The following is a 114,548-nucleotide window of genomic DNA, read 5'->3' as shown; positions in this document are numbered from 1 at the left end:
GGTACCCTTCCAGTACAAAATAGTATGCTTAAACATAGTTTAAATCTTTTTTTATGTGCTCTGTTCATTACTGTACATAAGTAAAGTTAGAAGCATTTTAAAAACAAAAAAACCTTTCTCAAACATTACACCTGCCTCGAGGAGGTGTACATTTTTTAGTGGAAAGCTTTGATTACCCTTTTTAGGTCGAGTGCCCAAGCGCTTTTCGACCTGTTGCAAGCATTCTGTGGGTTTTAGCCGTGCACATCTCACATCTCACACCCATCACTTTCACTTGTTTGTGGACTTGCCTTTCAAAAATCCCTTTGTCATTGATAAACGGTTTAGTTTGTCCCACCTTGGGGCGGTTTTGTTACTGCCTTGCAGACTGACCCTGTTACAGGAATTATTGCATGATTGCTGATATACTTCAGCAGAGGTGACTATTTTTTTCTTTTGTCTCTCCTCTTCGTGCTCCATGGCAACCATGGCACTCACAGCGCAGAACAGCGCAAATTCCATTAGTGGTATTGAAGTGTTGGTCACATTGTTCAGTGTTACCTAATCAGTCATTTCTTTTGGCTCTTCACTTCATTCTCCATAGCTTTCACAAAAACACCTGTAATTGATTAATGCTTTAGGCAAAAAACACAAAAATCTTGAAAGTGGCCATCCCGAACCAGAGGGAGAGCCAATACTACAATATTCACTGCTCTCTGGAAACTCACCCCATAATGCTTTACAGGCCATTACTTTTAGAAAATATTTTCCTCCTAACTCAGCTTGTGGTGGTCCTAGGACAATGGGCCCACCACCAGAATGTTTACAACAATGTGCTCGTTCTGTCTATAGCATCTCTGGGTACCCCAAAATAATAACCCCTCCCACCATTGTGTCTTTTTAAGCTCTCTCATGGCTGGAACTTTTGTTTTGCAGCTGGAAGTAGTTTGCGTTTTAAGGGCCTTGTTTGTAATATTGCAGTAGGGCTGTTAGCTCAGAAAATGTGTAAGGCACTACGCCCTCTAGGGGCTGAATATATGGTTACACTGCATTACTTTCTGACGTTTTCTTTTCATGTGGTTAAGCTCTCTAAGGGCTGACTGTACAGTTACATAACCATGTTTCTTCCAAAAGCTATTTTTATTGTGGTATCCTCTACTGGCTGTTTTAAGCTTTACAATCAACATAGTACAATATCCGCAGAACGGAAACTCACCCCATAATGCTTTGCAGGGCATTACTTTTACAAAACATTTTTGCTCATAACAAAGCCTGTGGTGGTCTGAGTACAATGTGACCACCTTAAAACATTTCACCACGACATGCTCTTTCTGACATGCTTTACGTCATCTCTCGGTCCCCACACTAGGTTATTTCTCCCACCATTCAGTGTATTTTTAAGTTGTTTTGTGACTGGAACTTTTGTTTTGTTGCTGGCAGTAATTTTGTTTCAAGGGCCTTGTTTGTTATATCATTGTAGTAGGGCTGCTAGCCTTCAAAATGTGTAATGCACTACGCCCTCTAAGGACTAAATATATTGTTACACTGCATTACTTTCGGACATTCTCTTTTCATGTGGTTATGCCCTCTAGGGGAAAACTATGGTTACATGACCAGAATTCTTATAAGTGCTATTTTTATTGTGGTGTACTCTAGGGGCTGTTCAAAGCATTACAGTCAACATACTACAATATACGCAGCCACGAAAACTCGCCCCATAATGCTTAATCTCTCCTTATTGCAATTATGACCATGATTCAGGCCAACTTTACATCCTGATTACACTATGACTGTTTGAACACTCTTGGTATGTTTGGCTGACCTTTCTAGTTTATATCTCTTGTTACTCCTCCGTGGCTGTCTTGTGTCTTTTTTTGGGGGGGAATTGTATTAGCCAGCCAGCAACTCTGGTGGTGGGGTGATGACAGTTGTATTCTGTTGGAATTACCATGGTAGATTTAAATTAGGATGCTAAATGGCAACATTTTCATTTTTGGCTGCAGACAGAAAAACAAGGTGAATGGAAGTGCTTTAGTTATATGCAGGGCCACTGGAATTATGTGGCAAGAAAAGACCAAATTATGAGGCAGGGTTGACCAATTTAAGTGGCAAGAAAAGTTTAGTTATGAATTTGCAACACCTCTAACACAAGCAAATGTGAGACCTATTGCATTGCAAATGCCTGTTTTGTGGTAGCTAAAGCAATGATCAAAATCTGTGGGTGGTTGCATGTGAACTGCATGTAACACCGATTGGACACCCCCGTGACACAAAGTAGTGCAGAGTGTGACGTTACTGCTACCTTCCACTGCAAATCAAAATTTGCACTGGAAACTAAATCCCATTTAAAGACAGCGCCTGTTTGCATTCACTCACTGTGGCATTGCACCGGTTCAAACCCTATATAAACGTGGCACTGGGTTATCAGAGGTTACCTGTCTTGTCAGTAACACTTCCTTTTAAGTCTGTACGCCTGTGCTGAGTTGGATATTTAAATTGAGAATATGAATATTCTCACCTTTTCAGCATATTACAAATAATGTATATTTCTCTGGAGCTCACTGCCACAGTCTTGTGGTGTCACCAGATTGCAAATAACTGGTCCTATACAATTATCTGAGCTCTGAAGGATGAGAGGCTGTCTCAGTGAGATTCAACCTGTCCCTTAAAGCTTTTGCACTATTGGACACCATTGCACTTTTATATGCTAGCGTTCCCTTGGGCACTCACTGAGCCTTAGAGATGCCCTCCAAACAGCCTGTGACCTTCTTCCCTGCACTGTCTGCAACCTAATTCCAAATGGCAAAGGGGACGCTTTTTATAGATCTGAACAGAAAAGTTCTTTAAAGCAACAAGAGCCGGTGACATCTCTTCAAGCCTCGGCACGCCTGGACTCAAAGGAACAGCCTTTCCGCCCCTCTCACACAGTTATGCTCCATTTTTGGACAAAAGTGACACTTTTACCTTTTCAAACATGTCTAGTTTGAGCTGCCAAAGCTATGCTAAAAGAAGAATTAACTTTACCTCAAGCCAGTAATTTTGATTTCGCAAGAAAGCACTAAAGCAAACCAGGGGCTCCCCACTGAAACTGCTCACACCTACAGATTCTGCGTCAAATCCTGCATCAAATCCCACGGTAAAGCATTCTGCTCCGTGTCAAATTTTCGGGGCTAATGCAGGCATAGGTATTAGTAAAGCACAAACCCAGCTCTGAGGCCCGCAGAAGAAATGATTCATGGTTGCGTTGCACGTATAGAAGGAGAATTTGGGATTTCACATTAGGGTTGACAGATCACGCTGTGCTGCCTATCTGTATAGTGGTTTATGTCAAGAAAAGACACCTTAAAGCCCTGAAGAAGAGGACGTGATCGATGGAGAATGGTGTTATGTTAGTGCATGAGCTACAGCATCGAGTAAGGAGCCATCCAGAGCAGAGACCAACACCGAACCCTTTACCCAGTGCTGGCTTGCTGGGATGCCTTCCTCACAACCACCACCAATAGGCTCGCCCGGACGTCGCTTTGATGATGTCTGCTTGGGGTTTGAGAACCACTGTGACCTTGTTCCCCGGATGGCTGCTTTAAGGATGGGGTTTGCACTTCTACTTGCTTTTACACTAATCGAGATAGTGTTTTGAGTTTCCATTCTTGAGCGTATTAAGGGCAAGAAGAAGTATTTTGAAAGCAGGGAGAACAACGGAAAGGAGGTGAGGAGGGCCGAGTGGATTTATGGGGTGCTGGTGACAGGAGTTTGCGCATAACATGGAGTGAGATCGAGAGATGCTGGTGAAAGCAAGAGAGCCCCCTAGGAGGCGGGAGTCTGCCCCCCCCCCCCCCCCCCTTCCAGTCACATCTCTCAGGTGCCAGTCCTAATGGCAACTCTGACCTACCCATGACCACTCAATGGCGACCGCCACCGTGTAGTATAAAACCACACACCGAGTTTAAATTAGGGGATTAAAAATGTTTAGAAAAATGAATTTACCTAGAAAGTAAAAACCTGTTTAGTAAGGGTCTTAAAACTTACCTACAAAGTAATGACATCCGATGCAAAACCTGCAAAGTAATGGTAACATACACCACATAACATGATGGCATGGGGCTGGGTCCGGGCACCTTCGGGATTCATGAAGGGCAGTATTTTTTACTAGATCCCCTTCCTTTCTTTAACTTCTGTTTTTAATTTGTAGCTCCTTGAATAGAAGTACTGTATACAACAATGCGTGGAGCATACCATGTGATACTTACATAGAGGTAAATGATGTTACAAGACAATAGCAGTAGTGCTTCTATTAAGCCGCTTTGTTTTACCAGGAACTGCCTGCTGTCTGATACGCAGCTCGTGTCACAACAGCCACAGACAACAGTGAAATGGACTTGGTAAAAATAAAAAAAAAGTCAGGTCCTGACGTCTGGGGAAAGCACCTTCCACAGCAAGGAAAGATACATCGGTTCATCTTGAGCCCAGCTAAGTGTTGGTCAGTTGTTTTTTTACACCATAGCCGCAACATACAGCCAGCTCTTGCTACCGCAACACAAACATGGATTGTGAGCACTTGCAATCCTAGCCCTGTCTGCAGTTGCCACCACCCCAGCTCTAGTGAGGGCTGCCCAATTGCAGCACCCCAACCAAAGGTATATGACAGATCCTAATGCTACATCTCAACGTAAGGAGTGAAATCTCACGGCCAGAATCCTGAAAGCAGGGGCTGCTACCACCCATTAACATCTCAGCCCCTCCCCATTAACATCTCAGCCCCTCCCCATGCAGGGACTACCACCCACTCACATTTGGGCTCCTCCCCGTGCAGGACTACCACCCACTCACATTTGGGCTCCTCCCCGTGCAGGACTACCACCCATTAGCATCTCGGCCCATCCCCAGGCAGGGACTACCACCCATTAACATCACAGCTCCTCCCCATACAGGGACTACAACCCATTAACATCTCAGCTCCCCACGATGCAGGGACTACCGCCCATTAACATGTCAGCCCCACCCCATGCAGGGACTACCCCCGCCCCCCATTAACATTTTAGCCCGCCCCCCCATGCAGGGACTACCACCCATTAATTAACATCTTAGCTCGTCTCTCTCTCTCACCCCCCCCCCCCCCCCCCCCCCCCCCAAGTGTTTGACCACAAGTGGATAAGACGAGCTCTAGTGGTGAGAGGCCTCGCAGATCATTGACATATTGCCCTTATCAGCACTCCAGCCTGCTCTACAAGGACATGAGCTGCACACCTTGGATCTTTCGCTTGCTGCTGCAGAGGTAGACACCTCTGGGTTTGGGTATGTTTTCAGCAGTCAACCTTTTTCGTTGGGGGTAATCTGTTGGTAGGTAAGAACAATAAAAAAACGCTTTGCTATTGCCTTTCCGCTGACATCTCCTCCACCCACTGCTTGCCTTATCGTGCCCTGCTCCCTCTTGTATCAGACAGAGTTAAGATTACCAGATAATTCCAGTCATCAGGCACGCCATGCCCTAACCCTTGCCTTTTATTTAACAACCTGGTGCATTCTGCTGAGACCTGTAGTGTTTATCCCGGTCAATTGAACAAATCGGGTTCAAAGTTCAACGTTACAATGGTTTGTTGAAGGTAAAAGCTGGACAGAAAAATAGTGTCCGCAAAGACACCCAGGAGTATTTATCAGTCGTCAGGAAACAGTGCTTTAGAAATATAAAACGACACTTAAGGCCATATGCAGGATTAATTTGCTTGCCTACAGATTTATTACTCGAGTATGCAGGAGAGTCTCCATTTTAAACCTTGTGCAAACCGTTCCTCTTGTGAGCCAAAGCTGCACCCAAAGTCAAAAACAAGTGCAGTGGAGGAGAGGTATTTTCCTGATGAAAGGAGCCTCCCTTGCTACTCTGTAGTCCAGCTCAAAAACTGCTCCTACCAGGATCGTGTCTCTGGCATCCTCACGCTCCCTGGGGTTCACAAGACCAGTGCTAGAATTTGTCACCGCACCAGGGTGTCCCACTCACTACCCAGCACTGTTGGAACTCTATAACCAAGCCCTCTGGGATATGGCCGACTGTAGGGCTGCACTCTTCCCTCTTATTCAAAGCTGCCATTCGTCTCCCTGCCAGAAACGGAGGACGGTACACCAGCCCCTAAACAGGCACCCCAGCCTATGCCTAGTCTCTGAACCGCATTCTTAAAGCCTTCCTAGACAGTGCTAGAACCTGGTGACTGCACCCCTGAATGCTGTTCCATCGCCTAGTTCTGTCAGATTCTCTTCATGGTACCCGTATGCCCAAACCCACCCCACCTCCCGGGGTGCAAGGAACAGGTCACTGCACGTCTCCACACTGAAATGAAGCTCAACTACCCACTTCTACATGAAAGCACCGCCTCAACCTCTACCTACCCGAGACTCGCCTGTTGCCCTCCAGAGCCCAGAAACTAACAAGGCTCCACCTGTGCAGTGTTAGAAACTGCTGGATGTGCTTAAATGAAAGATGGAATTACAAACACCAATAAGCACTCTTACCGTCTTCTTTCCTGAGGGTAACGGGAGATAGGGAGTGTGGGAAAGGTTGCACTGAGGTAGAGGTGATTGCGAAACTGCGACACTTCTCAACCAGCCCTTTCCAAAGTCCAGACACGACAGATTATCAGCCTTGGCTGCTCCAGGGCAGCTCACGTCAGACCTTTAATGCCACAGTTTATTAGACGCAAACACTACAACATTTTGTGAAGGAGAACAAAACCAGTGTCTCGAGTTATCCTTTATGCCCAATATTACCTACACCATAAGGGCAGCAGCACTTCCAGAACCACCCTCATGTCTCAGGGCACCATTTTCACTGGCTTGTAGAAGAGAAAGAAAGCAAGTTAAGAAAAATTAAATAGTTGGGCACAGAACAGCATGATTTGGCACCGGGCAGAGGACCTCTGATCAAAACCAGACACCCAAGATGAAGTTGTGAGACCTCAGTGTTCAGATGGACACAGTCAGGCCCAAGGGAGAGATACAAAGGTATATGAGAAACCTCTGTGCCCAACTGGATTCAGTGAGACCCCAGGGAAGAAACTCGGCACAGTCAAACAGCATTGCTCCCATGAGGTGCACTTCGACGGGTGTACGAACTTGGACACAGTCAATCAGGTTGCGAGGCATGTGCTCCAGCCACTGCGGGGTTGAGATATGATTGGATCATCAGCCGTTCGGACTTTCACTCAATTACAAGCCGATAAGTAGCTGCCAAAGGGCATTTAAATGTGTGAGAGAAAGCATAGCCTCTAACAAAGTGGCATGTGGACTAGCGTTAGTAATCCTTAGAAGTGGGCTTCTCTGGAACGCAGAGACCCTAATCCTTAACAAGAGGGCCAGGCCGAAGGCTGGCATAGTGAGTTCCCCTCTCTGCAAGCCATTCTGCTTCTGTCCATGAGTGCACAGTGCAGGTTCACTCTCCATCTACAAATGCTCTGGGTGGTTCTGGAGGCACTTGATGAACTCCGTGACCGGTCGGCCCTCGTAGCAAATCTGGTACACGGCAGTGAAGAGCGGGAACCTGCAGTTGAACAAAGAGAGAAGTGGACATGAGCATTGGTAGATGTGCTGATTAGAGGTCACACCGTGCATGGCCTGGAGTCCTCTTCAGTAGACATATGGACTTTATAGGCTCCCATCAAGACCAGCTTCATTGTAATAGCATACTAAGTATGAGAGCAGGAAATAGAGCTGTAGAGTTTGCACTCAAGCGATGCCCTACAGCTTACCTACTGTGGGTGCAGATTGTTTGCGTATCTATGTACCAGCTATATGCTATGTCATGTACCAGCTATATGCTCCCACGTGTGTCTAATGAAAGTGTAAAATGCCCCCACCCAGTATATCCTGAGCATTGGTTAGGTATACGGTCCTGGATATAAAAGGCCTGATTTAGACTTTGGCAGAGGCGGTCACTCTGTCACAAACTCTGTTACAATCCCACAATGGCCTATCGAGATCGTAATACGGTGGACGGGATATCGGTCACATTTGTGGTGGAGTAACAGGTCCAGCAAACTCTGAATCAGACCCAAAGTGTGCATAGACCAACCATGTGCTCTCATATGCAGACTCTACCTGGGCAAACTATGTTCACTGAAAAGCATTGTGCGTTAACGGAGGCAGAGTCACAATCGGACTACATAGGCAAGGTTGGTGCTTTCACAGGAGTGCAACATTTGTACCTATTAACTTTCACTTGCTGCCAACATAACTACAGTGCACCCACATGCCCAGGGCACGTGTGCAAGCTGTGTGCCTTTGCATGCAGGCTGAATAGTTACTCCATGCCCCCACACAGCCTGCACACGTGCAACCCAGCTGCTCAGAAATGCAGTAAGATTATGTCTAAACTCTGTACTTTGAAACATTAACTACGGGGGTTGCCACCTGATTAGTGTCTTAATGACAAAGCGGGTATTTTTCATTCCAAGTTAGATTACAAATTGGGAAAATTAGTAAAAGTCTATCTAGGTCCCTATTTGAAAAATAAAAAATCTACTTAAAACAGAAATGAAAGAAGATATCCATGTTCACACACTGCATGTGCAAACCCTACAATCAGTGGGTGACCCCCACAGCTTGTGCACAAAGCCTGCAAACATGCATTTGACCGAACAGGGTGCACACAAAGCCTGCAGTGAGTGTGTGACAGCAAAGGATGTACACTAAGCCATTAATTAGTGTCTGACAGCAATGTGTGCACAAAGCCTGCAATGAGTATGTGACTGAACATTATGTGCAAAGCCTGCAATTGGAGTATATGCACAGTGGATGCATGAGAATGTGACCACACTGTTACGTACAAGGCCAGGAATACTGTGTGACTTCACAGTATGTTCACAAAGCTTACAAAAAGTGTTTGACCACAATGTATGCACAAAGCCTGCAATGAGTAAGTGATCACACAGGTTGTACGCTTAACTGTAAGAAGCATATGACTGCACCAGAAGTACACAAAGCCTGCAATGATCCTGTGAGTGAACACTCTGTACATAGATATGTTATGAGGGGTGTCTGACAGAATGGCATGAACATCAATACCCTGTCAGACAATTAGTGCACAAGACGCTGAGTGGGGGCTTAGAGAATGTGTTATACGGTGGCTAAGGGCAGCAGGGGCATTAAGACAACCACTCACTTGTTCACCAGGTTTTTGCTCTTCAGGATGTGGTTGAGCTCGGCCGAGGTCTGCGGTCCCTGCAGCTTCTGCCCATTCAGCATCTCTCGCTCTAGCTCCTCGATGGACTTTAGGGGCACAAAATGGTTACTCATGACCAGGCGGTCTCAGAAATAGGATCATCAAAATACATCCCAAACAACCCCAACCGCAATAAACATTACTGCTCCCTTATCACAAATGCACACCAGACCGGCCTCTTCAGCACACAGGCAGGAAGATGTAGAAGAGCAGGCAAGTACAAAGGGCCCTAGGGATGGCGGGGAAGATGTAGCCACAGGCGACCCATGGAGGTAAAGAGGGACCAGCCACACGCAGATAATAAAAACAGGCACCAATCACAAGGTATATGCTGACAGGCTAGAAAGGCAGGCAGGTGAAGTCTCTGGTAGGCAGGCAAACACCTTGAACGAGGATAGGAAGACAGTCACAGAGGAACATGCTACTTTTATATATATATATACATGCTTTGCACATCCCGCCATCTAGTGTTGGGCTCGGAGTGTTACAAGTTGTTTTTCTTCGAAGAAGTCTTTTCGAGACACGAGATCGAGGGACTCCTCCCCTTTCGGCTCCATTGCGCATGGGTGTCGACTCCATCTTAGATTGTTTTCTTTCCGCCATCGGGTTCGGACGTGTTCCTTTTCGCTCCGCGTTTCGGTTCGGAAAGTTAGTGAAAATCTCGGAAATTTAGACGGTATTGTTTACGTTCGGTATCGGGTTAGTTATAACAGATCGAGACCGAATTTTGAAGAGCTCCGGCGGCCCTTTGGGGTTTTCGATTTCCCCGGCGGGGCCTGGTCGGCCCGAGCACGTGCGTCTTCAAGGCTAATGGAACGGACCCCATTCCGCTTCTGCCCCGAATGTCACAACAAGTATCCTTATACAGATCAGCATCTGGTCTGTAATTTGTGTTTGTCTCCAGAACACAAGGAGGATACTTGTGAGGCCTGTCGAGCGTTTCGGTCCAGAAAGACCTTAAGGGACCGAAGAGCAAGGAGACTACAGATGGCGTCGGTGCTGACAGGACAAAAACACATGGAGGAAGAAGAGGAAGCCTTCTCCATCGAGGATTCGGACTCGGAAGAGGTCGATCCTGAACAGACGCTGAAAACCGTGAGTAAGACGTCGATACACAAAACTCACGCAAAGACCACAAAAGCCCAGGGGACGCCACCACCGGCAGGCCATGGCTTAACCTGAAAAATAGGTGAGCGAGCATCGGCACCGAAAAAGGGCATGCATGTGTCGAAGTCATCCGACTCCGGTCGAGATACCGGCACAGAGCAGACTCGACCCCGAGATACCGGGTCAGAGCAATCTCGGCACCGAGAGAGGGGCACCGAAGCAAGTCGGCACAGAGAGATAACTACGCCGAAGAGCAAAAAAGTGTCGTCGGAACCAAAAAAGGCAGCCGAAAAGGTTTCGGTACCGAAACATCCGGCCTCGGAACCGAAAACAAGCTCCTACACAGAGGAACAAGGCCTGTCCTCCCAAATGCAAACACATAGATTTGGACAGGAGCTAGAGACAATAGAGCCAGATTACACACAAAGAAGGCTCCACATTCAAAAGGAGACAGGGAAGATCAGTACTCTCCCTCCAATAAGAATGAAACGGAAACTTGCCTTCCAAGAAAAAGACAAACAGCCACATGCAAAGGTGGCAAGACAAGTAACCCCACCACCATCTCCACAACGCTGACCACAACCATCACCGGTAGCCACTCCACCAATGATGCAGTCCCCAACTCATACAGGGATGAGTCAGGATGATCCAGACGCGTGGGATCTTTATGATGCACCAGTGTCAGATAACAGTCCCGACTGTTATCCAGCTAGACCGTCACCACCTGAGGACTCTACCGCATACACACAGGTGGTGTCAAGAGCAGCGGCGTTTCATAATGTCAGCCTGCATGCAGAGCCAATTGAAGACGACTTTCTATTTAACACCCTGTCGTCCACACAGAACCAGTACCAGAGCCTCCCCATGCTACCTGGAATGCTAAAACACTCCAAACAAGTGTTTGAAGATCCTGTCAAAGGAAGAGCCATAACTCCAAGGGTGGAGAAAAAATATAAACCGCCACCAACAGACCCTATTTACATCACACAACAGTTAACACCAGACTCAGTGGTATGAGGTGCAGCACGCAAGAGGGCGAACTCACACACCTTTGGAGATGCACCACCTCCAGACAAAGAGAGTCGTAAGTTCGACACGGCCGGGAAAAGAGTGGCGGCACAAGCAGCCAACCAATGGCGCATTGCCAACTCACAGGCATTGTTGGCAAGATATGACACGGCTCATTGGGGCGAAATGCAACATTTTATAGAACATTTGCCCAAGGAGTTCCAAAAACGAGCGCAACAAGTGGTGGAGGAAGGACAGAGTATCTCGAACAATCAGATACGGTCAGCAATAGATGCAGCAGACACAGCTGCTCGGAATGTCAATACAGCAGTAACAATACGGAGACATGCATGGCTGCGTACATCTGGATTCAAGCCGGAAATACAACAAGCCGTGCTGAATATGCCATTTAACAGACAGCAGTTGTTTGGGCCGGAGGTGGACACTGCTATCGAAAAACTTTAAAAAGACACTGATACGGCCAAAGCCATGGGCGCACTCTACTCCCCACAGAGCAGAGGCACATTTCGAAAATCACAGTTTCGAGGGGGGTTTCGAGGACAAAGCACTGAACCCACAACCTCACAAACAAGGCCCACTTATCAGAGCCAATACCAGAGGGGACCTTTTCGGGGACAATATAGAGGGGGACAGTTCCCAAAGAGTAGAGGGAAGTTCCAAAGTCCCAAAACTCCACAAAATAAACAGTGACTTCCATGTCACAAATCCCCAACACATAACACCAGTGGGGGGGGGGGGGGGGCGACACTAACCAAGTTCTACAAAAACTGGGAGGAAATAACAACAGACACGTGGGTCCTAGCCATTATCCAGCATGGTTATTGCATAGAATTTCTAGAATTCCCTCCAAATGTCCCACCGAAAACACACAACATGTCAAAACAACACATAGATCTTCTACAACTAGAAGTTCAAGCATTGTTGCAAAAAGACGCAATAGAGTTGGTACCAATTCATCAAAGAGGAAGAGGAGTTTACTCACTGTACTTTCTCATACCCAAAAAAGACAAAACTCTAAGACCTATATTAGATCTCAGAACATTAAATATCTACATCAAATCAGATCACTTTCACATGGTGACACTGCAGGACGTAATCCCATTGCTCAAACAACAAGACTACATGACAACACTAGACCTAAAGGATGCGTACTTCCATATACCGATACATCCTTCACACAGAAAGTACTTAAGGTTTGTATTCCAAGGGGTTCATTACCAATTCAAAGTGTTGCCATTCGGGATAACAACTGCGCCAAGAGTTTTTACAAAATGCTTGGCAGTAGTGGCTGCTCATATCAGAAGACAGCAAATACATGTGTTCCCGTACCTAGACGATTGGTTAATAAAAACCAACACGCAGGAACGGTGCTCACAACACACAAAGTATGTCATAGAAACCCTTCCCAAACTAGGTTTCTCACTCAACTACAACAAGTCACACCTTCAGCCGTGTCAAATACAACTATACTTAGGAGCGACAATCAACACAACAAAAGGGATTGCCACTCCAAGTCCACAAAGGGTACAGGCATTTCACAATGCAATACAGGCCATGCACCCAAAACAAAAGATACAAGTCAAAATAGTGATGAAACTACTAGGCATGATGTCCTCATGCATAGCCATTGTCCCAAACGCAAGATTGCACATGCGGCCCTTACAACAGTGTCTAGCATCACAATGGTTACAGGCACAGGGTCAACTTCAAGATCTAGTGTTGATAGACCGCCAAACATACACCTCGCTTCAATGGTGAAACACTATAAATTTAAACAAAGGGCGGCCTTTCCAAGACCCAGTGCCTCAATACGTAATAACAACGGATGCCTCCATGATAAGGTGGGGAGCACACCTCAACCAACACAGCATCCAAGGACAATGGGACACTCAACAGAGACAGTTTCACATAAATCACTTATAATTACTGGCAGTATTTCTAGCGTTGAAAGCTTTTCAACCTATAATAATCCACAAACACATTCTTGTCAAAACAGACAACATGACAACGATGTATTATCTGAACAAACAGGGAGGAACACACTCAACACAGTTGTGTCTCAAGGCACAAAAAATTTGGCATTGGGCGATTCACAACCACATTCGCCTAATAGCACAGTTCATTCCAGGAATTCAGAACCAGTTAGCAGACAATCTCTCTCGGGATCACCAACAGATCCACAAATGGGAGATTCAACCCCAAATACTAAACACTTACTTCCAAAGATGGGGAACACCACAAATAGATCTATTTGCAACAAAAGAAAACGCAAAATGCCAAAACTTCGCATCCAGGTACCCACAGGATCAGTCTCCGGGCAATGCGTTATGGATGAGTTGGTCAGGGATATTTGCATACGCTTTCCCCCCTCTCCCACTCCTTCCATATCTAGTAAACAAATTGAGTCAAAACAAACTCAAACTCATACTAATAGCACCAACTTGCGCAAGACAACCTTGGTACACAACACTACTAGACCTTTCAGTAGTGCCTCATGTCAAACTACCGAACAGACCAGATCTGTTAACTCAACACAAACAACAGATCAGACACCCAAATCCAGCATCGCTGAATCTAGCAATTTGGCTCCTGAAGTCTTAGAATTCGGACATCTAGACCTTACACAGGAATGTATGGAGGTCATAAAACAAGCTAGAAAACCAACCACAAGACATTGCTATGCAAATAAGTGGAAAAGATTTGTTTATTACTGCCATAATACACAAATTCAACCCTTACACGCATCTGCTAAAGAAATCGTCAGCTACCTACTGCACTTACAAAAGTCAAAGCTATCTTTCTCATCCATTAAAATACATCTCACAGCAATTTCAGCTTATCTGCAAATTACGCATTCAACTTCACTATTTAGGATACCAGTCATAAAGGCTTTTATGGAGGGACTGAAAAGAATTATCCCACCAAGAACACCACCAGTTCCTTCGTGGAACCTCAACCTTGTCTTAACACGGCTCATGGGTCCACCGTTTGAACCCATGCACTCATGTGAGATACAGTATTTAACATGGAAATTAGCATTTCTAATTGCCATCACATCTCTAAGAAGAGTAAGTGAAATATAGGCATTTACCATACAAGATCCCTTTATTCAGATACACAAGAATAAAGTAGTCTTACGAACAAATCCAAAGTTCTTACCAAAAGTCATATCACCATTCCACTTAAATCAAACAGTAGAACTACCAGTGTCCTTTCCTGAACCAGATTCTGTAGCTGAAAGAGCACTACATACATTAGACATCAAAAGAGCATTAATGTACTACACTGACAGAACAAAACATATTCGAAAAACAAAACAACTATTCGTTGCTTTCCAAAAACCTCATACAGGAAATCCAATATCCAAACAAGGCATTGCCAGATGGATAGTTAAATGCATTCAAACCTGTTATCTCAAAGCAAAAAGAGAACTGCCTATCACACCAAAGGCACACTCAACTAGGAAGAAAGGTGCTACTATGGGCTTTCTAGGAAATATTCCAATGAATGAAATATGTAAGGCTGCCACATGGTCTACGCCTCATACGTTCACCAAGCATTACTGTGTGGATGTGTTAACAACACAACAAGCCACAGTAGGACAAGCAGTGCTACGAACTTTATTTCAAACAACTCCAACTCCTACAGGCTGAGCCACTGCTTTTGGGGAGATAACTGCTTACTAGTCTATGCAAAGCATGTGTATCTGCAGCTACACATGCCATCGAACGGAAAATATCACTTACCCAGTGTACATCTGTTCGTGGCATGATACGCTGCAGATTCACATTCGCCCACCCGCCTCCCCGGGAGCCTGTAGCCGTTGGAAGTTGATCTTGAACATTTGTAAATTTGTAAATATATTGCTTTAAACCACATTATGTACATACATTTTTACTCCATTGCATGGGCACTATTACTATAATACACAACTCCTACCTCACCCTCTGCGGGGAAAACAATCTAAGATGGAGTCGACGCCCATGCACAATGGAGCCGAAAGGGGAGGAGTCCCTCGATCTCGTGACTCGAAAAGACTTCTTCGAAGAAAAACAACTTATAACACTCCGAGCCCAACACTAGATGGCGGGATGTGCAAAGCATGTGAATCTGCAGCGTATCATGCCACGAACAGATATACACTGGGTAAGTGACATTTTCCATATATATATATATATATATATATATACACACACACACACACACTCTCTCTCTGTGTTAGATGCACACATATAAATACACAATCACACATATAAAGGCAGACAGAGGGACGCAAGTACAATAGTCAAACGTTTGAGTACTAGGAGACAGGGATGCAGAGGTGCACAGGTATATATTGACATAAGGCAGTGCTCACTTTTCCTGTTTTGGCAAATGCCTCAGCTACTTTCCGGTTCCTGCCACCGTAGCACGTAGTGATGAGATCTGCCACTCCGCAGCTCTCCAGAAATGTGGCCGAGGTAACGGGGCCCTTGCAGAAGAGCTTGGCAAAGGCGATCATCTCCATCAGGCCAAGCCGGATAACCGCTGCCTTGGTGTTATCGCCAAACCCCAGCCCGTCACAGAAACCGGCACCCACAGCAACAATGTTCTAACGAGGGGGAGATGGAAAAGTCAAGTGACCTAGCACGTACATGTAAAAGGAAACTAGATCTAATGCACGGAGTATTCATATGTGCAGAGTCACGACATGCATGGAAATCACAGAGAATTCGCATGACATTGATAAGTACTGGATACAACGCCTATGGTCAGTTTTACAAAGTGGGTTCAACGCAGTTCTGCCCAAATACAAAGCGTCTTATTTCAGAGGTGGCCACCGTGAGTGTTGGTGGCATAGAATGATCGGTGTGACATTCTTAGGACATCATGTGATTTATCTCTCTCCACAACCAGCCACGTTGTCCCACCACTTCAGAGTGGCAATCGCAATTCTGAGGTCACAGGACCCAATCATGGCGTTCCTTCCCTGCCACCCTAGTCAGGGTGACCATATCTTGAGAACAAAAAACCGGGACATTTTGCAAAAATAGAAGAAGGTCTACAATTTTACGTCAACGGAGCACCACTGAATGACAGCTCTCCTCAACTTAAGAACACAAAAGAGGCACTATGAAAAGAAATAATAAGTAATTTTGAAAAACAGCATCATACATGTTAATTACATTGCTTACTTCTAATATCTGCTAACTACCACATCTTTAGAACATCAAAAAAGTGCCTTTCACTGTTTCAGTCGCCCCCCTCTAAAATCCGGGACATAAGCCAAATTTGCCAAAATCTGCTGGGACAGCAAGTGAAAACCGGGACTGTCCCGGTAAATCCGGGACGCATGGTCGCCCTACTCCCTAGTCTCCATTATGCCGTTCCTCTAGTCACAGCGCAAACCTTATCCAGCTTCAGCCCCATCAACCTCGGGGTGTTCGGTTCGCTCTTTGCTGTGCAGTCCTACCCTACTCCCCAGAGTGGGCTGAGAGCTGGTGGATGATACGAATGGAAACAGCGAGGATGCCCCGAGATACTATGATGTATCAGACACACTGCTATTGCAGTAGTTACAACGCACACGGCAGTAACTACCCTACTCACTGTCCAAACGGGTCTAAAAGGTTAATTTTAGTTGTACCTGTTATTTTTTTATTTAAAAAAAAATAAGTTTTCATCTTTAAATAATTGTCAGTGGCTCATGCCTCGGTGAAACAGGGAGGGGAAGGAAATGAGCTATTTAAAAGAATAAATGCATCAACACTATACTTTTTTAATCAAAAGTTACTTTGGCGTAGAAAGGCAGTTCCACAAGACCGGCAACGTTTTTGTGCCGTTGGCTGTCTGTCCCAAAAAAACATAAGGAGCTTCACCAAAAAAAAGATTAGTTAAAGCGATACGCGTGAATTCATTGGTTAGGCCTTGCAGCGCCAATCTGATTAGGACTGTGAGTTGTAGGGGTTAGCGGGCAGTGTGTCGATATTTGATTGGTTGTTGTCTGCCCAACTAATACGCTAATAAAACGTGTTACTTAAGAAAATCAGGACGGCTAAACTTTCTGAATAAATATGCAAATAGATTGCTCTCTGGAGGGATTATCAACTTGCCTTTAACACAACTGTTCTGAAAATTGGTAATTAAATTCATCACAATTTAATTCTAATTGTATTCTTTTGTTGTTCAAGCATCGAAAATCAAGGTTAAAACATTTCATGTTATAAATTTACAAAGTCCTTGCTAATCATTCTTGAGTTGAACTGTACTCTTTTGGAGTTTTTGTCATTTGCAGTTCAAGGTGACCTTGATGAAGGAAAGTTGCTTCTTTTCCTTATCTTTGTAGCTCTCCCTATAACAGCGCATGTGAGACATTGTTAGCTTACAGTGGGCTTAGAGCCTACCCACTGCTTACCATTGGTTGGCTTCATGGTCACTATGATTTGCTTGTTTCTTCTTCGTTAGTGTGAAGGCTTTACTTCCTCTTCTTATGTTTGTCTCTATCCTGGAGCATGGACACATTACTGGGTCCTTCGACTACTCGCTTTTTCAGGCGCTACTTATTTTTCATTTAAGCAGGCTACAGGAGTGCTGGTTTTCCAACTCCCTCGTGTGCTTCTCTGACCTACTTCCTGTTCCTCTCTCAACCATGTGCTCCTCCCCCGCTCCCTGTGCACTATTTTCTCGCCCATGTGATTTCCTTTCTCTCTGCCATTTCCACGTTGATGTCTTTCGTTTTATCCCCCTTCGTGTTGCTTCCCATCCACCCCGTTTCTCTTAAACCCCTCACCCACCCAGAGTTGTTCAACCCCATAATGCTTCCCCACCCTGTCTAAAAAAAAAAAAAAATAATACTTTTTTGTTTTTCCCTTTTTATTTACCCATGCAACTCAGATTGTCAGAATAAAGACATGCTGGCCTGACCGGATCACTTAATCAACTTTTCACATACAAATAAAGGGAGGGTGCTTTAATGATCCATTGAGAAACTGAATGCTGGGCGCAGTGCAAACTCAATTGCCTTATCACCCGTTTTCAAATAGGAGTCAACACTGGCAGCTGGTCATACAAAAGGTTGCCATGGAAACAGCACCACTTTCGGGAGTGTAAAACCCTATACTTTCTGTTTGTTGGACCTTCATTTTCGCTGCACAGATTTGTCACAAGAGAGTCATCTCTTAATTTTTTTTATCCAGACAGGAATAAGAGAGGAAATACCTGGACTAGGCTGTGAAAGGGACGTTCGGCCATATCTTACCTTCCTCCATGAAAGCTGCATGAGTGGTTGAATATTAGTGGTAAAATAATAATTCATTTGATCCTGGACTGAGCTAAAAGACAGTATTCAAGTGATGAATCCATGACATTCGGGCCCATATTTATACTTTTTGACGCAAACCAGCGCTGGCGCTGGTTTGCGTAAAATTCTTTACCACCAGCTAACGCCATTCCTACGCACCATGCGGGCGCCATATTTAAGGATTGACATGAGCCGGCGCTGCGGGCTGGTCAGAGTAAAAAAAAAATTACTCAAACCAGGTAGCGCCGGCGTAGGGGAAAATGGAGGTTGTGCGTCAAAAAATGGTGCGAGTCAGGTTTGAGTCAAAAATCATGGCTCAAACCGGACTTGCGCTGTTTTTTGGTGCACAACCCCCATTTAAATGACTCCTGTCTTAGCAAAGACAGGAGTCATGCCCCCTTGCCCAATGGCCATGCCCAGGGGACTTCTGTCCCCTGGGCTTGGCCATTGGGCACAGGGGCAATGTAGGGGGGGCCCAAATTAGGCCCCCCATGCCACTTAAAAAATAAATAAAAAATACTTACCTGAACTTACCTGTACTTATCTGGGATGGGTCCCCCCCATCCAACGGTGTCCTCCAGGGGTGGGCGAGGGTGGCAAGGGTTGTCCCTGGGGGCATGGAAGGGCACCTGTCCGTTGCTTCCATGGTCCAAGACCATGGAAGTAAGCCCACAGGTCCCTTAACGCCTGCCCTTACCCAGGCGTTAAAAAATGGCACTCATCAGGCTGGGCGCCGTTTTTTAAGGCCTGCCTCCTCCTGTGCATCAAAATGACGCAGGAGTATAAATAAGGCACACAGGCCTTAAAGTCATTTTTTGGGCGGGAACGCCTACCTTGCATGTCATTAACGCAAGGCAGTTTCCCGCATCCAAAAAATGACGCACACAGAGGAATTTTGACGTCCGCGGGGTCAGGCGTCATAGTATAAATATGGTGCACTTTTTGTGCCGAATGTGCGTCACCATTTTTGATGCACATTTGGCACAAATGTAGTATAAATATGCCCCTCAGTCTTTAACTCACTCCATCTGCTTATGTTCTTGAGGTTTCGTTAGAGGCTATTGGCTTTTTTACTAAGACAGTATTTGACCGTCCTTTAGTGTATCCCTTTTGCCATCTTTTTATGAAGCATTCTTTATGTTACAGAGGGAGGTGAGAATATTTAAGTTGAGAACTTATTTGCTTTGCACAATGTATGTTGTGCATATCTTATTTGACACTACACAGTGGTTCTGAATAAGGTATACTTTGCATAAAACGGTTAGTGTTCTTCTCCTGCGCAGTACCTTTTTGCATAGAAATGTTCTTCAAACAACAAACTTGTAGAGAAAACCCCTGCAACCATTTCCAGTCTTGGCTGGGATCAATTAGCATAAAAATGATCCCACAATCTGTTGAAAATGAACTTGCTATGATTAGAAATACTTTGCAAGGGTGAAGGCAAACTGCACATTTTTGCAAAATTTGCAAAGGGCAAAAACTGTAAACGTCATCTGTGGAAAAATAACTTTGCTCAATAAATAAAATTTTCCTTTCCACTCTTGGCATAAGCACTAGAGGCCCATATTTATGCTATTTGTGGCGCAGGACAACCCTGCAAGTCACTTTGCTGTGCTGCTCCACGTCACAATGAAAGGGCAAGAATGCTCCGTATTTATCCAATACGGCGCATTCCTACCCTTTCCCCCTGCACTGGAGTCCTTTTGGCTGCCTTGCACCAATGCAGGTACTCTTGCTCCATGGTGTAAGGGTGCCTGCATGATTATTTTTGTGCAGGGTGGGGGCACCTTCATGCACAAAAACAATCCTGAGAGGCTTTTTCCTCTTTCTATAGAAGGAGAAAAAAGGGAGGAGAAATAAACATATTTCTCCTCGTTACGGCTCTCCTGGCGAGTCCTATCCTTTTGGCACATTGCCAGGTTTACAAATTCTTGTAAATCTGGGAATGTGTCAAAATCCATGGATGTTACATGGGTGTTCACAACACCCATGGAAACACCTCCCTGGCGCAAAGAACTAGAGATATATGAAGTCATGCAGGGCCATGCAAGGTGGCCTGGCCTGGCTTCATAAATCTCACTTAAAGTTTGCGTCGCTCTTGCACCACATTGAATGGTGCAACAGCGACGCAAACCTGGCCATAAATATAGACCCAAGTTTTTACCATAGACAGTTAAGTTTCAATGTATTAAATTGTAGAAGTCTATTTTTAATGCTAATGGATCATGTTTAGCTCCACGTTTTGAGAAATTCTCTTCCTACTGAAACACAACAGCTTCTCGGATACACCGAAAAGACTGCTGTAGTCAGAAGTAAGGTGCTAAGTAGTAGAGTTATCGACTCACCACACATGCCTAGAAGCTCAGCAGAAAGGCTCGGTCTCTGATATTTATTGAATCATTTGCATGGCAGCTGAACTTCAACACTTTTATTACGAAAACTGTTTGGTGAAAACACAGGAAGGCAAACCGCACTCAAATAAAAAGTAATTACCAGATAGAAGTTAGATTAATGTAAGTGAAAACAACGCCAGACTAATTGTGGAATAGGAAAAATTAAGTCTTGAAAAAGCCACAGTGGAGTGAAACATGTCCTAACGATTCTAACTAATAAACCTTATTAACAATGGCGTAACGAAAACTGAGGAGGCCCCCCTGCAAAGTACATGGAAGGTCCTCCTCCCCCACCCAGTCAGGAGCTCTCAGGCCAGGTGCATGCTGCCCATGCACATTGTACTGTGCTGAGGGGGGCCCTGGTGCTCGGGAGCCTTTGTTACGCCAGTGCTCATTAAGAACCTATTTATATTTTACTCCTCAATTTTGGATAAAACATGAGTAGGTGAGTTCCATTTGCCAAGCAGTTGTTTCTATCAGTACTCATGCAAAGAGGCTAACTTTAAAGCTAAACGCAACAATAAATACTTCTCAGTTGATAAATGGGTGAGCAGCAACAGGACAAATGTAAGGCACCCTCTCCACCTAACAAAGCCCAAGGTTTGAAAGCCACAACCAATAAACTATACCAGAGCTCCAGCTGGCCCACTCACCTTCAAGGCGCCACATATTTCTACAGTGTCTGCCTCCTCCACCACAGTTATCCGAAAGTTCAGAGTTTGCAGCAGCTCCTTCAGGATTTTCCCATGTTCTTTGTTTTTAGAGCCTGGCAAAGCAAATAAAAAAGCTGTTCATGCTGCCTAAACCCAGGCTGAAGGCACCAGCCCCACTCTGAGCTGTCATTCATGTCCACCAGCCCAAGCGGACTTCCCTAATCCAACCACTCACATGCCACTTCCATTCCTGTCAATGCAACGTGGCTTGCAGCAACTGACCAAGTTCCACCATCCTCTGTGTCCTCATGTCCCCCATGTCAGTCAATAAACACTCTTTTGGAATCATCAGGCCACCCTGCTTCTTACCAATTGTGGTTTCACAAAATTTCTCATCTGCCACCTCATTTGCGATGTTTGCACCCATCAGAACGCTCATCTCTATGCCTAGCCGCTCACGAATGATGTTGGAGATCAGCTTCAGGCCCTCTGGACCCTCGTCCACCCCCTGGAAGACAAGCCCTGCCATGGATTAATATATAGCTAAGTCAACATATATTTTATGCAGGTTCGCAAAGCAACACCAAAGAATGCCTGTCTTTCAGATCAAACAATAGGGAACAATTCTGATTCCCACACACAGGAAGACAATTGAAAGGCCAGCCCATCTGTGTGTGGAGTACCTTCTTAATGAGGAACTGTGGTCAGCAGGCTTGGAGAGAGACAGTTTTTAACACTGCTCTCAGCGATCTGCTATAGTTGGTCCATCTCAAATAATGACCAGCTAGTTAGTTCCACGTGTGCTACAGGGACAATATTAATACCCACCATTCCGAAGAAACTAACTCCAGGACTAAACAAGCACCTGTTTGGCTCACCTTCTGTTCCCAGTCAACCCCTTTTGGGGGGGGGGGGTAATATTCTCACTGTATCAACAGATCAAGATAAAACAATTTCTTGGCAGTGGAGGAGAGGAAGGAACAAGCAAGTAACCAGCATGGGACACCGTTAGCGAAAAAAATGCGGGCTAGCCCCTTTGCCAATTGTGAATGGTGAAAACCACCATGGTCTGTCTAGGGCAAAATAATTACGCCCTCCTGATGAGCACTGTGACATCAAACGGTGACCCAGTTAAAAAAAAAAAGCATATTCTAGCCTGGGTGAATACCAGTGTTAAATAGAGGTATATGTGCTTACCCATAGGTGTCTCTGTAGAAAGAGGGGAAGGCTAGAAAGACCAAAGGCTCCTTATGTCCCTGCAGTAAAATAGGCAGTTGACTACATGGTCCCACCATAATATCCCCTCTATACATCTCAAAACCCAATGACTCCTGCTTCTAACACACACTGTGACGAGGATTGATGCATTTAAAGGAGGAGCCCTTTGTTTCTTTTGTGGCCTCCTTGCACCTTCCTTCTTCAGTACACTATACAATGTGGGGACAGACTCAATGAACCAGTGATGAGTCTCTCTAAAGTCCCTCTTCCACTCTTCATTGGGGGGAAGACATGACCCACTCTGGCTCTATGGACAGGCTATGAATACCATCTACCCTGATTTCTCCTGAGTCGCATCCAGAGCTCTTATAGGACGAACGTCACCCATAAGACTGGGTGACACGTGCTGTTGCGCAATCTCATTCAAAAGTTGCTCTGCGGCTTCTACCTTAATGAGCGAAACCCCGATGCAGTCCTTTTTCACATGGGACTTCAGCTGATCACACAGTTTGCCGATGAACTGGTGCGGCACTACAAACACCAGTATGTCTGCACCAGCCGCGGCCTCCAGCAGATCAGGGACCGCCACCTGAAAAATATTAAATAAATAGAAAACCCATTTAAGGAGCTGTGGGAGCTCGCAGAGGATGATGTGACCCTCCATATGAACTGCTATCATCTCCCAGAGCCACACAGTCAAGAGGCAAACCCAGTAGCGAGGCATGCACACACTCCCATGAAACCCCACTTGCATACTATTGTGTGAGTAGGAGGACAAGAAAACACGTTCCATACAGAGAAAGCATGCAGCTCTCAGTCTGCACTGAACTGTACAGGTGCACTTAAGTGTGCCTGTGCTGTCTGTGAGCACTGAGAGAGTCTGCCATCTGAGCTCTGCATGTGCATTGAGTGTCTATGCATTGGAAAATGTGTGTTTATGCACGGACTGCACTCTGCACGTTCCGTATAAGGGCCCATATTTATACTTTTTGACGCACACCTGCGTTAGTACAGTTTGCTTCGAAAAGTATAGCGCTGGCTAGCGCCATTCCTGGATGCCAGCCGGGCATCATATTTAAGCTATGATACTAGCCTGTGCTAATTTTGATGCTAAGCAGATAGGGGAGGCGTAGGGAAAACTGGAGGTTGTGCGGAAAAGAATGGTGCTAGTCAGGTTAGAGTAAAAAAATGACTCTAACCTGACTAGCGTCATTTTTTTGACGCACAACCTACATGGACATGACTCCTGTCTTAGTAAAGATAGGAGTCATGCCCCCCCCCTGCCCAATGGCCATGCCCAGGGGACTTATGTCCCCTGGGCATGGCCATTGGGCACAGCGCCATGTAGGGGGACCCTTATGGCACTTTAGAAATTTTTTAAAAAGCTTACCTGGACTTACCTGAGATGGGTCCCCCTATCCTTAGGTGTCCTCCAGGTGTCGGTGCGGGTGGGTGGGGGGTGTCCCTGGGGGCAGGGTAGGGCACCTGTGGGCTGTTTCCATGGTCTCTGACCATGGAAATTAGCCCACAGATCCCTTAACGCCTGCCCTGACCCAGGCGTTAAATAATGGCTTAGTGCCATTATTTAAGGCCCTTCTCCTCATGTGCGTGATTTTTGAATGGGAGGATAAATAAGGCGCTAGGGTCTTTGAGTAATTTTTGGCCAGGGAACGCCTACCTTGCATCTCATTGAGATATAGGTAAAAAAAAATAAGCTATGGGTCTAGCGCCAAAGTATAAATTTGGAGTTAGGTTTGCGTCAAATTAGTGTAAAAAAAACAAATGACGCTAATTCAACGCAGAGTATAAATATGGTCCTAGGTTTGTGTCTGTGCGCTGTTTATCTGCAATGTGAGCTATGTGTGTACTCAAGGTCTTTATCTACGTGCATTGAGAGGGCCTGCAGCGTGAGTTGCAAATGTGCACCAGGTATAACTGCAGTCTGACCTTTGCATGTACAGTGGGTATGTTTACTTTGGGAGAGATGTGTGTGTGTGTATACAATCAATGTACATGCCCCATATGAGGTATATGTGGTGCTGGAACGAGGGGTGCGGGAGGTGCCCATAAAACTTGAATTAGTTAAGGTTTTTCACCTGGCATTTGTTATATGTTTCAAAGAAATACTGCCTCATAGCCTCTATGCCTTTAGTGAGGTTACGTAACTACCCGCTACTCCCATCCTGACAATTGTTCCAGCACCACTGGCAGTGTATGTCTGCAAAGTGAGCTACGCGTGCCGGGAGTGTGTCCGTGCGACGTAAATACGCGGTGAGGCGTGTACTGTACACGGGCTCCGCGATCCTGCACCGTGAGTTGTGTACGTGCGTCCCATGTGCCTGCCCTCTGTGCGTAAGCAGCGCTTCTCTCTGCACGCTGAGTTTTGTGTGAGCTCTAGTCTGGGTCACGGCTGTGCACGTGCGCTCCGCGTGACTGCCCGACGCGTTGGAACATCTTGCAAACCGTGCTGCAAAGTCCACAGGTGGCTCACCAGCCCTCAACTCCCCTCCCCACCCCCTAAGAAGTTAATGAGTGACCGACCTCCACTTCTCGGGCGGGGGGAGTAACACCGCAGTCACTCAGGGTAACATGGATTCAGGCCAGGGTAGAACTCGGGTGACAGAGAAGAGCCCGAACAGGCGAACCAATGAGAGGTCGACAGAAAATGGGACGGCCGCGTTGTAACTCTTTGGCAGGTGTTGCTAAAGGACGCCTCAAACTTTAAATGATTGTTACTCAAAGGGACTGTCGGGAGGGCTGCGTTTCACGTGACTTTGCTACTAATGTATGAAAACGTATTGTGAACAACCTTTGTTACACAAGCCGCCCGGCCCCAATTATATGAATAATTACTCAGTGCAAAGTAAACAGATTAAACGGAATAAAAATCACCACTATCAAGCTTTTATCAGGGGAAATTTCACCTTTATTTTAAGAGGGCGCTTGGACGGAGAAACTTCAATGCACTCCTCCGCTCTGCAAGATACATGCAGATACAACTGCTCCTCTCTTTCAACCAGTGCTGGAATTGAAAAAACGTTACTCTGGGAACCCATAAATTGGGGCTCAAGGTAGGACAACAAAAATGGGCGGAGTCACTTGGGGCGGAGCCACGAAAAGCAGCCTGTCAAGTCAACTTCTACCGTTATGTTTTTTAAAACTCGGCCACAAAAAAATTGGCAACAATGAGAACTGTAACAGCAAATCTGTTCTACCTTAATTGGTTGCAAAGGGAGTCGTGTAAAGTATCTTATGGTTCTAGGGCACCTGCTGCAGAGAGCTTAGTGTGCCCAGTAAATCTCAGGAAATAATAATGGTAAGATAGCTCTGGTGGTTAATGCACCTGGGGGAAAGATCTGTGTTTTGTCTGGTCACAGGGTAGGACTGGGACAGAAAATTGTCTTGGACACCAAAATAAAAGTGACCCTAATTAACGAATCAGATAGCAAAAGAATTGGCATGCTGTTTCGATGTTCTGCAAGGTATTGGGGGGTGGGCATTTTATGAATTTGTGCTTGCGGTGGACAGTGCTTGTGCTAATATCAGGAAAAGCCATAGCAAAAAATAGCCCACCAGAACATAAAGCAGCCCACACACATCCAAAAAAACAATATACACACTGGCCTGTCGGACAAATTCCTCCAGGAATTACGTGGTTGCCCAACAGGCCAGTCTGACCCTGGTCACAGTTTTGACTCACACAGTAGCATAGAAGGGTCATCGTGTAGTATGCAGATGACAGATTATTATTTTATTTATATAGCTAAGTGGGTTACATTGTTCGAAAAGAGATCCTATTACTACTTGCAGTTCATTTTTTCTAATGTAGCACAGTGAGCTATGAACTGGCATCAAGAAGCTGCATGCAAACTGCAAGGCATGGATTGAGAACCTTATTGTTTTTCTCTCAAACTGTTGTTATTATAAGGCTGCTAAAAAGGGTTTTCTTTGGGTACTAATAAAGCCACCCTAGTACAGACAACCCCAAGCCTGAGTTTGTGTTTCCTTAGCCATGCACGTTACATGTAATTCCTACCAGTAAAGAAGATGTGTGACTTTTACCCAGTCTATTGATTTACACATGTATGATTTATTGTCAATGTATATATAATGTGTGCATATGATGTAAACAGCTCTGACACACTACATTAGGATGAGTAGCACTATAAAATAAGAAATGGCAAATTATATTTATATTATTTGTGTAAATACTCATACACACTGATACAACTGACATTCTTACAGTGCAGGCATAGCTCTTATATAGAGGGATTGAACATAGTCTGAAGCTTGCCTCCAAATTGTAGTTTCTCATAGGAATTTGTGAAGTGATAACAAGCTGCATCTTTGTTTGCCTCCATTCCATTGGCATCTCGGTGCTAGGCTCTAGATGTCGCGCCGCGCCACGCAGCGCGAGCCGAGCATTTGGCTCGCGCCGCACAGCGCGTTCTCAGGACGCGGCGCGCCCCGAGCCTTCTCTGCACAGCGCGAGGCCCCAGATTTTACTTGGGGCCTCGCTCTGCCTTCTGTTACGTCCCCGTTTTCCCTTGACCCCTCCTTACCTGTTTCTTTTTCTTCTTTTTCTTCTTCTTTTTCTTCTTTCCTTTCTGAGGCATTTTTCTGTCCTTTCTTTATGTCTTTCCCCCTTCCCATGTTACCTTTTTCTTCCCAGCATTCATTGTTCCCTATTTTCTATGGTTCCTGTTCTATTCTATCCTATGTACTTCTTCCCTATCTAAGATGGTGTCTTTTTACTTCCTGTTGGTCACTTCCTGTTTCTTGGTATATAAGGGCTCTGTTTTCTCCCTTTCCTTGCGCTGCAACACTATCTGCTCTGATTGTGTCTTCACTCCTGATTCTTAGCCTTCGGTTCTGGATCTTGTCAAATTTGTTTCTACCAGCATTTTTGTATCTTTTTGATTCCTGTTTTTGTTCTTGTTTCAGGAATCCACTGTTTGGAGGTTTTTTCTCCTTTTTTGTTTTTTTTCTCCCTCTGGCACTATTTCTAAAGGGCACGGTCTGTTCTTGGCGGTTACATTGCCGACAGCACCGTGGCTACTAGAAAGAGTCGCCCCTTTCTGGGCCAAAGCCGAACCTTCAAGATCCACGCCACTAGATCTGCGGTTTCCTGGCGCAAGCAGCACGTAAGTCGTGACAGATTGCAGCGCCTAACCATTCCGACGTCTTCTGACACTATGGATGATACAGTGGCGGCGGCTGCAGATCCTGATCCATCTCTTTTGACTACCATTCAACAATAAGCTCAGGAATTGCAACAATTGCGCAATGAGAATGCGGTGTTACGACAGGCTTTGGCCCTCCGCAGTGGCGATGTTCCGACTATCTCCGCCTCTACTCCTCGCTTCTCTGGTGAACCAACTAAACTGCGTGAATTCCTGGATGCACTAACGGTGTACTTCGCCTTCAGACCTACCCAATTCTCTCATGACAGGACAAAGGTGGGATATCTTATTAGTGCATTATCCGGTCCTGCCTTGGCCTGGGCAACCCCGATGGTGTCGTCCAACGATCCGGTATTGTCGGACTATTCTGCCTTTGTGACCCGCTTCAAACAAATGTTTAGTCGTCCAGGATTGGAAGCCTCGGCAGAGGAAGCATTATGTGATATCCAGCAGGGTTCCCAAGATGTCCTTCAATATATTACACGTTTCCGTCAGTTAGCGGCAGAGACCACTTGGGTGGAGCGTACCCTGGTAACTTTGTTTCGCAGAGGACTTAAGGAAGAAATAAAGGATGAATTAGTACATTCCACTAGAGTTGAAGATCTTCGTGGCTTGATGGATCAAGCACTTTCCATCGAGTATCGTCTTCAAGAACGACGAATGGAGAAGAGAAGGAGTAGAGGATCTTCTCAGCCAAGCTCTTCACGGATGTATCTACCTCGTCCTGAGGAATCTCGTCCCCCTGTTAGAGACACAGAAGGGGAACCCATGCAAGTGGATACTACTCGAGGGCCGCTCTCCGCTAGTGAGAAGGAAGACAGACGGAAGAAAGGATTATGCCTATACTGTGGTTCTACTGGTCACATGCTTCGTTCCTGTCCTGTACGTCCACCTAGACCCTCGGGAAACGCCACTTCCCGTCCTCTGTAAGAAGGGAGGGGACGGGATCATCGGCTATACCTTCCATCAGTTCATTTAATGACAATACTACATACTTGTTCGTGTTATCTGTCATATTACAACTACCTGATGGCCGCCAAGAAAGAACTATGGCATTGTTGGATTGTGGTGCTAGTGCTATATACATGGATAAGACTTGGGCCACTAAGCAACAGATTCCCACACAACCCAAAGACATTCCTGAACAAGTGCACACCGTGGATGGATCCTTGATATCCTCAGATCCAGTCGACACTACGACCTTGATGTTAAATTTACAGTTTGGTAATCATCAAGAACACATCTCCTTTGATCTCATTTCGTTTCCCAACCATACCATTATTCTCGGAATTCCGTGGTTTGCAAGACATAATCCATATGTGAACTGGGTAACCCGGACAATTTCTTTATCCTCACAGTTTTGTCTAGAAAACTGCTTTGCTTCCGATAAATATTGGTCACCAAACAGATTAACACCTATTAAGAGTACTACGGAGTATTCCATCAATACTGTCCAAGGAGTTCCTGAACATTATTTAGAGTTCCAAGACGTGTTTCTAAAACCATCCAGACCTGTATTACCTCCACATCGAGAGTACGATTGTGCTATTCCTTTGGAACCTGGAACAGTCGTCCCCTTTGGGAGGATGTATTCTCTCACGGAACCTGAAAAGGAAGTTCTTAAGGAGTATCTGGAGGAAAATGTACAGAGTGGTCTCATTGTTCCATCGTCTTCTCCGGCAGGGGCTCCTCTCTTTTTTGTACCAAAGAAGACCAAAGATCTTCGTCCTTGCCTAGATTTTCGAGGCCTAAACAAAATAACTGTCAAGGATCGTTATCCTTTGCCCCTCATCAAGGATATTCTAGAGGCAGTCAGAGGGGCTCAACGTTTTACCAAGTTGGATCTTCGGGGAGCTTACCACCTTTTACGTATAAAAGAAGGAGACAAATGGAAAACAGCATTCAGGACACCGTTTGGTCATTTTGAGTATAAAGTCATGCCCTTTGGTCTTACGAACGCCCCTGCAATATTTCAAAGATTTATGGACTCCATATTTTACGATCTCTTGAACCAGACAGTCGTAATTTACTTAGACGACATCCTTATTTTTTCCAGACATCCCGCACTCCATTCTTCTCATGTGAAACAAGTCCTTCAATGACTCCGAGCACATCAACTATCCTGTAAACCCGAAAAGTGTGAGTTCGATAAAACGGAAGTCAAGTATCTGGGTTATCATTTAAGTCCCACCGGCATAGCTATGGACCAAGAAAAGGTACAAGCAATTCTCGATTGGCCTTCTCCCTCTTCTATTAAAGAAACACAATGTTTCCTAGGATTAGCAAATTTTTACCGGCAGTTCATTCAAGACTTTGCTAAACAGACCAGCCATATAACCCATACTTTAAAGAAGGAAAATCTTAAACAAGGGTTTGTCTGGACTAAGGCGGCTGAAACAGCTTTTCAAGATTTAAAAAAGGCATTCACTCAAGCTCCCATCTTAAGACACCCAGATACCAACAAACAGTTTATTGTAGTTACCGATGCTTCCGAAAGAGCTATTGGAGCTGTCTTACTCCAACTACAAGAGGATGATGGTCTTGAACATCCTGTTTTCTATTTGTCCCATATTCTCTCTTCAGCAGAACAACATTACTCAGTGCTAGAAAGAGAGTTGTTAGCTCTGAAGACAGCCTGCATCGAATGGAGACAGTTTCTGATGGGTTCCAAGGAGCCTTTCGAGGTGAGAACAGATCATCGTCATCTGCAATGTCTACGTAATTTTGTATGCCAAAATAGTCGCCAGGCCCGTTGGGCCTTTTTCTTCAGTCAGTATGACTTTTACATCACCTATATTCCTGGATCTCAAAACATTCTGGCTGATGCTCTGTCTCGCCGTTATCCAGATTGTACTCCTGCCCCGTCTCAGTTTCTACTGGAGCCTAGTAAGATCATTGGAGTTGCTCAATCTTTTCTGGAGGAGGTACAACTGGAGTACTCCAGCCTGTCTAATAGCGAAATAGAGAAATTAAGAACCTTTTTATGCAAGAAGGAAGGATACTATTATCATCAAAATCTGTTATTCCTCCCTACTAACAGAGTTCGAGACAAGGCATTACAGATGTGCCATGATTCACCGATTGCTGGTCATAGAGGTATCAAGGCCACACAAGAACTTCTTTCGCGATCTTTCTGGTGGCCTACCTGGAAATCAGATGTCGAAAGATACGTTCAGGCTTGTCCCATATGTGCTCAAGTCAAGATTCCCCATAGTAGATCTGCAGGATTACTACAGCCTTTGCCAGTTCCACCAACTCCATGGCATACTATTTCCACTGACTTCATGTGTTCGCTTCCACCATCAGCTGGAAACCAGGTTATCATGGTCACTGTTGATTCTTTCACTAAAATGGCTCACTTCACTGCCCTAAAGAAGTTGCCTACATCCCAAGAATTGAGCCAGATATTTATCGACCATATTTTCTGTCTCCATGGACTTCCACATACCATTGTGTCTGACAGGGGGCCTCAGTATATTTCTCGTTTTCATCGTTTGTTTCCCTTCAAACCTGGACCTTCGGGGGGGGGGGGGGGGACCTACTGTCGCGCTGCGCCATGCAGCGCGTTCTCAGCCTTCGGTTCTGGATCTTGTCAAATTTGTTTCTACCAGCATTTTTGTATCTTTTTGATTCCTGTTTTTGTTCTTGTTTCAGGAATCCACTGTTTGGAGGTTTTTTCCCCTTTTTTGTTTTTTTTTCCCTCTGGCACTATTTCTAAAGGGCACGGTCTGTTCTTGGCGGTTCCATTGCTGCCAGCACCGTGGCTACTAGAAAGAGTCGCCCCTTTCTGGGCCAAAGCCGAACCTTCAAGACCCACGCCACTAGATCTGCGGTTTCCTGGCGCAAGCAGCACGTAAGTCGTGACACTAGATAGCTACCAGCCAGGATCATACTTGAACAAAAGGAGGGCTGATGGCCCTTTGTTTTGGGCCCAGCTGGAATCTAAATAGAAAAAAGCCACTGCACATTGCTGCTCTGAACAGAAAGTAAACAATGTGCAAGCACTGCTGAATTGTGTTGGCAAGTTACACCAGGACAAATTAAGCATATTTCACTAGGGCCAGACGCATTCAGAATCCGGCTCAATACCAGCTGCTGGATCCAGTTGGATCTCATTTCATTCCAGCACTACTTCCAACAGATAAAACAATCAAAACACACTGATCTATGCATTAATAAGTCCAATATTTTGCATTTTATTGAAGTGCACCAATACCGCTTGTTTAATACTTCTAAGGAGGCAGTTCACAAATAATCCATATTCTTATCCTCGTAAAATATATTTGACTCAATTTGCATCCAAAAGGAAAGTCTTAAGGCTAAATCCAAAAGCATCATCATGTGAAGTGATAACAAGCTATCTTGTCCTGACTGTTTTGTCTTTCTTTTAGTTCCAGCACTCCCCCCCCCCCCCAAACCCCTCACCCAGACCTGCTTTTGGAGCCTCCTGTACCAGAACCACTGCAGCAGGTCTGCAAAAAATAAAATTAACTTCTTGTCCTAGCTAAAGAAGTGGTTTGGATCCTGGTTTCTCCCCGATTTCTGGTGATTGTGAGCCTAAGCAAGAGGATGTGACAACCTGATGAGTAAGCATAATGGAGCGCTGAGGAAACGTTTTGGCAATGTTTTTGGATTTAGTCTTAAGACTTTGCTTTTGAGGTGCCTTCTTCTAAGTATTAAAGTTCATTAAACCAGAGGGGCTGGTTGGAGGAGAAGGCGTCTGGTTACAGAGCCATAACCTCAACTTATTTGTTTTTACAATACTGCTTGTTTACCTAACCTCTGTTCCAGCTTGACATTTTGGGCCACCTGTTCCCTACATGTGCATATATTGCCTTTGTCGACTGTGGGCATCCCCACTGTATGGCTTGGATGGGTCCCATGACCTCACACTCTAGTGTTTTGATGAGGTGAGGGTGTGGCAGTTGAAATTCACAGTCCTTTGGCAAGTCTGGAGGTGTTGCCCTCTGACCCCTTCTGATGAGAGGGTTGATGGAGCAGCTTTCTTCATTCCCACAAAACAAGTTTCATGTTCGAGAACACTGAGCTCGTTTAGAAGGACTTGATTTCCACTGTAGTGACTCAGGACCATACCAGGGCCTAAGTGACTGGCAGTCGGACTACTGGTGGGTGTGACACAGGAGGGTCATACACCACAGAAAATTCCAAGCTAAAGCTGCTGTTATTTCATTTATTGTCTGCAGTTTGTAGCAGCTTTCTCCTTCTCATCTGTACCTTCAGTGAAAAATCTTTCTAAAACAACTTCACAGTGCTTTTTCGGACACAGCACGATCTTTAAAATGCTAGGATGAGATAAACAACAGTCTTAAAGCATAGGCAGAGGGAGATGGAGTCTCTACAGAAGCCTCATGCAGTGTGCAGCAGCTGGGCAGGGGCGGAGGAGACACAACATTTCTGTGTGTGAGTGTGGTGAAGGGGGAGACATCTTTGGGGAGAGCCAAGCCAAAGGTCTGACTTAGCCAGACCACGAGCTGAGCAATCAAAAAGAGTAAACTGGGGCAGGTGGGATAGGTGGGGCCGGGGGCTGTTCGGAGCCTGATGCAGCATAAAATGGCGACTCTTTGTTGAGCTCCGAGGACAGAGGTGAGGTTACAGGCCATTCATTCCATGCCCGCTTACCTCGACCCACTTTAATGCTGGATTCAACTACTGGACTTTTTGGAGCAACTTTTGAGATATAAAATTATCTACTGATGCTCCAGTTCACCATAATCTTTGATTGCTCAATGAAGGCAGAACACAAAGCTACAGAAGATGGCAGATTGCTGCTGGGACCTGTGGCGTAGATTGAGACTGCGGTTCGCCCTAGCTCGAAGTATAGCTTTATATCATATTATCGCAATCTCTCCTTAGCATAATAACACCACTGCTGCAACGGTCTGATCGCTCCTGTGTATCCATGCTCATAGCGATTTCGAGTTGCATTGGAGAACGGAAGATTTAGGGATAAGTTCAAAGCTGAACATTGCAGGGGAAAATGATGGTTATACATCATATCCCCGAGGATGGAAATGGAGCCACAATCCATTTACTCTACTCGCGCTTACCTTTTTTCTCACCAGAACGGAATGCAGTAATCCTGTAATGCTTCATTCTCACTCTCGGTATTTCTATCTATTGGAATCCCTGATCGTTTGATGAAAACAGTGCTCTACAAAACAGTGAACAGCGGGTCGAACTTGGTTTGCTCAAATTCTTTTTGACTAGTTCAGTGCCACATCGCTCTTCCAGAGACAGGAGAGAGGAGCAGAAGGAAGCGAAGAAAAAAGGAAGAAAAGGAGAAGAGGAGAAGAGAAAAGGAGAAGATGAAACTAAGAGAAAGGGGAAAGGAAAAAAATAGCATACTGTTCCAATTATTCGTGGCCATATTTCAAATAAGCCTCATTCATGCTTGTATGCAAAGACTGGTAAGCGTCAGTAATTGTGGATCAATAATTATTAATATAGAAGACAAGCCATATTTACTGATTTCTTTTACTACCAGAGGTGTCTTTATGTTTGAATATGATCCCTGTAGTTATTGATATAGAATGAATAATACATAGATATATCTTAAATGTGGATATACAAACAGAGTTAAGTTAGAGAGCAACGTAATTAAAGGTTTCCATATATGGTCATATCACCTGACAACCTTTCATCGTATCATTTTAGGTATTTTCCATGGGACAAATTTCCCTTCTCCTTCGTGATTATATTGGTTTTGTTCAAAATCCTATTTGTATTTAAGTCTCCTTCAACCGAGATAAGCTAAAAACAAGTCTCTTAAAATCATTTGATCGTTATCAATAATGTATTAAAATTTAGTTCCACTGATTGCTTACTCTTGAACACCCATTTAATTTTTCACAGATATTGACTGGTCCAACATTATAAGATTTGCATGCCTCTCTTGTTTACTGTAGTTTCTCATGTCAAAATTCAGACATATTAGACAATTATCATATAGTGAGGCTTTAATGTTGAATCCTGTTAAAAATAGTTAATTGAATATGATGGCAAGCTCCCCGGATATTCCTATACCAGCAATGGATAGCCTACTCAAGGAACTACTTGACATTAAAAACTCAATTTCATCTGTAAATTGTGCAGTTTCTGCTAACATTCTGGAAGTAAAAGATTTAAGGGGGGAAGTAAATCAATTTCAATCCTGTATGCAAATAACGGATGGTCACCTCAGAGAAGTTGAAACCCGTCTTGATAAAATTCCTGGTACAGGTCAAGTCATTTGGTATTTTCAACAAAACATTTCGATCTAGAAGACCGCAGCAGAAGGGATAGTATTAGAATTATAGGTCTTCCTGAACAATTAGAAAAATATTACATTTAAAACATTTTGACTAACTTAATCCCTACTTTAATGAGCATTACCTTCACACCCCAACTTGAGTTCCATTGTGCACATTGTGTTAATTCAAGAACCTGAAATCGTTCTACACAACCACCATATCTTAGCCTGTTGTTTACGAAATCAACATGCTTGCCAAATTATTACTGAAGCCAGGAAACATGGTCCTTATGTGTATGACAAATCATAAATAATTATCAGTGCATACTTCTCAGCACCCACCAATCTTAAAAGGAAACTATTTTTAGCACTAATTCCTATACTGAAAAAAAGAGACATTAAGGCCCTCATTACAAGTTTGGCGGTCTTTTCGGAAGACTGCAGTGGTGGCGGCCGCCAAAATACCGGCAGTGATGGCGGTATTCCGACCGCCGTATTACAAGTCACATTCTGAAGACCGTCTTAAAAAAAGCCACAAATCCGACAATGCCAGGCCGACGGAGGGTGGGAAGGAGGCTATCCCACCACCAGCCCCACCACGCCGACATCCTGTCCTCCATATTACGACCCACAGCACAGTGGTCATTGCGTGGCGGAAAACCGTTGGTGGTGCGAACTGCTGTGCTCAAAATATGACCTCCACCAGAACCCAATACCACATTGGACAGCATGAATACCCCACACCTGAGACACATACCCACACTACACACACCCACCACTATAAAACACCCCCCCACACAACCCACAATCCTTTGCAACTGCAACCACAGACAGTGAGGAGCCACAAACCCATCACCTACCACTGATACACCATAGGTACATATACACTTCACATGCAGAATACACCACACAACTGCACCATCAACACAATATACACATCAAAACTGCACACAAACACCACTACAGACCAGCACACCAAACTAAGCACCTCCACACCCCATCAAGCTCCAAAAACCCCACCCTTGCACACGACCCCCTCCAAACCACATCACTACCACCATGTCCCCTCAAAAGCACCTACAATTCACAGACGAAGAGTTGAGGGTTATAGTCAATGAAATCGTCAGGGTAGAGCCACAAATATTGGGAGAACACGTCTAGCAACCATCCATAGCCAGGAAAATGGAGTTATGGCGGAGGATAGTTGACAGGGTCAACTCAGTGGGAACCCATTCATGCACAAGGGAGGACATCAGGAAGAGGTGAAACGACCTATGGGGGAAGGTGCGTTCCATGGCTTCACAACACCAGATTACCATCAACAAGACTGGTGGTAGACCCCCACAGCTTCCCCCAGAGTTCATATCGTGGGAGGAGAAGGTCTTGGACATCATGCATCCAGAGGGCCTGACTGGAATAACCCGGAGAATTTGACTCTGGTATGTCAACAACACTCCCCTGGCAACAATGATTCCTGTACAGCATCCGTCCCCACCACCCTATCACTACCCAATTCACCCCATCTCACACTTCTGCCGCCCCTCTACCCTCAATCACTTGAGTCCCTCGCCTGCATGCCACACCACCCGACTCCCACTATCCCCACACAGTCCCTCCCTAGTGCACGGAGAGCACTCACAAAGGCAAGTACCACACCTCCCACAAAGCATTACTCCCTACACATGAAAAGATGCCATTCCCACCTCACAGTGGAACACCTGCACGTAAAACCATCGCACATGCTACACATACTGGATGTTTTAAATGTGTACTACTACATGGCAATGACAGTAATACTATCTACTACCCTCAATGGAACATGGAAGCAGTGTCACAATCCATCTCCCACAAATAATGTATGCAGTGCTGCATCAGTCATCGCCATCACTGGGAAGCAAGTCAAGGCATTGTATGCATCAGACTATGACACTAACAAGTATACCTCCACAACGTCACTCTCTTCCTCTCCATTCACAGGTACCCCTGCCACTGCCACCCTACAGAGGATGCCAGAGACAGCCAGTCCTCCCCAGGATGAAGGCCCTAGTGGATGTCTGGACATTGATGACTTACCTGACCCATCTGGGACAACTAGTCAGTCCACCACCAGCACCACCCTGCCCACATCTGAGTCTCCCACCCCAGTGACAACAAAACCACATCCAACCCCTCATCCCCAAACCTGTATTTCAAGGACTGTACAATCAGCAGTGTGCCCCACAGTACAAGGACCAGAGTCAACCCCTCACACCCAAGACAATGAAGGTCTTGGTGTAACTGGGAGTGGGCACACTGTGCCAGGGGCACAGGCACAGGGGGCCAGGGGCAGTGGGTTGGCACCTGTCAGCCAAGGGGTAGGGCCCCCAAGGTAAACGACTGGTCAGGAGGCCATCTCCAAAGTCCTAGGAGCATACCAGCAATCCCAGCACAAGATGGACCAGATCCTCTCAACCTTGGAGGGGAACCAGAGGCTGCAGAGGGAATACCTCCAGAAGTTCATGCAGCAGTGGCAGGATCACAACGCCAACATGGCCTCCATTGCAGGGGTGCTGAAGGAACTTACTACAATCCTGCGTGCATCCCCCACCCACCATTAGGCCCTTTCCACTAGCCACCTACCAACTGGGCCATCCACTTCTGCCACACTTAGTGGAGGCCCTGTCAGAGGACCCGCAGACCACCAACACACCTCCCTCTGTAGCTGAGGAACCCCCACGCCAACAAGGCCGTCCATTCAGACATCCTGCAGGACCTAATGCCAAGACCAAAACCACTGCCAGGAAGTGAGCCCCTTCTGAACATTCTCCCTTGTGTGCCACTGAGACACTCTGTTGACTGTCCACTGTCATGTCTCCATTTTACCATGGCCCCTTAGATACTGGACCTGGACTATCTACAGCTGGCCCCACTACTCTGATTATGTCATCCACCATGACCCTACTCATCACCCATTGCACTTGCAAATTATAATAAACACCATTGAGCACAACTACTGCTTACCTGTCTTTATTGTAACAAGGAAGATTTACTGTTGTACAAATGCCATAACAGTTAACACATTGACCATTAAAAGTCTGGAAGATGGATAGAAGGGGGAGCAATGTGCAGGGAGTATGACAGTGGAACAGACATATTCTGAAATCTTGTGTCATGGGAGTCACCAGTATAGCCAGGAACCAGAGTAGCACCACCCAACAGACCTGCAAATAGACCAAGACAGGGACAACCATCACAATGGGAGTCAGTGATGCACACTCAACACACAAATGCAGTACACTGTCAATCTCCCTAGTGGGAATAGGCAAGTGGAATGTTAGCACATATTACCATGGCAGACCCACATTTTGCAGACATGCTTTCCCAATGGTCCATCTCTCATAGCTGACATAACTCCACTAAAGGGAAGTTCCATTGTCAGTAAAAGTGATGTTCCATACTCGTCTACTGTGTACAGTGCAGATAGGTAGCAATACTGATAACACTAATATGTTTGTCAGTCCTATTGCAGTTGTCATAGCAGTACAGCAAACATACAACATGCTCAAGTCTTTGATGATGTGATGCTAGACAACAGCATAGTAAACATAGCTCTGAAATTAGAACAGTAACACCTCCCCTGATGGCCAATATGTTTTCTCCCAAACCCACAGAGTGGGTTAGCTTCACTTAACACTTAAACTGATGGCACACATTAGGAGTAGCAATGTCACAAGGCAGATAGCAGTACAGTTCACATATAACACAATTAACACATACCTATATTTCACTGGAAGTATTGTTGGAACAACTCTGTTCCAGTGTCAGCTGCATCCTCATCATCTGCCTCCTCATCACTATCAATGTCACCATCAACAGCCATTGGTCCAGCCACCACCTCCTCAACATCCAGTAATGGGATGTTACGTCTGAGGGCTAGATTGTGTAGCATGTAGCAGGCAACAGTGATCTGGCAGACTTTTAGTGTTCTGTAGAGCAGGGCACCTCCTGAGACATGTAGACACCGGAATCTGGCCTTCAGTAGCCCAAACGGCCTCTCAATGACACACCTTGTCCTGCCATGGGCCTCATTAAAACAGTGTTCCCCATCTGTTGTCAGGTATCTCACTGGTGTAAGCAGCCACGGTAGGTTAGGACAGCCAGAGTCACCTGTGTACACAAAGGTTTGACCCATCACAATACCGGTAGAGACACAGGGCAGAAAGTGAAGAGAGGTGAGATAGCAGCTGCACACATACTATTGGATACATACCAATAATTCATGCCCTTTCTCTCTCTGTAGTTGAGCCATCATGTGTGGAACCAGGAAACATGGCCGTAACCTGTGAGATATACTGGTCAGTTTTTCCTGTTCCTGTAAACTTGGTTCATTGGCCCTGGGAGGAACCAAAGCAATGGAGGTGCCATCTATGGCCCCTATCACATGAGGGGTATGTGCCATATCATAGAAGTCAGCTTTAACTGGGTAAATCCGCACATTGGGGTAACCTGATGTAGCTGTCCAAAGTACACAGTACATCCTTCAACATGTGACTGAACATGGGCTGTGACATCCCTGCTGCCAAGCCCACTATAATCTGGAACGAGCCAGAGGTAAGGAAGTGTACCACAGAAAACATCTGTACTGTTGGAGGGATGGCATAGGGATTACGTATGGCAGCCAAGAGATCCGGCTCCAACTGGCTACACAGTTCCATGTCGGTCTGACGGTTAAGACGATGGGTCCGGATGATGTGTCTCTATTCCACGGCAGCAAGGTCAACTAGGGGCCGGTACACAGATGCATGTCTCATTATCAACATTGCACAGAATCTAGGTATAGGAGAGAGGAATATCCACAAGTTGATCTCAACAGTTCACAAGCCACCAAACACTATACCTGTAGCACACAAGAGTACTGTGGGCATAATGCTGCAGTACACTGAATCCATTTGGCCGTGTAGACTCACCGCGTATGCCATTGTTGATGACAGCTGCAGCCCCAGACTGTTTGGCACACACAAAACATTTGACACTCACATGCAACAACACCCTATTCCCACAGGTAATAAGGTGGATGTGACATTTGAACATTCAGATATGGTTACCCCGTCTATGAGGCAACAAGTGACTGCACATGTCGAGTCATAGTTATCTGTACATCTAACTACACTATTCATGAATGTCACATGTGTGAACCACGCTTTGATGTGTGAACATAGTTAATCTATGCACATGTCACAAAAATAGGCCATGATGCACTTATCATTCAACTACAATAAACTACCTACATGTAAAATGGCAGCTGCCTGTACTGCCAGCACAGGACAGATGGAAGTGACCCAATTTTGCCTGCGTTAGTCGTCATGGCAGCAGGCAATCCCAACCGCCGTGCAACTCCTCATTGGCTAACATTGTTGCCTATGGGAGACTGGGGCCAATGATATCACTGCCGGTGGTAACCATCAGGTACGCGGTGGACATGACCGCCATTTTCTGTCACATAGTTCACTTGACTTCGGACATTCGTGCAAGCAAGACCTCCACTACGTGAGCTGCTGTATTCTGTCTCTGGGAGCCATTGTGCCACATCCTGCAGGTGATAGGGCCCCTGCCTTCACCCAGGGGGACCTGGAGAAACTAGTTGACGGGGTCCTACCCCTGTATGGACAGTTGCATGGGGCACCAGAGCAGCAGGTGAGTCCAGTGTTCCTGTCCTGTCTGATAGTGATGTGTGTGGGTTTGAAAGGCGTTGGTACGACACACACAGAGTGGATGCATGAAGATGGCAAAAGAGTTGGCGCGTTAGTGCCATACAGACACGTTTGTGTAGTCATGAGATATGTCTGATGTGTGAAGTTCACTGCTGTTGCTGTGAAGCCACTCTACATGGCTTTCTCCTTCTGTCTGTGTCACCCATGCTGGCCAGCGTCCATCAGAAGAAGGGATTTGACGTGCCTTCGCCAAGCAAGTGCTGACCCTGGGGGTCCATGCCCGGTGAAGCACACACTGCAGAAAGCGCTGGGAGGACCTGAGATGCTGGGCCCGTAAGACCAGTGACGCCCTGCTGGGGACATCCTCCCAACGAGGGAGGGGTGCTCGTCGGACCTTGACCACCCTAATGGCCTGCACTGTGGCCAACCCTGAGGTGGATGGGCACTTAAGAACAGCACAGCAGCCACAAGGGGATAAGTACACACTCACACCTCGCTAATGGTAGGCATGTATGGGTTTGGTTAGCCTACTAGTGGGAAGATGTAGTGTAGATCATTGTTAGCTGCACAATGGCTATGGGTATGAGCCACCATAGCAGGCTTTGTCTTGATTATGTGTGCCAATACCATGCAGACAGTAACTCATGAAGGGACTTATGTTTGAGTTTGTCTGGACACATTTTACATCTTTTGAGTGACCAGCTCCTTCCATCAGTATCAGTATACCTGAGGCGTCAGGGCATTGCCATCAGTAATAGTCTGCCACTATGGCAGAGGTAATTGGTGACTTCTCAATCATTTGCCTCATACTGTAGGTGTAGATGGCTGCGGGGTTAGAAGGGGGCAAAATATTACTGGCCACATTGTTAATGGATTTGTTGGCATGCTACCTTACCATGCAGAAATCGTCTGAGTTAGGAGTACAAGGGATGTCTATGTAAATGATCATGGGAGTGTGGCAAGTACTGTGCTACTGTGCATTGTATGACCCTTCATCAAGTCAAAGAGTGCCAATGTTTCCACATTAGTAGGTTTTCACTGTATAGCTTCTGTTTCACACATTATTCCCCACAGTTGTGTATGTCAATGTAAAGGCATGCAATGCCATGGCATACCAGCAGAATATGTGGTTGTTGCTCTGTGTGACTGATGGATAGGTATTAACTCATTGCACACTCCCTCCCTCCCTTCCTCTCCTCCTCTGTCTTTGTGTGTATCAGCATCACCAGGCGAAGGAGAAGGGGCACAGGTGAGTGGGGAAGCTGCAGCACACGGGAGCCAGGAGACTGAGACCAGCAGAGCCGAGGGGACCAGTGGGACAGAGGGCGAGGGGAGTGCCACAGGGGAGACCGGATCAACAACATCCTCTTCAGATTCCTCCTCCGTTGGACGCTCCCTGGCAGTGGCTTGCCCATCTGGGACCAAGCCAGTACCATCCTTGTCCGCCACCCCCCATACCAGCACCCCTCTTCCGGTAGCTCCCCACCCAGTTGCCTGTCCCACTCACCCAGAAGGGTGGGTATCTCCTTTGGAACCTCTGCCCCTGCCCCAGTCAGTCCTGCTGCCCTCAGTGAGGGGGCTAATATTCCCCTGAGGTCCATCTCTGTGGGACAATCAACCATCATGAATGCCATCCAGGGACTGGCATCACCGGTGCAACAGGCCTGCAGAGATCCTTTTTTACTCTGGCCTCTTCGTTGGTAGCAGCCAGTGTCCCTTCATCTGCCATCCCCACTCCAGCCACCTGTGCACATTCCCACACCCCTCTCCCCACACCCACCCAGAACACACAGTCAGACCACCATTCATCCACCTCAACAGACACTGTTTGCAAAGACAAACACAAGCACCACAAGTCCCACCACTGCCATGCACACAGACAACAGACACATGCAGACACAACAACATCCACTCCCTACACAGACTCTCCCACCACCTCCTCCCTCACAGACACTACACCACTCAAACCTGCTATTACCACATCAACACTCCCAGATCCAGCCACCAGTCCCCTCATGCCCACCATCACCACAAAAGCAGACCCCCATACATCCATCCCATATACCACATGCACATTCACCACGACTACCAACACCCCCACATGCAGCATATCCACCTTACCTGCAGATACCACCCCAACAGATACTCACACATCTACCCTGTCATCTCCCTGTCATCTCCCTGCATCTCCCTGCATCTCCTCTGCCCCTCCTCCCAGTATACCTAAACGCCTGCACTCACCCACCCAACAGACACCCAGCACACACATGGCATCCACCCACGCACCAGCACCCAAGGCACATTCACGTACACACCTCTCAAGCACTCCCTCACCCTCCACTTCCAAATGTTTTTCCCCATGACTGCCATTGTGTCCCTAAAAAAGATTCCTCCATGAGTTTGCAGTGTTCCCTCCCATTAACCCAGTCCCAGTTTCCCCTAAGCGCCCTTATACCCTCCCCAAATCCAGTCCTTCCACCTACCAGTCCTCCCATGCCCCCCCCCGGTACTGCCCATGTCATTCCCACAACAAAGACTTTGACCCCCCAAAAATGAAGGTCACCCCTCCCAAAACCAAGGGCCCGCCCCCAAAGTCATAGACTAAGGACAACCCCCCTTCCAAATTCAAACCAAAGGACCCCCCTTACAAATCCTAGCCCCCCGACCCCCTCCCCCATCACCCTTGAGGTGCCTGCCTGCCCCATTGATGCCCCTGCCATGTGGAGGCCACTTTGCAGTCAGAAGTCAAGTTGGGCCCAGAGACATTGCCCAGTGTGCCTGGGGTACTGTGAACAATTGGACTAGCCAGTATGCCCATTTTGTACATTTTGTATTTGGGCATCATTTTCAATTTAATTATTATACCTGCACCAGTGAACCATTGGTGTCGAGGGTTACAAACTTGTCCGGCCTTTCCTTCCACATGTATGTGTTATATATGTGCAGTTTTGTGTGTGTCTTCTGTGTATGTGATGTGTTTGTGTAGCAGCATGAGTTGTGTGGATGAGTTGTGCTATGGACTTGTGATGTGTTGTGTATGTAGATGTGTTTGTGTGTTGGTATGGGTGTATGTTTGCATGTGAGTGTGTGGCTAGCCATGCCGGGGTTGTGTGTTGTGTGTGGGTGTGTACTGATCGCTTTCCCTCCAGTGTGTGCTAGGTGTGTGTACTTACGGTGGATATCTTTCATCACCGTCGCTGGTTCTGGTGTTGTATGTCCAGCAGGAGCAAAGGGAAGACTTCAAGTTCGGGTTCCATGGCGGCTGTGGACGTGTCTGTGTTCCTGAAGGTCAGTGTCTCCTTGTATGTTGTTTGTTTCTGCCAGGCTTTACGTGACGGTGAGACCGCCCTGGAAATCCTGGTGGTATGTAACCTCCTAATATGGTCGGCAGAAACATGGTCTCCGCCAGCCTGAAGATGCCTGCCGCCGTCGGTGTTGGTCCATCCGCACTGGCGGTACTGGCGGTGTATTGGCTGTGTTCTGTTGGGAACACCGCCATGCTCATATTATGGAGGTCTTCTCCACCGGACTGCCGCCGGTGCGATTGCCATCACCACCGTGGCGTTCCTAGGACCGCCAAACTCGTAATGACCACCTAAGTATGTTCCTCTGGAAACAGCAACCATGTTTGTGAATTTACAAGGGAAAACCAAAGAATACTCTAATCCTCATGACCTAGAATCTTTTTTTTAACGATTTAGACAAGACAGAAACAGAAATGGAACATAAATCCTTTCCACCACCTATATGGGACACATCCACTGCTTCTACTTCAGACTCAGATGAACAACACACTTGGTCTCATGGTGGTAAATTAAAAGCCTGGAAAAACTCACAACCTAGAGATAAATGTAGCTTACCTTTGAAATCCTGATTACACTGGATTCTAATTTTTTTATTTTGTCTCTGTTTAATTCTCTTTTAGGTATACTCATTATGGTTTGGTTTGGATAATTGCATTATGCTGAATGTAATCTCATTATTCTACTTTCCTTTTTGCTTTTCTTTCCTTTTCTTTGAGAATAGAAAATGCTAAAGCTGTATATATTTACAATTGTATCTTTTTCTCTTTTAATTATTCTTAATGGCGAGATATGGGGTATTTGGATTATGAACTCCTTTCTTCTGTTGGCAAGACTATCCTCACTTCCCCCTCATTCCGTCCGTGACATCTGATACTTACTCCCTCACTTTAAAGAGTTTTTTTTTTAACATGTACATTTTTGTCTTATCACTCAGTGTTGGAGACTTCTCTTTCATCAATTGTCATAACTTATAATTATTTACTAATTATACTTTTAATTGGTTATTCAATTCTGTTTTCTACATACATTCCCTTTCCAGTTCTATTTAGATTAAATCTTAGTACTTAACTTACTCTGACCTCATACTTTATTATCAATACTTTTCTCATTATTTTGGTATCTTTTCTTCTTCTGTTTGCTCCCTTCTCTCTTTATAAATACATTATCATCTCTTTATCCCATATTTTTCCTTTTCTTTCTTTTCTTCCTTTTTCCTCCCTTTTCTTTTTTCAATATGCAATCCCCTCAGACAAAATCACTAAATATTGTTTCTTTCAAAGTTCCTAGTCTCACACATTTTATTAAGAGGAAAGAAATACTTACTTTTCTTGGGCTGACATAGCATTACTCCAAGAAATTCATCTTACTGGGGTACAAAATGATAAATTATAGAGAGACTGGGTTGGACATCTTATGCACGCAAGTATTACTTTTAATACGTCACCTGCAGATGGAACCACTATAGGAAAATGTGGTGTTGTAACCCTTTTTAACAAAAATCTACCTCACAAGATCATACAAATTTGGGAAGAGGTAGAAGGAAGATACATTTTGCCACAATTTGCATATGTAACACTTTTTTTTATTGCTGGCTTAATGTATGCACCTGCTGATTCTAAAACAATCTATATTTCTCAACTTAGTAGATAATTATTTTCTTTTGGATCTACTGGTATATTATTGGGAGGAGATTGGAATGTAACTATTGACCCATTTGTTGACAGATCAGGGAAACCTGATATCCATCATACCAGTGACACACATATTTTACTTGACCCCGTTTAAGATTATGCACTTCAAGAACCATGAAGACTACCACACCCAAATTAAAGGAATTACACTTTCACATCTTGTTCACATTCAATCTGGATAAGAACTCACTACCTTTCAATTTCTCCTTCACTTTTATCATTAGTATCAGACACCGATATAATTCCTTGTAGCCTTTCAGATCACAAACTCGTAGATATACATTTCGACATAGGATTGTCCCAGTCCCCAAAACCTACTTGGCGATTTAGATGCTCATTTCGACTTTGGCGGTCTTACGAAAGAGCCAGTGCCGGCGGTTTGCAGACCACCATATTACGATGTTGTGCTGATTTTTGCCCGATTTCGGGCCGAAATCCGACACCGCTGGCCTGTCCGACATCGTAATAGAGGCACCGCCATGCAAACAGGACTCTGCCCACCGTATTATGACCCGTAATACAGCGCTGTGGTTTCCTGCACGGCAGTGATTTGCCAGCGGTGGAAAGTCCAGGGACCCATCCCCTCCCGGCAGCCACCCCGCCGAAGCAGGTAAGTTGATTGTCCGAAAGAGGGGGGGGGGAAGAGTGTTGTGTGAATGTGAGTGGTGTCTGCCTATGCGTGTATGAATGCGGGAGGGGAGGGGATGTCGGTGTGTGAATGTAAGTGCGTGTATGCTGAAGGGAGGACGGGGGTGTTTGTGTGTGTGTGTGCATGTATGTTTTGTGAATGCGGGGGGGAAGGGGTGTATGTCTAAGTGCGTGCATGCGAGCGAATGCGTAGGTCTAAGAGTGCATGCATGTGAGTGAATGTGTATGTCTGAGTGCGTGCATGCAAGTGAATGCGTATGTCTGAGTGCGTACATGCAAGTGAATATGTATGACTGAGTGCATGCATGTGAGTGAATGTGTATGTCTGAGTGCATGCATGAGAGTGAATGCGTATGTCTGAGTGCGTGCTTGTGAGTGGATGTGTATGTTCCAGATTGTGTGAGTGAATGGGTGTGTCTGAGTGAGTGTTTGGGTGCGAGTGTGTGGCGGTGTTTGTAAGTGAATGTGTGTGTGAGTGGGGGTGCGTGAATGTAGGTGTGTGGTCGTGTGTCTGCCGGCGACAGGAATGGAGATTCCTGTCACCGGGTGCATGACCGCCAGCATTTTCAGGGCGTTGCGACCGCCATGAAAATGCTGGCGGTCTGCCGAGTCGTAATTCCGATGGCGGTATTGCTGCTACCACTGAGCCACAGGTGCTCACCTCTGGCCCGGTGGTCCCATCGCCCTGGCTGTACGGGAGGCATTTCGGCAGTTTGGCTTTGGTCAAACCGCCAAAGTCATAATATTGCGGTCTTTACCACCGGTCCGGCAGCGGTAAGACTGCCACTGCGAGTATGACGGTCCAAGGACCACCAGGCTCGTAATAAGGGCCTTAATCTTTCTTTTTATAAAACACCTCAAGATAAATCTAAACTATGCCAACATGTCGAACAATTCTTAAAAGATAATGAGAACTCAGTTACTAGTGCATGTACATTATGGGGTGCGGGTAAAGCTATTATGAGAGGATTGATTATGAAAGACTCTGCTCTTTCTAAAAAGCAGTTAAATGAGGTCAGGTCAAATCTTGAGCGAGAAATCTCTACTCTTACAGATAAATACTCTTGAACAGAATCTCCAGATATAATGAGGAAGTTCATTTCTGCAAAAATCATCCTGAATAATTTATATACCTCAAATGCCGAAAAATGTTATTTGTTATTCAACAACATCATTACAAAAGAGAGGAAAAGGCTGGGAGACTCTTAGGATATCAATTACATCAACAGGAATCCTCCAGAATAATCCCCACTATTAAAAAATACTCATGGAGATCTACTTACTTATCCTTCTGACATATTATCAGAATTTCAAAATTATTATAAGTCACTCTACTCTTCTTTAAATTGTTTAGATACTAAGGATGAAGATATCTTTTTTTCAAATATTAATCTTCAAAAATTAACTCAAGAACAAAGCTTGCAGGGAGAAATTTCAACTGAAGAAATACTTAAGGCTATTGTTCTGCCACTAGTAAAGCGCCAGGGGAGGACGGTTTTCCCATTGAATTCTATAAAATTACTAAAACATATACGGTCCCAATTTTGAGATCGTTTTTTAATTAAACACTAAGCATTGGGACATTTACCTCCTGACTTTCTACGTGCCCATAACACTGTAATTCCTAAACCCAACAAAACCCCCCTAGAATGTTCCAGTTGCAGACCTATTTAATTGATAAACTCAGATGTTATAAATACTAGCAAAAATCTTAGCTCCTCGACTCAGCTTGATTATTACATCCCTCATCCACCCTTCTCATGTTGTTTTTTTCCCAGGACGCTCTTCATCCAACCATCTTCATACTATTTTACACTTACTATGGCAATTACATAACAACGCAAAGGAGAGTTTCTGTTATCTTTAAATGCAGAGAAAGCCTTTGATAGAGTAGAATGGGTATATCTGTTTTTGAATCATGGAAAGGATGGGTTTTGGAAAAGATTTTATTACTCTTACTAAAGACATGTATTACTCTCATTTTACTGCTATTACTTGTAATGGTTCTATCCCTCCATACTAAAGGTATCACATGTCCTGCTGGAGAAAATTAATACTTTTTATTATGCCAGCAACATTCTTTTGACCCGTTCACATCAAGAATCCTCAGCCATTTCTATGATTTCTCTTTTGAATAATTTCTCAACCTTTTCAGGCTACAAAATTAACCAGTCCAAATGTGAAGGTTCACCAATGAATAGTACTACCACTGTCAATCTTTAAGTACGCTTCCCTTTAAATGGAAAAATTCTCAACTCACATATCTTGGGATTCTTCTTAATCCTGGATTAAAAAAACATGATGATGGTGAATTTAAATCATATCATTGATCAAATTAAAAGAGATTTTCATTGTTGGTCCCTTTTAAACCTTTCATTGTGGGGTAGAATTCAAATTATAAAAAATAACACAATTCCTAAATTTAAATATATATTCTGCATGATATCACTAAATGCAACTAGTATTTTTTTTAAGACCATGTCTTCCACTATATACCGTTTTATATGGGGTGATAGCAAACCTCATTTAAGTGGTTCAAAACTACATCCTTCTTCATTGAAAGGCGGTCTACATCTTCCCATCTAGAAAATTACTGCACAGCTCAACAATGCTCCCAACACACTGGAATACTTCACTTTGGGTCAAAGTTGAACAATCATTACTGATAACAAACATTCCTCTTGCTATTTATTACACTAAGAAATCCATGTTTTATGAAATCTCCTAATCCTATCATATATTCCTCTCAGTTAGCCTAGCAAAAAGCACCCAAAATTACAAAATCTCCAGCTCGATTACAATTTCAAGCCCTAATATGGAATAATGCTGAAAATAAATATATGGGGAAACAAACAAACTGGCATATTTGCCGTAAACATAAATTAAATAGAATTTCAGACTTGCTTACACACCAATATTCCTTAACATCGTTTGCATCACTACAAGTGGGATTTAACCACCCAAGGTCACAGATAAATCATTTTACTCAATTAATTTCTATTCTTAATTCTTTTTTAGACAAGTCTCAGGAATTGTCCCTTCATTCACCAATAACAAAATATATTCATACTTGCAAATAATTAAAAGGTACAGTTTCAGGTACATATTCTATACTAATTGAATACTCACTTTCTACTGGGACATTAGATAACTTGAAGTGCTGGTGGTCTTCCCACTTTAACAAAACCTTTTCAGATAAAGAATGAACTATACTATTGGAAAATTATAATAAGGGTCTTGGAGACTCTGGTATGAAATGTAACTATTTTAAAATATTACATCACTGGCACTGGTCTCCTGCTAAACTTTATGCTGCCAACCGTAGCCCTACATCTACATGTTGGAGAAGTCAAGAACAAAACTGTGATATAGTTCATATACTATGGGAATGTTCCACAATTCATTCTTTTTAGTTACAAATTGAAAGCTATTTAAATAAATACTCACCTGTCCACGTCTCTCTCTTACTCCTTGTTTTTCATTCTTACATGATACAACAGGTCTGAAAACTATGTCTACACATAACTTTAAATGGCTATTTACAGCTCCAAGTTTGATAAAAAATAATATTCTACCTTTTTGAAATCAAATATTGTACCAACATTTAACTCCCGGTTGAAAGACATGGTTGAAGTAGCACATCTTGAGAATATGGATACATAAACCGAACGATAAACTACATCATTTTGATTCTATTTGGATTTTTTTTTTAGAAATGTAAAGCAATCTATTAATATATTTCAGAATGCCATATTTTAAATACCATGTTTTCTTTGAAGGATACTTGCTTACACCAACTCTGAGAATTTTTATAATAACTTACTAAAGGTTTATATGGGATTTACAATATTTGTATGTAGAATTTATTTCCTATTTACTTATCATTTATTTGTACTCTCTTCATATTAAATTATGATTATTGCTATGTAGAATTTGTATACTTTGGATTTTTGAAATGCAGCTGTATATTGCCGCTATTTTTTTGCTTTTGAAAAAATGAATAAAGAATTGATTTACAAAAAGAGTAAACCTGGCAAAAAATGTCATGAAAAAAAGAATAAAAAAAATATTTTTTAATATTTCTCAGGTTTTTTATTAAATCCATATTATAATATCACTGACTTGAGTTACATTTGTTGAAAGTAATATTTTTTAAGCAAGAAACATTCAAGAATGCCACCATGCCCTGATGACAGTGCATCAATTACCCAGGACGTCAGTTTGTTATGTTCTCTATTTAGCATATATTGTTACTAACAGTGAAGCATTATCATTTATATTAACAATATAAGTAAGGTTTTGTACGGTGCAGGCCCTGAACTGAATTACTTCAATGTGTTTCCAAACTGGCTCGGTAAGGAAAATGATACAGAGTGAAGCAAAGCGTTGGGCCATGGAACACAAAATATGGCCAAGTGGGGCACATGTAGATGTGTGTAGTCATAACATTTAAAGGTGTGCTCTCCTGTTTGGAATGTTTCCACAGTAGAAGTTTATGGAACACAGCAACAGAACATGCATGTCTGAAATCATGCAGCACCGCGCAAATATCTCATAAAAATCTATACCCTAGGAGCTATCTTTGTGTAGTCTCCGAGATCGCCCCCTTTTTTGACACTTATTTAACTGCCATCATTTAAATGTTGCGCCTCTCCTAAAATCGTTTTTTTTATCAAGTCAGTCAAACCAGCAATAACAATACTATGAAATAGCATCTCCTGCCTTCCTTTATTATGCTGGTTCACCTGACTTGACAAACAGAACAATTTAGGAGAGGCTCAATACCTCTATGGCCGAAAATAAATGATTAACAAAACAAATAGGTCTCAGAGGCCCCACAGTTTGCTTCTCGGGTTACAGTGGTTCAAGGAGATATAGGTGATAAGCAGAGTGGCTTCAGCAAAACATGTTCTGCCATTCACTGTTCGGTTTCCACTAAACTCTGGGGTGGGGGGGGGCTACTATCCATTGAACCCCCACTCCAAAATCTGGGGATGTAAGTCTCCCTTATCCCCCACGGTTCCTACTCCCATGCGGCCATGCATTAAGATACTTGTGAAATACGACAACTAAAAGATGTGTCATGCTACCATGAGACATTCCTACCTCTCTTCTTTCTCTGATGCACAAACACAGAATGGTGACAGCCTCTGTCCTGCTTGCATTGCAGAAGGGGGTTGGGGGGCAGGGGTCCATCAGCACTAGAGAACCCCAGTGCTTGGGCATTCTCTTTCCGACAACGGGTGGAAGCATAATTGGGACTTCAGCCACAAAAGTCCACGTTATCTTAGTGTATTTCACATAGACAGTTTTTGTTTTCTTATCATATCTTGTAAAAGCTCTATCTCAGTTTGCATTGTTGTGACCATACACTAAAGTTACGTGGCGCATATTTCAATGTCAACTGTCGCAGAGACTCAGATCATCTTCGGTCCTCAGCCAACATAGCTACAAATGGCAACTCCTAGGCTGCTGGGATTCGAGTGGGCAATGTTAACCTCGACGGGGAGCCCCTAAAATAGTACTGTACATAAAGACTAAATATGAACATATAAACCAAGAACAACAATCAAATAAATCATGCCTGCTATGCATCATCTACAGTAAATGTGTTCAAACTTAAGGGCAGATGCCAAATAAAGGTATTAGATAGATAGATAGATAGATAGATAGATAGATAGATAGATAGATAGATAGATAGATAGATGATTAGATAGATAGATAGATGGATAGATAGATAGACAGATATGCCCCTTTAGCCCAGTTGGAGCTGAGATGCCATTGCTATTTAGGTCGGGGATTGTAATCAACCAGAATCAAGGTGGTCGGATAAATTTTTTCTGATGCATAGCAATGTGTATGTTTGATGCATTACTTAGTAATAGTTCATATTGTTTAACTGGCATAATAAGTTGTATCACAGCTTCTCAGGGATCTTTGTGGTCTTCTATAAAAGACTGCCATTTAATTCATTCTACTGAGGTGTGCGGTTGTCTGTTGCTCGACTAGAAGAGATTGGTCGGCTGAGTGGCAGCAATAGCCAATTTTACAGTTTTGGTGCCCTATTGTGCACAAGTGGTAAATTTAAGGTAACTTGTTATGATTGGTTCTGAAATATGTTGTGGTGGCAGGATGTCAATGTGTCAATGTACCGTTGAAGTGGATTCTAAATGACTTTGATGCTGTGCTTTTAAGAAGAGGATGGCAGATGGTCTTTCCTACACATTCTGTTGCGATACAGTGAATTATAAATATATCCGAACAGGAATAAATAAGTTGTATGGCTGAATGGTCGTTGTTTTGTGGGTTTGGTGATTGCCGACCACATGTCATATCTTCACAGTCCGGGAAGTATGTGAGAAGGTCTGTCAAGGTCTCGGGTGGGGCAAAGGTGCACAAACTGCATCAACGCTAAGCTTCATCAGGAACAGTAGCCTGAACCCAGAAGTCCAGCATCAATAAGAACTGAGCGTCTGATGTTAAGTGCAATATCCACACTATCCGACTGGGCATTATGTGCAAATGAAGAGACCGATCATGGAGGATAAAAAAAAGACGCTGATGATGTCATGTCTTAGGTAATAATGTCAAAAAATACATCACATTACATATGTGATGCATTTAATAATTTCAGTTCAATCATTAAGGGTTGTTTTTAAGGTGAGAGTAAGAGTTAGGCTCAGGGTAAGAATTAGATTAGATTTGGTTTAGCGTAAATCTTAGAGTTAAATGTGTAAGGCATTTCTGGCAGTTTGATATGCATTAATGGAAAGTCAAATGTATTATTCATTGTGATGGATTCCTCAATTTGGGCTCCATAACATATTCTTCTCTCATTATTCCATAATTCATTTTCACACACACATATATATCCTAGAGAACTAAGAAGGCTATTGCTGCTACGTCAGGAAAGCCTATCAGTAGGTGGTTGAGCCTCACCTAATCTGTGAACATTAGAGGATTGCCCTAAAGATAAAGAGAGAGATTTCACTAATTCACTATGGACTCTAAAAATCTTGTAAAAATACATGTGTAAACGCTGTCATCCTGAAGATAAAATACTGCATCACTGAGTTAGCTAAGGGTATCATTTATAATAAAAAGCACTACGAAACTGCAAAATGTGCGGAAGCAAACACAACAAAACACACTGTATTCATATATTATCCAGAAATTTTGAGTCTACATACGTACTTCAAAAGTGGCATAATTTCTCTAGAAGTCAAGAAGCAGAGCTATTTGTGTCTGCTAGTTGAGCTATAATGCAAAATGAGCCACAGCAGACAGAGTAGGGTAGCAGAAGCACTTTGTGGGCCTTCAGCCATGCAAGACAAGTGGGTCCGCATACCCCAGTAAGGTAGCAAGACATAATTGTGGTGCAATGGACCCCTCATACCCTTGTGCACTGTGCCTCTGAGCAAATGGCAATGTGAAATATAGCGTTTTCAGCTAAAGATAATTTGACAAAACTGAGGGCTAAATAAGATTTTAAATTACACCAGGGACTATACCTTTGATTTTTTGCATTCACTTACTTTTGCAAAAACCATACAGTTGACATGAGTTTTGTTACACTTTCCTGAAAAGCAGTCTTTATTTTACTTCCAACCCAACATGCAAAATTTATTGTGGCTTAACAAAATGTTGTACCACGTCCAAAACATCAGCTGTAGCAGTTGTGACTTGCCTTCCTATCCTGCAACTTTTACGAGTACCCTAGATGTGATGACAGAAGGTTCTAGCACCCTGTTAGAATACCCCTGCTTACCACATTGGGAGGCAGCTTGTGCCCTGGAAGGTACTTCAGATTTTCATGTTCCGTGTTGATGATTTCTGTGAGTTTCCTCCCGTTCACCGTCTCCTCAAACACCCACATCTTCACTGTTTTATCGAAGTGGTCTAACTTGGCTGCATTCTCCCCAACGATCTTCGCAATCGCAGAACCCCTAGGAATCAAAAGTACATTTTAAAACTTACACAAAGTTGGAAGAGGCAAAAGCAGCACCGCAGCTGCTGATTAAGAGGAAGTCTTCAACAGCAAATAGCCTCCACTGACCCCAACAGAAACACTCAACCTCTGGTGACAGAAAGCAATTTCCGCAGAGAAGGCTGTGACTATAGTTGAAATGTCCATTTTATAACCACTCTACAGGTTAGCTTTCTGGTTGCAAAAGACCTTTTGTGGATACTAACAACAATTTACAGTTCATTGCTTCCATTGGTTGACTTTTTTGTCCCCCTATTTCTTCACTTTTGAATTGATGGATTTCCTTCCTCTTCTTCTATTTGTCCCTCCCGTGGAGCATTGCCTTTTTATTATCCTTTTGACTGGCTGATTAGTATCCTTCCACTACTCACATTTAGGGAACTACCTTTTTCTTTGTCTATCTGCACTCCATTAAAGTGCATGTTTTCTATCTCCCTTGTAGACTGCTCCCCACCCCCAAATACTGCCCATGCTCTGTGTTGCTCTTTCCGACCTCCACTTCGTCTCTCCCTCATGTGCTGTTTTCCCATTAGACCAACCCACACTGTGGTGCTCCGGTCTTCACCACTGCAACTTTTCTCTTATTTTTAATCGCCGTTCTTGGCCTACAGGTCATCCAGTGCACCCCCGACCACTGTTCTTGGCTTTCCTCATCTGCTCCTTCACTCGTCATGGTCCTTAAAATGATTATTATTATTTTTACTTTTTTGGAGGTTCTGGCAACCAGGCCACTCCACTTTACGGAATGTGCTTTTGCACAACGTGAAATTTAGTTTATTAGATTTTCATCTACCATTCCAGTAGATATGCACGTGTGGTGACTCATGGTTGTACGTGCATCATCACTCATGCAGGCATCCACTGAATGATGTGGCCACATGAAATCATTACACGTAACGGTACTTATGCTGATGCTGCACAACATCAGCGAAATGCTTTGACAAAGCCAGTAGGTCTCAAAAGCGAAATATATTGCCCTTACTAGTAATTGTTATTATAATTTTCAGGTCAGGGTTACTCTTGTCGAATTCTAAGGTGACCATTCACAAAGATGAATAACTTGACAACTCTCGACTCGTTGACTTTGCAGTTACACTCGTAAATCAGGTTTACAAATGCTAATGGCAGGCTGGTAGACATTCATAAGAGTGGACCTAGCAGCCATAAAACCAGTTATCACTTCCCCCACCACATAACTATGTACCACAACTACGGACAAATCTACAGTAGTAACCCCCATGCAAGAGGAAGGCAGTAATCCTTTCAATCCGTGGTTTCCCTTGTAAGATCATGAACACAATCAAACATGCGAGACTGCGATCATTTATAACCTCCCATCCGACTGTCTCCAGCCACGGAAAGATTTGGATATTTATTTCACAAAAGGATGGAGTAAATTCCCTCCAAAGTGGGGAGTAGAAGGTTTATGAACTTCATGAGTAGGAGGGGGAAGGCGTTTCTCGATCGGAAAATATTGTTCTTTTGTAGGAAAAGAAAAACATTTACATTTGCACATTGGACTACCTTTCAACCAAGCGGAACTGTGGAATATGTTCAGTTCCTTAATATTGGAAATAGTAGCCAATAAATCAAGCTCTGGCAACGCCAATAGGTCTCTCCTGGAGCAGACATCCAGTTTGTCAATGCTGTTCAGCATAGGCAAAAAGAAGAGAGAAAAACATTTTGTCAAAGCTGTCAAAGCTGTCCAGCAGCAACATTTTTTAAATATATTGTTTTAACACAGAGAATAACAATATTGGAGGAGTAAATTAAAAAAAGTTCTTAAAAAGGAGGCCCAGCAGCAAATTGCAGCTGCCAGGCCCTACAAAAAATGTAAAAAAGCATTTTCTTCAATGTGATGGTGGAATAACAAAAAGGGATGGCGAATCAGGAGCGAGATGGGAGCAATAGGGAGTAGGGAGGAAGGCAAGTAACAGAGGAGTGGGAGGTGGAGTAGATTTTTTTTTTTTTTAAAGCAAAATAAAAGCTGGGAAGGGAAGCAGCAGAAGAGACGGCGAGGAGAGAGAAACACAGCATACATGTGGGGAGGAAACAGATGTTTTGGGAAGAAGCAGCACACAAGGGTGCAGCCATCAAACCTCTAGGCTTCCATCGACCCACAAATAAAGTCTATCACGTTTCTTTGCATAGCTTTGATTTGCACCAAGGGAATGGCTACAAAGCATCTGAAACAGATAAAACAGATAGAGTAAGAGATTCAACTTGATAATATTAAGGTGAGGTTCCATTCTCACAAGATTGTTAAACATCCTTTTATATACTTATGCCCGAGTACCTAATGGAGGTGCTGCCCAACAGAAGGAGAATACTGATTTCAAATGCTCTACCCTCTAAGGTAAAAGCGAAAGATTCACAACTGATTTTAAAGTCAGATACACTCTCGGACTATTCAAACTCTTTGAGTGTTTGAGGGGTCGTTAAAGAAAGCAGAATATTATCTGCAAACAGAAAAATCTTATATTTTTCACTCGGAAGCCGAACTATCCATTATCTCTGGAGTTACTTGTTTTTTCATCACGGCCAGTGGCTCCACAATCAGGGTAAATGACAACGGGGATAGTGGGCAACCCTGCATAGTTCCTCTATACAAGGGGAAGGCAGCAGATCTAAGTGCATCTGTCCTAACTGCACTTTTCCGGGTATTGTTGCTTATCAGAATCCAAACCTTCATGTCCTATGCAGTAAGGCTTCCAGAGACTCATCTCTCGTGGTCAAATGCTTTACCCTGTCCAGCGACTAAAGCAGGATCAAGGGATTCTTTCTGTTCATTTTTTTCAAGTAAATGTGCAATCCTTCTAATGTTGTAACATCTTTGATGCTGTTTAGCACAACCCACTTGATCAATTAATAAGGAATATTTATTTCTAATAGGTTTGCCAAGATCTTTGTGAAGCTCTTGGCATCCGTGATGAGTAATGCTATTGGCCAATACAAGGATCACTCATCCAGATCTTTTCCTGGTTTACCTCTATGCCCACCTTGCACATGGTGTGACTATTGCCTGATGATGCGTTAGAGGAATTGAACAGGGCTGCTAATGTTTTTCTAATTTGAAGAGAAAAGGTTTCTAAAATAAAACTGGGAAACCATCTGGACCCTGTTTTGTTAGAGTGCATTGACTGATCCACTTCGTGGATTTATAACATATCTGTGGGTCTCTATAGTATCCATCAAGGTAAGACTGATGTCGCTTGTGACTGCTAGTACTTTGTCATCCAGGAAAACAAAAAAAGTAATGGAACACCTCCTGTTCCGGCCTCTCTTTTACCACCCACACTCCACTAGTCTTCTTGATTTGTGCTGTGTGTGTCATAGCCCTTTGAAAGCGTAGTCCCCTGGCCAGGAACATTTCCACAATTTTGTTTCTTTTTTCATGGAAGCTCTGCCCCTGTGTTAATGGAGTGTCATCTGCCCAGTTAATCCTCAAGGCGTTAAGTTGCCCAATGACCGTTGACGATCGATGCCCAAAAAAGAAGAGGGATTTTGTTTGTCTGTTCACTTCAAATCTTTTAACTCAGCTGTGAGATTACTTTCACTGTTCCATTGTAATCTCAGATGACGTGGATATGGCCAAAACTCTTACCGTCGCTATAAAAGTGTCCCAATTAATAGCAGTTGAACTGTCAACAATTTTACACTAAAGAATTCCTCAATCTCCCTAGTCGTGGTTGCTGTGTTTACTGGGCTGTTAAAAATGCGCCCGCCTGGCAAACTCTAGTTGCATTCCCCTCTGCTCACTCCCAAGTGCTCCGATTATACTTTAACGTGTCTAGCTTCTGAAATTGAGACTTTAGAGATGTCAGTTGACTGAAGTGCCCTCACAAAGACATCAATAATTTAAGAGCAGGTGTTGTAGAATTGTGAAAAAAGAAATAGTTCTTCTCCACAGAATGAATGTGGTGACATATATCAGCCCAAAATCTGTGATTCTGCCCCTTGGACATAGTACTTGTGGGGGAAGTACCAATCGCTGCCCTGTCCATAGCAAGAACCCAGGCTAAATTTAACTCCCAGACATCAGTTCCCTTTCGACCTCACCTGAAATAGTGCAAAAGGCTTCTTTCAGGAATTAAGTCTGTAATGTGTTTGGAGTATAGATGTTTACAAAGAAATAGGGCTTGGGTATTGCTCTCAGTTGCACTCTAATTAATCAACATCTCTAGTCTCTCTTTACTTAGCTTCTTCCCCCACCAAAAGACTGCTTACAAAGAACCACCCCTCCTGCTATTTTAAGTCAGCTCACACCCAGAACTGGTTTGCATACTATTTGTGGTGGTTATGAAACAACTAGTTTCTCTGATGTATATAAGTTTCTTTTGAGAAAATAATTTCGTGGTCATGCTTTCTCATGTAAATACACAACATTTGCCTCTTGATTGGAAAACTGAGGCCTTTTATATTAAGTGAAAATACCCTGCTTGTTACTCAAACAATAAAAATTGGCAGGCCCCAACCCTAGTAACATCCCACCCATGAATAATGTTCTCCACTGTGAACCCAGAGCTCAACAAAGAAACAAAGTAAGGCCAACAGGACCTCAAAATTACCCTTACCAAGGAACCAACTCTATCCTTTTGGAAACTTGACAGAGGTCACACTTCCTTTGAGTCAAAAGTGTGATCATTACCAGTAAACATTTTAACACTTCTGTAGCAATATAGCAGACTATACACTTACCGGGTCCACAACACCCGCCGGAGCCCCCGACAGGTTTCCCAGGCTACAGCACAAAGTTCTTTGTGATACAAAGAACCTGGTCACTCCATCACCCCTTAATCCTCCTCTGAAAATGCAAGAACAAAGAGAAAGAACCCCCTGTTCACAAAGTCCCCGATTTAAAGTCCTATTCCCAAGGATGAAGGATGCACCTTTAATCAGCTGGACTTATCTGCAGACTTCCTCTTGCGTGATTTGTCTCTTTGTCTCTTCTGAGATTTTGTCACTGATGGTTTCTCAGATTCAGATGCATCTTCCTCTGGGTACTTATATCTGTCCTTCCTTGGCAGTGAGATGATCTTCTCTTCTTTTGATCCTATCAATTAAACTGCAAAGCCCTTAAGAGGAACCATCTGTATCGTATCTATTTGTTATGTAGCTCCTTTGCTTTAGGTCGCATTTCTCTCCATTGAAAATTGGATGCTGAGGGATCTCGACAGAATGTTAGCTGGCTATCCCAGAAAGCAAAGGGCTCCAAACCTCTGGACCCACTCTGTGCGCTCTTTGAAATCCTACCTCATAATTGGGCTTTTTTTAAGCACTCCCGTAAAGATTCCAGAAGGCAGACATAGGTATCACTTCCCTAAGAGTCGTCCACTAGATTTTTAAATTTGAATAATATAACTCTGGAATCTGTTCTGCAGATGTGCACTTTTTTCCAAGTGGTCCTTGGTTTGGGTTTCTAGATTTGCTACTGTAGTCTGGAGCAGTTAATGAGAGTGTGGGTCAACTGACAGTTGAGATTTAGCCACTTTCATTTTCTAATTTTAAAAGTGCAAGTCAAACTTTGTTTTGGCAATGCCTTTAACACGATCTGCCTCACGAGAGGCTAAGCTTTCTCTAACAGTGTGTTCAAGGCTGAATGAGTTCTGCTGAACATTCTTTAATTCAGGTGTTCTTTTGTTAGCACATTTGGTTGCTTTGCAGCCATCTGGTCTTTGATAGTGTGGTGTCTCATCAGTTCCCCTGTGCAAAAAAGGCATTTGATGTTGCCCAGTCTGAACCTTTTAGATGGCTGTGACATATATGTAGAACCTAATTACATCATGCACCTTAGACAGGCACATTTTGTGCCTGAGTCAGAGCGTCTTGTGTCGCCAGATATAAGTTTCAGAGCCAAGGTCGCAAAGTCAGCGTGGGTTGAGGCGAAACTGTGGGGTGACTGGTAGACACCAGGGAGAATAATAGATCAGTGGCCAGACAATATGCATTCTAGACAGCCGAAATGCACACTAAGCACCCCATTCAAGGGAGTCTCGTTGTGCTTCTTGCTCATTGAGTTTGAGGATGGGTGGCAAGTTGAAAGAATGGGATGACTTCATGTCTGCACCACAATCTGCAATGACGGAGGTGGTGAGTGCAATCCAAATGTTATTAATCGTTGATTGGGCCCATTTCAGTCGCTAAGTGTAACTCAGGGTTCTCAGGTATATGTCTTTGCTCTTTTACACACTTTGAGCCCTTAATCAACAGACTCTGCAGATTGGTATGTGGGGGTTGGAAATCTGCTCCATCCCATTTAGCGAAATCAAGTAGTCACATTCCCTGTCAGCTGACCTCCTACTTCCAAATCCACTGCTTTAATGTGGGATTTTACAGCCCTGGCAGGGAAGCTGCACTAGCTGTCTAGATGGTCTGGCTTGGCAGCACAGCTGTTTCCAGACAATTATGTGAGAAGGGGTTTGGCCCCACCCACATGTTGGGACCCAGGAGTACATATTTTGATTGGGCAGAAGTTGTGTGTTTCCACTGAAAAACAGCTGTGATCATTTTCTTTATTTATCCAGTTGGCTGTGCTTGAACTTTCAGGGGCACACACATGACACTGTCGTGCTGAAAAAAAATCTTAGATAACTAGATAATTTGTGGTGTTTGTCTTTCTCTAGCAGTAGCACAGATGGGAAGAGGGCAGTCAGCCTACATGTTTTTTTAGGTCAGGCTTGGCAGTGCAACCTTCATCCGACCTTTTAACCTACACCAATATTATTCTACATTTCTTTCTTCCACGCAAATACTTAAGGTTTTACTTGTAATGCTTCACATTACCATAAAACATTCCTTTAAAGCAAGACCAATTGGCTCGGCAAATGCTTGTATGAGTTTGCAAACTCTTCTCTCACAGCAATGTGCAAGGTCTTCAGCGGAGCAAGGCAGAGAATGAGAAGAAATGCGGGACCAGTGGCAGCACAAAGTGGTAACTGCTGCACCAGCTTAACCTGACGTCCACTCTTCAGCTTTTTTTATTTATTTTTTTAACGACAACTCCTGAACATTCTTAATTTGAAATTATAGTTAATTTTATATAGGAGTCCTGACCAACCAGATGAATCCTTTTCCAAATTCATTGTGTCTCGTCTAGTCCTGGAATAACTAGCAGCGGGTGGCAGCTTCACAGACCTCTGTGTTTCCTCTGTGTATCGTCCATGTATACGCTAAGAATCTTCTTGCTGGTTCCTGTGAGGAAAAGTTCCAGTTAGGCTTCAGTACACAAAGACTTAGATACGGTAAGGATTGCATGGGTACTTAATGGTGCATAATTCGCTTGTAGGCTTTTAAATGGTAAGTCAACGTAATGTGTTTCATTGTGCAGTGTTTAATTTGTAACAGAATGAGTGCCGGTACACAAAGCTCTGGTCCAGTGGTGCTATAAAAGAAAGCAGAACTCCAAATACGAAGGCTGGGCTGAATTCATCTCATGCCTCTTTAGTCCACTATCAGACACAACTGCTTCTTTATCTCACTCTTGCCGGTCCCTGCTTTCTCCATTGGTGCCACTTTTCCCGTCTTTCTCTTCCTCTGTCTTTCCTCATTGTGTGTTTTCTTCTCGAAAATATCTGATGAGGAAAGTAATAGCTGGTCCCACAAATGTGTTCCCGTGGCCCCCACTGGCTCAAATTAAGCACAGGCGTTGCGTCACGTAAGACTTGACCTAATCTATCTGTAAGCCTCTATCTTCCCCATGGCTTGCCGGGGTCTTAAATGGCGGCGGCCGGGGAGAGAGGGGACGGCAGCAGAGCGCGTGGACAGTTAGCAGGATCACCGTTGATTCGGGGGCACGTGTCCTAAAACGCCGCCTGACATGCTGAAAGGTACCTTGACAGCTTCCGTTTACAGCACTTTTCAGCATTACTTTTGACCGTCGAAGTGCATTTCCTTTTTTGTGCGACACCTGAATGGAGAAGCTTCCCGTGCTGCTGCGGGCTTTTCAGGACAAAACCTGCCCCTTTGTGCGCCGGGATTAGATGGTTCGCTGCCGGCTGTGTCTGGGCAGTGCTCTCTATAGCTGGGAGAAGGCACAGAGAAAACTGTGCTTAATACCTAAATCGCAAATGATTCATACGCTCGCCAGCCAGAGTAAAAGTGTGATTATTAAGCTATTTACACAGTGACAATCTGTAATGCGTATATCAAGTAGCAAAATAAAGGACAGTAACCCATTTGACGATGGCGACTAAGGCACAAGATGTAGAAAACAAGCATTGACAAAAACAATAGGCCTGAGTTTAATATAGTAATGCACATTTTAGGGAGACACACAGGAGGAAGCCATTAGGGCTATAGAGAGTGCAAGTGTTTTAAAGTAGTTAATAAGACAGTTCAGTGGAAGCATTTGAGTGAGGGTGGAAGGATTTACTCTACCAACCAATAGCTTTAGGTGAAATACAAATGCTCCATCTGGCTGTGCTAAGATTTGATTGACAATGTCTTAAGCAGTGGCTGGAAGGAGCTGGTCAAAGAAAGTCAATGGTTTAAAGACACAGATCCAAACCTCACTCGCTGTATTTTGCTACCAATAACTCTGGTTGAGAGCTGCTCAGTCAAAACACAGACATAAAACATAACTCACTGGTTGGTTGATGTTGTATGGCCACTAATGCTGAAGTCCCCAGAAAAAATGCACACACAGTCGAGCACTAAGCCAGATTTTTAAAGAGCTCTTCTGAAAATGAAGAACAGAAATCTCACTTATTAAAACAAAATCGCTAGTTACGTTTTTGTTAATTATCAAATGTGAACATTGGTTTCATGAATCTTAAAAGCAGACTGTGTCATTTGTGAGATCCAACATCCAGTGTAAAAACCGGAGGATTCTCAAGCAGCAGAACAACTCCCCACATATCTTCAAAGCGCCATCTGCTGCATTTGCTTTACATTTTTCAATACTACCTATTGTGTGGACCTTAACAATAAAATGATAAATACTGTTCTCAAACTGTTGAGTCTAAGTTTAGCTTTCCGCAAGTGCATAATGTGAATGTTATTTTTTTGCAACATAGTGTGCTAATTATTGTTGGAACAGCACCGACTGGACAGCATAGTGCACTGGTCCAGGCTAGCAAAGAGGCTGCTTACTTACTTATGATAACCTTAGGTCGTATAGGGAATCCAAGTTGCCCTTCAGTGAACCTTGAATCTTTTGTTTTTTTGGTACTTGTATGAACTTCCTTTGGAGGACAGAGGACTCGCTTGTTTCCCATAAGTGCCATAAACTCTTCAAACAACACAGCTCAGGATGCGAGAATGAAGCCAAAATGATCTAGCCCTATGCAGCTGTGATTTAGAACATGTTTCTTTAGGGTTAAAAATTATCTTCTTAAGCTGAGCCATATTTAATCTTCCAAGCACTGTTATGCAATGTCTAATAAATAAAATGTCATGCTAAATGAAATTAGATTGCTGCAAAAAACGGACCTATTCAGGTCCACTCTTGGGTATATCGTTTTGATTAAAGGTGCCCATTTAAAAAGTGGTCATGTGAGTGCAACTCCACTGCCAAACACCGTCGTACTTCATAATGGATGTGGAGAGAAGTGTTAATTTTCCCACAATGAGTATTGGCTGCTGTTCTGGTGGGGCCTGTATTCACCGGAGACATTGTTATACCTATAAGCCAGTGTCCCTTATTTCTTACAAAATAAATACCATTATGATGCAAGATTCCCCTATTATGGTAGCAACCAGCTTTACCGAATTGCAAATGTAAATGTCATTTTGATTAAACTATTGAGTTTTAAATTCCTTTACAGACATTTTGATTCTGAAGTGTACTTTTATGCTAGTTAAGAATTGTTGCCTTAAATTCAGTCTGTCAGGATGTCCCTTTAATAAATTCTTGGCTGTGTCTTAAAGTAATAAAGACAATAAAGTCAATGAAGCTGCTCCTGAGCGCTCACATAACATCACACTTGGCTTAACCACCATATGGGTCTCATATACCAAGGACATTCAACATCTACCAGTGGATGGAACATGGTGATCAACATGGAGCAGATGCTCCTGGGACCTGCAATGCACTTACTTGAGCAGAGACCTTACCTATCCTAAAGTCTCATGTCTGGCTGAGTACAAGAGGAGCATGAGAGACATTCAGTACCTACTTCAGGGGTACCGTGATGGGTCATACGCTGACAGATTGAAAATAATGCACTGATTTGGGAACTGATTTTCAAAATCGGCAAGAGTTGTGAGATTTCATCTCTGTTGAATGTTTTGTTTCCTCTGGGCCAAAATACTTGAATGGTTGGTTGAACTTTATTACAGTGCGTTCCTACTCGAATCTGGTGCCCTGTTGCTAGAAAGCAGAAAGTGCAGAAGTAGAAAGAGAAAATCAGACATTTTGATTGAAATTGTGTTTCCTAATCGTCCAAAGAAGTAGGGCTGCAGAGTTCTAAATAATCTGGAGACAGTGGACCTGTTTTTTGGGGAGTCCTAGAAAGACAGAGCCACAGTAATTTAATCTAGCTATGATGGGGCTTGGACAATGGTTTTCCAGCTGTCTCTAGGATTCTGAAGATTAAAAAGGAAGTTAGATACGGTTCTTGAAATGCGATCTTGAAAGGACTCTTCACCGCCATGACCTGGATTCGGATGACTCACTTACCCACAGCCCACCAGGTGGGTCTCTTGCAGGGTGGCTTTCAAAACCCGCTACGAAACACATAGCTCATTTCAGGGCCCCGTACTTGGTCACCAGTGTGTGACTGAGGTGGAGAACTGAGCGAGTGTCACTAGGCTCGGAGTGGAAATGAAAACACCCTTCCCCGAAGAAGAAGGTGGGAGGCGCACTGCTTCCCCTCACCATGAAGATGACCGGGTCCCTACTGCGCCCGAACATTACTAGGAGGTCAGGACACTCTTCTCTCCGAGGCAGAGGCACCGGAGCAGCGCTGCTCATCTGAAGAGTAGGAAATAGTAGCATTGCTTGGAAAAGGGGAAGACAAAAATGAGCATGGCTCCCCAGTTAGAGGACAGGACAGCAGAGCTCCTCCAAATATGAGCACAGGAGTACTAGCTGTCTCCTGACGAGGCGCAGCCCTACTCTGTTGAGGAATAGGCCTAGTAGCAGCGCCGCTCACCAAAGGGACGTGAATAAATAGCAATGGTTGACAGGGGAAAACACAAAAATCATCACTGCTCCCCCTGCGGGCAGGAGCAGGAGTGCCACAGGAGAAGGTACATAGAATGTGATAAAGAAGGACTCTTTCGCCACCTCCAGACATGGCACCTGGGGTGGAGAGATCAGAGGCGTAACTTAGGCTCCTGGGTGGGGATGGGTGGGGGAGAGATAGCCCTAAAGGACCCCATAGCCCTCCAGGGGGTCCCCTTTCAGCCCCAAACCAATACATATTTATGAGATATGGGAGTCTAGGGGCCCCTCCTCACATTCGCAAGGGGGCCTCATCATCTCATCGTTTTGCATTACGCCACTGAGAGAGATAAGCTTAGGCATCGGTTCCCACCACATGAGCCTGGAATTGCGCTGACACCACAGCTGGCCCAATAACACCATCACCTCCCTTTCATCTCTCCCAGCATGTGAGCGAAGCCTCGCTGCCAGTTGGTTTCCATAGAGACCCAGCACCGAGCCAAGGCCTATAAATGTGACTGGCAATTAGATTAAAGCTGGGCATTAAGGCTGAACTTCACTCTCCCTGTGCGTCTCCATTGCCTGCCCATCTTTCCCCCAACCACCAATGCCTTGAGCCATTGGGCATTTCTGAGCGTGCTTAATATACCAACAAAGAGAACCTGTCATTTACACGAGAGCTCGATCTACTGCGTGCATTTATGTGCCACACGCCCCTCCACATCCGGGTCTGTCACCTGTGTGTGTGTCCCGGGAGTCACACCTCGCTGCTCGACCCCACAGGCACCTTTGTTTGGAACTATTATTCACAGTTGGATTAATCTGGGCGACAAAATGCTCAGATTCCCATCGTTTTATCTTTTTAAAAAAAAAATATTCATAACAGATCTTTAACTTTTTAAAGTTTTACTTTATTGAGGTTTTTGATGAATAACATAATTGCGATGCACAGCATTACAGAAATCCAAATATTATCACGTACTATCACATTACAACTTCTATCCGGATCAGAAAAGTGCACATAGAGACAGCCAGGAAAAGCTGCCAGCACAACCAGGTCAATGCAGGGTAGCTATTCTGTCGAATATGTGGATCAGGTAAGGCAACATCTGCAGATGTCTGCTGTAGATAAGAACTGAATGGGCCCTTGAAATCTCTTGAGCCAGGAGTGGGTGCACTTCTGCATTATATTGATCCATTAGATCAGAACAATAAGCCATAACTTCGAGCCTTAGCTTTGTTGTGGATGACTTTCTCTAGCATCCCACCAATGCCACCCTCCTCTTGGCAAGGACCAGTGCCATTAATGCCAAGCACCAACTCTTGAAAGGTGTCGCCCAGCAATGCCATCAGTGGTGATGGGGGTACCGGCATCTCCAACGTAGTGCTCAACACAATACGCCAATATATTAATACACTTTGGCAATTCCAAGACATGCATTAAGGTAGCATTAAATAGTCCACATTGTTTTCATCTTATCTGATCTTTACCTCCGAATGTAACTATTTGTTCAGGAGTGTAATAATATTGATGCAAAAATGTGAAATGTATTAGCTTATGTTTGTGAGTGAATGGCATGTCTTTCACACGAGCTAAACACTATGTCCTGGCTTTGTCTCTAAGCTGGCACCCCAGGGAGTTCTCCCTCCTACATTTTGCCTACTGTAAGAGGGCCAATAGTATCTGACATTACCTCTGAAGAGAGGAAGGAGATGGAGTGGCTCATGTCAGCTCGCAGAATATAGGCAGACAACAGAGCCATCTTGGGCGGTTTGTTGGGGAATGTTGCACATGAGGCCTTACATGCCGATGGTAGCCTATAGTAAGTCAGCTTTACCAATGGAACATCTGGAACTATCGCAAAAGAACTGTAAAGACAGAAAGGGGTCTCCCAATGTTGTCATTCCCAGTGCATGTAACAATTTCTGTACAGGTTTTTTAATTTTTCTTGGTGAGAGGAGAGGGGTGTCTTTTAGGGGCAGGGAGAGCTTTGCAAAGCCCCACCAAGCACGGCAGGTCGCAACAACCACGGCCATATTATTTCTTGCAGTGCGCGGTTGGATGCGGATGTCCCCCAATATTGGCTTACAGTGGACAATAGCTCGCTCTACTTTAACATGTATTGCTGTCGTTTGAGGTATGGCCCAGAATTGTAGGTGGCAGTGGCAGCTCCTCCACTATGGCGTAGGAGCGCCTCCCTCCCCCTGCGGGCAGCAGCCGCTGCAATCCTTTAACAACAAAACAATAATAAACTTTGTTTATTATCATTTTGTTGTTAAAGGGGCTGGGCCATAGGGGACGACGGGGGACAAAGGGGCGAGTTCACAGTGCACTGTCCTCAGTGCGCATGTGTGCTTGGCCGGCCATCTCGGGCCGGGAAAACACACATGTCCACTGTGCTCTCTCCAATCCGGCACTATGTTGCCAGGCTGGAGAGAACAGGCACAGACTCCCAGTCTGCCTGGGAGCGCCCTGGCTGGGCGCTCCGACCTATCCTAACACTGCTTTCATGTCGCAATCACAGAAAAAAATTCTATGGGAGAGAACATTTCAGATTTAGACCAATTAATTTTCAATCCTGAATAGCCCGCCAATTGTATGACTTCATGGATGATAGGAGACCGGTTCCCTTCTGGTCTCTGAACATACAGGATCACATCATTCGCATAAAATGAAATTACTAGGGAACTGCTCCCATGCCGTACACTATGCTGCAAGTACAGGCCACAAGCAAAACATGCCAGAGGTTCAATTGTAGGAGCAAAGATTAGTGGCAATAGGCAACACCCCTAATGAGCCCCCTTTCAATGCAAAAATTATTAGAGAGTAAATTATTCACCCAGCCTCAAGTATTTGGGGGAAGTACACAAGAAATCGATGACTCTCAGGGAGTAGTACCCCAGTCCTAGTCACTGTAGGACTTCCTGCATGAACAGTCACTCCAGCGAATCAAATGCTTTGTCAGCCTCTAACTGCACTGCTACCAAAGATAAGAGCGGGTGCACCCTACGAAGTATTGCTATAATTGTTCTCAAACTGAAGGCAGTAGATCCCTGAGGTATGAACCCAATCTGCTTCAGCAGCACCAAAAATTGCATAAGCGATTGTAGGCATAGAGCAAATATTTTGGCCTATAAGAAGCACACTGGGTGGGGTCTTTTTTTTATTTTAACAAGACAGTCATTACCACCCCCATAGTGCCGTAGGGAGGATTCCCTAAATTATTGCCACATTATACATGTCGACCAGCCAAGGTGCTAATAAGTCTATGTATTATTTATAAAATTCTACTGGTAGGCCATCAACTACCAGCCACAGTGCCTTACCACTGGGAAAACTAATGATTTTGCACTCTATCCAGGCCAGCCTCACTCAGTCTAAATATGCTGCCACTGCAGCACTGTCCTTGGATCGACCAGTGGTGAATAACCATTCATAGAATTTCCGAAAAAAGGCCAATAAATCGGCGAGTGCAGAATTACCCGCTGTGTCATCAGACCAAATACTAATGATCTGTGTAGAGGGATGGTGCGCCTTAGTCACCTAGGCAAGCATTCTACCAGGTCGGTCCCCCTCACCATAGTGGCATGCACAAGCATGCTGGCCAAGGCAGAGGACCTCCCGCTCAGTCTCCTCCCTAAATTTAGCAAGTGTCTCCTGAAATCTAACTAGGAAGAATTTATTTTTGGTAATAGCATAGTCACTTTCTGTAGGAAGTTGGCTCTGTATGCACTATTTCAAAGTAAGGAATAGTATGCACAGAGTCCAAGGGTTCCCCTTAGAGGTAAGATAGTGGCAAAAAGAGATAATACCAATGCTCTATTTTGTGGTAGTGTGGTCGAGCAGTAGGCTTATCAAAGGAGTAGTGTTAAGCATTTGTTGTACATACACACAGGCAATAAATGAGGAACACACACTCAGAGACAATTCCAGGCCAATAGGTTTTTGTATAGAAAAATATCTTTTCTTAGTTTATTTTAGGAACCACAGGTTCAAATTCTACATGTAATATCTCATTTGAAAGGTATTGCAGGTAAGTACTTTAGGAACTTTGAATAATCACAATAGCATATATACTTTTTACATAAAACACATATAGCTATTTCAAAAGTGGACACAGTGCAATTTTCAACAGTTCCTGGGGGAGGTAAGTATTTGTTAGTTTTTGTAGGTAAGTAAACCACCTATGGGGTTCAAGTTTGGGTCCAAGGTAGCCCACCGTTGGGGGTTCAGAGCAACCCCAAAGTTACCACACCAGCAGCTCAGGGCCGGTCAGGTGCAGAGTTCAAAGTGGTGCCCAAAACACATAGGCTTCAATGGAGAAGGGGTGCCCCAGTTCCAGTCTGCCAGCAGGTAAGTACCCGCGTCCTCGGAGGGCAGACCAGGGGGGTTTTGTAGGGCACCGGGGGGGGGGACACAAGTCCACACAGAAAGTACACCCTCAGCAGCGCGGGGGCGGCCGGGTGCAGTGTGCAAACAAGCGTCAGGTTTGTAGTAGGAATCAATGGGAGACCAAGGGGTCTCTTCAGCGGTGCAGGCAGGCAAGGGGGGGGCTCCTCGGGGTAGCCACCACCTGGGCAAGGGAGAGGGCCTCCTGGGGGTCACTTCTGCACTGGAGTTCCGATCCTGCAGGGTCTTTTCCAGGGGTCGGGATCTTAGAGTCAGGCAGTTGCGGTCAGGGGGAGCCTCGGGATTCCCTCTGCAGGCGTCGCTGTGGGGGCTCAGGGGGGACAACTTTGGTTACTCACAGTCTTGGACTCGCCTGGGGGTCCTCCCTGTAGCGTTGTTTCTTCACCAGTCGAGTCGGGGTCGCCGGGTGCAGTGTTGCAAGTCTCACGCTTCTGGCGGGAATTGCAGGGATCTTTAAAGTTGCTCCTCTGGAAACAAAGTTGCAATCTTTGTTGAACAGGGCCGCTGTTCTCTGGAGTTTCTTGGTCCTTTTAGAGCAGGGCAGTCCTCTGAGGATTCAGAGGTCACTGGTCCTGGGGAAAGCGTCGCTGGAGCAGTTTTCTTCCGAAGGGGGGAGACAGGCCGGTAGAGCTGGGGCCAAGGCAGTTGGTGTCTCCGTCTTCTCTGCAGGGTTTTTCAGCTCAGCAGTCCTCTTCTTCTTTAGGTTGCAGGAATCTAAGTTCCTAGGTTCAGGGGAGCCCTTAAATACTAAATTTAAGGGCGTGTTTAGGTCTGGGGGGTTAGTAGCCAATGGCTACTAGCCCTAAGGGTGGGTACACCCTCTTTGTGCCTCCTCCCAAGGGGAGGGGGTCACATTCCTATCCCTATTGGGGGAATCCTCCATCTGCAAGATGGAGGATTTCTAAAAGTTAGAGTCACTTCAGCTCAGGACACCTTAGGGGCTGTCCTGACTGGCCAGTGACTCTTCCTTGTTATTCTCATTATTTCCTCCGGCCTTGCCGCCAAAAGTGGGGCCGTGGCCGGAGGGGGGCGGGCAACTCCACTAGCTGGAGTGCCCTGTGGTGCTGGAACAAAGGGGGTGAGCCTTTGAGGCTCACCGCCAGGTGTTACAGCTCCTGCCTGGGGGAGGTGATAGCATCTCCACCCAGTGCAGGCTTTGTTACTAGCCACAGAGTGACAAAGGCACTCTCCCCATGTGGCCAGCAACATGTCTCGAGTGTGGCAGGCTGCTAAAACCAGTCAGCCTTCACGGGTAGTTGGTTAAGGTTTCAGGGGTCACCTCTAAGGTGCCCTCTGGGGTGTATTTTACAATAAAATGTACACTGGCATCAGTGTGCATTTATTGTGCTGAGAAGTTTGATACCAAACTTCCCAGTTTTCAGTGTAGCCATTATGGTGCTGTGGAGTCCGTGTTTGACAGACTCCTAGACCATATACTCTTATGGCTACCCTGCACTTACAATGTCTAAGGTTTTGCTTAGACACTGTAGGGGCACAGTGCTCATGCACTGGTGCCCTCACCTATGGTATAGTGCACCCTGCCTTAGGACTGTAAGGCCTGCTAGAGGGGTGACTTATCTATACTGCATAGGCAGTGTGAGGTTGACATGGCACCCTGAGGGGAGTGCCATGTCGACTTACTCGTTTTGTCCTCACCAGCACACACAAGCTGGCAAGCATTGTGTCTGTGCTGAGTGAGGGGTCCCCAGGGTGGCATAAGATATGCTGCAGCCCTTAGAGACCTTCCCTGGCATCAGGGCCCTTGGTACCAGGGGTACCAGTTACAAGGGACTTAACTGGATGCCAGGGTGTGCCAATTGTGAAAACAAAAGTACAGGTTAGGGAAAGAACACTGCTGCTGGGGCCTGGTTAGCAGGCCTCAGCACACTTTCAATTCAAAACATAGCATCAGCAAAGGCAAAAAGTCAGGGGGTAACCATGCCAAGGAGGCATTTCCTTACACTTTCCAATAGTTTTAATTCAGTTTCTAGCCAATCAAGACAATTGCAGATTGATTTGAGAACGCCTGTGCTGTTAGCTATGCACATTTCCCGGATGTGTGCTTTGAAAGCTTCCCAAAGCGTTCATACATCTTTAACAGAATGCCTATTCAGTTTGTAATAATCTACTATAGCTCCTAACAGATCTTTAACTTTAATCCTAGTTTTTTAAAGGTGTTCTTTTATTTTTGGGTGAAAAAATCGAGATACATTTCGGATTTCCTTTTCTTAGCCCTCTATTTTAAGGAGCTGGGGAAACCCCACCATTACTCGCCTAACTCAACCTCTTCGTCTACTACTAGTTCACCCTAAACCTATTCCCTTAAACCAGCATCACCCTTCATCATAGCTGCAACCCTTTACCTCTCTCTAAAACGAACCCTAAATGTAACCCTTCATTAACACTTAGTCTAACTCTAGCTCTAATTCCAATCTTTATCATAACTCAGTCCCTAAAGGTTACACTAATATCATCACTTATTCTATTACGTGTATCTATACCTGCCTCCATCATTTCTGTCTCCTGTTTCTGGTGTTCCATTTTTACTGTTCTGAGAAACACATGCCACCCCTCGAAGATCTCAAGCTGTGTGAACAGTGACTCTTGCAGCTATAATTGGTCACTGTTATGTACAATCTCCTTTTGCCCCCTCTTGAAAGCTCTAATAAAGAGTCAATGTCTCTCTACCCTTCTGCACGAAGTCAGACAGGGAGGGAGCGGTCAACATCCCTGCCCCCCCCCCACACACACAGTACAGTACACGTACCCCTATTTGTGCCTCTCTGCTTATAAAAACAATATTGACCTCTGTGTCTACCTTGTCCACTTGGCTGAGTTCCCTGCTTCTTTTTCAAATATCTTCTGTCAACTACTTCCACACCCAACAAAGTATCAGTGCTTACATCAGCTGTACTATTTCCCCTATATGGCTCCTTTGTGGCACGCAATTCCTTTCCAGGGGCCAATCCTTGCTCTTTCTTTCTCTCCTTTCAAGGCACTAGGGGCTACATGTACGTAGCATTGTGCACATCGAATCGGGCCATTTGTGACGTGCCAAATGCACTTTGGCATGTACAAACCCATTTTTGCGATTCGATAAACTGTTTCCCGAATCGCAAAAAGGGATTGCGAGTCGCAATTAGGAAGGGGTGTTCCCTTCCTAATTGCGAGTTGCAGTCCCATGTACAATTGTTTTGTGACTGCGAATACGGTCGCAAAACAATCGCAGTTAGCACCAACCCATTCGCAAACGGGAAGGGGTCCCCGTGGGACCCTTTCCCCTTTGTGAATGGCAGTAAAAATATTTTTTCAGAGCAGGTAGTGGTCCCACTGCCTGCTCTGAAAAAATGAAACAAAAACGTTTCATTTTTTATTTTTGAAATGCATCTCGTTTTCCTTTTAGTAAAAAGGGCTGCATTTAAAAAAAAAAAAAAACTGCCTGTGAGGGCGGCCATTCCCAAGGGGGTCGCAAATTGTGACCTACCTCATGAATATTCATGAGGTGGGAATTTGCGACCCCTTGCGAATCGCAAATAGTGTCATTGACACTGTGCAGCATAAGGTTTTGCGACTCGCAAATTGCAAGCCGCTCTGACTCGCAATTTGCGAGTCACAAAACCAAACTTTCGTACTTGTAGCCCTAGGTCTTTTCATGACATTTCCGTCCATCCCACAAGCTCGTCCTGAGAATTCGTAACCCTTCCAGTGCTTCAATTTACCCCAAAAAATGCAAGGAAGAGACAGATGACATTTTAAGATTGGACCCGGTAAAACCAAAAAAGGGAACTTAAAAAAATACAAGAGCCTGTCTGAATGCTAAATTAACATCTTAATCTTCGGTGGTGTTTGATGACAAAAAGGAAATACTGAAATGGATTTGGTGGTCGCTGCATAGGAGGTGGTCAATCTTAGGTGCAGACATATGCAGATCACATGCAGACATTTTTAGGTCAAAGACCGGAGCAATGCGCCACCCAAAAAGAAACAATTTTGACAATGGCAGCTGCATAAAAGTGCTATTTTAAAGGAATAAAATAGTCACAAATATCTATCTTGTGCTCACCCTATTTAAGAAAATAATCATCCCCATTACCTCCGAGTGACGAGTACAATTATGTAGATCACTGTGTAATCTATTGAGCCTGTGTGCTGAGCCCCACCCTCCCTTGAGGCATACTCATATCTACCGCCTCTAAACAGTTAGTGCCTGTTAACTGCATCACAGAAAGGAAGATACGTTTCACCAGAAAACAATCCAACCATACTCCATAAGCAGAGAAGGGTAGTGTGTGTTTACAGCATAACCAACTTTCCCCATACAGATGTATATCAGGCGTTCAGTGACCAAAGATCATTAACCTTCTGAATATCACATCTGGACCGCAGAGACAAAATGGTACATGCTGTATTTGTATTGCTATTAATATTGTGTGAAACGCTTGTGCAGTCTAGTCCACACATGACAGGTCTGGTTCCCCTTGATCCCAGAAGATGGTCTCTGATGTAAAGAATTGCCATTAGGGGAACACACTCTCTGGTGCTCTTGGGGACCTTCGTGCTTCGGCTGAGTTGCATTCTTCAAAGGGAGCTGTCTTTTCTCCGAGGGTTTTTGCCCCCAAGTTTCTTGCAGACATTGTTGAACTACAAACGTCTGTAAAAACGTCTGAACCTAATTAGGAGACTATTCTCAGTTTAAGTGATCTGATTAAATTATACACACAATTGTATAAGCATAACAGGTAGAGTGCCCCTAGGTATGTGGAATTTATACAGCGTGAACATAGCCGAAAGGCAATAGAGTGCTTTACAGGGTCAAGGGTACGGTCAACGCATGAATGGAGGGGTAGTTGGTTTCTAAGAGTGAAAGTTTAGTCTTAGAGCATTATGATGTGTCAAATGAACTTAACATGAGTGCATTATATGGTATACAAATTGAGACAAAACAGGCAATTGTCAAAGTTTAAGTGACTTTTTTGTGACTGTTTTCACAAACGTTGCTGAGTTGTCACATTTGTACTGCTAGTACGTACATATGTTTGACATAAAGATTCTGTTATACTCACGCAGAGATTAATTGAGTAAAACCGGAGACACACACTTAACATCTGGGCTTCTAAACTATGGGCCACAATTATTAATGCTTTGCGCCAATGCTAGCTCAACGCAAAGACACAAAGCTGCAGCGGGGATTTACTTTTTGGCAAAGAGAAATAGCTTTTTTCAGAGAACCAAATGTACTTTGAGGCTTAGTGTCAAGGTGGTATTTTCGGGCCAGATTTTGCTTCAACAACTAACACCTAGTGGAAACCGACGCAAACAGGGTGCTTTCCCCAGAAACGGAGGTACTGCGTATGTGCTGCAGTGCATTCAATGCATCTCACCCTTCAGCGGTTGTCTATTCATAGGAATTGTACTGGTAGTATATGCGCATATGCCTCTGCACCATCGTACTGTGTGTATTGCAAGACAACCTGTTTGTGTATTGGCTCAGAAGACTACACCAGCAGCAGGCCATACCAAGTTGATATACCTTTGTGCTGCGTTTTATACTTTGTGCAACATAGAGCTGCAAATTTAGATGCTGCACTGCGTTGCGTGCAAAATCAATAAAATTGTGCCTTGGACTGATAGTGGCCCTCCTGGATTAGATTAGTGCATAGTTATAGGGTTGCTCCTGCTAATGGACTCTCTGCTGCCCCAATGGCTGGCTCCAGGAGGACGGTCCATTGCTCATTGTGGGCAAGACAGGTTTAGACCACTATGAGGCAGGTGTTCACAACAGTAGAAGGTGGTTTTAGTGCAGTGCTGGCTGAGCACCTTGACATCTCTGGGCGCCAGGATGTACAGTCCAGCACTGTGCACCCCTCCTCCGAAACTGGGTGGCACTGATGAGGCTTTGCAACATGTGGCATAGTTTTTACCGTATAGCTGGAGTCGTCACCTACTTCTCATTTCCCTATCAGATCTTCTTCTGCAATGACTATCTTTTATGCTTGCACATGACAAGTCGAGGATCTCAGGTGCCATTATCTTAACCAGGCGATTGTCCAATCACGTCCCAATTGAGGTAAATTATAGGACACCATGGTCAGACAAGAATGGGAATTTAACAACTGAACTCATGGTGATAGATGGAAGATACTTTTGCCGCATGGCTTCAAAGTTAGGCTGAGCTGTATTTCCAGCTTAATTAGGGCATAATCTTGCCTAATGACTGCTTTAAATCATTTATCCTCGAAAGGATGTTGGCATAGTTTCTTCCTTTGTGGATTAACATCAAAATTAATAGGCAGCCAAAGATCCAACATATGGGATGCCATAACCAAATTCACTGAGAAGCACCAAACTATGATGGAAATAGGTATCTTGGACCTTTCAATGATGATAGAGGAATTTGAGGAGGGTGTTATATCCATGCCATCAGGCAAGACTTTTGGACCAAACATCCTCCCATCAGAATTGTTTGAGTAGATGGCCTCGATCCTCCTGCCTGCCCATGAAGAGGTAAGGCTTGAAAAAATCGTAGAAATTCCCAAGCAGGGAAGATCCCACAACCGGTGTGAGTTATTCCATCCAATTTGACTCTTTAACAATGAAGTGACATTACCAGCTAAAGGCCAGGTGAATTGCTTAGTTTGAGTTGTATCTTAGGTAGTCAATCTGGATCAAAATGGCTATATAGCACAATGATTAATAAGACATAACCTACGTAGACTGCATCTTGCAATAGCCCAAGCAAAGGAGCTTTCGGGACCATCTGCTGTCATATATATCAACTTTTAAAAGGTGCTTGACACTACTGAATTGGAATTTACTGTTCCGTCTCCATAAGAAAAGCAACTCTTATAGACTCCTATATACAGACCCGGCAATAAAGTTGAATGGGAAAGGGACCATGCCAGGCCGATTCCCTAATGAATGTGTAACTAGGCAGGAATGTCCATTAATCCTGCTTCATTTTGCAGTGGCCATTGAGCACCTTGCGGCATGGATTTGATATGATTGGATGATCCAAGGGCTGAACTATGGTAATGGTGCCTACAGCCGGTCTACCTTTTTGCGGATGACATGTTATTATCTGTCAGATGTCCGGAATGGTAGGGTCAACGTGTAATGGTGATATTAGACAAATTTGGAACATTAGTAGTTACTTAGGGCAAGTCTAGTTTTCCGCTGTTGCGAGGTGGGTGCACCGTCAATTGGCAGACATGTTTCTGAGTTGCCTACAGTAGCATTAAATACATGTCCATCCAAGTTGCTAAAGACCACCAAAGATGGTGAGAGCTCAACACACTATCCTTGCTAGAAAACCTACAGACATTCATACCAGAATGGTTGGAATAATCCATATCTCAATCTAATCAGCAGAGTTATGTTATACAAGATGGTGAATCTTCTCCATATGTTACATGTCCATCAGAATTGCGCCTTTGAGATCCCCATTCAGTTTTTCAGAAGATCCACAAATATACTTGCTACTTCTTGTGGGTGAATGGGGTGCCTAAGGTTTCTTTGAGAAATATACTCCATCTGTATATGAGGGTGGCATCTCTACGGCGGACATCAAGCTGTAGTATTGGGCATTCCGTCTCACCATCATCAATAGCTGGACCTTTGCCCACCATACAGATCATGCCATTAAGCTGGAACAAGGTGTTGGGAGTGTGTGTGTTGTAATATCGGGACCATCAGCCACATTCTATACTCAAAGAATCTAAACTGGGAACATTTGCTCCCATGATGACATCAAAACATTTGCGGTGAGGAATTTTAGGTGCACAAATTGCAATTCTACATGCATCTTCAAGTAAGGCACCCACTGTAGGCTCAAACCTGAAGCTATCGCCACTTCCCAAATGTAGCCCCCCTTGAAGCTAAGCTGGTGATCAACTGGCTCAAGACCAAAGGAATTTCACAAGTTTCCTGCACACAGGTCATAAACAGCCCAGACAGATCACTGCCCTTAAACTTAGTTTGGAGAAAGACATAGGTGCACAGAGTAGTGAAGAGTGGCAAAGGGCGAAGATGGTCTTCAGGGAATTGTTCCTATTGAAAACACTACAACAAATTCAATGCAAATACATCCATCATCCATAAGATATACTACTCCTCAGTGAGTTTGTGAAGGATAGGTAGGACTCAATATGCACAATGTCTTTGATGCTCAGAACAGTGGGGACTACTTCTATGTAGTGTGGAGATGCCAGGTCATACAGGGCTACTTGCAGGGGATAGCCCAGTGTTGGAGTGGAGGGTGAAGGTTATATGATGTAGACTCGATGCTTAGTCGGCCTGGGTTCCTCTTTGCAGAGCAACATGTGACTAAGTACCGGCACTCACTTTGACTCCCATTCGTACAAGAATGGCTGAGGGAATGGGCAGGTGTTCCCTGGTTGAGAATGTTTTATACACCAAAATATATAGGGTTAATGGCGAGACTAATTTTACACTACCTTTGATGCAAATGGGTACAACTGAATACATGTGTCATACCTTCATTGCCTGAATATTAGTTTGCACTTAGGAAAGAATGTTACGTTGTTTTGATCTGTAAAGTTGCTATGATTTCTAGTAAATCTGATGCAATGCCAACGAAATAAAATGCCAATAAAATGTATATAAAAAAGGAAATGATTCCAACTTGAGAGTATTGTGGCACATATTGATGCAAGTGCCCAGGAGATTTGTTGCTACAGAGTCTGGGAGAGGATCTGGGGCTCTGAGCCTTTGCCGATGGCTTTTTGTTGGCACTAGACACAGTGGAAACAGCCTGAACACGCTCATTAATATTTGAGACATTGGACTTTGGAATCACACTACATTGACTTTGGCAGAGTTTCTGGCAGAATCTGACTTGTGACAACTGCGTAGTTGTGATGTAGAAATAAATACCTCCTCAATATAAAAGTCTTCAATACTGCATCTTCACCAGAACAGTGTTTGCGAATATCACTTTTGAAATTAAAAGCTCATGAAGCGACAATTGGGAATAAGATACCAGAATTGATGCGTAAATGTTGGCAATGCTTGCCAATGACCACTTCGGTGATATGTTTCTTATTGATTCTTATGATTCTGGTTCTGTCAATGCCAATTTAAGAAGAATTAACACAGCACATAACGTTTAAGTCTTCATAAAGGCTTGGCAGTCTACCAGGCCACAGAGGGAATGTGGCAGCAATTTACTATCTACAGATATGCCAGAATACTGGCAACAGAACAAATCTGAGTTATGTCAACAAATAATGGAAATGATTTGTAATTGTAACCTCCAGACAAAAATGTAATAAAGATCAACCCTGAACTTCGCAACCACGTGAATTTTGAAACTTTACTCAAGCATGTTCAGTACCGGGAATTATGCTTCTGCTGACTAAATCACAAATAGAAATAATTAGGTGCGCTGCTGTCACTGATCCCCTCAGTATCCACAATTAATCCTCGAGGGGCAGGGCGTCTCGTATCCTATCAGTCTCCTGGTACACGTGGAGTGATGAAAACTGACAAGAATCTTGGAATGCCTCCTTCACTGCACCTCAGTGATCTTTGACTCCTACCATTGCATAAGCACAAGGGGCGGTGAGCGTTCTATTAGCCCATCCAAACAGACCAACCTCTTTACCTCTAAGCAAAGTATGTCTCACCTGAACTAGGCTGACCTTTGTAAATCCAGTGCTACGAGTTTAACGAGGCAACATAAACTTTGAAAGGTCATCCTACCCTTATCCTGCCATCTCCTGGTCTATACCAAGCACAATGGAAGGCTAACCCTCAGCGTGACCTTATCTATTTCTCTTGGCAACTGCATGCAAGAAAGAATGCCACCGCCATGCAGGTTGCTCCCGGACACTGGCACAAGAAATGTTTTACCCTGATTGACCTGTCTGTGCTTCGCTCCTCTTTCCAGGTGTGTATAGCACTCACACCGTGAGAGGCTAACCTGTGCTTCTTGTGCGTACAAAATGAGCATGAATGCTATCACAATTTGGTGGAAAAGGAAGGATTATTAATTTACTCATTGATTATGGCATTTGTTAAGTGTTGCATGCTGTTTTCCATCCACTGAGCAGAACTAATGCGAAGAGCAAGAAAGGAAAAGAAAGAAGAGGGACAATCCATTGGTTCCTGCTAATTAGATCAGTTGTTGGCCAATCACCAAGGAGACCTCTTTGTAAGAGTTTGTAATTAGAGCCGTCTGACGGGTTAAGGAAAGGCTGTTGGTTTCCTCATGCAAGGTTAAAGGCTCCTGGCGTTAAAGCCAAATTAATGAATCACTCAAGGCCTCCATAGTCTCAAGAAGTCATGTTCCAGTGCAGAGCAAGAAAGTAACAGCGGGTTATGCCTTGGTCCGGTAACAACCTAATAACACTTGGTCAAGCGAATGGAGAGAAGCTTCAGGGAGCCCCATCTGTAAACTTTGAGCTGGAACCAGGAGAGCAGCCTAGAAGTGACTTATGTACTAAGCACAGAGTCTTGAACTGAAATCTTTCTTAAAGCTGCAGGCAAAATGATGGCCTTCATTGTGGTGATTAAGTCAAAGTATGAAACACAAAATATGGGCCTGTTGGTATGTTTCTGTGCTCTTTGGGGCCAGGAGTGTGTATTCGGAACTGGAGCAGTTTGAATGAGGATGGAAATGGAGGAAACGAGGATGGAAATAGAGTAGTTTACACAAGATACTCCCACTGTGAGCATAAAAGTAATATTTTGAACCATTTGTTGCAAGGTAAGTGCCCAGCATACAAGGTGTAGATGGCAGGACGCAATTTACAGACTTTATTTACTTCATTTGTGGAGGAGAGCTTGCAGGCAATCTAGAATCCTAATATGCATACTTTCTTTGCGGGTATAGGAGGAGTGCTCACTGTAAGTGGACAGTTGAAAGAGAGATTTTGGCCTGCTTGAAACCTTTACTGGATTTTCGTTTTCACTCATTAGGGCAGCATGTTGTGATGCAGCTAGTTCTGAAGGCAGATTATTACTTGCTGCAATCTCCTTGTACCCCACCTGGGTTGAGGTGGTGGTGGTTGTTATCAGGGCAGATGCAATAACCGATGCTGTATGTTTCGCTGACACAGGCGCCCGGGGCCATGCAGCCACAAAAAGAGGACAGGCAAAAAGGCAGATCCTGGGGGTGGGTGCCAGAAATGGTGAGGGTGCGAGATCAAATCTGGGTGGGATCTGCGTAGGTCTGATAATCTGTGCTGTGGGTTTCAGGAACATGAGCCAGTGGGAATATGTGGCATTAAAAAAAGATAAGTGAGCCAGTAGATCAACTGGAACACCACAGATATTGCTGACAGAGCTGGAGACGAACGGATTCATTTTCATTTGGTGTGTGCAGTGTTCCAAGAAGGTCTGCCAACTAATAGCCTCTATCCACCGCCCTCCCCCCCAACAACTTTCAATCTCCTGCAGTCTTTGCTGACGTAAAGCCAAGCTCTACTGAATCAAAGGTAATTAAGAAGTCCCATATTATAAGCATGCAGACATGGTCACCTGATGTTTTGGAGGGTGCACCATCCGTGAAACATACTTGAGAAAAGTAGTTGAGGTGGAGGGGCGAGTTGAGAAGGAGGTCCAGAGACAGATATATTTGTGTGAGAGAGAGAAAAAGAAAGAGGAGGGTGTCGAGAATAGCAAAAGGTGGTGTAGGCAGAGAAACAGACATGGTCAAAATGAAGTTAGTTACTTAGAAAGGGTAATTGAATAGAAAAAGAGGTAGAACAAGAGAAAGGGGAATTGGAGAGGTGAGGTGGTGGTCTAATGGTGAGTTACGTCGAGAGCCTGAGTAGTGAGAGACAGAGCAGTGGGGTAGAGAGAGAAGCAAGGGAAGGAGTGAGGTAGGGAAAGGACTGACAGAGCGGTAAAGACGTATAGTAGTAGAAACCTGGAGAATGGTGAGGTAAAGACAGAGATGTGGGTGTGTGAGAGGTGCAGCAGAAGTCAGGTAGATGGAAGGGAGATATGGGGTAGATGGAAAAAGAGCAATGAGGTTAGAGAGAGATGAGGGAGACCGGGCTGCAGTAGAGAGATGGGGCTGAGAGTGATCAATATAGATGTAGGCACAGACAGTGATAAGGAGTGTGGCAAGATCATGAGGGAGAGGCACAGAGAGGTGCAGTCAAGTGAGGTACACTGAGAGAGACAAGGTAGCCAAAGGTGGCAGAGCTGATATAGAGTGAGAGGAAGAAGGTACACTGAGAAGTAAAGATAGAGAAACAGGTGAAGAGAGAAGGTTAAGGTAGGACAGGTGAAGTAAGGAGAGAGAAATAAAAAAAAAAGATTTGTTTTCAATGTTATTGTCACCACCTCCCTGAGAGTGTGATGGTTAAGGCTGTGCAGGCCAGGCATGCACACTAAAGGGCAAGTTTATTATTTTTAGTGCAACGCAGCAGATAAGATAAAGTTGCTGCACAGCATTGCGCAATGGGGAGAAAGAAGCACAGAGACATATTTATTTTTAAAAATGGCCTGCAGCTGGTAACTACCACTGCGATGGTGCAAAAACAGGCTGCATAGTGGCACACAACCTTTGCACCCTCACGCAGAGGTATAGGTGTGCTGTCTAACATAGGATGTGTACTGAAAGCATACCTCAAGAACAAAATCTAATGTCTGGACAAATTCTTAAACATTCCACACATGGTATGTGTGCGGTACAGTCCCACACACAGAATTGTTAGAATGTTTGGAGAAATTAAAACATTTCCATGTTAGTGCCTGCTTTTAATAAGAGTTTTATTTTAACTCGAATACATCTCGATCTCACTTTCCTAGTAGGTCAATCTTTGCGTCAAAAACTATGGGAGCTTAAGCTAAACTGACAGTTATAGGCAAGTACCCACTTAATGCAAAGCAACGCAAAGCGCTGTTATTTAATAAGAAAGGGGCACCTTTCCAGTGCGAAATACCTCTGCCCTGGAAAGAAAATAACCTTGCAAGAGTTTTCACTGCTTTGTGTCACTTTGTGGGATTTTGACCCAATGCAAAACCGTATTAAATATGGCCCTATGATTCTGTTAAGCATGTTGGGGTGCCAATTTAGAAGAATAAGATGTTTTTAAGAAGCAACGTTATTTTGGCAGGAATTTCTACTGTACCACTGTCTTTACCAGGGGGGCCTGTTGAAGGCGGAGGCCCTGGGCAGTTGCCCACTTTGCCCATGCCTTAAAACATCTCTGATTACATGCAAGCCCTATGTGCCAACATCGGGGAGCAGAGAAGAGGGTGATTAGGAAAAACAAATCCTGGGCAATTAATGTACCCGTACACTTGCATTTAAGTGGAGACATTTCTAAGCAGTAAAAAGTTGAAATCAAGCCATTTTCGCGATATAGAAAACGTGCCGTGTTTCGCCCAAGTCGATGTTGGCATGTGTAACATTTTTATCAACTGGTAACAGCCAGCACCCATTAATCCACCTTTACCAGCACCCACAAATGCACCTATTCTGGCACCCGTTAATGCTCCTTCACAGCAGCCACTAATTACAACGCATCTGTACCAGCGCCCAATAAATCAGACATATCAGTCACTTAGTGCCCCTGCACTAGCACCTGTCCGTGCAGCTCACGCACCACCCGCTCAAACAGCCCATCCTTCATTTCCTCTCGCCTCCCCACTCACCAGTTTCCAGAGCCCACAATGCAGACTTTTCGTGGTGGTGACATCTTTGCTGTCCCTCTCTGTCGACAGTCTGACACTCGGTGCTCTGCTGCGACAGTCCGTCTGCTGCTAGTGTGTTCCTCTGTGGCCGCTCTCAGACTGTTCCCTCGTGTCACTCTGTCCTCCCGTGTCAGGTTGTTTGTCGCGTCAGTCCGTCCTCCCTGTCTGTACTCCCAGAGCCAGTGCCTCCCCGGAGCTGTATTCTGGAGACTGCCGCACTGGCCAAAGTCACGCTCCGGACTCAGGAAAGTGGTTTTTAGGGCCGTCCCGCCCCATCCCTCACTGCAGTGCCCGCCTTCTGCTACTCCCACAGGGGCCGGTTAACCCCGTGTTGGCCAATGCCATGCAAAGTGTTGACTGACAGCCTTGAGCCACTCCTACTCGACACCCAAAAGACGCGTGTGGATACTTGAAGACAGCGCTCAGCACTTTGGTCCGTAGTCGGTCCACAAAACATTGCAGTCTCCCTATCTCTCACTCCGTTTAAAAAAAATTCCATGCACGGATTATAAATGTCAAATAGTCACGTTCATGGGCACCTGGCATGCGCACTCCTTGGAAAAATACAGGCAACATCGGCTTGAAAGAGTGTATCTGCACGAGATGACTTCATTGCAGCAAGCAAAGGAGCACATTTCGTCTAGATTAAAATTACAACGCAGATTTACCAAGACTTCGTTATAAACATAGATTAATGTATACATCACTTGCAGAGTCAGTCTTCGTGGGGTTGCGCCCCTCGCCGCTCGTGAATAAAATAATTCAGCGGGGAGCCTTTTTTAGGCTGCAGCCTACCAGATGGCCCAACTGTCTGGTTTGCTAAAGACATCTTGGGGACATTCAGAAAGCTTACCAGGAATCCATTCTGCTAGTTGCTTCCCACTGGATTTATGGTTTGTAACTCACAGTTTCTAGCTTTCCATTTGCTGGCTTTGTTTTAGTCTGTCCAGTTTAAGTTTGTACTTTCCTTTGCCCAAACCTTATTTACAGTATCCATCCTAGTCCATCATTTCTGTAAACAGGCCTGTAAATCTTGTTCTCATCTCGTCACATTTGCCGTGCATTCAAAGACTGAGGTCAAATGTCAGGTGCTGTCTTCCGATGGCATGGCGTTTGTTCACTTTTCTTTCTCTGTCTTTAAAGTGAAAGAATTTATGTGACATTCTTGCTGGACATTAGGGATAGGAGTTTTTTTCTAGCACACAACAACATTTAAATGAACTGTGTAAGTATTTTAGAATATATCAGAATTAGGAACACAAATGAAGCACATTTTTTGTTATTTCTGAAGTATGTTGGAAATAAATCTTTTAATATGATCAAAACAAATCATTACACTAGGTGATGCAATTTCCAAACATTTTCATCTGTGCACTGTATAGTTTTATTAGTAAAACTGTATGTCTGTGCAAATGTAATGGTCATTTCAATTGAAAATGCGTTGTCTGTAATAGCAGTGTGCTGCCACACCATGAATACTCCACTCTACGCCACGCCACTCCACTCTACACCACACCACACCACTGCACTCTACTCTGTATCACTCCACTGCACTCTGCACCACTCCAATGTATGCCATTTCACTCTATGCCTCGCTACTGTACCTTGTATCACTCTACTGTATGCCAATATACTCTTCGCCACACACACCACTCCAGTCTAGGCCACACCAGTGCACTCAACACAACTCCACTGAACTCTACACCATTGCACTTTACTCTGTAACACTCAACTCTATGCCCCTGCACTCTAGCCCAAGCAACTGTATGCCACTGTAGTCTACACTGCACTCTATGCCACTGCACTCTCCACCACTTTACGCTATACCATACCACACTCCATGCCACTCTACTCAACTGCACTCTACCCGGCACCACTCCACGCCGCTTCGCTCTACTCTGAAACAATGTACTCTACGCCACTGCACTCTACGCCACTGCACTCTTAACAACTGCACTCTTAACCACTGCACTCTACACAACTGCACTTAGTTCTGCATCACTGTACTTTATGCCACTGCTGTCTATGCCACTCTACACCACTGCACTCTGACACTCTTTTCTGCAACAATACACTCTGCTACTGAGCTCTATGCTACTCTACTATACACTCTACTTTATTCCACTCTGCACTACTCCACTCTATGGCACTATATTCTCCCCTGAACCACTCTATGCTACTCTACACCACTCTATGCCACTGCACTCTATGTCACTTGACTCTACTCCGCACTCTACACCACTTCACTCCATACCACTCAACTCTACTCTACAATCTATGCCACTGCACTCTATGCTTCTCGACTCTACACTGCATCACTCATTTCTGTGCCACTCCATTCTGCACCACTGTATGCCAGTCTACTCTACACCACTGCACTCTACGCCACTCTACTGTGCCACTCTACTCCAAGCCACTCCACTCAATTATGCACCACTCTACACTAGCTATTGAATTCTACGATGCTGCATTGTATGCCACTGAATTCAATACCACTGCACTCTACTTCACTATACTCTGCAACATTCTACACCAATGAACTCTACACAAGTCCATTCTACTCCATGCCACTCTTTATGACTCCACACTATGCCACTCCAATACACAACACTCTCCGTCATTTCACAACACTCTACTCCACTGTTCGCCATTCCACTGTATGACACTCCACACCACTATCTTCTATCAGGGGCAGCTCCTCCGCCAGCAGCAGCAGCAGCTGCAAAACCTTTTCAAGAAAACAATAATAAACTGTGTTTATCATCGTTTTCTTGAAAAGGGATGGGGCATTGGGGGGTGATGAGCACTTCAGGGGAGTGCACAGAGCACTCTCCTCAGAGCGCATGTGTGTTTGGCAGGCCATCTCGGGCCGGCCAAACACAGATGCGCAGTAGGCTCTCTCCAGCCCAGCAACATAGTTTTCGGGTGCTCTGAGCAGCGTCAGGATTGGCCACAGGGCAGGCTGGCAGCCTGTGCCTGCAGCGAGACGGAGGACAGCAGAGCGGATGGAGTGGAGCGGCATTTGGAAAAATGCATGTTTTATTTTGTTTATTTTGCTCGCCAAAGCCAAACTGTGAACAAACTGTGCAAAAACTAAGGGGTAGGAATCATCTCTGGGAACGTAAATTCAAAGCTAGGATGCAAAACGTACCAATTATCCTTAAGCCAAAGCTAGGAGGTGAACATGTCACCATGTCTGAATTTAAAGTAGGAGAGCAAATCTTACTTAAGACCCTCTCCAAAATAGGAAGTGCAAATCTCACCCAACCACAGAGGTGCACAATAAAGGGAAACAACTCCTGAACTGGAGCCTACAAAGGGTGTGGAGCTCACCCCTATATCTAAGTCTTAGCTAAGAGGTCCAAATGGGGGCCAGTGTCACGGTTCAGGACTGCTGAGTGTCCGCTACGCCGCTGGTGCACATAAATGAATGGCACACGGACACATGGTGCTGTTGTTCAGCATGTCATAAAACTGCACTCCAGTCCACATCACTCTCTTTTATTGATGTCCGCACTTCATCAGTGGTGTGAATCATGTGCTTACCGAGGGAGAGGTCTCAATATCTGGGGTCTCCATATGCACTACCTGTGCATATCGTACCATCTTCAGTAGTGTGTTCTCATACACGAGGAACACTAGGTTTCTTCCCAACTATAACAGACATGACAGAATCATAACAACACATTTTGCTTACTGTGATACTAGGATAAAACGTTTTTAGGGTGTATAGGCTTTTAGCTGAACTGACACCACCTGATTGTCTCGTAAATGATATTTAGTGCGACTGCTCCAGCTCTCCAGGATCAATTTGCTAAGTGACTCTAGGTATGGGATGAGTGGTGAAGAATGGCTACTAGCTCCATTTTGGTAATATGACACAGTTTGTATCAAATGCGGTGTTGAGGTTGCTATCCCCTCGCTGTTGCCTGTCTGTTATCCAGTTGTCCTCCTTGTTCTTCTCAGCATCAGGCCCATCTCTTGCAAGCTTGAAAAACAAAACATTCCAGGTAATCTCTGTGATTATGGTGCTGTGCAGCCAGACTACCACCCACGGCTGTTGCTCAAATGGTAGCCGAAACTTGCTCCCAGGATGCAACCCTTGATGAACACCCGGTCCCCTATCTGGATGTCCTCTACCTTGGCTCTTGGGTGAATGCTCCTTCATCAGTTGGCCATCTTCCTCTTCTCTAGCATCCTGTCAGATGCCCAATGTGCGTTTTGGGGAATGGTGTCCGCTACCACCTGACCAATGACGGTGTGCTCTCCATCTTGTAGTGGAGTGCGGGGTCTCGCAGTATTGACGTAAGAAAGCATATATGGCCCTCTCCAAGGGTTGCTGATTTGCATTGACAATTCAGATAACTTTGTTGAGCATCCAAATGAACTGCTCGGTCTCGCCGTTGACTTTGGGCCACCATGAGGTCACTCTCCTGTGCTTCATGTTCCACACTTGCAAGAAAGTTGAGAACTTGTTACTTTGTAATGCCGTCCCGTTGTTGGTACGGAGCTCCTTTAGCAACTAATGTGTTGCCGTCATCTTTTATGGCTTTGGCGGGGTCTCACTGGCTGTCTGGGAGGCAACAATCACCACTTCCAGATATTTGGTGTAGTCTTCTATTAGGAACATAGTGTACCATTCATATGTGGTGTGGGGACTCGAAGTCAAGGCTGGCCCATGCCTGTTGCGGACCGTTTTCTGTAATCACAAGGGCAGGTGGGTCTGCGGGACCTGCTGCTTGGCACAAGTGAGCCGTGGTCGCCACCATTTCGTCCATTAATGGGAACTACACCTTCCTCATGCTGCGGTTCGTTGTCTTTATTACTTCTTAATGTCCGGCCTGCGCCAACTGCACAACTTGTTCGGTGAGGCTGCTAGCGATGACTATGCGCGGTCCCCTGAGTAGTCATCCTTAGGAGTTAGTCACTACCTATTGGCGCACCTGATAGAGCAAGACTAGTAGCCGTTTTGCATCTGATATCCGGTGTGCCCAGTGTTCCTATAGGGTCTCCCATTTTCCCTTCTGTAAGGCTGCTAGGGCTAGATGTAAGCATTCATCTCCCTCTGTTGCTGTGTTGATCTTTTCGGGGTAGGGGTCGGGATTATTCCACCACATGCCGGACATTCTTATCAGTGTCCTCTGCTTCCACCGCACCCTCTTGCAGTGCATCCCTCGGGTGTCAGGAAAGGTAGTGTGCGTAGTTGCTCATCACTGGCCGGTATTCTACTTGGCAATCAAACTAGCAGCTTGTGGTCCATGCTCACGACAAAGGACTGTCAGTAGACATAGAGGTGGAAACGCCGGCATGCCCAGCAGATGGCGATTGCCTCCTTTTCAATTTGGGAGTACCTTTGCTCCACTGGGGTCAGGGATCTGCTGGCATAGGAAACAGATGCCCATTCTCCCTAGGATTGCTGTTGAGTGAGAACAGCTGCTAGTCCTGCCTGGCTGGTGTCTAATGCAAGGTGTGTGGGCCTCTAAGTATGAAAGTAGGCCAACTTGGTGACAATGCATCTTTCATTGCCTGAAAGGCTCAGGCTTGGTCTTCACCAAATGTCCAAATGGTTGTGGATTTAGTGAGCTCCCTTAAGGGCTGTGTCAGGTTGGTCAAGTTTGGTATGAAGTGACCACAGTAACTGAACATGCCTAGGAAGCTTCTCATTTCAGAGATATTGGGCGGTGCCGAGGCTTCCTTGACACTGTGCACATTTCCAGTGTCAGGGGCAAAGCTGTCAGCAGAGAAATATATATAAAGAAACTGATCCTTTGCTTTAGAAATTCACATTTGTCTCGGTGGAGGACGAGCCTGACGCTTGGATTCGTGATGTTCCTGGATTGTGGTGACATATACAAAGATATTGTTCCTGACATTGACAACTCTGGTTAGGCCGGCAAGCTCACTTGTATGGCATTTTGAAAGACTTCAGAGGCACTGAAGATCCCAAAGTTTAGGCAGCAATAGTGTTTGAGCCCTACTTGTGTCAAAAAGATTGTGATGTACCTTGACTCTGGGTGCAGGGTTAGTTGGGAATACTCTGACTGGAGATCCTCCTTGGAGAACCAGCTTATGCCACTCAGCTCTCCGATTAGGTAGTCAATGGTGAGGATGAGCTGGCATTCACAACGAATTGCAACATTGGGTAACTTCATGTCCACACAAATGTGGACCACTCCGGGCTGTTTTGCTTTCTTTGTCACAATGATTGGGGACAACCATGGGATAGGATTGGTGACTTTCTCAATGATCCCCGCCTTCTCAAGCTGTCTAGTTCATTTTCTACTTTGGGCTGTAGGTGGAAAGCTATCCTGCAATGGAGTATAGCTACTGATTGTATGGATTTGTCAATGTGAGCCAGACTACTTTGTTCTTCATGCATCCAATCCCTTCAAACAGGCGAGAGAACTAAGCCAGGATGTGGGATAGTTCTGTGTGTATTCTGAATGCAAACTTGACAGGTTGTAAAGCCTTGGTTGTGCTACTGCTCAGGAGCACGCCCTGCCCTCCCCTGACGACATAGACAGTGATGTTCACCCTGACGTTGCCGTGTGGGACCTGGGTCTTGAAACTTCCTAGCATGTGAAGCGGTCTGTTTTGCCCATATGCAAAGACCCTGATCGTGACCTAAGTCAGTGGAGTTGGGTTTGGCAGGGTGTCGTACAGGTCCACTGACATGATGTTAATAGGCACCTCTGTCAATGGTTGCTGTAACAGGGTTGGTCCCTACTTGTAGGTGACATTTAGGCAGTGGTCGACAGGTGAAAATGGTGTTGCTGACTATGAACACTGAGTGTAACATGATGTTGGACCTGGCCCTTTGTGGAGGATTATACCCAAATCTTTTGTCTTCTTTCTCCTATTTTTTCCAACCTGTTTTTGCTGGCTTTAGGACTATGGGCACTTTACCAGTGCTAAAATGCATATGCTCTCTGTCTCTATTGAATTGGTGATTGGTTTAGCCATGATTGACATATTTGATTTGTTGGTAAGTGCCTAGTAAACTGCACTGTATGCACCCAGGGTCTGTAAATTAACTGCTACTAGTGGGCCTGCAGCGTTGATTGTGCCACCTACATGAGTCACCCTATAAATATGTCTCAGATCTGCCGCTGCACTGTCTGTGTGTGGAGTTTGAAACTGCCATTTTGATCTGGCAGGTAAACCCACCTGCCGAGCCCAAACCTTCCCTTTTACTACAATGTAAGTTACCCCTAAAGAAGGGCCAAGGCAGCCTCATCAGCAGGGTGCAGTGTATTTAAAAGGTAGAATATGTACTGGTGTGTTTTACACATCCAGGTAGTGAAATACTGCTACATTCATTTTTTACTATTGCAAGGGCTATCTCTCCCAATGGGTAACATGGGGATTGCCTTGAAATATCTTTGAAGTATAATTTCCCTTTGGGAGCAGCTAGAGATACGGAGTTTGGGATCTCTTAACTCACAATTTAAAAATACAATTCATAAACCAACTTCACCAAAAGTTGTAAGCCTGAAAATGCCACTTTTAGAAAGTGGTCATTTTCTCGCTTAACTATTCTGTGCCTCTACCCATCTGCTGAATACGACTCTGGGTGAGGATCACAGTTAGGCTGTTTGTGTATTCACTCTAGACAGTCACACAAAGGGAGCTGAGGTGAGTCCTGCATATCATGATGGCCCATCACCAGGCTCATGGGTCTTCCTGAGCTATAGTGGTGGGAAGAGCTGACACTTGCACCTGAAGATGGGTGTGCCTGTTCTCACACAAAGCTGTTTCCAACCTCCCGGAGTGTGTCTGGACCAGGGAAAGCAGGGTCTTGTACACTACAAAGACTTCTCTTTGAAGTTTGACTACTTCAAAGACAGAAATGGGTATAAGTATTGGACCTCTGACACCACATAGTTAGAACCCTTCTGGACTGAGAACATTCTGCCAGGAAGAAGAGCTGGATGATGTAGGAGGGACTGCCACTCTGCCTGTTGCTTTGCCCTGGTAGTGAAAGGACTGGACTTGTCTTTCTTCATCCTATTTCCAAAGGTTCTCGAAGGGCTTGGACTGAGCTTGCTTCCTGTTGCGAAGACTCAGGGACATCAAAGGCTTCACCTGCCAGTGCCTGGGCTCTCTTGCTGAGAGTCCTGACTTGCCAAGAGGTGCCAAATCCAGTCCCTGGGCCCTTTGAAGTGAGCGCTGGTGCATCCCAAAAGAAACAAAGTACATCGACTCCAAAGCATTTTCAGAACCGACGACTCTGCACCGCTGCCTGCACCGGAGCCATGTTCTTCACTGAGTGCAATGACCGCGACCTCCACTGCAGGCCCAATGCAGCTGCAGCACCTTTGAAGTCCCACCACAGTGGGAGTCCAGAGTGCCATACCACCAGTGTCCGTGGCACCCGAGTCCACCCCAGCACCTGTGGCATTGTGGTGTGATTACGACACCACAAAGTTGATGCCTCACATCTTGACCTGCTGTATTCATCAATCCGTCTTGTCATAAGGAAATGACGCCTCACCACTGATGCTGGATAATGTCCCCTGCAACCGTAAGAAACCAACGCCTGATCTCTCATGCCTAGCAGTAATGAACTGACGCCTCACCTTCCCAGTGGCAGTAAGGAACCAACTCCACACCAGCTCCAGCAACGCCTCACTTTCCCCACCACGTGCAACCTCTTTGTTTTTTCATAATTTTCCAAGATAGTGTACTTGGAGTCTGTGCAACTCTGTGACTGGCCCTCACTCCCTCGCGAGTGGCACAAGACTGTTAGGAATGGCTCCGCCAAGACACCGTGATAGCTCTATTTGGAGTTATTGTGTTTGTAAGATTTAATCTTAAATAATATGTATCTTTACTTGTGTATGTTGGAATTTTGTTGTTTATGTATTGTTTTACTCAGATAAATACTGGCTATTTTACTAAACTGGTGTGGAGCACTTTTGTGGTGTTTTCACTGTGTTACTGTGTGTGTGTGTGTGTATATATATATATATATATATATATATATATATTACACATTGCCTCTGAGGTAAGTCTGACTGCTCGTGCCAAGCTACCAGGGGGGTAAGCAGGGGTTATCTTAGCTGTGTGGCTCTTTTACCCTGACTAGAGTGAGGGTCCCTACTTGGACATGGTGCAAACACTGCCAACTAGAGACCCCATTTCTAACACATGTGCTGCATGGTGCCATTGTTAATGTCTTCTGTATCGTCCTCTCAATCTGTGATGGTAGTCATGGTCTTTTTGACCTTCTTTCCTTTTGAATACCGGCATGCCTTGGCGAAGTGGTTGTAATTCCCGTATGCTGTGCAATCCCCACCCCCTCTCGCTGTGGGCAGTCTGTTGGCCTGTGGGTGTGCCCTCCGAAACATCCACACATTTTGGGTCCTTCTGGTGCCCTTTTGGGCTTCTCAGATAATTTCTTTGGTTGAAGCACGTTCACAGGTTCAATTTGAACTATTCTGTGTAGTGCAGACTCCATGTGCGATGTTCTCACCTTTTTAGAGCTCTTTTGACCTTACCATCGTGAGAATGTCCTGCAGGGTCTTTCCAATTCTCATACAATGTTCTACGTTAACTTTGTTGAGGCACACCCTTGGATGACCTATTCTCGAATATCTTCCTGTTTGTTGGCGAATCCGCACGTACTGGCTAGTTCTCTTAGCCTGCTGTAGAAACTGTTGAGGGACTCTTCTGCCTCTTAGCAAGCTTGTTGGAATATGAACTTTTCATAGTCTTGGTTGACCATTAGCTCTAAGTGAGTGCTGAGGGCCACGATCAGAGTGTTTTTTTATGTCGCCTCGTAGAATGTCTTGTATATGCTATGGATTCCTTTCACACCAAGATGAAGCAGGAGTGCTGTTTTCCTCTCTACTTTTAACTCATTGGGCTCTAAGTATAGCTCAATGTGCTAGACCCAGTATCGCCATATGGGTGCTTGCATGGACGGTGCTCCCTAAATGATAAATGGTTCTATGGCCGGTACACCTGCAATGGTGTGGTGGTGGATGTTCCCCTGTGCCAAGGTCTATTTCTTCCTTTTGCCTTTGAGTGTGATGTTGCACTAGTACTGCAGGGCAGCTGGCCCTCTTGTCTGAGGAGTGCAGAACTCAGGTAGGTGCCATGCTAATCACTGTCTGGGCTTGCGGTTGGGGCTCTCCACGTTGTGAGTGGCCTGGTGCCTGTGCTTCAGCATGATTGGAGCCTTGTCCGTTGAGCGTGCTGTGGCCTTAGCTGGTTGGCCGAGCTGCAGGCATGGCACGAGCACTGCAGGCATAGTGGACCAGTCGGGCAACGGCCGCGCCTATGACTGGAGAGATGACCAGGGAGGTGTTGCCCCGTCCTTCTCCCAATTTGCTCAGCCAGACGGCCACCACACTTGAGGTTGGGGACAGGCTGTGGACAAGTCTCAGCAGTCGTCCAGACTCTCACCACCTGATCGCCAATGTAAAGTCCCTGTTTGGGACCTCCCAGGGTTGGCAAGGCTACTGGTGCACATAAATGAATGGCCCACAGACACAGGGTGCTCTTGTTCAGCACATCGTGGAACTGAACTCCAGTCCACTCTCCTCTCTTATTGATGTCCCCACATCACCAATGGGTTAAACCATATACTTACAGAAGGTGGGGTCTCCATATGCACTTCCTGTGCATATGGTGCTGCCTTCAGAAATGTGTCCTCATGCGCAAGGAACACTACATCCAGCAGAGTGCCATCCACCGTGATGGCTGCTTCAACAAAAAGCTTCTTCCCTTCAGTACTCCTTCACTTCTAAAATTGCTGATGTTGCAGTGGTAGCCCAATGTAGTACATTGGAACTGAAAAGATAGCTGTTGCTGTGCACAGAGAGACTTGCACAGGTGGTGGATGAGCCTTTTAGGCCATCTGCAAGAGTAGCCTGGTGCAGTCTGGGATGAGCGCAGCACAGGCCAACGGCAGCAGCTGAGGCCTACACCCCTACAGGAGTGGTGGGCTCCAGGCATGAAGACCCTCGTCTGACAGCAGATGGCATGCAAAGTGAGGAACAGGCCACTGCCAGACCCAGAGCTATGCTGCTGGCCCAAAAATGAGAGGGTACCAGTAGGGAACATGTGGAATGTACAGTATGGACCTGGCAGTGGAGCTCCTCAGAGGGTGGAGAAAGACCTTGGCATCCCAGTTGAAAACTGAAGCCAGCACTCACAGGAAGGTCCAGGAGCAGAAGATGCCCCAACTTCTAATTGCAGCAGATATACCAATGCAATACAGAGTGAGGGCCCATTGGTGGGACTCCTCAGTGGGCGGTGTAGGGCACTGAATGCCAAACAGGTACTTGCAACCAGTACCTGGGGAACGGTAAACACACAAGGATGCCCCGACCCTTTAAGGTGGCAAACACACAAATGCCCATGTGTCCCCGTGGACATCAAGCAGGCAAGTGAGCACAGATATGAAAACAAAGTGTATGTCGTCATTTGTACAACTGAGAACAGCTGCATCCAGGTTGCAGTAGGGAAGGTTCATAGAGTTATGGGCCCTAGAGTGCTGCACACATTCCACCATCAATCAGGCAGAAGTTATCCCTTGGAGCAGTAGGTAACCTAAGACAATGGTCAAGACTGACCAAAATCAGCCAAATCTATGCTTCAACACATTGTATTGACTTTTTCATAACAAAGTACATGATTCCACAGTAATATCATGGTAAGACCAGTATTTATTGACCAACCATGAGCATAGTTTTAGGCCCAAAGATAATCCAGCTAAAAAATCTGAGTACATGCCCAGCCAAACGCTCTCAAGAATTTAATAGTTTTAAGTTCGTGAAAACTGGGATGATGATGACATATTAAACATACCATTCCTACATAGGAGTATGGCTGTCATCTCTCGCTATTCCTGTTTATCATCCTGCAGCTTGTCTGTCTGGTACCATCTTCATCCAGATTTTCTCCACCAGGGATTTCTCAGAGACATCTTTATATCGACGGGCCAAAAAATTGTATCCAGTTGATCATGATACTATGTTTGGCAAGTACTAACATATAAGAATATAAAATTAACAGAAGTGTTCCTTCCTTTGTATGGGGTGTAATCTTAATATGCAGTGAGTCAAAGAGTAGTCTATCCCTACCCTCGGAACCATGGACAGAGCCTCCATCACATTCGTCCAAGGCTTGTTCAACACTGGGAAAGCCCAAATTATGTGCAGAAAATCTCCCCTTTTTTTGTGGCATTGAGGCATTCATCCGAACATATCAGATATATTTTGCTAAGTATTTGCTGGGTGAGATGAGCTGGGTGTAGCATGTTGAAGCAAGTCAGGGAAAAGGGGGCACTGTTGCAACCCACTGTAACACAATATACTATTCGGGGTCTATTAATGGGGCAGTTGAGTCCCTCTCCCGTTTGGCTCGAAACATCAGCAACTCCAACAGCGACCTACATAAGCACGAGACCTGCCGAAATCTCTCCACAGAAGTGCACAAATCCTCAAAACCATCTTCTAGAGAAGAGGAGAGGGGACAGGCAACACTAGAGAGTGACAATGAAGACCCTGAGTATATGGATGCTAAAAGTTTTCTGTTAATATGAAGAAAAGTCTTTCAACCATAGATACAAAACGTGATACCCTCATGTGCCATATGGACAGAAAGAATGAGAGGATGGACAAGTGTGTGGAATGGCAAGACATATCTGAGCTGTGGATCTCTGAGGTAAATGATGAGACTATTGCACATACCAAAAAAATCACCCAAATGGAGAAGGACCTAGCTTCTCTACTGTGAGCATGAAGATTAATGACATGGGATGGAGATCACCTTGCAGTAACTTGTTAATACTGGGAATCTGTGAGTCGGTGAATGCAGGACCGATGCCACAATATATGGAAAGTTGCTAAAACCCTCTGTTTGGGAAGTACCAATTCTTTGGTATGCTTGTGGTAGTAAAGGTGTACCAAACAGTGGCGCCATGGCCACCACTAGGAGAGCCTCAAAGGCCTATCACTGTTGCACTGTTTATTACGGGGATTGATATGTGGCGCTGAATTAGGCAAGAAACTGGGATAGAGCTTTGCAACACAAAAATGAACATCTTGCCATGCCCAGACTTCTCCGCCATAGCTCTCTGTTAAAGTTCAAGATCCTTTCCCTCTGTAAAAAAGAAGATGATGAAGCTGGGCATGGAGTATGCAATTCTCTACCGTGGTAAGCTCAAGGTTAAACACAAGGATAGAGAGTTTTCCTTTATGGACTCTAAAGCTGGAATGGTGTTTCTTCAGTTGGAGGCTAAAACGTCTCTTACTCAACAGATGAAGATTCAGTGGGGACATCTCAAAACTCCATGGAAAACAATAAGTGAAACCTGGAATCAATAACTAACTTGCTAGACAGACTCCCTAAAATGTGAACTTTTAAATTACTTGGGGGCATTGGTATGGAGCCCTTGCAGGACGACTCTTAAATGATGTCATATGCTGCGACCTGGTAAACAATGGGTCTTACGAACGGCAGCTAAAAAGAAGCCTTGATGACATATGGACTGGAACGTAATGGCAATCACATGGTATTCAGACAATTAACAAAGATAACCTTTCTCGCTGTGTGGAAAGGTAGGTAAGAGAGACCCTGTTTAGTGGAGGCCTGGTGTACCTCTTGCATAATATCAGGACGGGATTGATCATATTTAAGTTGATTTTATGGAGAAATCGAGGGTAGGGAGGGAACTGAGAATACACTGAAAATGTAGGCTGTTGGTTTGGGTGGGAGATGGGAATAAGGGGTTCTGGTGTGTTGTTCTGGTTATGTTGTTTGACCGTACAGTCAAATGAAGTTATGGGTCAAAGCTCTACATCGAAGGGGCCATGTAGGGGTGCCAGAGTTGTGACACTAGAGATGCATAGCACAACACACTATCTGAGCATGGTCTGAAGCAAGGCAGTCATCAGTGGCTAGACTAAACATGACTTCTTGGAATGTGTGAGGACCAAATATCCCAAAAAAGGCCAGGTAGATTTTCTCATACTTAAACAGGCACTATATCGATGTTGACTACCTCCAAGAAACGCACAAATCTGTTCCTTCTTTTTTTATTTCAATAAATGATTCTTGGAAATTATTGTGAAAGTTAAGACCAAACACAAAATAGGCAAAAAGAAAAAAAAAACAAGGAACAGTTCTTGAGCAGCAAGTACACATATGGTAATAAGTGGAAGGTAACGTCCCTTGCTACTGTTAAGCATACCTTAGATATTTGTAACAAAACGAAGGTCACTTTGAATATAAGAATACAAAAGATACACATTACATAAATGTATAAATGCTGCATTTATCATTGACAGTCTGGTCAACACCTATAATCTCGTACGTGAAATAATATTAAGTGAGGTCTGGGATCCTAAAGAATTATCTAAGAGCTGAGGGTAGCAGAGATATTATGGGAAACAAGTCTGATTTATTGGTCATATATGCTGTTACTTGGGTCATATTAGGACCTGGTAGGTTTTCTAATGAAGAGGATTGGGACATATACATTCATCCCGGGCATACCATATGCTTTGGGATATTTTGGTGATACTTACTGGGAAAAGCATCTTAAGATTTATGCGTGCTTCCTATATATGTGAGCCCACCAAGCATGATAGGACATATGAATAGACTATTTCCATTCTGTAATGATGATTTTAATACCTGTAGTCCAAATTCGATTAAGTACCAAACCGCCCTAATCATTATGTTTCAACACAATCGGAGTAACCATGGTACCCAAATAACCAATTGTAAATCTAACTCAATTATTGTTTTGAATAGTTTAGAGAGTTGGACCACAATAATATATATGCAACTGAAAAACGTGTTCTGCGGTTTCAGGAGCAGACATGCAGTCCCAACATACATTGTTTTCTATTGACTGTAATTTATACAGTTTGCCTGACATCCAATGCAGCAGGTGCATAATAAACATTTTTGATTGGGCAACTGCAGCGATGATTATATTGCGTAGAGACTTGTTAGAGATAAGGTTCAAAACCTCTTCCGATGTGGGTGTCTAAATGTAAGGAGTCAAATTGTTTAGACTTATGAGTGGTAATAGCTTTATATATTTTGTAAGCAACACGAGCACTGAATGCCAGAGTTTAAAGTGAAAGGTCATGTCTGTGTATCCAGGGGGGGCTTAGTTCAGAGATTTTACCTTTGATTTTCAAGAATTCATAAAAGTCTATATTATTAGAAAGAGTAAATTTTGCTTCGATTTCAGCAAATGATAATGGGTTAGAGCAGCGGTTTCCAACCTTTTGACTTTTGTGGAACCCCACTTTATCATTACTGGAGCCCTGGGACCCCCCCCCACTGAATCGTTATTGGAATCTGGGGACCCCCACTGAGTCATTACTGAAAGCTGGGGACCTAATCTGTAAATATTATTTAATTTTCTAAGTAGTCGCGGACCACCTGAGGAGGCTTTGCGGACACCCAGAGGTCGCCGGGCCACAGGTTGGGAACCACTGGGTTAGAGTCTTTGTATAGATCCTTAATCAGACATATCTCTTTACTAGATCATTTTGGTCCTACCTGTCAAACGTTTTTTGACCCGAGTCAGTTATTATTCCAAAGGAAAGTACATTTTGATTTGGAAATGGAACTTGACATAGGGGGTGATTCTAACCCTGGCGGTCGGTGTTAAAGCGGCGGCCAATCCGCCAACAGGCTGGCGGTAAAAAAAATGGGATTCTGAGCCTGGCGGGAACCGCCAACACAGACAGCCACCTTAACACTCCGACCGCCACGGCGGTACAAACAAACAGCGCGGCGGTCACCGCCAACAGACAGGCGGCAGACAATGTACCGCCCACACTATTCCAACTCACCAATACGCCACCTTTTCCGGGGCGGGAGCACCGCCGATAAAAACACGGCGGAAACAGACTACGGACGGGAAAACGCTCACCACTACGCACTCCAGGAGGAAGGAGGACAGCATGGAACCCGAATTAAACATCCTACCTGCTCTCGTCTACCTTCTCATCTACCACGAGTACGAAGTCCGGCGCAGACGACAACGGTGAGTACTGCACCTACGACACACGGGAGGGGGAGGACGAAAGGTTACGGGCACACACATATGCGACCCCCCCCCCCCAACTATGTACTCACCAATGCAGAGCACCAAGTTACAGTGACGCCACCCAAACACCCCTGAAAAATGCTAGGACATAATCAAATTTGGAATAAATATTTATGTACCAAAAAGCTCCAGAAAATTATCGTACAACCATGAAAGATATTCACAACAAAACTAATGACATACACATCAGTGTATAACTGAAGTACCAAGTCCTGCACATCCTACGAATTCAGCATGTCCGTGGGCCAAAGTCTTGAGAAATAAGGGCAAAGCCCACACAGGAGACCTGAGTCCTTTGGAGAGAACACTGCAGGGGCATCAGATGTAAAAACTACAGGCACCTCAGGGGGAAGGGAAGGGGGGGGTACCACAGCCACATGAGTCCACGACGCCAGATCCACGAGGAGCCACCATGCCCACTGGACCATCCTGGGGAGTGCAAAGCCACAGTCTCTCAATGTCTCTACAGTGGGTGGGCTGCCCACTGGACCATCCTGGGGAGTGCAAAGCCACAGTCTCTCAATGTCTCTACAGTGGGTGGGCTGCCCACTGGACCATCCTGGGGAGTGCAAAGCCACAGTCTCTCAATGTGTCTACAGTGGGTGGGCTGCCCACTGGACCATCCTGGGGAGTGCAAAGCCACAGTCTCTCAATGTCTCTACAGTGGGTGGGCTGCCCACTGGACCATCCTGGGGAGTGGAAAGCCACAGTCCATCAGGTGGATGACAGTCTCCACTGGTCAAGGAGGAGGCATGGTGGGCACAGTGAACCATAAACGGTGCTTGAGACGGCGGTGCCCAGCGGAGCGGTGCTTGAGATGGCGGTGCCCAGCGGAGCGGTGCTTGAGAGGAAGGGCCCAGCGGAGCGGTGCTTGAGAGGAAGGGCCCAGCGGAGCGGTGCTTGAGATGAAGGGCCCAGCGGAGCGGTGCTTGAGATGAAGGGCCCAGCGGAGCGGTGCTTGAGACGGCGGTGCCCAGCGTAGCGGTGCTTGAGAGGAAGGGCCCAGCGGAGCGGTGCTTGAGATGAAGGGCCCAGCGGAGCGGTGCTTGAGATGAAGGGCCCAGCGGAGCGGTGCTTGAGACGGCGGTGCCCAGCGGAGCGGTGCTTGAGAGGAAGGGCCCAGCGGAGCGGTGCTTGAGATGAAGGGCCCAGCGGAGCAGTGCTTGAGATGAAGGGCCCAGCGGAGCGGTGCTTGAGATGAAGGGCCCAGCGGAGCGGTGCTTGAGACGGCGGTGCCCAGCGTAGCGGTGCTTGAGAGGAAGGGCCCAGCGGAGCGGTGCTTGAGATGAAGGGCCCAGCGGAGCGGTGCTTGAGAGGAAGGGCCCAGCGGAGCGGTGCTTGAGATGAAGGGCCCAGCGGAGCGGTGCTTGAGATGAAGGGCCCAGCGGAGCGGTGCTTGAGACGGCGGTGCCCAGCGGAGCGGTGCTTGAGAGGAAGGGCCCAGCGGAGCGGTGCTTGAGATGAAGGGCCCAGCGGAGCGGTGCTTGAGATGAAGGGCCCAGCGGAGCGGTGCTTGAGATGAAGGACCCAGCGGAGCGGTGCTTGAGAGGAAGGGCCCAGCGGAGCGGTGGTTGAGATGAAGGGCCCAGCGGAGCGGTGCTTGAGAGGAAGGGCCCAGCGGAGCGGTGCTTGAGATGAAGGGCCCAGCGGAGTGGTGCTTGAGAGGAAGGGCCCAGCGGAGCGGTGCTTGAGATGGCGGGGCCCTGTTCAGCGGTGCTCTTCTCCACGGCGGGGCCCTGTTCAGCGGTGCTCTTCTCCACGGCGGGCCCTGTTCAGCGGTGCTCTTCTGCACCGCGGGCCCTGTTCAGCGGTGCCTATCTCCACGGCGGGGCCCTGTTCAGCGGTGCCTATCTCCACGGCGGGGCCCTGTTCAGCGGTGCTCTTCTGCACCGCGGGCCCTGTTCAGCGGTGCTCATCCAGCAGGTCAAGGGAGCCAGACCTGGCCTGGACTCCCTGCTCAGTCGCCCTCGGACCGTGACGTTTCTGGACCCTTCGGGGACGGACTCCTGGCCTCCTTAGTGTCCTCCTTCCCAGCTGGGATGTGGCATGTGGGGTCCACCTTCTCCGCACTCCTGCTGCCCTTCCGCTCCTTTGATGGGGCTCTCGGGCCCTTGCCTCCCCTAGATGGTGTGGGTGGTGAAGTGGCCGCACATTGCTCCTTGGGGGCAGCCCTGTCGGTCCTCGCACGGCGGCCCTTGTTTTTGCGGGTCCTCTTGCCGGGGGGGGGCTGGACGTGTCCTTGCTGCTGATCGATGTGTCACTGCTGGCAAAGGGTGGGCTCCAGAACCCAGGCACAACAGTGACACCCGAAGCTGGGCTGGTGGTGGCTGCGGTGCTCTTGGGACTCTTTGAAGATGGATGGGGGAGCTCATCGGGGGGAAAGAGGTTAAGGTTAGCCAGGAAAAGTTTTTTAGGGCCAAGGTAAAGGGTAGGAGAAGTGGAGATGGAAGTGGAGGTAGAGGAGGTGGTTGTAGGAGAGTCAGGTGTGCTGTCATTGGGTGAAGGTGCTGGTGCTGTAGGCTGTCGTGAGGTGGATGGCTGTTGGGTGGGTGTCTGCCTGTGTTTGTGTGTCTTGGAAGAGGGGGTGACAGACACAGTGGGAGAGGACACAGGGGACGTGTAAATGGCAGTGGGGGTGGTGACTGCACGAGTGTGGACTGTACTGGAGGGTGAGGTGGTGATGGAAGCACTGGCTGATGTTAGGGTGCATGCAGGTGTGAGTGTAGACGTCACAGGGAGGGAGGAGGGAGACGAGGAGGAGGGGGACACAGCGGTGGCAGTGGCTGTTGGCATGTCTGCATCTGGGTGTTGCTTGGGTGAGTGTTTGTGGGATCTGTGGTGCTTGTGTTTGGATGAGCTGCTCTTGGGTGTTGAGGTGTGTGCAGGCTGGTCTGATGGTGTGGATGGGATAGGCTGAGGAACAGGAGACAGAGAAAGGCTGGAGGCAGTAAGAAGAGGGAGGCTGGAAACAGGGACAATGGCTGCCGTCAGTGCTGAGGCCAGAGCAGTGAACGCTCGTTGATGGGCAGCCTGACCCGAATGAATGCCCTCCAGGTACGCATTGCTCTGTTGCACCTCCCTTTGCACACCCTGGATGGCATTCAAAAGGGTCGTCTGCCCAACAATGAGCGTCCTTACCAGGTCAATGAGCTCCGCACTGAGGGCAGCAGGGGCAACAGGGGCAGGGGCTGAGGTGCCTGGGGAGAAGGAGACGCGCGCCTTCCTGGGCGAACCGGCACGGAGCGAAGACTGAGGGGCTGCTGGGAGGGCGGGGCTGGTGCGCTGGGTGGCGGCTGTACCTGTAGAGGCGGGGGGCACGGATGTTGCCGCCACCCCTAGGGAGCTCCCATCCGAGGACGTGTCGCTTTCGCTGCTCTCACCAGCTGTCCCCGTCGTGGTGCTCCCCTCGCCCTCCGGATCACTGGTGCCCTCGGTGTCTGTTCCTGGGCCCACCGGGGCCTTGTGTCCTGCAGCTCCCTCGTGCTCCGATGCCAAATCTCCTCCGCCTGATGATGCTAATGCACACATGCACAAGAAGATGAAGAGAAAGGGTGGGGGGAGAAAAATGAAGACCAGGTTGAGTGCATGCAATGTCAACACCGTTGGCGGAGAGGACAGACACAGGTGCCTAATGCACTAAGCCGCGCATTCGGGGTACACTACTCAGTACTACTGACTAAGACAACAGGCCAAGAGACGTCAAACGTGCACATGGGAGATGCTGGACCTTCAATGGCTGTACTTGTCACCCTACCGAGGTGGGGGCCGGGGGCACAGGGCCATGCCTAAGGGAGAGGACTACACTACAGAAAGCGCCCTGGCCTAATGTCACCCACAGCCCTCCTCCCCCACCCAGACGCCTCCACTGCGCAGAAAGATAGGAGAATGTGCTGATACTCACCCCCTTGTGTCTGCTGTGATGCCTTAAAGCGCCCATCCAATTCAGGGTAGGCCACCGCCAGGATCCGGGACATCAGGGGGGTCATGGTGCGACTGGCACCCCTCCTAGGTTGGGAGGCCATCCCCAGCAGTGTTTCTGCGGTCTTCCTTGTTCCGCGGCGGATGTCCTCCCACCTCTTGCGGCAGTGGGTGCCCCGTCTGTTGTGGACCCCCAAGTTCCGGACTTCCTTGGCGATGGCACGCCAAATCTCGATCTTCTGATGGGCGCTGACCTATTTGACACGTACAGGGTGGAAAGGAGGAAATCATGAATGACCTGCATGTTAGATGTGATTGGCCCCCCCCACCAACTTTGCCATATGGCACATGCTCTCATCTGTCCGGCGTTGCACTCCTCATTCGCCCCCCACCCCACCAACTTACATCCACCCCAATCCACACAGGCATAGCCCATTCCATGTGCACCCGGTGTACTCACTTGTTGGTCTGGAGGACCGTAGAGTAGCGCATACTGGGGGAGGACCCCATCCACGAGCTTCTCCAACTCTTCATACGTTAAGGCAGGGGCCCTTTCCCCAGTCGCAGCAGCCATTGTATCTTCCAGACCGAGGTCACAGCAGCACTTGCAGTATAGGTCCTCTCCTGTGGATGATCAGGTCTCGAGTGATTAAGCAGATAGAAAATGGCGGTCACGCCCGCGGCGGTGCGTACCGCGGCGGTGCATACCGCGACCGCCGGCGCACTTCGTCATTGGCTCCTGAAACCCATAGGCTTCAATGTTAACCAATGCGGCTTTGCGCCGCGGTCTTCGACCGCCACGGTGTGCCCCGCCAGCGCATTGACCTCACATCCCATTGTCCCACTTCACAGGTCAGGCAGCTGCCATTTCAAGGGCCTACATGGCTTAATTTTGACTGCGACACACAGGCCTAGGCCTTGCATTGCCACACATACACGCCTTCCAACCCCTTTAACTGTGCAAGCTGTCTGTACGTATCTGTGGTTTGGCTGACTCTGTGCTCCATGTTGTCCTTCCTAGGCACCGTCCGCTGGGACTTGCGATGAGAAGGAGGAATCCTCGCGTGTACCGACCGCTGGTGGACCTGTCGACAATGGAAGAACGCCATATATTACTTCGATACAGACTTGACCGTGCCACTATCCATGAACTGTGTGCCCAGCTGGAGCCAGCCCTGATGTCCCCCATCCGCCAACCCACAGGGATTCCCCCTCTGGTGCAGGTTTTGTCAGTCCTCCATTTTTTGGCCAGTGGGTCATTCCAGACCACAGTGGCCATGTCATCTGGAATGTCTCAGCCTATGTTTTCTAAGATTTTGAGCAGAGTGTTGTCTGCCCTGATGAAACTCATGCGGAGCTACATCATTTTCCCAGAGGAGGGTGACTTGCCTACAGTGAAGGGTGATTTCTATGCCCTTGGACATATCCCCAACATCATTGGTGCCATTGATGGGACCCATGTGGCTTTGGTACCCCCAAAAGACGATGAGCAGGTGTACCGAAACAGAAAAAGTTATCATTCGATGAATGTCCAGGTGGTCTGTTTGGCTGACCAGTACATCTCCCATGTAAATGCCAAGTTCCCAGGGTCAGTGCATGACGCGTATGTGATGCGAAATAGCAGCATCCCCTATGTGATGGAGCAGCTACAGAGACAACGTGTGTGGCTAATAGGTGACTCTGGTTACCCCAACCTGCCGTGGCTACTGACCCCAGTGAGGAATCCCCGGACAAGGGCAGAGGAACGGTACAATGAGGCCCATGGGCGTACTAGGAGGGTGATTGAGCGAACCTTTGGCCTCCTGAAGGCCAGGTTTAGGTGCCTGCATATGACAGGTGGATCCCTAATGTACTCACCAAAGAAGGTGTGCCATATCATCGTGGCGTGCTGTATGCTTCACAACCTGGCTTTGCGACGCCAGGTGCCTTTCCTGCAGGAGGATGGTCCAGATGGTGGTGTTGTAGAAGCCGTGGAGCCTGTGGAGAGTGAAGAGGAGGAAGACTCAGAGGACGACACAGACAATAGGGACAGAGTGATACAACAGTATTTCCAGTAACACCCAGGTAAGAATCACCCACGCCATTTCACAATTGCTTCTAGCCTCCTGCATCTGTACTTTCTGTAGTTCCCACCAGATCTTTTTGGGTAATTTTTGTTTTTCCCTTCCCTTCTCAGTGCTGTATGACTCAGTGCCTGACTTCTGCTTGGTTTGCCCATGAACTACAGCGTATTGACATTGGTATGTTGTCATCACTAATTGACAGAACAGATATTGAACAGTAATATGTAATACATTTGCTAATAATACAGCATGACTCCAAACTGATTTGTGTGCAATATGTGATTTATTTACAGGGCTAGATATTGGTACATGTGATTATAAGGGTGATGGGTGGGGGTGGAGTAATGTCCATGGCAGAGTCCAGTTCTCAGTCTCACAGGTACATTGTCCTTTTGCCTGTGGAAGGATGGAGCAGAGGCAGTTCATGGTTGGACAGGGTGGCAATGTGGGACAGTGGGAAGTGTTCAGGGGGTATGTCCTGCTGGCGGGGGTCTTGACATCCTACTCTGTCTTTTTTTTGGATCTCAGGCTCCTCTTACGGGGTGGTTGTTCTTCAGCAGGAGGTGGGGTTCTGGTGGCCTGCCGTGGTGTTGGGGCCTCCTGTCCACTAGCGCCGGCGGAGGTGGTAGGCTGTTCCTGGTCCGGGCTAGTGACAGGGGCCCTGTGTGGTGCCACATGGTCCCGCAACGCGTCTTCTATCCTGTTGAGGGCCAGGACGATGGTCCCCATTGCGGTCCCGATGATTCTCAGCTCCTCCCTGAACCCCATGTAGCGTTCCTCCTGCTGTGCCTGGATCTCCGTGAACCTGGCCAGTACCGTCGCCATCGTCTCTTGGGAGTGGTGGTAGGCCCCCATGATGGTGGTGAGGGCCTCTTGGAGAGTGGGTTCCCTGGGCCTCTCCTCCCCCCCCTGTCGCACAGCAGCCCTCCGAGCTGCCCGGTTTCCCCCGGCCTCTGTCTCCTGGACGGTGTGCCCGCTCCCACTGCCCCCAGGTCCCTGTTGTTGTTGGGGTGTTGGGTTAGCCTGGGTGCCCTGTAGTGGCAGACACACCGCTGATTGACGTGTCCTAGAGACAGAGGCATGGGCCCGCTGGGTGGGAGCTGTGCTGGTGTTGGCAGAGGGGGTCGGGTCTGGTGTGGCCTGTGTCTGGGTGAGGGGAACCGACTGCCCAGAGGTCCCCGATGGTCCGGGCTGGTCATCAGGTTCAGTGTCGACAGAGCTGCTGTCCTCACTGTGGGCCTGTTCCGGGGGTGGGATGGACATTTCTGGACCCTCCTGGCTGGTGTTTTGGCGTTCGGGTCCTGCATGGGGTAAGAGAGTTTGGTTATTGTTTCTGTGTGTGCAATAGCGTGCGTGTTATGGGTGCCCTCGTCCCCCAGTGCAGGCATTCCCTTGAGGGAGGTGTTGTGAGGGTAGTTAGTGGGGGGGGGGGGGGTAAGTGCAGTGGTCATGCTTGGGTGATGGGTGTCCATGGATTGTGTTGGCATGCAGGAGTTGGTGTTGGGATGGGTGGTTTGTGCTGGTGAGACATTGTCAGGGAGGATGTGTGCTGGGGGGTTGGGGGTGAGGGTGGGGGTGTGGGTTGGCATGCTGGTGGGGTGGGGGGGATCTAGTAGTTGAGATTGGACTTACCAGAGTCCATTCCTCCGGCTACTCCTGCGAGGCCCTGAGGATGCAGGATGTTGAAGACCTCTTGCTCCCATGATGTAAATTCGGGAGGGGTGGGTGGGGGTCCGCCGCCAGTCTTCTGGACCGCGATGTTGTGCCTGGAGACCATCGATCGGACCTTCCCCCGTAGGTCGTTCCATCGTTTGCGGATGTCCTCCCTATTCCTGGGATGCTGTCCCACCGCGTTGACCCTGTCCACGATCCGCTGCCATAGCTCCGCCTTCCTAGCTATACTGGTGTGCTGCACCTGTGAGCCGAAGAGCTGGGGTTCCACTCTTAGGATTTCCTCCACCATGACCCGGAGTTCTTGGTCCGAAAAGCGTGGGTGCCTTTGGGGTGCCATGGGGTGGTGTGGGTGAGGTGTGGGGTGGTGTATGTGATGATGAGTATGTTGGTGTGTGGTGCTTTGTGCTACTATGTGGTGTGTGTGATGGTGTAGTGTGCCTCAGTGTGTATTGCTATGGATTGTCTGCTGTGTCTCTCTCTCCTTCTCTCAGTAATTGTGGTCGTAGGGGTTTGTGGGTGATGTGGGGGTGTGTTTTATAGTTGATTGATTGTGTGGGAGTGGGTTGTGTATGTGCATCAGGTGTGTGTATTTGTAATTGTCCAATGTGCCTGTGTTTTGGTGCTGTGTGTGTATTTTGACCGCGGCGGTGTGTACCGCCAATGGAATACCGCGTTGGAAAGCCCGCCGCGTTGATTCGTGGGTCGTAATGGCATGGGCGTTTTTCTGTTGGCTTGACGGTGGAGGTTTGGTCATCTCCAGTTTATCGCTGCCCGCTGATGTGGCGGGCTGCAGTGGAGGTCGGATTTTTGGAGGTTTGGCCGTTGTGGGTCAGAATGACCGTGGCGGCTTTCCGCGGCCGCGGCGGTGTTATGGCGGTCTTCTGACCGGCGGTAAGCGCCTTTTACCGCCGAGGTCAGAATGACCCCCATAGTCTTGTAGAGTACTGTCAACACTTTGATTGTGTCCACAAAAATTTGCCTTGAGTGAGGAATGGAATAATAGGACATGGTGATAAGGGAGGCAATTTGGAAGTGGACACACAGTGATTGTTCAATGTGTAACCAGCGAGGGTGAGCACACGTCATCCAGACAACAATGCACACCTTGGGGTGATGAAGGCGCCTCGTTTGTTAAAGCAATTCGGAAACTCACAGCCAGAGAGATCTGTAGGCTATTCTATCTCTTTTGTTGTTCCGTAAAAAAGCTGAGGCCACTTTATGGTGGAAAAGTGTGTGAAAAGCAAATGGATAACATGCATGTGTGGACACTTATACAGAGTGTAACCATAATTTGCAATGTTTCTATTCTACTCCACCAAGATATACGCTTAGGTGACCAGGTCTAGAGGAGCTCCTTTATTATCTATATTATTTTTAATTCATTATGTCCGAATAAATCTGACTGGTAATTGCAAAACCAAATACTTATGTATTTGATGAATTTGGATTACCATTAGAGACCCAAATCTCCGAGATGAGTTGGCTGGGTGTCTTCTTTTTCTTCTTTTCCTCCTTTTGTGTGGTTTGGGGAAATTCCAGTGTTTTACTCCTGCATTCTTGGTCGCGGAGTACTTTGTTACTTACCTTTGTGGTTCTCTAGTACTCCCAGCTTCCCTCTACACATTTTAATTACTAGGTGAGGGTACCTTGGTAGCATTCCATTTTTTTTGTATTTGGTTTGTGCTCCCCTAGGGCTACTATTGGTTATTACTGTTTGCACTGTTTTCCAAACTTTTCTACATCTATTTCTGATTGCTAGTGTATATATTTAGTGTATTACTTACCTTCTAAGGGTGGGTCACCTGTCTAGTAATTTGTGGTGATTTGTTCCTTTATTTTTGTACAATTGAGTGTTTTCTTTCATGTGTGTAAATGCTGTGGGACTACAGTGGTATTGCATGAGCTTTGCATGTCTCCGAGATAGGCCTTGGCTGCTCTTCCACAGCTACCTCTAGAGAGCCTGGCTTCTAGACATGGCCTACACTTCACTAAGAGCGGGTACCTGGACCTGGTATAAGGTGTAAGAGTACCATAGGTACCCACCACACACCTGGCCAGCTTCCTACAATGTTTGAGCGCCGAATATGAAGACTGTGTATTCAGTGCCTCTTTAATCCACTTCCAGACACTCTTTGCCCCTTTAGCTAATTCTTGCAAGCTCCTTTGTGACTTTCTCTTCCTCTCTTCCTTTGCCTTTCACTTTTTTCTATTTAGGTTGCATCCTACCAGACAGTGCAGTTGTCTGGTTTGCTAAAGACGACATATTGGTCACATTCAGAAAGCTGACCTAGGAACAAATTCTGCCTGTTGCTTGTCATTGGCTTTGCGGTTTGTAATTCACATTTTCTTGCTGTCCATTTGCTAACTTTATTTGTTCTAGGCTGTCCAGGGTGAATTCTTACCTTCCCTTGCCCAAACCCTATTTACAGAATCCTTCCGAGTGCTCCATTTCTGCAAACAGGCCTGTAAATCTTGTTCTTATCTTGTCACATTTGCTGTGCATTCTAAGGGTGAGGTCAAATGCAAGGTGCTGTCTTCCGCTGGCATGCTGCTTGTCTACTTTTCTTTCTCTGATTTAAAAGTGAGAGGATTTATGTGACAATCCTGCTGGATACCAGGGGCAGGAAAGTTTTTTCTACCACACAAAAAAATGTAAATGGGCTGTGTGAGTATTTCAGAATATATCAGCATTAGGAAAACCAATGAAACAAATACTTTAATATGATCAAAACAAATCATTACATTAGGTAATGCAATTTCCACACATTTTCGTCTGTGCACTGTACAGTTTTATTAGTAAAACGTTTATGTATGTTCAAATACAATGGTCATTTCAATTGAAAATGTGTTGTATGCAATGGCAGTGTGCTACCACACCTTGAATACTCCACTCTAACCCATTCCACTCTACTCTGCACATTTCCACACCACTGAACTCTACTGCACCCCACCCCACACTACTGCACTCTGCACCACTCTATGCCACTTCACACTACAACTCTCTACTGTACCATGTACCACTCTACTCTATGCCAAACCACTCTTCACAGCTAAACTCTATACCATTGTACTCTTTGGCACTGCACACTACACCACTACAGTCTAGGCCACAACAATCTTCACTGCACAACTCAACTCTATGCCACTGCAACACTGCACTCTATGCCAATGTACTTCACTCTGTAACACTCAACTCTATGCCCCTGCACTCTACACCAATCCACTGTACACCCCTCCAATCTACTCTAAACCACTGTACTATACACAACTTTACTCTGTGCCATTACACTCTATGCCACTTTACGCAAATGCACTCTACCCTGCACCACTCCACTTTATGCCACGTCACTCCACTCATAAACAATCTACTCTAAGCCACTCACTCTGCTCTTAACCACTGCACTCTACACAACTGCACTGGATCATTGCACTCTATTCTGCATCAGTTTACTCTAAGCCACTCTACACCACTGCACTATTTAGGTTGCATCCTACCAGACAGTGCAGTTGTCTGGTTTGCTAAAGACGACATATTGGTCATATTCAGAAAGCTGACCTAGGAACAAATTCTGCCTGTTGCTTGTCATTGGCTTTGCGGTTTGTAATTCACATTTTCTTGCTGTCCATTTGCTAACTTTATTTGTTCTAGGCTGTCCAGGGTGAATTCTTACCTTCCCTTGCCCAAACCCTATTTACAGAATCCTTCCGAGTGCTCCATTTCTGCAAACAGGCCTGTAAATCTTGTTCTTATCTTGTCACATTTGCTGTGCATTCTAAGGGTGAGGTCAAATGCAAGGTGCTGTCTTCCGCTGGCATGCTGCTTGTCTACTTTTCTTTCTCTGATTTAAAAGTGAGAGGATTTATGTGACAATCCTGCTGGATACCAGGGGCAGGAAAGTTTTTTCTACCACACAAAAAAATGTAAATGGGCTGTGTGAGTATTTCAGAATATATCAGCATTAGGAAAACCAATGAAACAAATACTTTAATATGATCAAAAGAAATCATTACATTAGGTAATGCAATTTCCACACATTTTCGTCTGTGCACTGTACAGTTTTATTAGTAAAACGTTTATGTATGTTCAAATACAATGGTCATTTCAATTGAAAATGTGTTGTATGCAATGGCAGTGTGCTACCACACCTTGAATACTCCACTCTAACCCATTCCACTCTACTCTGCACATTTCCACACCACTGAACTCTACTGCACCCCACCCCACACTACTGCACTCCGCACCACTCTATGCCACTTCACACTACAACTCTCTACTGTACCATGTACCACTCTACTCTATGCTAAACCACTCTTCACAGCTAAACTCTATACCATTGTACTCTTTGGCACTGCACACTACACCACTACAGTCTAGGCCACAACAATCTTCACTGCACAACTCAACTCTATGCCACTGCAACACTGCACTCTATGCCAATGTACTTCACTCTGTAACACTCAACTCTATGCCCCTGCACTCCACACCAATCCACTGTACACCCCTCCAATCTACTCTAAACCACTGTACTATACACAACTTTACTCTGTGCCATTACACTCTATGCCACTTTACGCAAATGCACTCTACCCTGCACCACTCCACTTTATGCCACGTCACTCCACTCATAAACAATCTACTCTAAGCCACTCACTCTGCTCTTAACCACTGCACTCTACACAACTGCACTGGATCATTGCACTCTATTCTGCATCAGTTTACTCTAAGCCACTCTACACCACTGCACTCTGGCTCACTACTGTACAACACTGCACTCTCCGCCACTGAAATCTACACCACTCCATGCCATTGCACACTAAGCCACTGCACTCTCCAGCACTATACTCCACACCATTCTATGCTACTCTGCACCACTTTACACCACTCATCTCTACTCTGCACTCTATGCCACTTGACACTTCTATGGGCCACTTCCCTCTGGATCACTCAACTCTACACCACTCCACTGTGCACCACTTTAGATCACTGCACTCTACGCCTCTCTACTCTGCACCATGGCACTCTACTATGAACCACTCTAATTTAAATCACTGCACCATAGGAAGTTGCATTGTATGCCACTGAATTCAATGACACTGCCCTCTCTGTCACTATACTCTGCAACACTCTACGGCAATGTGCTCTACACCACTCCAGCTGTACTATCTCCATGCTGCACTTATGTATCATAGTGCAAGGAGGGCTGCATTGAGGGGGAGTAAATAGGTGTTTAGTAAGGCAAACACACCTACACATACAGAAGATGAAACTGAACTCTGCCAGGTCCATGAGTGCCATGCAATGTAGCACACAAACACAAACAACAACATGAGAAGCCATCAATGGTAACCAGAGAATAGTGTCCTGGCAGTGCCATCCCTGGGGTGGTGCAAGGTCTCAGAACAGCTTGGGTGTATGTGAAACATGTAAGACTGTGACAGGTAAACATTGCCATGTGTGGATGCTGTGGCATGAGCACAGCAACACCCATTGCAAGGCCTCACCATGCAAATGGATGCATAGGGTGGGTAGAATATAAAAAGATGGTGTCAAGCCACAAAAAGGATAGACATCACACTTAGAAGATATGACGCAGCCAATTGTGCCAACTGGGCTTCCCTCCATGTAATATGCAAGTGGGGCATAGGGCTGTACACTGCAGCCATGATGTACAGGACTAATCCTTTGGAACTAAGGGGCGCATCATGGACCCCTAGCACCGCAGGACCATCACTTTCAGTGACGCTCCTGTGGTGCTAAGCCCTGCGCCGTATTGACAAGGTGGCGTTAAGCCACTTTTTGTGGCTCAACATCACCTTGTAAATATGGCCACTTTCCACACATCACTGTGCGTGGGAGGGCGTGCAGTGGGTGTTGCTGTGGGCGTGCCACAGCAACACCCATTGCATTTTGGTGCTGCCTTAGATAAATGGAATTTTGTCAACCTGAGGCAGCGCCAAAATATTAGCAGGGTGCAACGAGGAGGAATACATTTATACCTCCTTATTTTTTGCTTTTACAATGTGTGATGCATCCTGCAGCATGCATAGGGAGAGCAAAATGCCAGAAATGATTGTTTATGTGCGCAAAGGTGTCCCTTCCTGAACATAAACAATCATTTGAAAATTACACTTTGGCACTTCTGTGTGTGCTGCATTCTACAGATCACACAGAAGTGCCAAAGCACCATTAGTGATTGTTAATGTGCAGGAAGGGACACCTTCGCGCACATAAACAATTACACCCCTCAACGCATACATCCTTGCACAATGGTGCAAGAATGCCTGCGCTGGCGCTGGCAGCTGAATGTTGCACCAGCATGGGGTACAACACAGGGGTGCGCCGTATTCACTTACATATGGCGCATCCTTGTCTTACCAAAGAGATGCAGCGCGGCACTGCCAATTTTTGTGCAGCACCGCGCTGCACCACTTTTCCATAAATCTGGCTCTAAGATGACAATGAGCCTCAAATATCAAGTAAGTGACATGACATATCAACTGCCACAACACAGACTGATTTTACACCATCTATTTGCAGAGGATGATGGCTCTCCTGCGGATCTGCCTGTCCTGGAGTACCCTGATGACCTGGATGAGCAGCTGGCAACTATCAGTCAAGAAACCCTCCAAGAAGTCCTTGTAAACCTCCAGACACAAGCTCCAGTTGTAAGGAGTATTGATGTAGCAGACATCCCACAGGCCCCACTTAGCACCCCAATAGTACGACCTTCCAGCACCAACACAGCTGAGGACTCCGAGGACCCAGGCACCAGCTTTGAGAGGACAGTGGTAGGAGTCCAGCGGGAGCTTGCCAAGGAGGTGCGGGTGATAATGCAAACTAAGGCAGCTAGCCTAGAGGGGACGCGGATGTGCATGGTTACGGCTACTGAGCAGACTGCTGCCAATTAACGCACACACTCTCTAATGCGTGGAGTCCAGGAGTTTTCTGAGAGAAATAGTTGCTGCCCTGAGGGAGAGGCCACAACAACTGCCCTCCTAAACTGGCATCA

General features: G+C 45.7%; 1 protein-coding gene across 1 annotated transcript; it reads right to left on the bottom strand.

Moving 5' to 3' along the window:
- Positions 1-6,601: 6,601 nt before the first annotated feature.
- GPD1 (glycerol-3-phosphate dehydrogenase 1) lies at positions 6,602-84,364 on the bottom strand. Its single transcript, XM_069230682.1, has 8 exons — positions 83,761-84,364; positions 54,398-54,575; positions 23,312-23,452; positions 22,015-22,153; positions 21,646-21,758; positions 15,678-15,911; positions 9,125-9,231; positions 6,602-7,504 (listed from the first exon to the last, which is right to left on the bottom strand). Exons 1-8 carry the CDS (start codon positions 83,802-83,804, stop codon positions 7,408-7,410), a joined length of 1,053 nt encoding a protein of 350 aa, XP_069086783.1. The 5' UTR covers positions 83,805-84,364; the 3' UTR covers positions 6,602-7,407.
- Between the last annotated feature and the right edge of the window lie 30,184 nt (positions 84,365-114,548).

The sequence above is a fragment of the Pleurodeles waltl genome, chromosome 4_2, assembly GCF_031143425.1.
Source record: "Pleurodeles waltl isolate 20211129_DDA chromosome 4_2, aPleWal1.hap1.20221129, whole genome shotgun sequence".
Taxonomy (NCBI): domain Eukaryota; kingdom Metazoa; phylum Chordata; class Amphibia; order Caudata; family Salamandridae; genus Pleurodeles; species Pleurodeles waltl.
This window is presented reverse-complemented; position numbering and strand designations above follow the sequence as displayed.

What these genes read in the sequence shown, in the direction of transcription:
- GPD1 (XM_069230682.1), bottom strand. Translation starts at nt 83,804, where the DNA reads ATGTCACCACCACGAAAAGTCTGCATTGTGGGCTCTGGAAACTG. An exon ending in TCGGGGTTTCGCTCATTAAG is followed by an intron (nt 22,154 to 23,311) that starts GTAGAAGCCGCA and finishes CTTGTCTTCCAG; the next exon opens with GGGGTGGACGAGGGTCCAGA. An exon ending in AAATATGTGGCGCCTTGAAG is followed by an intron (nt 15,912 to 21,645) that starts GTGAGTGGGCCA and finishes CCCCCTCGTTAG; the next exon opens with AACATTGTTGCTGTGGGTGC.